Source organism: Trachurus japonicus, chromosome 17 (assembly GCF_045865225.1).
Source record: "Trachurus japonicus isolate A0001 chromosome 17, Traja_1.0".
NCBI lineage: Eukaryota > Metazoa > Chordata > Actinopteri > Carangiformes > Carangidae > Trachurus > Trachurus japonicus.
In genome coordinates this window covers 14,700,201-14,842,981 of record NC_140923.1, presented here as the reverse complement: position 1 = coordinate 14,842,981, position 142,781 = coordinate 14,700,201, and the positions used below count along the sequence as shown (strand labels likewise).

The window sequence follows — 142,781 nt, the reverse complement described above, 5'->3', positions numbered from 1 at the left end:
CACCAGTCTGACTGACCAGAGCACAAACTGAAGCTGTTTATTAAGAATGAAAAGTGACAGATTCTTCAACCAACCCTCATATTCTTTAAGCACTTAATCTATAACCACACTAATACTGGATAGGGCCTCCTTTACTTGATTTCATTGTGGTATTTAATTCAACAGGATGTCAGAAATCATTCCTCATTTCTGCACATTGAGGCAGCCGATCTTCTGCTCCGCCACTTCACAAAGGTGTTCAAGTGGATTCAGATCTGGTGACGGGGGACGCCGCTGAAGTACGGTGAGCTCATTGTCATGTTCATGGAACCAGATGGAGATGACTTTTGCTTTGTGACATGGAGCATAATCGTGCTGCGAGTGGCCAATAGAAGATGGTAAATTGTGGCAATAAAGGGATGCACATGTTCAACAACAATACCCAGACAGGTTGTGGCATACAAACCATGATTGACTGCTACTGAGGGGCTTGAAATGTGCCAAGAAAACAGACCCACACTCTTGCGGCAGCACCAGCAGCAGCAGCCTGCACTGTTGACACGAGGCGGGTCGGGTCCATGGATTCACGCTGCTGATGCTAAATTCTGACCCTACCCTCGGTGAGTCTTGGCAGACATTGAGATTCATCAGACCAGGCTGAATGTTTCCAGTCTTGCACCCACTGCAGCCTCAGATTCCTGTTCTTGATTGACTTGATTGACTAAAGACCCGGACGTGGTCCTCTGCTGTTGTCTTCCACCTGAACTTTCGCTTTGTGCTACTCTTTTGTTTGTCACAGTTGTTAAGAGTGGTTAACCGAGTTACCAGAGCCCTCCTGTCCGCTCCAATCAATCCAACCACTGTCCTCAGACTCTTCTCATCAACAAGGGATTTCTGTCCGTCCGTGCAGACCTGCCACTCACTGGGGTTTTCTTTTTCCTTTTTTTCCTTTTTTTTGTTTGTGCTATCATCCTGAGAAAACCTCTAGAGACTGTTGCATGTGTGAAAATCCCCAGGGATCAGCAGTTTTAGAAATACTCAAACCAGTCAAATTTGACTCGGGCATAAATACACTGTCGCTGAAATCACATTTTCCCTCGCTCTGATATTTACTGTGAACATTAACTTGAAGCCCCTGATCTGTATCTGCAGGATTTTTTGCACTGCGCCGCCGCCACACGATTGGCTGATTGGATAATTGCAGGAATAAGAAGTAGGAGTACATGTGTTTCCAATAAAGTGCTCAATATTTATTTTTTCCCTATTTCACTATGAATTCACCGTCAAGACATCTCCCTGCACACTGCACCTGTCATTTCAGAATAATGTAGGACTTTAAACGTGAGGTGTGTGCTAATGAATTTTGCAGAGGACCCTCAAGCCATCTCCCACCTACAGGCGACATCCCAAAGGCTGAGCAGAAATGCATCATGGCTTATAATAAGAGCCTCTTCTCGTTTCCCCAGACATACCAGCAGGAAGAGTCCACATCATGTATGACGGGGTTTAAGAGAAAGCCACTGCAGGCCAACACAGATCTCCTTTATAAAAGACAAAGAAATATAGTCTTCTTCCACAGGTAAGGCCCTTGGGCATTCCTCGTGTGCATGTTTTGATAAGGAAAACAGTCAGGCTTGACTGTGGGTTACAGGTTTGAGAGGTTTAACTGGGAAAGACTAGGTGCTTTTTAGGGAGCAATGCAATAAAATGACACTCACTGTAAAACAATATACCAGAGACAGCTAGATTCAAGTTTTATTTCTACTGCTTTCTTTAAAAAAAAAAAAAAAGAAGATAAAATATATCACTGCTACTGTAATTACAAGCCAATGTGCTCTAGCAATGGCAACAGAGTGCCAGTAATGCAGACCATTATGGGCAAAGGGGACAAATTGGAAGGGATATGGTGCCTATGGGAGAAGGAGGTGGCACCGTTGCAAGTCGTGGTGACATTTTGTTGTTTGTTTTTGCAGGATGGAGCGAGAGGTGAGGAAGGTAGCCATATGGTGGGCATTTATCAGTCGATGGCTGCCAGAGTGATTGAATGTGAGCTGAAGGTGAAGCCACAGACAGCTGAGAGGGAGAGCACGGCCTGAGGCCCAGGGTCTGGTACCAGGTTGTTCATCATCTCCCTTAAAGGAAGGTCAACAGTCCAATGAATCACACTCACCACCAAACTTACAGCTTGTTCTCTGTCAGCTTTACTGCATTTCACTGCAGCTCTCGGTGTTCAGCTCCAACCTAATCCACTCCCCGTGTCGCAGCGTGAGCATCTTAAGAGGAGGTTGGAAGGAACCGAGATGCTGAATTCTTTTGATTCTAATGATCCAGTATTTCTAGATGTCATAACAAATGGCTGCTGACGTCAGTAAAGCCAGCAGCAGTATTATATTATAGTATTATATTGGGCAATTGGTGAGTTAGTGTTGCAACAGATGCATAATAAAAAAATTTTTTTAAAAAAACCCTAGAATCAAATCACAAGTATCGGGTCTGTTTCAAGGATTTTCTCTGCTGTCCCACATGATGCAGCGTGCATGTGGTACAAAGACAATGTGAACACATCAGCATGGTCAGAGGGTTGCTCCCTGCTCTGCTGAGACCCCCAGTGGGAAAACCTGCAAATCCCAAGGAGTATAAAGTTTTAATACAAACCCCTTTTGCACCAATCACCTAGAACTCACAAAACACATGGGAACATACACAAGAGGCAAGGGAGGCAGGGATTTAAGCACACAATACTGTAAACTACATATAATATGACAAGTGCACTCATGCTCAAGAAACCTAATCCTCCTCCACAGAAAAATCTGTGTCAGGAAGGAGAAAAACATGTTATACAAATTTTCTCTCACCAGGAAGCACGGGGGTGGGGGTGGGGAGGGGGTTTTCTAACTTGGATGAAATTATAAAAAGATACAAAAAAAAAAAACAGAATTTCCACTCTGTCTGACTCATCTCATTGTTGAGAACACCCAAGGCAGTTTTGGGCGTCCCAGGGGACCGGTGTATGAGGTGCATGCAGTTTGAGCTGCAGAGCCAGCAGTTTCAGACCAACAATAGGTTTCAGATCTAAATGGTGAAAGTGTGACAGAATTGAGAAATAAAAACTGAGCGTGTGCAACAATGTTAAAAGGGAGAAAGTTTCACTCTTCTTGAGGGATTTTCGTTTTTTTTCCACCCCCGGACAAAATCTACACAACAATGTCGCCCGTCCAGTTAGTGAAGATAATGCTCCAGGGTGTCTAGCAAACAAACAGCCAAAGTAAGAAGAGTTTAGAAGACAGAGAGTTATATAACACAGCTGGATAGATTCTCAACAAGGTCTAGTTTCTGATCAAGACGGTTTTTAATTTACATGAAAAGCTTTTCAGTAAAGGTATCTCTGATTTTGTTGACATGTAGTGACACTGAAACATGGACATTAGCTAAGACTACTCATCCTCTGGATAGAAATATCCCTGGGCGCCAACAGCTTGTCAGGCTGAAACGAAGGTGACAATTGTTACCCGTCATCCTCGCTCTCACTCCGTATCCTCTTTTGCCTCCTAACTCACCACTTGTACAGAATCTAATAAAAGTAGGAATGCCATGACAATATTATTCTAAAAACAGGACACATTGATATGGAGAGGCATCACTTTCATTTCACTTGCTATGACACTATCACAGTTGCACAGAAGGCTTGTTTCATAGCAGGTGGTAAATACTGCAGCTCCCCTCCCAAGCAGCTCAGCCATCAACCCCTGAGGGTGCAACAAGACGACTCACACTTTATAAGTATACACACACACACACACACACGTGCGTATGCGCGCGTGCACACACACCACTTTATCTGGCACACCTTGGTGTTTACACAAAAACATTGCTCCTCCAGATTCCTGTGTGACTAAAGCTTAAGTGCAAATAATGTAGAGATAAAATGTTCAGTTACGGTTCAAGTAAATTAGAAGTGGCAAGATGTGTGGTTCAAGTGACCTTGAGTGTGTTATGATGGTTGATGTGCCATTTCCAGAAACTCAAAAACAACCAAAAAGTGGCGAAAAATGGCTGCCCTCTGGACACGCAATAAAACGTACCAAGAGTCTAGTCGGCGGCTACGCTGTGGGCGAAAATGGCTGGATGATTAGAGATGAGGAGAGAAAAAGCAAGACTCCAGGCTGGTCACACACACACGCACACATGCACACACACAAACACAGAGGGGACCAGGTATGTAAATACCAGCTCAGTACAACAATGGTGTGTGCAGAGGAGCATCTCCAAACAAACAACTCTTCCAGGCTTGGACTGGCTCAGCAGACAGCAGGAGACCAATGCTGGCTTCCAGCTAAGAATTTGAAGAGGGTACATTAGCCACATGAGCATTAACACTTTCAAAGTGATGAGTAGAAAAATGCCACCTGGACCCATCACCACAGTAAATATTGCAATGCCGATAGTAGGGTCAGTATGTAGAGTGAATGAATTTGTATATTTACTAGGTCTGATCCAAGCAATTACAGGATCTGGACGCCAAGCTGTTGTACTTGTGAATGTAATCTTGCAGACTTGAAAGGAGAAAATAAAAAGGAACACAGAAAGAACACAAGACGCTCTGTGTCTCTGTAGCTGCGTCTTCATGTACCAGCGTGAAGACCTGGACATCCAAATCTAAAACTGTTCTCAACAGCCTTGATACTATGTCAGAAAACACAAACTCAAAAACCAGAGCAACAAGTAAACACGTCTACCATCAAAAGACTGAATTTACTAGCACTTCATACATTAAAAAGGCTGCTCTTCCCACAGCTTGCTGTCAAGTTTTCTAACTTGGAGTTGCCCATAGCACAGCAACAACATATACACACACACACACACACACACACACACACACACACACACACACACACACACACACACACACACACACACACACACACACACACACACACACACACACACACACACACACACACACACACACACACACACACACACACACACACACACACACACACACACACACACACACACACACACACACACACACACACACACACACACACACACACACACACACACACACACACACACACACACACACACACACACACACACACACACACACACACACACACACACACCAACCTGCATTAAACTTTCTCAAACAAATCTAGGAAGTAAAGCCAAAAAAATTCAGGTCCTGCAGCTAAATAGCCAAATATTTCCCAGAGGAAATGGTAGAGACCAAACACAGAGTGAAAACAGAGTGAAAGTTGCTTTATATATTCCTTACTTTCACCAGGCGGCCATGAAACATGATTTCAAAGAAAATGCTGTTGTTTCACAGCTGCTCGGTGCATAAATAAGAACATTAGCACCTAAAAAAGTGATCATACAACAACATTTTCTGGTTGTAAGTAGTTTATACTGCCCCCAAGTGGACAAAACAGGTAACCATCAACAATCACAGGTTTAAAAACACCTGCATCCAACAGATTTCAGACAATGTCCCCTTTGTATCGTACGTGTCAAGATCACAGTGACTTTAACAGCAGGAAACAGCGGTGACTTCAATCACCTTTGGAATGAGGTGAAATTGGATGTTGACACACAGAGTAAAGCCAGAACAGACCTGGATCTCTCTGCTGTTCTTTCACCACTTTGCTGAGTCTATAAGTTGAAGATTTCAAACGGTTCCAGTCGCAAAAGGATCCTTATGAGTACTACTAGCTAGGTATCTCTCGACAAAGAGGCTATGGGGTGTAAAATGTTTTGTACTCTTGCCTAAATAGTGAGCCATTTTCTTGGGGGATCAGTGCTTTGTTCCGAAGAATGGAAATCTCTCCACTCTGTTGGGAACATGCAAAGTCTCTGTCTCTCCTTTTCTCTTTCTCTCTTACACTCTCGCTGGCAGGTTATCGATTCCCAACCTACCACTGCGTTACATAGTGAAACTGAGACCTAACTCACAGCATAGATTATGCAGAAGTTGCTGCAAATGGTCAGAGAAAGTGGGGGGATAACAAAAGGAGACAAAAACAAGCTACTATCCCCAGTGCAATTCTTCTTCCACTGATAACTAGTGAGATACAGAGGGTGTTTTAAAGATTAGGGTATTTGTTCTCAAAGGGCTGCATGGGTTGACAACAGTTTAGACCTCCCACTGACCAATCCGCCGCTGCTCTTCATGCTGAATTTATTATTCATGGTTTCCTCGTGTTATATGCCTGTTAGATTTAGACTGATAAATTGACGAGTAATTAATAAAGGTAACGATAAGAATACCAAATAACTTTACATAGCTTATCCACCATAGAGCAAACACATCTTTATCTTATACAATACTTTGATAGGATTTTAGGTTACAGTGTTAAAAGATTATGTACTATTTGCCAATATCTCTATATATTTATCTACTGAAATCATTTTCTCATATCAGGCTGACTGTATTTCTTTTGTAGAAACTCTCCAGTCAACATTTATGCTCGTTCATAAAAGAAATATATATCAAAACAACAGAGGCTAGAGAGGGAAAAACTGAAATATCACACCGACATAGGTATTCAGACCCTTTACTCAGTACTTAGTTGGAGCACCTTTGGCATCGATTAGAGCCTTGTGTCTTCTTGGGTATGACGTGATAAGCTTTGCACACCTGGATTTGGGGATTTTCAGCCATTCTTCCTCGCAGATCCTCTCAAGCTCTGTGAGGTAGGATGGGGACCGGCGGCGGCTGACGGCCTCAACACAGTCCTGTCCCTGAGCCCTGCTGGCAGCTCCGTGGACCTCCTGCTAGGCCTGTCACAATTATTACATAATCGCCTGAATGCAATTATTTGAGCTGCCCGCAATTATATTTCATAATCGTTAAAATCGTGACCATTTATCTGTATTAAAACAGCTGGATGTTTGGACATGACAGAAATGTCGTATTTCCATCACTATTTCCTTGTCGTCTTCCACCGTTTAAGGTTTGATTGTTGCACTTTTAATGACATCATCACGCCCCCTTCTTCTTCTATGGATGAGGATGCACTTCAATGAGCATCTACTGACATTAGCATCATGGATTTAGTTGCAAAGCCAACAAATGGCTCTTTTCTGCATAAGGTGTATGTATGAGGCTTATACTGTACTATAATAGTGGTATGAAATGATCAGGAAAAGACAATTACTATTATTATCATCGCAATTATTTGTTTGGCATTTAATTGTCAACTGAAATTTCATAATTGTGACAGCCCTGGTTTGATTTTTTCGCTCTGATATGCATCAGTAGCTGTGCAGCTGTAGGACCTTATGTATGCACCTTTCCAATCATGTCAAATCACCTGAATTTACCACAGGTGGACTCCAGTCAAGTGTAGAAGCAACTCAAAGATGATCAAGGGAGATGGGCGTCAAATGAGCTGAGCTACATTTCACATACATAAGTAAAGGGGTCTGAATACTTTCTGAATGCGATGAAAACTTTTTATATGCGCCATCTACATATACAGTAGGCAATGGCTGTGAGATGCATCAAACACAGTGGGTCTAGGTAATAAGGTACATAAGCATAAGTGGAAATAGAAGAATATGTTCAGAAATCATAATGTCTCTATACCGGGTAAATGTCAGCCATATATTTTCCAAGATGCTTTACCATGCCATACATTCTTTGACTCAGTTGAATAAGCACAGAGAGGCTTAAGGGTGACAGCATGCATAGTTAATTTGCTGTTGAAACGCCATGGTTGACAGCACGTACTGTACATTCACACAGAACTAGCATGCTTCCACACGTCTGTCTCTCCTTTCTTATGCATGGAGCGGCCGTGGAACCTGCAGATCACAAGTTCGGACGGTAAAGGACGCAGCATAAGAGCTTTTACATGTATTGTTTACTCCAATAGCGCACTTGCTTGAGAGCGTGTAAGTAGCAAAGCATTTATGTAAAGAAAAAGAATGGTAGGTAACCGGCAGAAGAAAAAAAAGAAAAGAAGAGCCATACAGAAGTAATTCAGCTCTTACATCATACTGCTTATAAAAGCAGAGCCTGAAAATAAGCCAAGCATCTATTGGTTCAAGAGCAGGGCAGATATATAGGGAGAATTTGAAGAGATTTATTCTAAAGTGAAATATTCAGCTTTTAGGACAAAATGCTGGTGTGAAGGTAAATCACATTATGAGTTACTGATGAAGTTAAGCAGACTCACTTATTTATTTAGCTTTAAGAATAGTTAAATGTCTCCAATGCAAAAATCATCTGGGTTCATAACACATTTTTTCCAGAATATGTTTTGAAATGAAAACAGCATAATTTCCCTCAGTTGTACTTAGCTGCTGCGTCAGGCCTGGATGAGGACAGCTAGTGCCCAAATAGAATAATCGCACCCATTTAATTCTGCATGTGTGGATGGATCAGATGATTCTCCGTTCAAGCGTTTCAATTCCTGACCGTTTGAAATGAAGCCTGGCCTCAGGCGTCATGTCCAAAATTTTCCGACACACGCACACACACACACACACACACACAGACGGGTGGCTATGGGAGCACTGGTCACAGAGCACAGTGACAGTCGAGGGATCTGGAGCCTGCCACTGTGAAACCAGTCCAGGGATTGCAGGTGAGATATTGCCCCCTGGTGGCTCGTCTTTCAAAAGCAGGGACTTCTTCTGAGAGCTCAGGCTGAGTTGCCAGGCTGAAAAGCAGAGTCACTGGACAGACACATACTAAACCGCAGATCATCTTCATTTGAACACATCACTGATAAATGTGTCCACTGCTAATGCAAGCGTAAAGCCCGACGCAGACAAAACAGCTTACAAAGCCAGAATTTGATACTTTTCTCCGGTGCAGAGCAACAGAAGGCGGGATAGTGGGGACATGAAACATGCTTGTACATCCAAAATTAAATATATAAAACCATACGTTGGAGGAGGTAGAGGATTTTCTCCTTCTGTGCCGGCAGAGAATGTGCAGCTGTTCGGGGGCTGTGCCAACAACACGCCAAGGCTGACTTGCTTCCAGAAACTGCTGTGCAGAATCATCCAGAGACCGGGGAGTCACCGGTGCTGGGGCTTAATGACGCACAGTGCTGATTTCCTTTATGAAATACTAATAATGGTTTATACTGTAGATGGAGGGATGAAACTTATCCCTCGCTCCTGTGATATTAAAGAAAGCGCTATGAGGGTATGTTTTCCATCCTGAAGTCTCACCCGTCCTGGATTTTTCTGACAACATTTTTGAAGATTTGGTTTGTCAGCATCAATTGGATCAGTCTGGGTTTGTACAGAGGAGGAAGTCTTCACCAATTCAAAACAATTCAATCAGGTCAACTCAATTTAACTATCAGACACAAAACAAAACAAACAAAAGTAAGAGTAGATAAAAGAGTGAGTTATATAACTATCATTTTGTCAGTCTTTCTAACAGACAAAGAAACATAATTACAAATAACATATTACGAGGATCTATAAAATCTAAATAACACTCAAATCTGATTATTTGTAGTTTTTATTTTATCTTTTCTCTGATGTGTTGTTTGTTAATCAACTGAAAAGTGCACCACTTTTTGTTTTTAAAGGGGAAGCAATAACAGGAATAATGGAAATAGTAAACGCTGACATGCTTGTCACATCTAATTAGAGAGCAACAACAAACCAGCCCAGTGTGGCACGGTCCTGTAAAGCCATCCATTTTGTTGCTAAGTTACATTTCTCATCATCGGAGCGACAACAAAATTACAAGTGACAATTGTCGTGATCCCCTGGAAACCCTCAGATCAACTGATAATTGGATGGTTCTTCAAAAGCAAGGAACAAGCTCCATAGTAGCATCACACATAATTTCTCTGTGTCTCACGTTGAGGATTCATTAATGTCAGCCGACTCTGTCGCCACCGTGTTGATGGGTTCACTTCTGTCGTCACGGGAACGCTGTGATCACAATATTTCCAATTCAGTATCAAAAACCAGCCCACACAGACGGCCGAGTTTTTCTCAAAGCTTTGTTTGAGGTTTCACGGAGAGAACACAAAAACCGCCGTCCAAGGACATGAGCGACTCACTCCATGGCGAAGTTAATTCTGCTGCTTCCTCTCATTAAAAATATATATCGAAACTTGAAATGAAATAGCTCAGAAAAACCTTTGATGGCAGAAATGTTGGGGCTTTATTAGTATAGGAGGCACAACTGAATAAAAATAGGTTCTTCAGAGTGCTTTAGCTCAACGGCTGTTTGTGTAATGTAGCATGAATAGTACAAATTGCTACAGAGGCCTGTCGCTTATCCTCTCTGTATTCGGCTGGTGCTCGTCTGAGCAGTCAAGGCTCTTGAACGCACATTCTCCTAGACAGTAAATGCACAACAACCTTACTCGCATGTCCCCTATTCTGTCTCCCACCTTGTATTTGTCTTCAACATGGCTGTTTTTGTCAAACAGCAGCCACAGTGGAGCCAATTAACCTTTTTTTTTTTGGTCTTTTGGCTCAAATACATGTCAGCACGGGACATGGAAGACAGATTTCACATTAATCGAGGGGAAGTTTTTTGAAACATCACTGTTTTCTGAGAAATTCATGTCAGTACGGTGTCAAAAAATTGTTGCTTGTCTGACAGACATGCACACATGGCATGAAGAGACAAAGGGATTGAATGGAAGGCAGAGAAATGGATTTATCTGTAGTGTTGCAGCCAGGAGAGTGTTCATGTTGTCTGACCTGGCGTGCTGCAACACTACAAGTGTAGAGAGTGATAGAGGGCTTAAACGGCCATTTCCTGGTATAGACACTTCAACATTTATGTCCTGTAAAAAGAAATGTGAACATGTCAAGGAGAAACAGAAATAGTCACATTAAAAAAAACTATATCCTACAAACAATGATGATTTGTATCTTAAAGGGATAGTTCAACATTTTGGCAAATTGGTCAATTGCCATAATCCCTAGAGTCATAGCAGTAGGTTCGTTACCTATAATTGCCGGTGCAAGCTACTGCAAGCTACTGCTCAGAGCTACGCTACGGAGGCTAATGGGATTTCTTGGTTTCCCTCATCAAATTCATCAAATACACAATCTAACAACTCCAAAACGCTCTGGTGGACAAGTTGTGACCTGCACATTCACCACGCTATGAGAAAATGTCCTTCAGGGCCAATTTTTCAGAAAGCAGTCTCCGCATTTACCTATTTACCCATTTGCCTATTTGAGGAGTTTGATGAGGGAAACCAAGAAATCCCATGAGCCTCCGTAGCATAGCTCTGAGCAGCTCGCGGCTCTGCTCCGCCGTTCTAAAAATAGCTCGCACCGACAATTAAAGGTAACAAACCTACTGCTAAGACTATATGGATTACAATACAATACAATGGGCCAATTTGCCAAAATGTTGAACTATCCCTTTAATGATTTCAGATTATTCCTCTGGGCCAAACAGACTAACAAGACTGTGAATGACTGGTACAATGTATAACTTGTATAAGTGAAGATCATCCTGAAAGGGGGACATGAACATCCATCCAGCAGGAAGTAAATGCATCACCAAGGTGAGAAGAATTCAAATGATAGTTTCCACTATCATCATTAAATGGTGATTGATTTCACAGTTGATGATACATGATGATATTTCAGGGGTGAACTGACTGACCCACATTCTCACCTACAACGGCACGGCGCCAACACGCTAAACTACTGAGCCACACCACCACACTGTGTGACACCCTCTCTCAGAACAATAAAAATGGACACTGGAGTTTATCTTGTGTCCTGGCCGTGAAAATACTCACGACAGCAGTGTGGGTTTTAATCCACAGCTGAAAATAGTCCTGAATAAATTTCTTGTTTACTGGTGTTTAAACAACATTTTCTAAAAAAAAATCTGCATCCCTGCTGTTTAGACTCTAGCAGGGAAGTTGGAAAGTACAGACGACAACTGTCACATTGTTGGTTTTGGTCCTTTCATGAAATTTGTTGACAGCAAGAAAAGTATAGAATAACACCAGCCTTATCACTTAATATATGCAATGTAAAAACCTTATCTGAGATAATCTGCTGCTGCTCGGTAAGAATTTAATCACAGATAAAGACACATTTAAATTCCTCCAGGAAAGTTGCTGAGGCTGCATGCTCTTTTTCAGTTGTACCTTGAATTGAACCCACAGAGACACTTTCAAAACGTATATTTCTATCTGTCAGAAGACCTGAGAGTCTGTTTTGATTGTTACTCTCTGCAGAATGAGCATCAAGAGTGATCTACCAGCACTGGGAGAAAAAAAATACAGCAGGCGCAACAACAACCGCCCTCCTATAGGATCTACTGGAATTACAATGCGTGTTCACCAGTGGATAAAACAGCATCCATCTCCAGTGGATACAAATCTGCTGCTGTGAGAATATGCAGGGAGGGGAAAACAATCTAATTGTGTGGGCTGTTAGGGCTAACCTCTAATTCAAGTGTTTCCTCAAACATCCAAAATGTAAAATGAAAATAAAAACACAGGAGAATAATGAATGGGGGCATGACAAGCATGAGAAAAAGCTGATAAAAAAGAAAATTGTTACGTAGACTAATGTGTTTGGAAGCTGGCCTGATATTTTTTGCGCCACCGTCTCTCACTGATGTGAATGACCGTTTGCCGTATTGTTTGATACACGAGAGCGTCACCACCGGTCAGAGTTTACGCCGGGATGTCGAAGGGAACCTGGAATGGAATCGATGGAAACGGCGCGGCAGATGGACAAAAAGTATGATTCACAATTCCCAGCTCTTCCAGGAAACCGCGGGCTGATGGACTGCTGATGAGTGGTGGATGTTGTGGCGGATGAGTGGAGGAGAGAGAGGACCCACTGCGAGGTCAATAGTTCTGCGCTGACCTGTGAAGAACTCCATTATACCTCGATCACATCTCTGCCTCTCTCTCCCTTTTTTTTTTTTTATTCTTCCCCCAACTGGTGCAGCCAGCCAATACAACAGTAACAATATCATTGTGGCCAAGTGGACTAGAGTCCTGATTCAATCACAACCCTGTACAGAAATATATCACACTGTCAACTCCGGCTTTCAGCAAAAGTTTGCGAGCACTTTGGCTGCGATGTAGGTTGGAATCTGATGACATGTCTGCCAATTCTTTGCCCTTCTATTAGATACCGAAAACCTGTGATCACTTCAAAAACACAACGCCTCAAATGGAGGACAATCTCCTTTGAAAGCAAATCTATTATCTACTATTGTATTTTTTGATTTACATGGTCTGTTATAAGCAGGCAAATGGCTGCCCTCTCACTTCCAGTGAAACAAACAAAAAACAAGTACATCGCTGATTGATTCCATTACACCTTTGTCTGTCGTGGAGGAGCTGAAGCTATGCCTTGTCACTGCCATTACAGCCAAACAATTACATGCCTGATTGTATTCACCTTGCTCTTACACACACCCACTGCAATTCTTTACGCTCCTACAAGTGACTGACATGCTTTGCATATGATTTAGCCTGCTAACTTTCATTTTTCCATTTAGAAGCAACAAGAGTGTAAAAAAAAACCTGCAGGAAATACATGACACTAACCATGAAATGTAGCTTTGATTTTGTCTGAGTTTGTGTGCAGGGTATGTCAGTGAATGAAGAAGTGTTTAAACAGCAGCACCACAGTGTGTACACGCACTAAAGCCCTATATTAAAAAATAATAATAAAGTGAAGGTACTGAAGCAGCATGGAGGTTCTCTTTATACAAATGGATCAATACAATAAAAACACAATATGATACATTCAATATCTTTATGAAATGCTATCAAAATAATAATATGAAGTGGCCCAGTCCCATTCAAACTCCTAAATACAATTCTGTGGCTGCATAATCTCATTCAGTTGCATGATGTACAAGTCCCATGCAGGGTCACAGTGACTAATGTCGTGTGTGTGTTTTAAAGCGATGAGCAGTAAACATCCTTCTCTTCCCTTGGCAGGATAATAACAGACTCTAGTGAGGAGTAAATAGCAACGGTAGGTAAATATCACTGAGAAATAGTGACATTGATTGCATCATCTAATCAGTCTTAGTATACAGTGTAATTATGAGGAGATCGTTTCCACTCGCAGCTTTGAGTCGAACTCTAAATGCATCCTTTTTTCTTTTTCTTTTTTTTTTAGAGTAGCCCACACACCCCCATTAGCACTGCAGCACTTCCCCCTGTGTCTAACTGGCTGATTCACTCAGCTTGTCTGGGCATGATCAGGGCGCTCGCTTCATGGCAAAGAAAAACAACCACCATGTTCTCCTCACTGTGTCTCCCGATCTCACTGAAGGTGCCTTCTCCTCGGCGGCTGATAAGCTGTCTGCTTTACCGACTTGACTGCACAGACACACAAACACTGAATATGGATCGACACTGAGCAATGACTGAGAGAGACGTTGCTTTTGTATGTGATGTGAAATTTGGCATGTTCAGACAGTCTGAAAATTACACACGATTAAGCGTGATTCATGGTTTTTTGTTCACATTGTCTTCTTCCTCTTCTTCTTCAGCTTGCTGTTACAACTATGCCCACCCTTGCCAGCCATTGTTTAGCTAGGTGAACCAGCACAATCAACTGAAATGAACCTTGATGAAATCACTCACATTTTAACTTTAATAATACAAGTGACCTAATTCAAACCTTAACTGTATCAGTGATAATAAAAGTATGACTTGCTCCAAAAGATTAATTGTGTTTTGGCTATAAAACCTGAACACTGCAGCCATGCAAATTCACACAGCAAGGTCAGGGAGGGAGTGGGTTCACATGAAGTTCACAAAACTTTGGTTTCCCATACCGGTGAAAGTAATGTTATTACAACTATCCCCAGTTTTCCCTACCACCAGTAAGAATCAGGTTCAGGTTCAGGTTCAGGTTCAGGTTCAGGTTCAGGTTCGTTTATTTAGCACAAAAAGCGTATAACGCTGCGCAAGGAGGGAAACGAAGTCCTAGACGGACTTGTAAGAGGTTCCACCCCTGTCAAAATGCGAAACAAAAGACAAGCAGACAACATACATGAGCTAAACAAAAACAAAAGACGAAAATATGTGACAAAAGCAGAACAATGACAGAGATAATATATTTAAGAGAAACATAATTAAAAAATTAAATAATTCCTTCAGATTCTTTTTAAAAATACAATGGGAGGAGATAGACCTCAGCGTTAGGTTTAATTCATGCTACCAGCCTCCAAGCTCCTTGATTATGGCCGTACCACTGTGGTTTGAGCCAATCACCTTACAAAGGAGCAACTCATTGTAGCTAAGGTGTGTTAGTTGAGATGATAGCAGGAAGCAAATGTTCATTAATAATTGCAGTGATTGTATCAGACCTGGAGAGTACTTCCTCACTGAAAGAAGAGCAGAGAGCAGCACTGAAGGCTTTTTCCTGATGAAGATGTTTTTGCTCCTCTCCTCACTGATTTACCAGCTGGCTCTGCCGGTAGTGAAGATAGTGGTTGAAGTTATCCTTTGATTGATACTGATAGACAGATGGTTCATCCAATCACCTGCCAAGTATTTTTTTTTGAAGATGCCTGCCCTTTTTCTAAGAGTTTCCAATGAAGCCTTTCCAGATGGTTCTGTGTAACAAACCATCTGGCGCTTCAGGTTAAAAATCTGCGGCTTCCAGTCATTTCTGAGGAAGGTTACTTCTTCTTTTATTTTTTTTCAAACTTTAAGCTTTTGCTTTTCAGTGATTCCAGTTGAATTGTAAAAATGGTTCGCCAGTAAAAATGGATGTCCTATAAATATTAACTGCCAATATCATGTCCTTGTCTCTTACACTCGGTGAGGTTATTGATGATGTGATGAGCAGGCCTTCAAAAAATGTTCCTGTCCTCTGACTTCAAAAGGATGAGGTTCAAAACCCGTCTTCTCTTCACCTGAACCCATCAAAAACACTGAGGGCAGCGTTTTCAGGGATGAACTGAAAAGCTCACCTCAGACAATGTGCCCTGTGTCTGCACTAATGTATGAAGTGCACCCAGAGTACCCAAAGTGCATCAAAAAACATTTAAACTTTACTCAGCGGTTGATGTTGAAGTCAGGTAGAGGTGAGCTGACATCCGAAATTCTACAAAGATCAGATCAGCCGTACGTGAAGACTCGTCTCCCCTGCATAAAAGATGAAAATGCTTCATCAGATATTTTTACCATTTATGTGTATAACAAGCACTTTTGCAGCTGTGCCATTTTAAATAAAACTGTAATAATATATTCTATGTTTGTGAGTATAGGGCTGACCGATTAATCTTATTTTCATCGTCATGATGTCACATCGCAAAAGGTGGCCTGAAATGTGATGATGAGTATTTACAGGCTCCAAGCCCCCACAGTCATACACCTCATACCTGTATCTACACCACTAGACATAACGTAGCGTAACAACTACGGCGGATTTGCCTCAGGTCCCTCAGATACCACGCCTGAAACGCATCCACATGGCATTGTTTGGCATTCGTTCTGGCACAAGTTCTCGTTTTCAGTCGACTTATAATGTTTGGAGTTTGTTTACTGCGTGCAAGCTTTCTACTCTTCTTTTCTGTTTTTGGTGTATTTGTGTGGCTGCGTTACAGCTCCACTACAGGCATGGTGTATGTACTACAGCTTATTGAGTCATTTTCAGAAAGACAAAGGAACCATATGGTTAATATACACTCCTGAATATTTGCATAATTACAATATTGAACAGCGTCATTGCACATCGGACATTTTGCTGATATCGTGCAGGCCTATTTGTTAGTGAATGTGTGTAGCACTTATACCCCTCTTCCACTGCTTGATTCTACTATACTACTAGTTTTTTAGGTTTTCCCTCAAACAAAAATACCCTGAATCTTCTCGGTTGTACAGCGCTCACTTCAGCCTGTCACATTTTTGTCAGACATCAGTCCCTAGAGGATTTCACAGGCTTTTTTTGTGATTGTCGCTGCCTAAAATGCCTGATTTCACGGCATTTTTTAAAAATGCGGTGCATGTTGCGATGTTTTAAGCGCTTTTGTTGCGATAAAATTGCAGGAGACAGTGAAAATTGCAAAAACAAAGTTGCAGTTTTGTTCTGAATAATTAATTAAAAATCAAAGGAAAACTGTTCCAGGGAGAACGAAACTGTTTTGTTCCAAGTAACCTTGCCAAACACACACTCACACACACACACACACACACACACACACCAGAGCAATAATAATACCATCATACTTTCCCAACAGTATCCCTGCTGCATCATTGCCATAGTAACAATGGCACATTAAGGGGAGCAGAGCTGACTTGGTGCTGTAAGTTTGAAAATACACAATTAAACTGTTACGTCCGATCTCTTAACATTCAAGTCAGTTTGACCTGAACACATTAATCTCTTCATTATTGATTACTTAACTTTTTCAGACAATCGCTTGCCGCCAAATCTTAAACTACCCAGGTTGCCTATAGGATATGTGGGGAAAGCAGCATTTTTAATCCCCCCCCCACCCCACAGACACGCACATTCCTCCAGTCATGACAGTTTTCTTTTTCAGGACTTTTCTGAATAGCAAATGATCAAAACAGTAAACTGACCCAGCAGATGTCCGTACAGCTCCACGGCAGGAGAGAAAAGTGATTCATGGCATTATATTTGGCTTTAGGGAGACAAGCCTACGGTAATGAATGAGCCTTAAGGAGGGCTTGGCCCCCATCATTAATCTTACAAGACTGGGCTACAGAGAAACGCAGAGTCACTCTATTAACACAAAAGAAGACATCCATTCGGTTACGCTTTGTTGAACTCACCTAGGAAATATGCAGATTGCTTCAAAGCAATTATACGATTCCAGTATGCCATTATATGGTCCCCTAGGAACAAATGAGTAAACAAAACTGTTCAAAAAAAAAAAAAATACATGAGAGATGGATAACCGGCTGGGGACGTATGCGATTCAATTAGGATTCAGAGCATTTCTCCAGAAGACTGAAGGAAAAAGTAATGGAAATCTGGACCGGAGTAAATGGTGCCACTGCGGAAAATGTTTGACTAGGCACTGAGCTGTTTCAACTGCCAAAGCAATGGTGCTTATGGTTTATGTCACGAGGTGATTGATACCACCATCATTACACACCTAAGCTTCTTTTGATGAAACAGCTATCTCGGAAAATGCGTCTTCTTCCCGACACACTGTGCAGGCTTTTTCAAGTCTCCCCACACGGGGTGTGATGAGAAAACACTGACAAGACTATGACAACTTTCTTAAAGCGACGAGACGAGGGTATGAGTCGTATTTTTCTCCCTCATTCGTTTTCATGGTGCGAGGCCCAAAAACTTTGAAGACCTTCTGAGGGATTGTCAACGTGCTGCAGAGCAGGTTTCAGTTTTGAGGAACAGTCTGAACGTCTTGCATAATTCCCAATCCACTCAGCCAGCTGTTATCACTTTTTTATTTCATGTATTTCATCTTTCCTGTCTCGGATGCAATCCCGTGATAGATCTTTGACTGTGCAGTTCAGTAAAAGCTTTTTTTTTTACTCATCAAGTGTTTTGATTGACAAAATCAAACGGTGAAGTGCTGGAAATTGTTACTTTTCAAATGTAAAATACATCTGAGACTTCCTAGTGGCAATCACAGGCCTAATACAGTGCTTACTTTATTTGAGAGCAGCCCCTGTGAAAAACGCGTTCAAGTAAGCGTTGGAGAAGAAATCACGCTTGATGAAAACTCCCTCTCTTTAGTGACCATCCCTCGCTGCCAGGTCCCATTTACAATTTTCACAGTGGACAATTCGCCACAGGAACAATTGTACTGAAGCTTATATTGTGTTGACCACAGACCACAATGTATGCCTAAAAGAACTGAACAATTACAGTATTAGTATTCAGTATATTACAGCCCTTATACTCTATATTTCGAGCCTCATGTTCTATATTGCACTATAGACTATCATTATCTTCTGTAATAGCCATTGAATGCATTTGCATTCAGTAGCTGCCTGCCTGTACAGGAGTTCTCATAGTTACTGGCAGAGCAAGAGGGATTCACAGGAGAGAAAGCAAGTGCATATTCAAGGTGATGTGATAGACAACAGCTAGTGAAAGCAGACATTTCACATAAAAATAATAATAATAATGTAGACGCAAACAACAGCCAGTGTCAGACGGTGATAATTAAAATGCACTTGCCTTGAGCACCACTAGGCTTTGCCAGGAAAAAAAATTTGGGACTGAATAGGCAGTAAATTTACTGTCCCCACTTAATTTGAGTGTCTGACTGCTGTGTGTGGAATTTCTGCAATGTATAATGTCCTCTAAATATTTCCACAATTAGAGGAGCAGCAAACTACTTTCTGCTTAATCATCCCAAAATGGAAACATTTCAGTCACGCTGCACTTCACCCGTCAGTGAGAAATGACGATAAATGACGAAGTGTCCAGAATCTCAATTTACAGCTCCGAGTTAAACTGAGTTATGACCTGATCAACTGCAGAGAGGCCACAGGGAATGATTTTGGTCAGCCAATTATTATGTATATACATTTTCTTACTTACTATGTACTTCTTTTCCTAAAAAGATACAACATGTTCTTGGTGTTTCATATCCATATTCAAAACTAAATAGGAGCCAACTTTTGTCCTGGATGTTAAGTTTGGAAAGATTGTAACCAAGATCCACAGTCCGAAGACGAGCATGTAGCTGAAAACATCACTGGTGGCTATCTCATTAAAATTACATAAGGGAGCTACAGTATGTGGACCTTTATTTTTCTTCCCACCATCTAGGACAATGGCAGATAACCATTCAGCTTAGCATAATTTCACCATCTAGTAGAGTAGAAAATGGCCATTTGTTTTTGCATAATTTTACTATCTAGCGTAGAAGATAGCCAGTTATCTTGTCGTCATTTTTAACATCTAGTGTTGTAGTAAAGTTTTGGTTTATTATCATTTTACTGTCTGTCTACAACAGCAGACACAAGAGTCAGGAAAAACAGACGAGTTAGAAAGGCCAGTGGAATAAAGTACAGGAGAGAAGTTGTGCTATAGATGTTTTTGTATATATATATATTTTTTTTTACATTTACAATGCATGAGGTTGGACCATTACTTACTCACAGTAACTCAATTCAATTCAATTTAAATTTATTTAAAAGGGACAATGTACAGTTAAAACATAAATGTTGCCATTTGATGCACTATACCAGAACTGTAGTATATAACTGAAACTTATCTTGTAAAATAATCACTTGTGCAAACACTGGTGTTACTGTTAATTTTGTACAAATTCTAAATAAATGATTAGGGAAAAAAACACTCTCCATTTTTATAATTATTCAGATTGCCATGTTTAATAAAGCTGTTGATAATAAGGCTTCTACCGAGATGTCTGGCTGACCAAACTACAGTAACATATTCCCAGCCAGTGATGCTTCTTGGCATGAATCTCCATCACATTAGTTGATATTCTGAAAAGCCATGTATGAATGCTGGTAAGCGCTGTGTCTGATGCACTGAGACATCAACAACGCTATAGTCAACATTTTTGTTTTCTTCAATAAATCCCTTGATCATTTCTCTGTAATTACCATTTCACTACACTGGATAATTGCTTGAGCTTTAATTCATTTCTAAGTATTCGAGCCTCAGTGCCTTCAGTTTTCATTTTTCCTCTCACCAGACCACTATAGTGCATCTGTCACTAGTTTTGTTTCAGTCCACTTGGTCTGCTCCAGGGGACTGACAGCGAATTAAGATGGAGAGAGAGGAGCTCGGGGTAAAAATTGGTACAATTACGTTCATCTTTTCAGAGGATGCCTCAGTGAAAGGTGCTCCCTTAGGAATTAATCACCCCGGTGTTTGAGCATCTTACCTGTTTAATAACCAATTTAATCACTTCCTCCCAAGGTTCAACACTCCTAAAAAGATACGAGCGGCTGATTTTTATTAACACACAGTGCTTCCATTGAAGGCCAATTAGGAGCCATGAATGAGTTGTGTGCTTGTGTATGTGTTGTAATTCATTTGTTGTAAACAAAATGAGATAGGGCGACTGAGAGCAACTCTGCAGCACTGCGCCCCGGATTAACAGTATTATTTATTACCATAACAGACATGTAAGAAGACTAAGGTGCTGCTGCCCAACTAGCATTAGTATCACTAATCTATCAATGTGCATTTCCTCAGTTGCTGAGCCTCACAAACTATTTATCCTCAAGTGACTTAAAAAGGCTTAACATTCAAACCTGGAACCACATTTAAAAAAAAAAAAAAAAAAGCGAGAGCTTCTCAAGGTCGATGGCACCCTTACAACAAGCCTAATTGAGAATTTGATCTAGTCGCTCCAGGGGGTGGACAAAGTGCTGCTCTGAATGTTAAAGATGAGCTATCAGGATTTGATCACAAGTAATCAAAATGTTGGCCTACTTTCAGGTCACTTCCTTCTTTGCTGCCAAACCTGTGCAGAAGACAGGCTATTCTGTACCATTTGTAGTCTATACTGCCAGACTTTCTGAAGCATAAACTGATACATGGAAAGCTCCTGGTCTGGCAGCAGCAGAGATTTATATACATGACATATTTCTATTCATGACCTGTCAGAGAACATGTTCCTTTTCCCTGTTGTTACATACTGTATGACGAAGCTGTAAAGATTCATCTTAAATTGAAATTAAGTTGTGACTTCCTCTTTATACTGAAATGAAAGTGTTTGGAAAGTTCATCCCAACACTGTTGGTTCCCAGACATGTTGTGCTGTTGCATTTGCAGTTTGCTTTGCTTTCACCTTCTGTCCATTTCATCCCAAAGCAGCTCTGTGGGGTTTCAGTCTGGAGACTGTGCTTGCTCTCCATCATGTGAAGCCCCCGTCTGTTCTTTTCTTCTAATGTTTTGGGTCATTGCCTTGCTGTAGGATGAACCTCTGACCAGCTAGTCTGTCTTCCTTTGTTACTTGTCTTTTTCTCCTCGTACAGTGCTATTTCCCGCAGTACAGGCTTGTCATAATAATGCAACAGCCTGTTGTAACCACCGCCTCCAACTCTGCCTTTATACAGACGGAGCGAGTCATCAACAAAAGTTACGGTAGGAACTGTTTGCATCATCTTCCATTGTTTACAGCCGGGAAGATATTAAATGAAGGGAAGGATAAAAATAATACAGTAGAGTAAAAAGTAAGAGTGTAAAATCTAAAGGAGCGAATGTCAAGGAGCCGAGGCTGCTCAATATGTGAATGTAGAGTCAGTGGAACATAATTAGAGGGTTATTTTATTTATTTATTATTTCTTAAGGTTATTCACTAGACTTGAGCTGCCTCGTTTTCAATAAAACTGGAAAATAGGAGGTCCAGAAACAACCTCCTGACAGCACGAGCAGTATAGCAACAACTGTCTGATGAAAGGAGGCTGCTATCCTCCACTGTAGCCAGTGGGAAAACTGGCACCCTGCAAGGTATACTGTATAGTTCTCTACTGCTCTTTACCTCTGAGCTACATGCTCCGGTAATAATTTCATTTCATTTCATTTATTTGTAACGGTGCTCTGCATATTCATGAACATACAACATGTAAATATGTCAGATTTAGCTCTAAAGCTAAGCTATGTTTCCCCTGTACACTGTACACTTCAGCGCCTTACTATGCTGACATTTGCTAATTATCACTAACACTAAGTGCTGCTGAGACTGATGGCATCGTCATACTTTCGCAGGTATGTAGTCATAAACAAAAGCTTAGAACAACTCTAAATTGAAACCTGATGATGTTTGAAATCAGTGCTATAGTGTTTCTCCTATAGATAAAAGCAAGTATGCAAGTAATCCTGTACTTAACGCTTTATTTGTACACATGATGAACAGCAGGTGCAAAGCAAATACAGCAATTCATCTTACAGTGATGGAGGATTTCACTTACAGAACAACACTTGCATTGTAAGAGCTGTACGAGAGCAAAATATACACTGCGGCGTAAAGGCCCCCCCGAGTGAGAGGCAGCTTGTTTTCAGGGAAACAAACTCTTTGCACAGAATAATGCTGCTCTGCCCTGATTAAAGGCAGACAGCGTTGAATCTTTCATTGCAGCTTCAAAATGAACTTGTGTTGTGAGTGGCTTTGATGTAAACTTGCCTTTTCAACCAGTGGTGGCTTGTTTGACAGGCAGCAGTCACACAGAGAAGAAAACAGCCCAAAGTTGAGCAGGAGAAATGTGCACCCCCCTCCCTCCTCCTTCTTTCGACGGGCTGCCGGAGTGGTAATGATTAGCTCTCTAGCAGAATTCTCCTAAGGCAAGTGATTACAACATGCTCTGAGAACGATGACACCTCTTACCTGGAGCCCAAACAAAGAGAGCACCCAAAAATATTTCTAGAGCAGCTTCTAAGAAGAGTTTGAGCAGGAATGCTGTTTTTTTTTACCCGTTCCCTGCGAGAGTTTGTGTTTATTATTCAGGTTGAAGACTTGTGGGGGAAATTGCTTTTGCTAATGAAAATGACTTCCTGTGAAAACAAATGAACTGTAAATGCCAGCCACAAAGAGTTGTATGCCGGATTTTTTTTTTTGTTTTTTCTGCTGGGTGCTCAAGTTGGATGAGAGCTTTTGAGTATGAATCATTTTTCTCAGTGTTTCGCTCTGTTTTGCCCCTTACCCAGGCTGTGAGCAGCACTAAGCCTCCATGAGAGGAATAACCTGAAATGGAGGAACACTTCAATGTCGCCCTTTCCTCCTCTCCTCCACGAGTGATTATACAATTGATTTTTTTTTTTTTTTTCCCACCAGTGGTTCCTGCTGTAGGAGCAGTAATAACAATTTATCTTGGGTCCTTGTTCCATTACAGCAGAGCTGCAGTGAAACCAGAGGAAAAGTGCTATGTTTTATGATTTATGGAGGCTATTTGACCTGTGCTTATTAGAGGGATCTACTGAACGTGATGCAGACTTCGGAAATAGACTATGAGCTTTGCTCTGTGATGGCAATGTGAACATGGCTTTCGGAGATGATGGAATGGATGTCCCAGCTGATTGGAAAACAAACATGACCCAGTCTGTGCTGCGATGTATAAATACATCAGCTCTGCTGCAACATTTCAGCACTCTGCTTCTTACCATCTGATTTCAGTCTAATTTAGAGGTCAATATGAAGAAAATGTCAGCATTTATTCCTGCACCTGTCATTCCCAGAAGAGCTTAAGAATATAGGTTTTACAGCATCACCTGTGCATCCCACATACAGCCCCAGCTGTGTGGTATAATTTGGCATTGAGATAAGAAGGTGAGTGATAATAGGATGATTATCGTCATGTGTCCTCACCCTGATCTTTGTTTTTGTTAGTGGTGCCACAAGGAAACTGCTGTGGCTCTTAGGGGCCCTTGGTTATTCCTGATTGATTGGTGTTTATGGAGCCATTTAAGCACGGCGGTTCCCTCCCTGCCTCCCCCCACCACCAAATCCAGGTCTCTCTCCTGTGGCCAGTGATAATATTTAACTGCTGACCTTATCTCTTCTCCCCCACATCTCCTCCCCGCCAGCGAATGGGGAGCATGTTAATGTCTGACACAGCTCTACATGTAGCATGCTAATCCATCTGTGGCCCAGCTGATTAAAGATGAATATCAGTGGGATGGTAAACACAGGCATGCCCCAGGCAGCTTCACCGATGACTACATCTGCACAGGACCATGTAAACGGTTACGCTCCAACCAGAATATGATATTACAGATCTGGGGGCCAGATGAATAAACCAAGGGTGCCCACTTCATGACAAGCAAACAAGCTGCAAACTTTGGTTGTAAAGTATTTACACCACCAAATTCTCATGTTTTCATTAAGTGTTTGGCACGAGGAAAAGCTCATTCTCAGACTAACACAGGTAACTACACATTATCTTAAATATCACAGATTTTTAAACCTATGTTATTATTGAATGGGACGACACAATGTTTAATGTGTCCTTTAAATCCAATTAAATCTCAAATACATAATTATGGTAGTTCATTTGTAAAGAAAACACGTCATAATCATTCACGTCTTAATCTTACAAGGCCATCTACGATAAATATAACATTCTGAACGAACCATTACAGAATGCTAGTAAATGTATGTAGGTAAACGCACTGCGCTTAACCCTGAATATTATGATTGTATATGTAATTAAAGTTCAAATTATTTGTCTCGGCTGTAATTGCCATAGAAGGTCCCAATTAAAAAGCTGTAAGGTTTTTTTTAGATCAGCAGCCAAAGGCAGAATAAAATCTACTTTTATTACATGACATTATAATTTAATGTTGCTATAGACTGCAATGTCCATGTTGTCGGACTCATGCTTCAATTATCTGCATTCATACAGTCAATGGAGAAGCACATGCATGCATGTTTGTTTTGTATGAGTTGAGCCCTAGAGAAAATTAAAATCCCATTTTAATATTCTAGCACTGTGTTGTGTACTTATTTGGTGATACAAAATCCCAATTTTTAGGATAAAATAAACATTTATGAGCTTATGAAAATGTCAATAGATTAAACTAAACTAAGCCATAAACTCATGATTAAGTGATGCTTTTTTTTCCTTCATTAAACATGCTGCATCTCTGTCTTGTAAAACACCCACAGGTTCCTTTATATGCTGTTGCAAATGTCTTCTTCAAACTGACAGAGACAGAAAATGTGCCGCCTTCACATGATCGATCGCGGACCACCTGAGAGTTGTCTCGCTTCTCTGTGGGCACAGTTGTGAGTATCAGCCGGATGAGGAGCACAGAGTTGGTAAAACTGATAATGCTGGTGGACAAGCTGTATACGAAATCCCACCGAAAAACAACGGCAAAAAAGGCAGAAAACTGTGAACAATTCTGTGAAAGCGGTGTTTACTTTACTTTATAAATATCATCAGAAGCAATCATTATCTCTGCAGTGCCAGGAGGGAGAGCACAGTGCTCTGCTGGCATCACATCAGGAGTAGTTCTCTTCTCAGACAAGCCATGGGGCGGCTAGACAGGAGAGCTACAGTCTTACTCAGGTAGACTGTTAATGAATCTGGGGAGCTGTTTGCCATCACCCATATGACTAGTTCTGGCTCATGCTAAACATAATCCTGCCAAAACGAGAAAACTTTGACAAGCATGAAACACAAATAAAGACAGCAGAGGAAAAAAAACACGACCAATGAGGTTAATAACGTGCATGATATCTTTAAAAGATGGCAGGTTATTAACGGTGATGCCGTTTCTGTGATGTACATATGTCTTGAGCGTATAAATATAGGATGGATGCATCGTGGCAGTGACTCAAGCTAAATAAATAAGCATGCCTGTGTAAATAGCAATTCCTGCAAGGCAATCTAAATAAAATCATTTTCCTCGACTGAGTTTGCAAATACTTTGTCAAGGGTAGTTTACTCATCATACATTCAAGGGCAAAACATTTTGACTGGCATGTCATAGCAAGCACAGATGCTGCCGTATGGGAATTCTTCCAAGGGACCGTGTTCAAAATCTCTCCACCAGCAATTACCATTGCTGATCTACAAAAAACAGCAAACGGTGCGACACAGAATCACCCTGCACTGATACAAGCCATACTCCATGACTAATAGTTTTTGTTTGAGGCTTTTTTTTAATAATCATTTAAACAAAAATATGTGGATTTGTGTTTAATTTGAATATAAGAAATGTGAAAATGCAAAAACTGTTTAGTTACACCTTTTTTTCCCTTTTGTTTCAAACTTATTAGAGGCACCGTGGTGTATAATTGACAGCTAATCTGCATCCTCTCCCCATTTTTAATTAGAGGTAAAAAAAAAAAAAAAAATTCTGACCTGCACTCATCTCAAGAAAACCATGTTTACTTTAAAGTGCCCCTACAGCTTTGTCATATTTAATTATCGCTCCTATGCTTTATTTGCCTTGTATAATAAGGAATGAGCTGCCGTCATCAAACTTTTGCCTTAACCTCTCTCTCTCTCTTCAACAAAGCGTATTAACGCGGCCCATACATCATGAAGTGAGGAAAGCCGTCCCATTCATCAAGTTTTTTAATATTAGCCACGAGATAGCTGAAAGTTGTAATTTTTCATTTTGGTAGATAGGCAGAGACACCAGAGAGGTGAGAGGGATGTGTTGTATTAATTTTATTTATGTCACGGACAGCACACAGTGATGAACATTAGAATGTGAATGTGCTCGAGTTGGCTAATAATCATTCATTTTCACCTGCTGAATGTTCCCTGAATGTTAAACCGGCTCGGCCTGCAAGGAAACTCTGTCTCACATATTAATGGCAGTAAACTCAGCAGCTGTGAATACAGAGTTTTAATCAAACCCACGTCAAATAAGTAACAACGGCAGGTTCAACTCAGTGTTTCCTTACCCCCTTTACCCTCCAACCCACTCAGGATATTTTTTATTTCTTCTGAGTTTGTGCCATCCTCATACAGGATCAACTATTTCTACTTCAGACAGCGTTACCTGCACATTTTTCAAGGGCAGTGAATTTTTGGTTTGGGATGTCAGTGCAGGTAGTTTAACTGATGCAATATCGATGTGGGCAAATAATAAAAAAAAATTCATATGATTTCAAATTCAATAGCCACATAATTTACTTGCTGCATTGGGCTGATATTGTTAGCTGTCGCGTATACACTCTCATCTGCAACTTGGGCAACAGCCAATAAGGAAACTACAACCGAGTCAAATAAATAAGTCAAAAAGTCTGCTTTCGTAAGCACTTTTACTTCAGCCCCAATGGAAAACACAATTTCTGTGCTTTATGCAATGGAAGGGGATGAATGATGATGATCTTGTAAACTAGAAATCCATACATTCATTCCTTTCCTTCATCTTCTGTACCTCTTATCCAACTAGGGTCGCCGACTCACTGGAGAGCTGGAGCCTATCTCATCTGATTTAGGGCGAGAGCCATGCAGGAACACTCTGGACAGGTTGCCAGTCAATCACAGGGCTGACATATACAGAGAGATAACCATTCACACCTACAGGCAATTTTTAGAGTTGTCAATTAACCTAACCTGCATGTCTTTGGTCTGTGGGAGGAAGCCAGAGCATCCGGAGACACCACACGCATGCACGAGGAGAACATGCCAACTCCACGCAGTCACTGGATCTATAGGGCTAATTGTGGATTTTGATTGTGTCACAAACATAAAGCGTGTGCTCCGCTTGTTTCTACACTCATTTGGATCTGCCATAGTGAATCTAAAACAGTGCGTCTCTCTAAATGTTACAGTGGCAAGGGATTATGGGATAGCATTGTTCCTATCCCTTCATAAAGGAAGGTTCAGTATGCTGAGGGAGATAAGTTAGAAAGTTGGGAGATAAGTTAGAGAATTCAACCAGCTGGCTGCCAAGTACACACTTCCGGTTATTTCACACACAGTTAGGAACCAAAAACACTTTGGCCACATCCCCAGTCATGGAGATTCAAAATTATACTGCGGTCTGCCAAAAAGGACTTTTTTTATTCATTTGAAATAAATGCACTATGGCTGTGGTATCATTACTGTCTTTGTGTTTACAAAAAAACTTCAAGAGTAGGTGAAATAAATAATCTGTAGAGAACAATTGTTTCCTCATTAAAGAGACTTTGTGGCTGTTCATTTTTCAGTATATGAAAGTACGAGTATGAGACCATAAAACTGTAGTTTTTTAGCTCGCTCTCTACTGTGCTCTCTCCATTAATCTAAAAGCAGCCACCCTCTAGATACCAGCTGGCATCTGGAACATGCCCTTCTGTTGGTGCTGGCAACCAAATCGGCAGGCTTTTGCTGTTAATTAGCCTCTCCACCACCAGGCCAATAAGCAGCATCCGTGGCACAGCATTTACGCACTCAGAGTAACAGATCACACCGGTCCATTTTCATTTTACATTTCAGACCCCTCACTTGCCACACACACACACACACACACACACGCATGCACGCACGCACGTGAAAAAACCCCGCCAGATGCCAATATCTTCAGCCTCAGTTTGGTGGAAGAGGAAGGGGGAGCGGCAGATTAGCATAAATCAGGATTACTATGCATGACTGACAGTTCAGAGATAATCAAACAAATTAGAAAATTCTTCAAGTGTTCACGAATGTTGGAATGAGTCACAGATAATCCACTTTGCTTTTATTTATTTATTTGTTTGTTTTGTTTCTCTTTTTTTTTTCGCCGCCAGTCAAGAGCATTTCATGAGCTTATGTAACTCGGAGCGGAGTGCTGACACAGGGCAGCAGCTGCAAGACGCACATGGACAGGAAAGAAATATAATGAAGAGGAAGCAGTGGGGGGCAAAGGGAAGAAGGCGAATACAGACAAAAGTCTAGACAAGGTAATTGATATGGGCAGAAGCCAATAATCAATACATTCCCACTGCCGGGTGATCATTATTAACACCTGCACGGACCTCAGACTGCCTAAAGATGAGGGAGGCGGGTCAGACATCTTGTACTAAATACATTTCCTCTTTGATTTGATTGGTCCATTTAGAGGGCAATTACATGCTGAGATAACTCACTCACTATTCCTTACAAGCAATTAGTTGATTATTTTGTAAGTCAATTGTTCCGTCCACCCAACAGCACTAAACCCAAAAATATTCCATTTGAGTCATTTACAGTAGGCACAACACAACAGAGAAAACAAAAGACACTGGCATTCTCTTTGATAACTGACTTCAACAATTCATTATCATAATATAACAAACTAATTGTTTCAGTATTAAATAAATTTGGCACAAACAAAATGCCAAATGTTCACCATTCCCAGCCGCTCAAATGTGAGAATTTGTTTTTTTGCCTTTTGGGGTTTTCTTGGAAAGACTTCACATTAAAGATCTCGGATATTGTCATGGGCATTGTTTACACCTCTTATAGAGAAAACAATCACTCAGTGACTCAGAAAAATTATTGATAATGAACAAATCATTAGACCAAACAGAACTAATCCATTACAGGCTGTACAGACTGAAGATCAGTGAGCTTATGAAAAATGGGCTTCCGTTAGCGTTTCCAGGTGGTAATAACAGGGCAGGAGAGGTTATTGCTGATCCCACAATCATTATTGCAGATCCCATAATCAATAGCTGTGAGCTGCATGTAGGGCTGTAGCCGATACCCGAGTACTCGAGTACTCGCTCGCTCCGTCGACCGATGCAGACGGGGCATCTCGGTCTTACTGTTTGTGCCGCAGCAGGACTTAATTTTAAGTGGTCTAACACGACGCCTCTCTTCGACTCACAGCATAAAGGCTAAATTAAAAACATTAAGGCTATGGCCGCTCGGTGTGAAAAAGTACTCAAGTACTACTTGAGTAGTGACCCTGAACAATCGGATAGTAAAACATGCCACTCGTTGCAGCCCTACCTGCATGCCCTATTGCCCCAGTCAAGCTGCTCACTCCACTGTAAAACACAGAATAACATGGGATTTTACGCAGGTATGCATACGAGTTAAAGCTTCTCTAACCACGTCCCCCCGGGCTGCGACTGTCATCAAGTTGCGCATTTAAACATTTACTGTATATGACAATGAATAAGTAAAACTTCCATTCCTAAACACTGTTAAGTAATGACATCATATCCCGGAGCCTAGGGCCTCATCAAGGAGCCATAAAGTTTAATAAAGTACAATGAAATGTCTCTTCTTACACGGTCCCATTCATTTCCATAAGCCCTGCATTTACTACCCTCACGTGTCGCCTCGGTGTCTCAGTGGAGTTGTAGAAAGTGGGGCTCGCACAGGAGCGGAACACTTTCACTCCGCTCCATTTTCATTTAGTGTCATTAGAAATTCAATTCCCAGTAAATGACTTTTTAGAATTTCACAGCAGTCCCTTAAGATGTTCTGGCATGACCCACTTTTGTCTCGAAACAGCACAGGCTTCTCCTCATCATCACCACAGTTCACGATGTACATGCATATTCCTAAACTGCTTCACCCGACTCCCAGTCTTCTTGTTTAAGTAAAGAGTTTTTTTGCAGGCTGCTTGTTAAGACTGCCAGGTCACTGCAGGGGAAACTGGTCATTTAGTTAAAAACTCCCACGGTGATTCGGGGGTACTGTAGCAGCAGCTGGCTATTTTCAGCTTGTGCATAATGCCGTCTGCAGCCTATATGACTGTGTCAAATATACCTCTATGTCTAGACACAGAGGTAGAACATTAACGGTGACACTGCTACCCTGGGAAACAGTACATTTTTACCCTGGAGGCATGTTTATGCCCATTTCCGTGTGATTTGGTATTTCTCTGCAAAAGCCCAAATCCTGCACACCGAGGTTGATTCATCTAGATCACAGGGTGATTTTCACCAGAATATCAACATAAATTCCTCCTTGGTTCTGTTGATTGCTCGCGTCAGGTGCAAACACACCGTACATCAGCAGCTAAGCATGCTCAGATTATGTGCTGTGATCTGCCCCATCTGTTAAAAGGCTGACGACAAAAACATCAGATCTGTCTCGGCTCCCCTTCAGAGTTGAACAGAAAGTGTGTGCAGCTGACACTTGTAACTTAAAGCGTGAAATGAACACACTCACTTCTCTGTCTGTGCAAACAAGGCTTAATAAAGGGTGATGGGCTATAAATCTGGTGCACCACCTTTTTCAATTTTCTGCTTGGCTGAGCATCCTATGGGAGCAGGGGACCACCTATCCCTAGGAAATACCCCTACAAAGTGACATCACATGTGTAGTAATGCAATACATATGAAACGTGTAGAAAAGGTGATTTCACACTAGGGGATTAAGGGCACTGACCAAAAGTAAATTTAATCATGTCGAAAAAAGCACACAGGGGCCATGAACTAAAACTAAAGTTGACTAGTAGCACCCCAGAGGAAAGATCAGACTCCAGGATATTACATGAGTGATGACTCAGACAGAAATTGCTCTACTCAGATCAATGACACCGTTACCCCCTTTTGAAAGTTTTGCCCTAATGGAGCTAATGAATGCGACACCATTGAATTTATGAAGCGTACATCCTTGATGCATCGGTAGTGAGCCTGCTGGCTCTGACAGGTGGTCCTTGGTTGGGGAGGAGGAGGTGACCCCCCACCCCCACCCTCCTTTCCTCCAGTGCTGTCAGTCACTGTGACAAAGGTGGCGCTAAGAGCAGATCCTGCCATAATGGAAAGGGCATCTGCACAGCATGTACATTCTTTAATGGCCCCTACCCGGATCGGACAGACAGAAACTCCCACACCTGCACACCCTTTGAGTGAGCCGACACATGGTCAGACTCGGCGTTTCACACTAGTCTGAGAATACACACCGGTAATTTATGAGTACAAGGTGCCCTCCTGAGAAAAGAGCAGTTTGTGCTTGATGAGCAGAAATGATAAAAGTAGTACAGGTGCAACACAGCGATGTCCTCGAGTCATTTGGCATTTACAGAGTAATCATTTCAGTGAGGATGCCACCATCGTGTCGCCGTCGCCAATACCGATCATCTTTAAGTGAGACCAGACGATCCCTATCATTTTTGGCGTGCATTTGCAGATGGCGCTGGTTCTGTCAGTCTCATACACTTTGTAACAGTTCCACGCGGCCGACATCTTGTTTTGTTTTGGCACATCACACAAGGCGGGAGGCGAGACTAAACTACACAGCTCACAGTTCTTCTCTTCCAGCTGCAGACACCACATGATTAACTTCAGATGACCGGTTTTAGTGTGATCAGCGACATTAGTTATTAAGCATAAATATCGATCTAATACATTTACTGCCGGTAATGACCAGTGGCCGAGCAATTAAGGACTTCCTCCTATAAATTTTTCTTTAACTCAAACATGAGCCCTAGTTCTGGCAAACATTTCTATTGACAATATAACATAATATCAAGCTGAAGACTGTCTTGCAGTGGGAAGCACACCAGATGTAATGCCTGTCAACATGTTGGTGCTGTGACCCATGAGTACTCAGAGGCCATTACTTCATTCATTACATGGTATTCAGAACTCATAGGTCACACGCTCCACTTTGAACTTGTCCTTAATTTTGATCTCAAATAGACACCCGTTAACGTTTTCTGTGTGGAAACCCCACAGAGCATCCATGCAGGGACGGGAATAGTGTGCTTCAGTAAAGATGGATGTTGAACGTGCTGAATCTTTCACAACCTCACTCTGGAAAATAACGGCATTGCTCTGAGGAAATGTGAAATGGCTGATGTGTTGGAAAGCTCAAGAAAACATACTGTGCAAGTCAGCGCTGCAGAACAAAATGGTCTCCCCAGAGGAACACTAGAGACAACAGCAATCACTTCCTCCTCTTGTTCTTCCTGTCGTCATACTTCAGATCAGCCTGTGTTGAGAAACGTGCTGTGGGGCGTAATGGATGCTTTCTCATGGTCGTCTGACTCGTCTCTGTGCTAATTGAAACAGAATCTGTGGGTAAATAGGTCCATTTGGTCAGGCTAGGCTTTTAGTTCAAGCTAATGCACAGCACTTTCTGAGCCTAATGTTGGAGTTGAAACATAGTCACTAACTCGGGGGGGAAAGTTAGGCCAATTTTGCCATGGATAGTGAATATTCTTCTGGAAAACTCATGCTAATCGTTAGCTTTTTTTTTTTTAACCGTATCGCCAGAGGATATAAAAACCTTTTGGAAAAAGTGTTTCTGTGTGAGGAAAAGTAGGTTTTCAGCCCAAACATTTTTGTGTTGTTTAACTACAAATTGGTTTTTAAATCGTTTTTAGCTTTACAGTAATGTGACATTTATTTCCCACGTTTTTCTAGTCTGTGATTAATACAACAAGACGTATTCCAGCAGCTCACATTAGTGAACTGTAATAATGAGAGGCAATGAGTGTAGGCCTTGGGAGAATTTTTTTTCTCTATCATGTAGAAAAACATCACAATGAATAAATAATAGATGGTGTCATGTATAAAAGATTATTTGTGCATTATACCCTACTAATAATAGTTTATTCCAGAGGTTGGATGTTTGTCGAGCACAAATATCAAAATCCAGTTGATGAATTTCTATGAATATTTTATAGGAGCTGAGCTGTGTCAATTATTCATGTTTATTGTAATGACATCTTGACACGAAAAGCCCGGACAGAGTGTTTGGAGTTCTTGTTGTAGGCTCCATCAAGTTAAACCAAAAGACTTTTCAGTTCCAGTTGCACAACATCCACTGGAGGAATCAGTGGCACATTTATAAAACATATGCATCTAATTAAAAGCTTTCTGTTTAAACCTCTAGATGATGATTAAATCAGTGAGGCTGTTTTTCGTATTATCAACAAATCCCATGAAAGGACCAAAACCTACAACAGTTTTTCCTACTAGCAACCATTATATATTGACATAACTTATTCCAGTCTGTTCTACGACATAGACATGCTCCATCCAAGTTGCCTAATTAGACCATGGGTGTGGATGAACCCAGCTGATTAAGCTGACAAAATGGCAGCGAAGCCTCCATTGCTGGCAGCTGTTTTGTTTGTATCCGATTTCACTGGTTTAACAAACTGCTCTAAATACATAACTCAGCAAAAGTTACGAATTTAGGAATTTTTACATGGTGTCACTACTAACTATCAGTACAAACATGTTGGAATAATTCATGAACAATCCCATTTCAGATTAATAAGAAGAGTTTTTCCCTTCTTCACATTTTCAAAGTATTACAAGAGGTCAGCATTAGGGGAGAATAAGTTGAAGGTTTATTATAGTTGGCATATTGAGGTGTGGTGGGTGTGGATGACACGGTCCTTTCTAACTATGAATGTAGTTTATTTTTTAAAGACTTTAATCCAGTAGAAACATAACTGGATGCCAAGTGCCACAGGCAGGACAGGAGACAAATGACGGCATTGTTGGAGAGAGAGAGAGAAATACTGCCAGCCTTATCATTTAAGGACCTTTGTACATCACCTCCTAAACCCAATGGACCGGGATAAGGTCCCCTGGAAATTTATGTAAAATCATGTATTAAAAAAAAGCAAAACGCTGTCAATAGAAAATGGCTGTGAAAAATAAATGAGGTTCATGACACCCTTATTTTCACTTCTTAGTCCCCAGCATATGTAGGCTCTGGTCCAATTGCTACCTGTGTCACAACACACAATTTAGCCACAAAGAATATTGTGGCTGAGAAAAACACCGGCCAACCAAGGACATCCCCACGAGCTGCCCGAGTGGGAAGTTGATGAAATGGTTATATGATATAGTGAAACATCATCCACACATAAGCTAAAGCACATTTCCATATTCCATTCCTGGAGACAAAACACATTTGAATGAGGAAGGGACACGTGGGGGCATAAAATGTAAAGCAGGGAATGGAATAATCTAGGCTCAGTGACCATACAACCTTTCGAAAATAATAAGGTGACTGGAGTTGTAGGTAGGCAGGGAAGGAGATTGGCAAGATTTTATCACATGAGAGCAAAGGCATATTAATCATAGTCTGGGCACATATGAGCACATCGGTAAGGAAAGAACTCGGAAAGGTTAATGTGTGGAAACTGGTGTAATAATGTGCACTGTTGGAATACTAAAATGATACCTTCAATATACAGAAAAGCAATCACCGCACTTTGTTACATGTCATTGTACATAAGGCAATGCCACGCATATATTGCTGGCACGGAAATATGATGGGAAAAAATGCACAGCATCTGCCAAACAGCATGAATTAAACAATAAAAAACAGAATTGTTTGTGTGTGGGAAGCTCAGCTGGTTAAGGCTGTCAGTTTGAATCTGACTCAGTCTTTCCTGCATGTCATCGCATCCCTCTCATGTTTCCCGCGTCTCTGTATAGACAAATAATCTCAAACATCATCTTAATCACCGACAACAACCTCGTCGTCAGACACCGAGAGAAGACAAAGCGATAACCACTTTCAGCCCCGTCCCTGACTCATTTATGACCTTGATAATGACAATAATGAGCCACTGCAGAAGGAACAAAAGGAAAGCTGGCACAAAATAAATCCAAACTTGAGTGATTCAGTGCAGCTTTTTTTGACAGTCCAGCAGGCTACAAGCTTTACATCTCGGTTTCAAATGCAAAATCAAAGAGACTGCGTACTCATCAGCAGGCTGCAGAGACGACGGTCTCCTTCATTGTCTCGCGGCATAGATGTCTTGGCAGCTGGCCCTGGTACTCATGGTGCCATTGCTTCCCACTAATGAATGCAGACAAGAATTCAAAGGCCATATTGAAAAGTAGCGACATAACTGAAGTGTTCACTTTTCGAGACAAGGCAGTTTTGCTGACACAGACACCGGCAGTGGGGCTGAAAACACAGGACAGCAGGGGAGAGAGCCCACGTGGAAAAGTATGTTTTAATCAGAGAAATCATATCAATGTCTGACCTCATAAACTAACCAATTTCACAGCTTTTAGCACCCACTATGCCATTTGATCAAGGATGTTAAACGCAGCTGTTGAAAATTTGATTCTGTTTGATCAATGGGCTCTCAGGTTAGCGGCGGGTTTTCATTTCATGTGAAAAAGAAAAATTCTTGAACTTTTATGTTGATTCAGACGGCTCATAAGAGAAATCATAGGGGGAGGAAACCTTGACTGTCGTGGCCCCTCAAAACAGCCGCTTAAATCCTTCCAATCAAGCAGGTTTGCAGCATCTGAACCAACACCGGATCAAACGTAACCACTTAACAGCTCTGAATCATCCGAATCAGTGGAGCATGTACAGTCTGTCCAGAACTGTTCCACATGAAAGCGCTTATTCTTTAAATACATTCAAGAAAACAGCTTATTATCTAAACTTCCCCCGTTTCCAAAAACATTATTCGTCCTCTGAGGCGTGCCACATTTGCACACAAATTTCAGAAAAAGCAAATAATTTCTGACATTTGCTGAGCTCACCATCAGTACAAATCTCAGCCTCGTGACATCAGCATGGCAATTTCCCCTTTTCTGTGGTGAAAAGGTGTTGTAATAAGCATGTCGCTGGTTCAGAACAACAATCCTAGCCTTCCAACACAGTATTGTGCAACATCACTCAGGACTGTGGGTACTAATGGAGCCTCAGCGGCCATCAGAGGAGGGCAGCCCACTGATAGATGAGGGAACACAGCACAAACAACCCCGTGCACACACACAGAAATACACAAACACATTCCCATCAGCCTGCATGTAAGTAATGATAATGTCTTATGAGAGGCATCGACGATCGCCCACGCCACTGAGATTCACAGATATGGACGACAGAGGAGTAATAAAATTTGAGAAAGAACAAATAATATCTGTTTACTATTTTATTAGTGAAAACATTACTGGCAATGTTTGGGAGGGAGACTATTTAATTAGACCCCTATTAATCACAGTAATTGGTCATTATGCATCCTAGGAGTGTAACTGGCCAATAGCTGTTAACCCTCGGTCTCCATTCGTGCTGTTGTCCCAACAACTATTAATATACTGGTGGACACAATTTCCATACGGCTCCTGGGAAGAATTTCCATTGGTTCTCAATAAGGGGTTGATTATCTCAGACTGTTTATTCATGCAAGGTGGATTAGTCCTCAAGAGTACTTTGAATTGGTATCTCCTACAAACACACGCATCCTGTTTTGCTGTGAGCACAACCAAGTATCTCACTGTGACTGGTTACATTTTACTTGCTGAACAAAGCCACGTCTAATATTAAGCAGAGAAATGTCAGAGAATAATTAGGGTGGTCTGCGTTTTTTTTGTTTTTTTTTAACACCATGATCATGTTTTGTCAGATTACCGCAACGTCGTGTAAACTGTTCAGATGGAACAGGACCAGCGTGGCCTTTGTCAGGTACTACGCCTGGTGAAATTGGTTTTCACATCGCGCTGCAAAGCAAGACGTCACATTATTTGTGACTAAATATAGCGTGAATGTTAAACGAGAGGTACTGTACACTGTGGGGGTATTCTGCCTGCGCCCAGCCTGCACATACAGCTGGTGCCCCCCCACAGAAGTGGGAAATGACGGGTGCACTAAAGCCATCTGTCAGGAAGCAACGAGCAGATTCGAGACCCAAAAGGCCACCAAGGCCAAAAGGGTCAGCAGTAGGGAGGAGGGCTGTGGCCGGAGATGAGTCCTTATGGTATTCATGAAAACATGATATAATGACCGACCATATTCTGTATGTTGTTGTTCTTTTAAGAAGAGCTCCAGTGAGATAAAACCTCTGTTGATATGGCAACGCTGTCCTCAATCTTAAACCTTGAGTCAAGGGTTGTCAGTAGTCCAATTTTATCTGCTGACTCTGCGGGATAGTGGCGTTTACCATGCACACTTTAACAGAAAAACACCTTCCCCTTTTAAACTTGTGTTTGGACTGTCTTTAGGACATGCTCCAACAAATCAGTCTCAAATTAAGACAACACGATATGTTGTAACCGATATCTAAAACAACAGATGTAAGTGTTTTCTGATTTGAAATCCCTCTTGGCAGGATAAATCCATTCAGTATTACCTTCTGTAACCATAACAGATAGCTGTTGCAAAAACACACACTTAGAGAACAACTGTGGTCATGGTTAAAAGAAACCAACATCGACCGTCAGCAGGAATCAAACCCTCCCGACCTCGTTTCTCAATGGACTCTTTTTCTTCTCCTCTGCTCCCCGAGGCCAAGAGTTCTGACAGCTGCTGCGAGACGACTTTGTAACTTGCACGCAAACAAGTATCAGTTTTTTGGCTGAAATGACCAAAGCTGCTGTTTTTCTTGGCAGGACAATCTGATCTGATCTGATCTGAATGTGTTAAACTGATCAATAATGAGACGACTCTCCTCAAAAGACTGGAAAAGAGAAAAAGACTTCACAAGTGATATTTCTGTATCACTGCCCTCATATTTATCATCAAGCTGAGCTGCTCATCACTGATTCCTGTCCCCATCCACTTAGTCATTACTTTCCTTTAATTACGAGTGTGAATATTCATGCAAGATCATAGCAAAAGAAATCCTCTCATATAGCTGAAACATTATGAGTCATGATGTTTAGTACCCAGTGAGTAAAGGGTACTAAAACATCTTAATCAAGTGCTCTTGCTAAGGGCCATAATTGTACTCTGTTTATGTGCCAGGGTGCTCTTCTCTCCCCTCTTTGAGTTCCTGTTATCTAGAGTATTTACACTGCAGCATCACTATGTGAATGATTAATTAAAGTGCTGTCGCATTTTGCCCAAAACAACACAGCCATCTAGACGGCTCAGCTGAAATTGATTTATAGGGCTCTCTATGCGATTCTATGCTTCTACGTGTTTGCTTGATGAAAAGCTATCGTTATTATTATCATACAGAAACACTTGAATTGTCACTGATGAAAGTACATCTCAAAATCATTTGCACAATTAGTGAGCTGACCTGATTAATAATGAATGGACGGCTTTACTAAAGATATTAAGAAAAGAAACAAAAACAAAAAACAAGACTAGGTCAAAACCTAGTGCATGGTTGTTCCACATCTAAAGCATTTATATTTGCACACTGTTTCACTCTTATCCATTTGCTTCTCTCCTACTCTCTGTGCTCATAGAGTATGTCAGTACAGCTGAATTCCCAATAAAGCTGCTCTCATTTACTCATTTACATGTTTTTGTGTTTCTGATGTCAGACAACAGAACAGAAGTATGAAACAGAGTCTGAAATGCAGCCCACTAAGACTACATGTTAACCAGCAGTCACTTCTCAACCACTTTCAAGCTCCAACAACACTCGGCCGGCAAAACAATGGTGTAATGTTACACAAGTCCGTCAGTAAGAGTCACATTTTCAGGGCTGGGCTCATTGTTAGAGTCCAGCCAGGAGGAAAAAACCGCAGCAGCAGCAGACATAAGAAACTTGTCTCATGTCGAGGTATTAAAAGGCCTGTCAATCAACTTGAGAGGGATTGGCCTTGATAGAAAGGCTGCTGTTCTGTTTACAACAGATTTTGCTCATGAGAAGAACAAATATTTTCACAGACTTCAGACAGCCTAGGCACAGAGTTGAACTTGTCACAACTCTCCACAAGAATACACAAAGCAAACCACAGCAGAGATTTGGAGAGTGATGATAATAAACCCCCCCCAAAAAAGCATCAATACTGAGCCCAAACCCAGCTGTTGTAAGGAACAAGCTAGAAATGGATTGTTGTGTGTCCATTGTATAAACCTACTTATACAATCTATCCTACTTATTCTCTCAGTTTCTCTCAGTGTGTGAAAAAAAGCCTAAAGGTGCCCAACCCCTGGGCCATGGACCAGCACCAGGCTGCTGTATGATGGGTAATTGTTTTTTTTAATTGGTAAAATACAACAATTGCCTGATAATAGCCATTTACGGCTGCTGTGATTAGTCGCTATGCGGCAAGTCACTATTAACGGGCATATATTTATTCTCAATTTATGGTGACACTGATTCTCTGTTTTCTGCTCTCTGGGCGTGGCGGGGCTGTTCTCAGTACACAAGCTCTCTCACACACACACACACACACAGTAAACAGCTGGACAAAGGCTGTGCTGGCCACAGAGCCAGGTGAAGTAAAGATAACTGAAAATTACTAGAGTTGATGACAACTATTACTGAGCGTTACTGTAAGTGCAACAAAAAGCAAAAGGCCAATAACAGCTTAATCAAACCATCCATTCAACAAGGAATAAATATTGACCTAGCCGGCATGTGCTGGATAAGCCATGTTGAACTCCCTATTAAAGGCCCCATGGCATGAAAAATGTGATTTTGGTTATTTTTTCATGCTTGGGGAGGTCTCTGGGCCACGTATATACTGTCCCATGCATCAAACTGGTCATAAACGGAGAAACACACACCGCCCATTTGTAGGAACATTCTCTTTAAGACGAGCAGATAGCACTTCCTCCTTTCTGTGATGTCACACACAAGGTAACTCCGCCCACCATGACCAGTTGTTATTTTTCAATTTCTATGAATGCAGCTTAGGTTTCAGTTACTTGCCTGTGATTGGCCCGACCACATGCCACTCTAAAACAGTCAGCCAATCAGAGGAGAGGTTCTCATTCTCTCTTCTGATTGGCCAAATGACCTGTGCCTGTTAGAACTCCAGAAAGAGGCAACAGAAAGGGGCAATATAGACGATATTAAGCAGATCACAGGTACTCAAAACCAATGATACATCTTGTTAGGGATATCAGCAGGTAAATAAACCCAGAGAAAAGTGCACAGCATGGGGCCTTTAAGGAAATACTGAAAAGGAAAGACCAGTGTGAATGGGCTGACAATTGCTAAAGCTAAAGTCAATATGCGATATAAAGTCTATTATGCAATATGAATCCACTTCAAACTACATGTTTGAAACTACACTTTTGAAGTGGGCAAATAGGAAAAAGGGCCAAAAGAATGGCAACAACCTTTCTAAACCCATCAATTCATCTCATACACAGCAGCAAGCCGTTGTGGCAGTACTACACAAAAAACACAGCACCATTTTTACTCTGAGACGACACAGAGCAATGCCAACGCAGAGGGCTGGAACCAAAAAATTCTGTCTGGCAAAAAAGTTGAACCTGGTTCTTTGTTATCGAGCAACTCACTGTATAAAAGCACAATCAAACATATGCAGAACACACATTTTAAAATGTGCATGTTTTAAAGTAACATGCCACTTTTAGTCTGAACACATCAGCTATGCAGCAGCAAAACGATTATTAAATTCACACAAATTCATGGATGAGAGGAGACTGTATCTTCTATCAAAGTGTAGATGAAATGTAGCATTGATAAGCAGCAGATCATTGGGGGAAGTTTGCAGTAGAAAGAGTGTGGCAGAAACACAAAGAGACAGAGAGAAGGAGCTCAGCGGTTTATGTGTAATTGAGACGTGAGGGATTGTACAGCATGAACTGACCACCCACAAAAGCTATGTTGAGCTTCCCCATTAAGCACACATTTCAGGGAAATAATTATGCAAAGCAACAATCACGCAAACATCCCTTCAGCAACACAATCCCATCCTCTGTTAGAGACCCAGGTGTGAAATGAGACATTAGGAAACCTCCACAAAATGATGTCAACAACCTATGGGAGTTTCCCTGCACAGATAGAGTGACTAATAATAATAATAATAATACTAGTAGCTAGAGCAGCAAACACTTACCTTTGTTTGGCGTCTATTTGAGAAGATTCAGCAATGCAGGCCAACATCACAGACAGGAAAGGTTTGCTTGAAATTAAGCTGATATGATATGACGACCATTCCTCCATTAGCGCGCCTAAAGTGACAATAACAGACTGTTATCAAACAGCTAGGCCAAACAGCCATGAAACCGCTACAAAAGGAGAAAACCTAACAACAACACATCAAAAATAGTCAGTAAACAACAGATGTGCAAGTGTGCATTACTTGTATGTTGTAATATAGAGAGTATTTCATAGTAATACAGTGGCAAACCTGGTGTTTTTTTCAGAGTGGGCCTGCTCCATTCCCTCTTCTTGTCGGTAGCAAACGCAAAACTTAAAGCTTGTCAAACATTAATAGATACGTTGCATAGACGCATAGACCAAACTGAATAAAGTTTTGATGAGCTATATCAACAGGTGGGTCCGTTTACGGTCACATTTTAATGGAGGAGGCCAAACCTCACAGGTGAGACTGCAATAGGCTAATGAGGGCCGCGTCCCATTTAGCTTTCAGGCTTACAGGCACCAAGTAGGCTACCACCACGCCCGTGCGTTGCCATCAGGTTGCCATGTTCACCCATTTCACCTTTTTATGTAGCCACGCCCATTTTACCTGCTTCCGGCCCGAACGTGATTGAAACTTCCGCTATTTCCTTTTTTTTTTTTTTCTTTCTTTCTTTTTTTTAGGCATCAGCAGATTTCCATTTGGTTTCTCTGATTGAGGTGAATACCTCTTTTATTAAGTGGATATGTGAAGAAAAAAAAAAAGAATTAGCAAGTTTTCATATAAGCCTACAGTCTAGTTAGTGTTCATTATCCATGTTCCCATATTTGTGAAAATAAATGCCATTAAAGGCTGCTGTATTTGTGTTTTTACATTCCTTTTCAGTTATAAATCAACTGCATTATTTAGTGTTTCATCATTTATATTGTATATGGTTTTGTATAGCCTATATTAAAGTTCAAGCAAATTGATTGGAATGTTTTTTCATATTTGAAACAGATGTAGGCTAATGATTTGAATCAATAATATGAATATTTCCAAGCACAAATCTTTGAGGGAATTTGTCTTTTCTACAGCTATGACAACCAGTTAGTGTTAATGAGATAGATTATTTTATACGGTGCAATTAAAAAATAAAATGTTCGTACATGATTTAACAGCTATGTAGGCGGCTGAGCACCAACATTACTGTGTCTCATTCTGACCAGTGATTTTCTGTGATGCTCTTAACTCATTTTCACACTTTTTGCAACTAAAGTTGTATAACTCTCAAAACACACAAGCAGCAACATCAAAAATGTCATGTCATCTCATCTTGTGTAGGAGTGAAGGAGTGAAGGTAACAAAAGTAGCGGTTGCTAAGGGAAGTCAGCCTCATCTCCTCTGCTCCATGAGCTGAAATAACGGATTTCATTGCCCTCATAACTATAGAGAGAGGCTTAGCTCATTATGGTCCATAATCCAATCTGTGAGCTCCTGAATTGGCAGTGCAATGACATATCAACATTGTCCTTGGTAGAGAGAAGGTGGAAATGTAACAAAACAGCATAGCGAAAATGTTGACAAAATCACTACAAGGGAGAGAGAAAACACACACACACACACACATTTCTGGCTCTAAGTGAGCACCAGCTGGGAATATACAAGGTTGTAGCAATGTTTCCTCTGTACTACTCATTCAGTTTGGCTGGCCCTCCACTGCATAAACATTCCCACTACTGCTACAGCAATTTGATCAATGATAAATACTCTGGATATCAATAAGTATTGCACCGCTGACAGAAAATGAGCTTTTAGTGCATCCTGTACTGAAAGAGGAGTCAAAAATTCAACAAGCTGTTCTGCAAAAATATGTATGAAACACTGTGTTGTATAGTGCAGATCTAAACAACGTGCAGCATAGGTTGATTCAGGGTTGTCCTTGGGCTCTCTCCACAGACACAGACAGACAATGCATTACAAAATATGAAAAGACAAATCATTCTAACACCAATATACCACTGGATACACTCAGATATTGTATAGGGATGTTCTATCGAGCTGCAGGCTATGTCAGAAACATTAACTTTTTATTGTCCTGTGACATGTGTTTATATATTCATCTCATTTCCTCCTTACTGTCAGGAGCTTCAGAGAACATTCATCAGGGTGAGCAGTTACAGTCCCCATATACCCGAAGCAAAATCTAACATAATCTGCCATGGTGTGGAAAAATACTTTTTTTTTTTTTTTGTAAGAGGATTACCTTTTATTTAACTTTTTTCCAAATGCATACAAATATCAGTGCACACATCATTTGCCTTCTGGCTATTTTGATGAAAAGATGCCAGATGCCATGGATGTCAAGGACACACACAGACACTCCTCTCACCTGCCAACCAGCTAAACCCCATCTAGTTGTGATGTGTTTTAAATATGGCTTTGTACACTGCCATACATAACAAATATAACAACCAAAATGGACCAAAATAATTCAATTAAGCATCACAAAATATCCCAGGTCAGTTTGACTGAAGCTCGAAGCTCCCCTTATTCTGCTGTAATTTTCCAACAATTTCAATGTTATTTGTTTTTTTGAGTATTTACTTGCTAATAGGTGATTTAATTGCTCTAAACAAACGGTATCTTTCTGAAACACATTTCAGCACTGCCCAGTACCCACATCCTTGAACAATGACAAGCTTTCAGAGAGGACGGAATTAAAATTCAAAGGCAAGGCGGTTCATTTTAGTTCCAGGAACCACTGTGTGAAAAACACTTGACTGATTTTAATCACATTCTTATTTATTTCAGCTTAGAGCACGGCATGACTTTTTAAATGCCAGTGGTGATTTTCTCAGTGTTTTCATAGTGCAACAGCACCATCTAGCAGGTTTCTTTGGGTACCGGGGTTTGCTAACTTAAGCCATTAGATATTCACTCTAAAAGCCCTGCCTTTGCAACACTGCTGGAGTAGCTAACATTTATTTGCAGAATAGGCTTTTCCTAAGAGTACTTTATCTCCCTGTCTGTTATACACTCCATTCAGTCGGGATTATTGTTGTCTACATGTGTCTGCACTATTCAGTTATAAGACTGCCATAGTAGGAGAAATGAGCCCTGGGATATGATTGGCATTTGGCAAAAATAACAAAATCTCTGCCTATGAATCACTGAATTATTCTTCACAGAAACAGAAACCAGAGTGTAAACAAAATTTGCATTGAAAAAAGCGTGCATCTTTGGGAGAGACAACCTTGTGTAGGAGTCATTATTCACTCACTTCTACTACCCATCATTTAATTAGATTGAGGAATAAGAAATAAAATTGATAAAATAACAGAAGAGAGGTGGAATTAAAATAAGCACATAGCCGAGGAACTTAATAAAGTTTTGAAGTAATGGTATACCAGAGTCCTCCTGAGCACAGTTTTATAAGATACTTTAACTCAACTTTATTTCACTCTACTTTTGATGAAGTACATTTATTGGACAGCTGCAATTGGGTACTTAAAAGCAAAGGATTTTTGAGTGCTCAACATATTGTAGTGACTTAATTACACAGTTTGATACACTGTGAAAAAGAATCTATACATACAGCATAAAAATGTCATTCTTTCCAGCAGGTACTGAGGTTATTTATTTTTTAATTTTAGTATTCACTTACAACAAGATGCAAAAGCTTTGATACAAATATAATCATTTAAACACAGGATGGCTTTAATGGACTTTTGTTCCATTATGATGTAGATAAGTGTGCAGGCAACATCAACATCTGCATAAAATGACATACTTATTAACAAAAAAAGTTAATTAAAGGTATACATTTACATGCTTTTTTTCTGGAGCTGCTTACTGTAATTGCTGTTGTAACAATATTATACTAGCTATGTGTTATTTGTTGTTATGATCCAATACAGTGACATATTTAGGCCGATTTCCTTTGTCAAAGACAAATCTGGCATCGCCCACCAGTGCATTTCTTCATCAATGTACACTCCCATTCAGAGGTCTGTGTCTTTGTGTCATGCTTATAGTGCTTTTACACAAGTAAAGCAAAGTGTACACACACTGCCCCTTACTCTGTAGCTCTGGGGATCGTCTCTCCTACATGTTGCTTTAATGAAGTCATTTATATTAGTGATAAATGTGATCATTCTCTTCTCTTTCCTCCTGTCACCTTTATCAACCCCCACCCACAGTTGGTGCAGGGTAGTGTGTGTGTCTGTGTGTGTGTGTGACCATCATTAAAAATGCATAGCGTCTCTCCAAACAGTGTCCCTGACAAGCCACTCATGCTCATTGGATATCAGTCATTAAAATTTAGCAAAGAGGGCAAAGCCTGGCCTAGGTGGGTGTCGGGTTGCTCATTCAGGCTGTGAATGAATTTTTCAAAGTCCTATTACCTCTACAGTCACCACTACTGATGTCTCAAGGCTGCATGCTCTGACAGTGCCGTTGTCTGGTATTGTAGCTGAGGCGTGACAAAAGCCGAATCAACAATAACAACATGAGTCTCAGGGTGGCTATACTGATTCATTTACTACTGGTTTTTGACAAGGCTGATTCTAAAAAAGGTGAGTTGCTATTTGTTACCTTGATGGAGCAAAGCGTGAATTTGATAGGAGTGTTTTATCTTGCACATAGCGCATATACACAGAAAGCTGCGCCTCTATTGTTCAATGTCAGCTTGTAATACACTTTCAGAGGTTGTATCAGTTTGTTTGAAAATAGCAAAATAAACAAGTAAGCTTGGAAAGTTCAATAACCTTTATTCACTGTATCCACTCTTTGAACTGAAATAGAACTTGTTACAACTTTAAGGTGTCAAATGTGGAGGAATCCTCTCTGCACCGTCTGGAAATATATCCAGCCCAAACTTCCCCGGCCTGTATCCTTACAACACTGACTGTTCCTGGCTGATAGTGGTGGCAGAGGGCTCCTCCGTCCTCCTCACCTTTCACTACTTTGAGCTGGAGTACCACGCCAACTGTGCTTATGACTACATCAAGATCTACAATGGCATATCTGAGGATGAGGGAAACCTCCTTGGGACGTTCTGTGGTGACATCTCTCCACCTCAGTTCACCTCTTCTTGGAACGTCATGTCCATCATCTTCCATTCAGACCGCCACGTGGCCCACAGGGGCTTCAGAGTTGGCTATAGAAAAGGTAACTTGTTACATGCCATGCATTGTGACAGGGATCGGTTGGCTAAGGGCCAAAAGTTGAGATGATTTTTCCTGGCCAAGTGGCAATACCATTACTCATGTCTTTCAGCTAAAACTTGTCCACCTTAAATCACCGGAGGTCTCAACAAAACATTGCACAGAAACAAGACAAAGTGTAGCAGCTCTGGGAGGCTGTAATTATAGGCATAGTTCACAGTATCATAATGCTCACAATTATAATGTTAGCATGCTTATGTTTAGCTGGTATAATGCTGAACATTTTCATATAGGCCTAAATATTGTGTTTTTGTGTGCTAGCATTGGCAAAATTAGCACAAAATGTAAAGAACAATTAAGGTTGATGGTAGTTACATTAATTCCGGCCTCAAGATGGCACTACTTGAAAGTTAGCACTTAATTCTCTCCATTTACCCCTACTGCCCTTTTATCTATCTCTACAAGTTCTCATACTGAGGTGCATCTGAACTGGCCCTCTATCTCCTCTAGACATGTGCGGTGGAGTCCTCACTGGTCTGTCGGGTGTCATCTCCAGTCCAGGCTACCCTCAGGAGTACAGCAACAACGCTGACTGCTCCTGGGCCATCCATGTGTCCAACACCAGCGTGGTCACCATGGTCTTCTTGGACTTCCAGCTGGAAAACAATGAAGGGTGCAACTTTGACTTTGTGGCCATGTTTGATGGCCCGACGGTCACCCACCGCCACCTGGGCAAATACTGTGGGGCAGATGAACCACCCAACATTGTCACCACCTCCAACCAGCTTCTGGTGGTCTTCAAATCTGACTTTAACATCGGGGGACGGGGATTCAAGGCCTACTACTACTCAGGTAAGAATGTGTGATTGTGTATATGCCAAAAACTAAACTCTTCACACATGCTAATTGCTTTGATTAACCTTGTTGTCCATGTTTTTGATGTGACTGCAGGAACTGTACAACAATGTGACCTTTTGGTTAACAAAAAGACACCTTTGTTTTACCACAAATTCAAATTATATTCCTGCAGAACAGAAATAAAATTATTGGGGGGGGAATAATTTGACTTGAACAAGAACAAATGAGCTATATGATAAAACATGTTATATCATGTCAAAACCTTGGGATTAGGCCCGTGAAAGACCCAGAACATGAGATGAATGATCCTGCCATTTGATGGCATGAAAATTGAACACCTCTGCATGGAAGAGATTGGGTAGAGCAGAGCTCATCACACCATCTCACACCTTTTTTCTATCATGGCGGAGAGACATGAATGTACTTGAGTCCTCTAACCAGAACCCAGACCTGATTCCAGTTGTAAGTTTTATCTTCTTTGTTAAGATAAAAGGCAGTTTCACTTTTCCCAGCACTGTTTTCAGGCGAGCTGGTGACTTCATTTCGACTCCCTGTTCCAACTAAAATAACTTAAAGGCTGCCAACTGTGGCTTCACCTTTATTATGCACTTGAATCCTGAAAATAAACTTCACTAACTTAACTGATCCACCGTACTTCTAACAGGTGAATGCCAGCAAGTCCTGTCAGCTGTAAGCGGCAACTTTAGCAGCCCCCATTTCCCCAGCATCTACCCAAACAACATCAACTGCCACTGGAGCATCAATCTTTCAGCTGGGTATCGCATCAAGCTCTACTTCCCTGTGATGGACCTGGAGGACCGCAACAGTCTGTCAGACTTGTGTGACTATGACTCTGTCTCAGTCTATGACGGGGAAAGTCAGACAGATACCCTGCTGGGACGCTGGTGCGGCACAGAGCATCCTCCCTCTCTCGTCTCAAAGGGCAACAAGCTGCTGGTGGTACTCAGCACAGACAGAGACGAAGCTCACAGAGGGTTCACTGCGTCTTATCTTGGAGGTAAATGTTCAGTACTTAAGCATCTCCGCTTAATATACTCTTGGTTACTGCCTAAATATGATAAATGCTCATCTCTGCAAATGACATTCATCCATTAGATGTTTTTTCTTGCTCTTTAGAAGTAATTGGATTGTTTTCTTTCCCCCTGCAACCCAAGTGGTGCCTGTAAACGTTAGCTGCACCAGATCGGAATTCACCATTCTGATACCGCAGAAGTCCTTACCTCAGCTGGACCGTGAGAGAATCTACCTGGGAAACCCAACCTGTGCAGCCCAGTTAACATCCACCCTGTATAAGATACTTGCTCAGTTTGTCAACTGTGGCACTGCAAGCCAGGTGAAGAGCCACAATCTCCTGTTACATCACAATATAAGCGCTGATTTATCAAACATACATTTGTGCCTTCTAAATAACGCCCTTCCTCCTGTTCCCTTACAGAAACATCGGAACATCACCATGCTGGTAAACAAACTCTACATTGATTTTTCTGATGGGAAGGAGCAAAATGTGCAAGAGTATAAGGTGCAGTGCGATGCCCTGCGGAAGATAGCATCGGTGTCCCTCATATCAGCAGAGGAGCGGCGCCTCGAGGAACTGGCACAACAAACCGTACCCGACAGCGGCGGCAGTGCAGGGGAGCAGCAAGCTGAGCCTCATGATTTGAGTGATATTGTATTCATTAGCATCTGTGTTCTGGCTGTTATTCTCATGGTGATAGCTATAATTTGGCTGGTGTTGCTGTAGGAATATACAAGAGAGAAAGGACTCAAGGGCGATGGAGATGTTTTAAAACATGTTTTGTATAAAAATGTTCATCACAGATATAAAAAAACAAATTATCTATTCACACGATTCCAGCATAAAACAACAGTATCAGCATCCCCATCGACAATACATTGTAATTTCTTGACAGTGATTTATGTGTTGAAAAAACAACAGTGTAAGGCTAGTGATGTGCCACAAAGCGTGAACGTTTTTTTTTATACCTCCTTTACAGAAAAATCAAGGAAAAGAAAAAAAAAATCAATAAATGTATGAATGTATTATCATGGAAACCGGGGAGTCTTTAATGTGCAGCCACAAGGCTCACAGTCACCTTCAGTTATTTCTTGTATTTAGAAACCACCTGGTTGACTGACATCGTGTTGTCCTTCACTTGAGTTCTGATCTCAGGGTTGTGTTTGAAGGCGAACACGAGCGCTCGGACAGTCCGTCTGTATGAACCGCTGACTAGCCGGGAGCTCTGGTGGAACACTTCTCTCTCAATGATGTCTATGAGACCGCAATCCTCCTTTGGGATAAATAGGAGAATAAGAGGAAAAAACAAAAACACGTTACTTAAAATTCACATTCATGAACAAGCGATTAAATAGCTGGAAGGTGAATAGGTTTTCAAGCAATGGTGTCAATGGATTTGCAGCCAATGAATTGTACTTCGAGTAACATTAAGAGAAAAGAGGGTTTTGTTATGTATTTTTACTCATGGAATGTAAAGAAATACAAATTCAAATTGTTAAAGTGCAATAAATAAAGAAGTGCTTTCTTGAGGGATGACTCATGTATGCTGTATTTTTAGTGGCCATGTTATGGACCTGGTAAAATGCAATAGGAGAACGCAATAAGTTGCAGTTCATGTGATGTTATCTCTGATGCCAAACAAAACAAGCTGGGTTATATATGAATGACCACATATTGCAGGGCATCCATTCAATTACATCCCGGAAATGTCACGACCAAGGTTTTTTAAAATGGATATGAGAAATGGAATAAGCAGAAGGAGTTCAACACAAGACCAGACTCCCTTCCTCACCTTGACCTCCAGGGCTTCAGACATTAGTCTTCTAGCGTTGCTCCTGAGTCCTTCAGATTGTTTGTCGGAGCGCACTTCAATAGACGGCTTATTGGAATTCTCCTCAATGAACGTCCTCCAGTCAGTGTAAACCTTTGCTGCCATTGAGCTCACCTCAGGGTCCAGATGCTTCCGCATTTTGTTGACAGTGTGACCTTAGAAGAGAGAGGTATTCAACAAAACTAATTTGAATATTGTGGATTTGATAACGGCCTTGGCATTTATGTGGGGAAATACATTTCTGATAACTGTTCTGTTGTTTTTTAACTGCTGTAAAAATGTAGTAAAAGCCAAATGTACAGCAGATTCAATCTGTGAACCGTAATGTGTGGATTTAAATTAAATGGGTTGTTTTGTTGCCATATGTGCTACTCCTACACAAAAACAGGTGATAAAATGCTAATGCAAGGCAGCAGTGCCTCTCATATCAAGATTGCATTGTCAGGAATAAACAAAACCAAATAGTAAAGTGACATTAAAGGCAGAAAGATGGATCTTATCACAGGAGTGTCCAGCCCACCTATTTTTGTGGACTTGAGCACCTCTCTGGATGGGATCTTCTTGCTCAGCTCTGTCAAGGCACTCAGCAGGTTTTCTTTGCTCTGCTCTGGCAGCTCCAACATTGACTTGTAGCGCATGATGTCTTCAATCACAACCACCCTCTGTCAGGAAAGCAAGGGCAATGGCATGAGAAAATAAATCTGTCAGATGCACTTACTTTGTCTGATCACTCTGGTGTGGGACTGACAACTCACCCGCAGAGATTCAATTGTGGTTTGTTTGTAAACCTTTTCATTGCTCTTCGATTTTGGAGGTGTTTCCCCCTTTGGAAGTCGCACCACAAACTTATCCATCTTCAAAACACAAAGCAGGAAGCTTGGTTTTCATACACTAATCTAAAACCAGCTAAATTTGGTTCAGTAAATTTGGGTTTGGCGTTGATAATTAAAGTTCAGGTCACAAGGAGCATCCAGAGACAACGAGTGCTAACTGCTGTTAGCATTTACCCAGTTACCTGCTCACCGTTAGTTACCTAGCAACTCTATCCTTTAAAACTCAAGTGTATCAAACGCATTGCTAGTTTGGATGAGGTCATTTGTCCACGATCAGCCTATTAACAGTTGCATTTGTGACTTTAATATAGGGAATCTTAACCCTAATATTCATGCTAACAGCAGCTGGGTGGCTATGGAAATGTATGTAGACACTGATGGTGCATTTAGGTGCGGTGGGAGTAACAAAAATCATCGGGCCAACCCACGATGCGAAGTTGTTGGGTCGTAAATGGAAGTGCTAATGGCACAAAATAATACGTGTTTCAATAATACATGCGTAAATATAACAGTTGACGGCTGATAGTACAAGTGAAACAAGACATAAATTGTTGTGAAGTGACTTTTTATTATCCACTTTCCCTCAAAGGCAGAGGCAAAAGACAAGAGAGTTTTATATAATCATAAACACACACGCACACACAAATTAAAATTAGGAAGTAAAACAAAACAAAACAAACAGGAAAGGGGACAAAGTAATTATAAATGACGCATTGTAATCACAGTGTTTATTGTTTATCAGTAGAGTTTATAAATGTACGAGCAGCACTTGAACGTAGCCAAACCTGCTGGACCACTCTCGCGAGATGAGAAGCAGATTAAGGAGGAGGAAGAAGAAGAGCGTGTTGTTTGTTTAGGTTTTCGCAGACAAGATGGGGACTTCTTCCTCCTTTGTTTGTATTTTTGGACTCTTCGTCCTGCTGGCCCTCACATCGGCATCCTCGGATGTGTTTGAAAGCGTTTTGGGAAGCACCGCGTCTTGTCATAAGTCATGTGAAATGACATACAGTTTGCACACGTATCCACGGGTGAGTACTCAGTTCACCTCGCCGAGGAAACTAATTCCGCTAACGTTAGCTCACTGACGTTTTGGCAAGTTAGCGAAGCGAAAGTGGGGCCTGTGTTTTTCACTCTGCTATTTTATGAGTCGTATTTTCATTAGATGTTGTTTGTGACTTGGCTTATTGAAAAGTTTAAAGTGCGTCATCTTTAACGGATACTTCGTGACTGTTTATGGAGGCATTCAACTGGTCCTCTCTGGTTTGCTTTTGCAGGAGGAGGGACTGTATGCCTGTCAGAGAGGCTGTCGTCTTTTCTCCATTTGTCAGTTTGTCCGTGACAGCGAGGACCTGAATCAGACCAAATCAGAGTGTGAATCAAGTAAGTTATAGGCTACTCGAAGCCTTCGACCTCTTTAACCCACCAGACACGGCTTGTTATCCGTGTAATCATCTCCAGTGCAGCTATAAACAAATGGCCTCATGCATATAATCAACCTGTGGTTTTTACACACCCTAGTCTATAATAAAGTGGCTTGCACTTCCAAACCCCTTTGTCCACATAATCCTGTTTTACCATCTGTTAACCTCTCATCTCCTCCAAACTTCCGCAGCCTGTCGGGAAGCCTACAAACAGACTGAAGAGCAGTATGCCTGCAACATCGGCTGTCAGAATCAGCTTCCCTTTGCAGAGCAACGACAGGAGCAGGTACAAAAAGTATGAAAACAGTGACTCAGTGGATCTCTGTATGGATATCCCAATAACACAGCGTGTACTCAGTGTGTCTCTCCTGTCTCTGTAGTTGGAGGCCATGGTGCCCAGGATTCACCTGCTGTACCCCCTGACTCTGGTCAGAGGGTTTTGGGATGATGTAATGAGTCAAGCCCACAGCTTCATCACCTCCACATGGACGTTCTACCTGCAGGCCGATGATGGCAAAGTTGTCATTTTCCAGGTATTGTACTAAATACAGATGGGGGGTTGGGGGGGATCTAATCTTGTGTTCTGTTTGCAAGCACACTTAATCCTTTTATTGTGTAAATGTGTCAACGCAACTCTGTCCTCTTTTGAACAGACCGAACCACAGGTCAGGTTTTTCTCCCAGTTCGAGCTGGGAAATGACGTCAAAGAGGAGCCACAGAGGGGCTGTAAGATTTCCACTTTAGTAACACTCACTCACTCACTTTCCTATTTTCAATGATTCTTACAAATGAATCAAAATCAATAATGAACATACACTTTTCTCACTAGTACTGTGTTTAGATGGTACCTGAATATATTTCTGTCAATCCCACATACACTAGCCTTGCCCAAAATACTCACTTGTGCAAATATGACAGAGCAGTGCTTTAATTATTATGTGCATTTGTGCATGTCAAGGTAACTTCTGTTTCTCATTTTCCAGTCCCAGTTTACAAAGAATACCACCGCACTTTAATCCAGGAGAGAGACAGAGATATGACTGGGGACCGCAGCTATGACGACGAATACAACCTCTTCAGCTGTCTGTCGAGGTTTGTTACTTTTTGTCTGCTTTGTCAAACACGTTCAGTTGTTTACCTTCCTTGATAGAGCCTGACATGAACAGGATCTAATCCCACAGGAGTAATCAGTGTCATCATTCCTCCTCAGGAACCCTTGGCTACCAGGGTGGATCCTGACCACAACTTTGATCCTGTCTGTGCTGGTCCTGATCTGGATCTGCTGTGCCACTGTGGCAACTGCTGTAGACCAGTATGTACCGGCTGAGGTGAGTCACGTGCCGTCTGTGGTTAACACACCGAGCTCCACCTGGCTATGTAAATGTTTATGCAACTTCAGGGTGCCATTGTTTTGTTTTCAGTTTATGATTCTGCTTTTTTATGGATAACTGTTGATATGATCCTTAATATGACTGCTAAGTGCTTAGCCTTTGTTATTTTATTCTCCTAATTATCTTATCTGTATTTTTTGTTCTATTCTATTGGAGCTGCTGTGACACAATCATTTCCTGCAAAGGATTAATAAAGTACTATTCTTCTATTCTGCAATGAGATTTTTGAGTTTTATTTAATATTTCCTTTTTGCCTTTGCAGAAACTGAGCATCTATGGTGACAGGGATTACATGAAGGAACAGAAGCTGACTCCATACCCTGCGTCCTCCCTGCTGATCATCACCTCCAAAGGGCCGGAGGAAGAGGCCGGGCCACTCCCCTCCAAAGTGAACCTGGACCAGTCCAACATCTAGAAGCCAAAGCTGTAGTGAAAGAAGGGATGCCCTCTTTTATGAATAATCTCTGGTTGATTTTTATCCTCTGGCAGAAGACGTACGCTGCTTGTGGTCTAAACAGGAGTAACTACTTGCAGAGCATTTCGTATCACTGATATAATGTCTCATCTCACTTTTTTGATGCTTTTAAATTTGGAGTGATGAAAAGGTTCTTTTTTCTGTATATTGGTATAATTGAGGCATTATAGAATAGCGATGGCAGCACAAGGCAAATGGGTTTTTGGATTTTTTTTTCTTTCCAATTTTAATGTGTGCATGGTGATCTTGGTGTTCTTATTTTAGTGAATAATGTTTAAATGAAATGCTTGTGATTTCAACTGATACAAGTTTCACCCCCAAAAACCTCAACTCTTGGTGAAATAGTTTGTGCTACTGTTGCTGACTCTACTCGTTTTTTGTTCTTATGTTTCTACTGCAGTCGATTTCCACAGATTCTATAGAGTTTTACAATAAAATACTTTGCCCTTGATATTAATTAATAGTGACGGTACATGCAGTAGGTCTTTCCCGCTTCACTGTCGTCTGTTCTCATAATGATGGATCAGAATTAAAAACAATGGAGTGAAGTGTTCATGTGTGTGACTTTTTTTAAAAACTACCTTAGCCAAACTTGCGGTCTATCAACAAAATGCTATGACACTATAATACTATGTATCTTTTTGCTATGCCGAGGACTTTTATTCGTTCATTGATTTTATTTTCTCCCAACTGATGATTTAGCCCGCTGTTTATGTAAGACTGCAGAGAAAAGCATTGGTGTCCTGTATGGTGACAAATCTCTGTAATAGCCCAGAGAATTGTACAAGCGCTTGCGAAGGGAGAACTGTGCAGTAACAAACCACCAAACAACTTGTTTACCACTGTGCAGTGAATATCAATGTCTACTCTTCCGAAACTACTTCCTCACAGCACAATTTTCTCGTTTGATATGACCATCCTCCTTCTTAGCTACCTTTTGTTTTAGTAAATATTTTGAAAAGTCTCTTTTTCTGGAAAATGTGACCAAATCAGTGACTAAAGATTATTTTCAAATATTTTTTATGGCTTTAATTGATAGGATAGGTGTAGAGAGACAGGAAATGGGGAGACAGAGGGAGGGGAAATTACATGCAGCAAAGGACCACCAGTGGAATCATACCAGGGCTGCAGCTGCGGTGAGGACTATAGCCTCTGCATATGGGGCACCTGCTCTACCTAGTGAGCTAAACAACACCCCGACTGAAGGTTATTTTGAATTTACATGTCATACAGTACAAGAAGGATATATATTTAAGTTGTTACATTTTGCACATTCCCAAACAAATTTAAATCAAAGTGGCATCAGATCAGTTGCACTGCACACTTTTGGGCCCCAGGATAGTTTGCACATTCGCACACATTTGCTTGTTTCAAAATCACAAAACAGCAAACGAGGACATGACCTATTGAACTTTATTTATAAAAAAAATATATTGCAAATGCAACCAGTTCAAGTAAAAGTGTTTACAGTTAACAGATGGGAACCTTGGAAAACATTCTGGCTGCTTTTGAGCCTAAACATACAGTACCTGTTTAATGAACATAGTCGTGCTGTGCTGTGCTCTTTGTAGAGTAGCACACAGTGGATGCACGGCTCAATAGCTGTTCAACAATTCAATGTCCTCTGCACTAAGCGCTGATGAGGGCAAACGTTTTGTCGGAGGGCCGTCATGGGAGCTGTCACTCCGTTCTGACGGACGCGGCCTTTTTTTGGAGTCGTGCCAGGAAGTCTTCGCTTGTTGATTCGTCGTGTGAGGAACCTGTTTCTCCAGGATGGGATTTTTTGCTGCAGGTCTGTAGAAATGAAGTCTGTCCCTCTGGGCCTCCTCTTCGCTCTCACATACCACAGGTGCTGCTTTCAGGACCTCCCTCACAAACTTCTGCCTTCCAACTACACAACAAAAAAGACTTTGATTAATATCTTGGGTAACACGACCAGTAACCTGAATGTAATGTGATGTGACATGCAGTGTAAAATGAAAGAAAACTTACAAAAGCGTAGAGCTGATGTTCTAGATTCTTCCAGTTTCTTCTGTTTTGGCATTTGTGAGTTATTTGTCTCCCACTGGTTTACAACCTGAAAACGAGTCAAGAAGTTGTTGAGATGTCAAACAATATTACATATTCAACATACATACTTCTGTCAGTGTCTGAGGGTTTTTACCTGCTCTGCCCAACCCTCTGTTTTACATCTTGAGTGATCAAAGGTGTCCAGAGGTTTCTCAGAACAGGTGAGTCCCAACATGTTCCATATGGTTGTTTTCAGTCCTGCACCAAACTGTGGGTAAAAAAAAAAGGATATATTTAGATATATCAGCATCAAAATAAACTACAACCATTTGTTATACACATGTATTACTGGCTTACCTTCAAATTTGTCCTGGACACATCAAGTTTTTCAAGTTTAGGGAGGCATGTGAGGTACCTGAGGCCCCTCTCTGAGATAGGGTTGTCTGTGTAAGAAAGAATAACACCAGACATCAGCTTGTGACTGATTTACATTTGAATAGTAGTGTTTCTGTTACTGTATATTGAAGGAGTTAATACTCTGGTAACTAACATGAAATATCTAGGAGCTGAAGACAATCCAGTCCTTTCTTCATCATCCGGATAGGTGCAGTCAATCTCTGTAAGCCAACGTCTGACATACTGTTCCCACCAATGAAAAGCTGAATCAGGCTGCTACAGATCAAAGGCAGGTGTTAGCAGTGTCATTTCTTATTATCCACAATGTCAATGTGTTGTTGTTGGGGAGCGAGAAGTCAGGTATTATTACTTTGCCAATGAGCTGGATGATGTTAGATGCTGGAATATCTCGTGCTCATCGCCCAGCCTGCAGCCAAACAAATCCAGAGACCTCAGACTGTGAAATGTTTTTATTTCATCCATCCTCTCGTGCAAAAGTGGAAACCTGCAGAAACGAAACAGTGAGAACAAACAACTGCTATTTGATGGTGAAGAAACCTGGGAAAGAGAGGAGACTCATACTGGCACTGTAACCTACCTGTTTCGCAGACAGAGGGATCCAAGCACCATCTGCCCATATGCATCACTGAATAACTGCAGGGCCTTTGGGGAAATGTCTGTGTTTGAAAAGACACGATTTTCCTCCGCTGCTGCAAAAAGCCTGTCTCCTATTTGTTCAGGGAAGCCCACCAGAGAGTCCACATGGTGAATGTTGTCAGCCACGAACAACAGAGTGATGTCAAAGAGGGATTTTGCGGTGTATCTCAGACTTCCCTCTGCATTGTATGTGAATGTGAAATGTTCTTTTCTCAGCACAAACGGATTCGTCCTTCTGCATGATGACACTGGCTTTGGCTGTGCCAGCACTATGTCACTGACACGACGAAGGCTGCCCTTTTCTCTGACATAAATGGGGCCACTGTCCATGTTAAGGTCACAGACTGAGCACAGCACTAGTCCCTACTCATGCACACTGAGCTAGCCGGGCTAAATACCTGAAACAGAGGAAGAAAAAACTCTACTGGCTCACTTGCCAACTAATAAATAGGGTCGTCGACCTTAAGATGAAAACTACGCCCCAAAAACCCTTAAATATTTGTTAATTACTTCCATTATATTCCATAGTTCATTCACACGATATCCGCACTACTTGCATGTATTTGACAAATTCGAGACAAGTCCACACAGGAAGTTACGCGGTTCAACTGCACTGACTTCAAACTAAAACTCTACTACTGATTGACCCTTGTTTCAGCATCGCCGTTTCATGAAAAATCCATATTAAATGTCATATATTTTACGTGAAATGCGTATACAAATCACAGTTAATCTGAATGGACACGGTTAATGACATGTCGTGTTTTTTTCCTCATAGGTCGACACTTACTTTGAAAATTTACCACAACCGGAAGAGGTCTTGTTGACATGTACGCGTTGGCCCAGGAAACGCAAAGGCTAGTTCAGAAGAGTGAAATGATTTCCATGCGTTTTGGGAGAATATTTGGTAAGGATTTATAGTTTAAAGAAAATAACATAAACAAAGTACAAGGTTTTAAAATACAACCGTGTCTCTCGCCGTTTTTATCACTCTGATGCTGCGTTAATCAGTTGAAGTAGTTGGCTAGTTGTTGATAAGCTGTCAATTGAGGGCTAACTAGTAAGCTAACTTACTACGTGTCTTTTTTTTCCTGTATTTCTCATTGCTCACAACGGTTTTATCCAACACATACAGAAGGAATAATTATGTCTGGAACTAAATAATAAAGTTGTTGTTGTTCCTTCACAGTTTTGTGAGATTAAGTTGTTGCCTTGGTGCAACATTAACTGGCAGATAAGTTACTGAGAGGCAAACTAAAGTGAGAGTGAATCCGGGATAATGGCGTCCACAAGTGATCCTTTTCAATTTCAAGGTGAGTGTCCATTCTTAATCCAACTCATTCAGATTATTATCACTATATAATTTAACTCCTCTTCTCTGCTCTCAGTCTCTGTGTCAACTCTCATTGATTTCTCTGGTGTATGACAGTATGATAACACAGTATATTTAACTCAATAACCACCCATCAAAACTTGACAACTCTATTCCCCATCTATCCTTGTCTTGGATTTAGAGTTTGAAGAAGCTAGTAATCTGTTAGAAGCCAACAGAGATGCAACCACCATTAGCATTGAAGATGATGATGTCCAGCCTGAGAAGACAAGAAAAGCTGCTGGTTTAAGTCCTGGTGGTGATGAGGACCCTCCTGACTATGATGACAACTCTGAGGTCAGGATCAGACTAACACTCACAGAAAAGTGTGATTTTTTAAAATAATGAACTATTAAAGTGTTGTGTAGAACATTAATTTGACAAATTTTGCGTGTTTGTTTTCTTTTTTTCTTATTATAGCTTCTCTCCGGGCAAAAGAAAAGTATCCCTTTCTGGACATTTGAGTACTACCAACAATTTTTCGACATTGAGACCCATCACGTAATATATTTACAACTTATTGAACTTTTCACCACAATAACAATGTGTTATGTTACACAGAGCACATCAGAACAAAGGTAGCTCTAATTGACTTTAATATGTCATGATTATTTCTCTCAGGTGAAGGAGAGAATCATTGGATCACTGGTGCCATGGCCTAGGAAGAACTTTGTTCAGGTCTACCTTCGGCGAAATCCTGATCTTTATGGTTTGCAATTTTCATGTTTGAATAAAATGATTGGTTGATGGGTCCCAAAAGGAAACACAAACTGGTTCACTAATCACTGATATTTGTGCTTCCAGGGCCATTCTGGATTTGCACCACTCTTGTGTTTGCAATTGCTATCAGTGGGAATATATCCAACTTTCTGGTGCATTCAGGCAAAGCACACTACAAGTATACCCCAGAGTTTAGAAAAGGTAAGCACTGTTATTCTTTGGTATTTGTGGCTCGCTAGCTCAGATTGAGTTCAAGAGAAAACTGTGCCATTAATTCCCTTTTAAAACTCTTTTCTAGTGACCATAGCTGCAACAGCGATCTTCAGCTATGCTTGGTTGGTGCCTCTTGCCCTCTGGGGTTTCCTGCTTTGGAGAAGCAACAAGATCTTGAACTTGGTGACATACTCCTTTATGGAGATAGTCTGTGTGTACGGCTACTCACTTTCAATTTACGTACCTGCTGTGGTAAGACCTGGATTTTTCTTGATAACTCAGAATAACATGAGGAACAATTGTTACAATTCATTTTTCATAATATGCTGTGCCAGGATGTGATGCTTTACCGTAGAAGCTAAGCTCTTTATATTTTGACCTAAAATCTTAATAGCAGTCAGCTTTATTAAGGTGTAATATTTGACATTTTGGAATGAAACGGTTGTGTTAAATATAAAAAGCTATTCAGTGTCTTCCAAGCTGTATATTTTGTGCAACAATGCTCAATTGCAACCCCATGTGGCAACATAAATAAGCTCAGAAACAACCACAACATCACATTGTGACACACATTTTGAGCACAGCATGTTCCGAATGTCTCTAAATACCATATGAATCGACTTAAGCTGTGTATTGAATAATTTTGTATTGTACAAAATATTCTCACCTCTCATTATATTGAAATATCTCTGCTGGATATTCAAAATCCTCACACTGAAAATGTGTTGTCCCCTGTGTGATGAACACATTTAGAACATTGCTTGTGGCTTTTAGTATTTCTCATTAAATGTTTTCCCGGTCAAATGAATGAAAATGTGTGTCCAAACTTTAGACGTGTATTTTATAATGCCCTCTTGTTTCCTAAATAAGGTCTTGTGGATTTTCCCATATCCATGGCTGAAGTGGTGCACCATCGTGGTGGCTCTTTGCCTCTCTGGCTCAGTGCTGACGTTGACTTTCTGGCCTGCGGTCCGGGACGACCACCCCAAAGTGATCATAGCGGTCATGTCCGCCATTTTGCTGTTCAACGTCTTGCTTGCTGTTGGTTGCAAGGTAACGGTGCTTTGCTATCGCTATGATGTTTCCTTTACACAACCTCTCCGGTGGGATTAATTACAGATTGGATAGATATAGATAATAAATCTGTTCGGGGAAATGAGATACAACATTCATTGTTCTGCTCTCTGGCAAAGTACGTCTGGACTTATTCAACTGATTCACGTTGCATGGCCATCTTGGTGTAGATAACAATGATTGACTCACTCTCATTTGTCTTCAGTGTGATCTCAGTGGCATGGCCAAGCCTTGACCCAACTTGTTTACGTCAATCACAGACTAAGCTACACAGACATTTTCGCGTGTCTCTCCCTGTGTGTTTCTGGGAAATGTCTATACCTGCTAGTCTCAAATTAACTCCCTCCAGGGAGATGCTCTTCTTTGGAAACTTTGACCGCATTTGCTAACTGGTGTGACAACGGGCTGTTAGTGCACTTCTTAATGCGGATACTCTCAGGTCTACACCTCAGAGGTATCGCATGTCTGGTCACATTCATGTAATTAGTCTACATAGTAAGCTATGTCTGAAGGCTGACCAAGATGAATTGGCTGGGGGAGAATGCTGTATTCTCTCTTGTAACATTGAACAATTGCCACACACTTACCTTCAGACACTCCAGTTTTAGTTCTTGATTGATGAGTTGTTTCTCTAAATCATGTAATTGGTTCCTTTTTCAGGTTGCTTTACTCTGTTTTCCTGATTCACTGCTTCTTTTTTTTCAGGCCTATTTCTTCAGTGACCCAGAACCAAATCTAATAATTCCTACAACGAAGCCTTGAACATGAAAGCCTACCAGCCGTCTTAAGGTAAACAATAGTGGCACAGAAGCTTTTACAGCAGTAAGCCTATTGTTCAAATCCAGTAATAACTTGATACATGTAAGTCATATTTCTCCACCTTGTGTTTTCTCATTGCACTCCATTGTATCAGGGAGTTTGACCTCCTACTGCAGTGGCAGCTCTACACTGTTGGCCTATTTTAGTGGCCGTAGCTCAACCATGTGTCATTTTGACCTGCTAGAGGAGAACATCTGATACCGGACTTCCTGTACACGTTTTCTCCTTCCCAAAGCAAGTGTTATTCTTTTTTAAATTGCAGGTTCTCCTGTTGCCTTATTAGAGAGAATCGGGTTGCTGTGGTGATGAAGTCATGGGTCGTCTGGATTTCACCTGCACTTGGACATTCTGGCTTAAGACCTTAAAACCCAGTGCGTGTACTTGGTGCAACTGTGTGACCTCTAGAAATGAGCACTACTATAAACTATGCTATTTCATATGGGTTGGGATCTAAATTTCCTTAAAGATAAATGCAAAAGTGTTACACAGCACAAAAGTTCTCTCTTTTAGTATGCTTTATAGTTTATAGGTTGTAATATACAGATAACCTGTATGTGCAGTAATGTCGGTGGCATGTTGAATATGTATTTTTTTTTATATATATATATATATACCTTTAATGGGAACTGGTTTGTATATGTATGTACAGAATTTTCTAACTAAACAGAACAACAATTAGTAGTTACTGGTAAGATTCCCAAGGGTTTGGATAATGTACACAGAGTTATTGTATTTTTCTCTAACTAATATAATCACAAATGCCCTCAACTAATGCCAAAGACCCTTCCTAAATGTCCAAGTGATTAACAACTTGTGTAACAAATTTTTGTAATTATTTTATTTTTTATTGTTAGAAACTGCGTTTGATGACATTTCATGTTCTGTTTCATGGGAAAAAAATAAAACATGGTCTATGTGGGGCCACTTTTATTAATGAAATTGTCAATGACAATGATCAATTTACAGTCGTCCAACTGTGGCATATTTTCCAGCACAGTTAGATTAAATTAAACCACATGAACTGACCACCTGCATTCTGGCTTTACCCATAGTTAGTCCTTATAGAGACTGGAAAACAGAGGGAATAAGATACCGTGTATCTATTAGTAAGCTTTAGTGGTGCTGGAAGGCAGATTTTGTTACATTTGGACAGAACCTGCTCTTTCCCTCTGTTTTAGAGCATTTTGTTTCACTGTTTTCCATTAACATCACTTAAGACATGAGAAGCCAGTCAAAAAAATATCCACACACTGAACCTGATTACTTCATTTTTATCATTTAGTTCCTAGATAATAAATATGAATTCATGCATGTGAATTCAGTCTACTTCACCTGTAATAATGAGTTTACATATTGAGACCTTGTAAAAATGTGTAAGGACTGTGTATACATATATCATACACATATAAAAGTTTAACAAATTCAGTTCATACTAATAATACTATTTCCCCCCAGTAAACCACAACCTTAATTCACCCCAGCTCCCCCACATGTAGGGCAACGTGACTCTTTTCTGCCAGCTCCTGACAGCATTGAAGGCTGCCAGTACATTTCAACAGTTGAACATTTTAAATATTTAAAGGTGAGATTGTAACCAATATGTTTAACTTCAGCATTTCAAAGTGAGGGTCTAAGTTTAAAAGTGGACATTTGGCTGCTGCTTCTGTTTTTCCAACTATCTATCGTCACAGTCATGTGGTTGAGCACACTGATAGAATCTACTGTGCTGCTGTTCGGACGCACAGATCCCCTGCAGTGGAAAATGTTATTTATGTATGTAAAGCCTTTTTGTACAAGCACTCTGTGTGTTGCCAGCTCCTTACACACAGGGGACATAGGGTTACAGGGTTAATATTTCCATTGATCATTAAGGGTACAGTTTTTACATTAATTAACAAAACAGAAAAAAAAAATTGTGTCACTTGAAACGGTGTCAAAGGGATTGTGGCGCCCTAATTAATGGTCATTCTAGCCCCAGCTTTGAGTTACACAGGAGCTGCCTGTCAAACAGATAGCCCTTTTAGAGGAATGTCACCTGCCTCAGTCTCAGGCATGCAGGCTGCCGCTCGTGTTTGTGGATTTATTAGCCCATTTCTCAAGGACTATTTTAGTTGTTTTTAATCTTTTTATTTTTTACTGAAGAAAATGTCAATTTAGTTTCAAACTTAAAAAAAAATATATATATATCTATAGGCTATAAAGTGATTTGACAAGTTTTTTTCTTAGGATGGCCACCTCTAATGGGAAAGGTGAAAAGGTGTCCAAATTTGAGACTTTAAAACTTTTGGAGAAATGCAGAAAGGAGAGAGATGATGCCATGCACAGAGAAAGTGTTCTCCGAGAGAAGCTGCGACAGTATGAGGCAAGGATGCGTTCAACTGAGGCTCTAAAACTGAAACTGAAAACCTTGACCATGGACAACAAAGAGCTGAGGAAACAGGTGAAAACTCTGCGTACTGAGATTGGACTTGAATGCAGTCCCAAGTTCAATGGAAAGACCACAAAGGACATAATCAATGACTTGCACGAGAAGGAGCGTGAGTGCAGCTCCTTAGTGGAAAAGGCTGGGAAACTGAGCCTGACCATTGATGATCTGACATCAGAGTTGGCAAATACAGTCACCTCTAAAACTCTGTTGGAAGACCAAGTTCAGACATTGCAGCAAAACCTCAAAGACATGACAAATAATCAGCGCCGTTTGCTGAAGCTGTGGGAAGACAAGAAGGGCCAGAGGGAGCAGCTCGCCCTCCCGGCAATTACCCAGAAACATGGACAGAAACCATTTGTCCATAAAGCAATGCAAACTGAGATGTCCATCAGTTCATCCCAAAAGCTGCCGGTCAATGCTTTCGAGATCAAACCGTTCTCGCGGGACAATGACAGAAAAACTGTTTTGGATAAACACAGTTTTCCAAATTATGGAAATGGCTATCATCATGACAAGAAAGCTTTCATCCATGATGAAACTAAAGGAATTCAGAATTGACTTGACTTGATAGAATTGACTTTAACATGTGTAGCCTACATGACAAAGAAATTACTAGAATGAGATATACAGTTTAAACAGTGGACATGGCTTGTCCTGGTGCTTTGTGTAAATAATTTCCAGTATTTTGAAATGTAACTTCACTTTTTAGTTAAGTAAAAATGAAACTGGTACCAAAATGTATTGTTTATGACTTTATGTAGTTTATTCCACTTTTTCCACTATTCAGTTCAACCGGTACGAATTTATTATTGTCTATATTTTTGTATGAATTACGAGTATATTTATATGGGTCATGATCATAGACTGTAAAAATAAGGTCATGATGAGCAGCGCTGGCATCAGGCAGGAAGATGGACAGCTATGAGTCGGGGTCCGTCAAAGGTCTTTTGAGTGCATGTGGCGCGATATGGGAAACAAACTGAGTGGAAAGTAGTTTGACAGCAGGACAGCCGGAGATTATAGTCACCGTTTGGCTCTATCTTTACCTCTAACAATATGATTTCTACAGAGCAAACGTGTTGGTTTATCCGCAAGGTGAGTCGTCTGTCTTTGTTTAAAAGAAACACTTCCTCATTCATAACAAAGTGTTTTTCCTCCTGTGCTAACATGCTAACTCCTTTGCTAAGTAGCCGCCGGTGTGTTGATGCTAGTTCACAGGAGCGAAGCTAACAGGCGCTTTTTTCAGCTGTTTTAACATGTTTAGATTAGCGATATCAAAATAAAACCAAATGTCCTGTGTTTTAAATAGGTTTTAAACACAGGAGGTAACTTAAACCTGATACTTTGTCCCGTCGGTTCACAGATCTGTTTAATCCGTCAACCAGTTTTTTCTTGTAACCAGAGACGTTAACTTAACGTCTCTGAGGAAAAAGTTTAGCTGAGTCCTGGAAAATGAAATGAAATGTATTAGATTATTTTAAACGTAGACAGATAAAGTGAACACGAAAACGAATTATGGCGGTCATGTTGGATCAAATTATGTAGTCCTGCTGTGTGAACTGTCATATCTTGTAAATACAGTTTTTATTGTTCCTGGCTATTCTGTTAGTTTGCTTTATGCTAATGTTGAATTGAGCGATAATAATAAGAAGTATGTAAAAGCCATTAATCGCTTAATATGCTAATGACAACAGTTATCACAGTGGATGAAATTATGAAATCATTGTGTAAATTGAATTATAACTAAAGTAACAGAAATAAAATGGTCAAACTGGCAAAATCCAGCAAGAAAGTATCTAAATAATTTTTCTGAAAAAGACAGTTTGTAATATTCTGAATAAACCACTGTACAGTGCAAAATGCAGTCAGTTCAGTCAGTTTTAATGTCATAGATTGAGTAACTCTTCTGTAAAGCTGAGATAATGGTTGTGTAATTATAAAATGTATAATGATGTCTGATGATCTGCTCTGTGCAGGTGATTTGCTGGAGAGCAGCAGCCAGCATTGCCTGGGCTGTCCTGTTGTTGCCACCCATCACGGCAGTGTTTGTAATCCTCAGCAGGTTCAGTCTTCTCCACCCCATCCACACAATATCAGGTCAGACACCTTAGTCCTTTTTGAGATTCAACTCAGAGCTGTGTGAAGTTTTGTCTGTGTCAAGCTTACACTTCTTACACTCTTTACCTGCAGAATGTTTTTCCCTACTAACGAGCGCCAGTGCCATCTTCTCCTTCATCCTGCTGGGTGGAGTCATCCTCATGGTGGGGTTCCTGAACCTGGAGTATTATACAGGTGAGTGGCAGAAAAACACAGGACTAAAATCCAACATGGATGACTGAATCGGGATGTCACGATCACGATTATAGATTTTTTGTGATATGAATACGGTATTCACAGAGAAATAATAACGGTATTACGATTATCATGATTATTATGCATTAATTGATTTCACAACACTATGAATGCGTAAATCAAAATATAATTACATTACTTATATACACAAAATATGTGAACTATCTATATATGACCAATTATTAATCCTCCATGGAAAATGTTTGAAATATTCAAGTCTTTAATTGTCATCTATAAAAAATTTTTTTTTTAAGTTTGTTTTTATCTTCTTTTTTTTTCCTTACAAATGACACGCTAACATTTAAATTCCTGCCGTACGTATTTCCTCCTTTAGCTGCTACTTTTCCCAGCATGTTTTACAGGCCGGCAAGCCGTCGTCAACTTAATATGTTTGTTTGGAGGGAATGGGCTCTTTGCACAGCTCCACTACTTCCTTAACTTAATGCTGCTCCTTTGTTTCCTGTCTTACATTATTGGACAAACTGATTAATCCAGGTGTGTCTGAGTAGTCACAATGGTCAGACACACCTGGATTAATCAGTTTGTCAAATAATGTAAGACAGGAAACAAAGGTGCAGCATTAAGTTCAGGAAGTAGTGGAGCTGTGCAAAGAGCCCATAAATCTTCCTCTGCCAAACTTTACCACTCGGGACACGTTTTTATTAAAGTAATGATGTGAATGATAGTTACATTGCAGTCTGATATATAACCATATATTCCTCTGATACATTGTTGAGAACAATTTCTTTAAAACTAGTATGTGCTCACATGAATTTTTACTGTCTTGTATTCCTCTTTAGTCATCCCAGCTATTCCGTGCTCGAAAATCGCCCTGTTGGGTCAGCTGCTCCACCCTCGCCAGTTTGTCAACTCCCTCGTCTACTGCAGCATGGGATTAATTGTTGCTTGGTGTTGTGCCATCTTCATGGGGGGCAGCTATGAGACGCTCAGCTACCCATGCATGCAGAGCGATGGGTAGGGTGTTACCACGTTACAGGTGTAAAGTTCAGCTTTACATGCTTCAGCCATCCTCTAACTGCCTCAATTTTGTTTTCAACACCGACAGTTCATCTCAGATGTGCCTGAATGAGTATCAGCTCATCCTGCTGCTGGCTGGAGCCTTCATTGGGTTGTCTCACAGTGTATTGGGTGTGATCCACAACATGAACTATGTCTCCTTCCACACGGTTCAGGTGTGTGATACTGATGCGAGGTTAATCATTTATCTGACTGAGAACTCTCTTTTCCTGACTGAGAATGTAAATATACCTCTACTGCCAGTCTACAATGTCGATAAATACGTACATGTTACTTGAACCCTGATGTCAGCACAGCACAGCCTACATAATTAACTCAAATTTTATAAATCTAAAATACCAGTTTTCTACATAAAGTTACTGTTATTCATGCTCACCTCTTATTTCCCCAGCAATACAAGTACCTTCGCTTCAAGGGATCCCTGCCGTTGGTGGTGAAGTGCAGTGCCACTCAAGCACTTTACTCTATCAGGAACTTCATTGTTGTGTATTTCTTTTTGGGTAAGTGACCTCCATTAATGAAGAAGACTCCACTAATTGAGTTTTTTAAAAGTCACTTTTGTTATTATTATGTTATCATACAGTTAATATTCTTGAGTGCTGCTTTTATTGTGCTTTTGTTCTTTTCTACCAAAAGTTACTGGAAGTAACAGCTGAATAAAATATTTCAATTGAACATTAACAGGATACATTCCCAGAGCATGGACCTGTAAGACTCTGAATCTTCATTTGAACAGGTCAGTATAGTTTCTTGATTATATATGATTAAGTACTAGTTGTCAGTGTTAATTCTGTGGACCAATGTAAAAACATTTATGCTTGTTTGCATTTTCCACCTCCAGCTCTGCCCATCCTCTTGACAGCATAGCTGGACTGCTGGACCTGTCCCTGCTCTACCAGCTGTGGATCAGTGCCACCTTCCTCCTCTTTACGTGGTACATCACACTGCTGCTCTTTAGGATCTTTGTCACTGAGGTATGTTCTTGGTTTTTTTTTCTCTTTTGAAGACGAGACGTATTTATATTTCTGTTTCATTTTTGTGTGACACCAACATCTGATTTGATACACTTGACATGATCTGATCTGGTGGTTAAATGTCACCACTTAAACCTGACCTAGTGCATGATCAACATTACTCCAGCCATGACCAGTGTGACCACTATAAAGTAGCACACTCGCAAGTTTTGTTAATTCATTTTGTTCGCCATTCATCAATGTTAATGACCTAAAAGTAGCATATTGTGTTGCAAGGCAGACAACTCCTGTTTACCTTTTAATTATTTAGAGACACTAGGGGGCAGCGTTGACATTGATTTGAATGTGTAGGTGTTTGGAAAAACACCAGTCTGGACAGAATAGTGTGTACAGTATTTTGTTGGTAAAAGGTCTCATTTATCTGAAGTGATCAGTTCAAATGATAATTGATAAACATGACTTTAATATGTCGTCTCATCTTCAGGTGTACAGTTTTCCCGTGCAGTCGTCTTTCACTGAAGATGCTCTCCATTGTCTTCCCAAAGTTCTCACAGACAGGCATCCAGTGATATTAAAGGTAGGTACAACATAAGTGTAGAGTGTTTCAAAGCTACTCTCTTTTTTTCTGCCTGTTAATTACCTAATTTGCTTAATTAATGATTGACTTGTCCTTTCAGTTCCTTGCTCTGCAGGACTTGGCTCTGCTGTCTCAACGCTCCCCATCACGGCGCTGTGAGGTCTTCAGTCTGAGTCAGCCAGGTCTGTTGTGTAATCCATGCAGCAAACATGGCCTCATTTAATGCTTCCTTTGATTATTTTAAATAAATCTCGACACATTTCAGGTGTTCAAATTGTATTTTTTTAAGAGGTTTTACAACAAAACCAGATTGTGCTTACTGTATCTTTTCATTATCTCTTTCTCAGGTGGCCATCCTCATAACTGGAACGCCATCAGCAGAGAGTGTCTGTCTCTGCTGGCTGATCTGACTCAGAGACTTGTGGCCTATCATGACACGGTAGCAACCAATGGCCGGGCCAAGTCACTGTCTACTGGGAGTGAGAGGAAGACGTCATCTGAGACATCAAGTATGTTGCTGTAAACCAGTGGCTGACATTAGTGGAGCTCTAGTCATTTAAAGAAACTTTATTATACTGTATCAAATGATTACATATTTTAAGTCGTTGTTGACATTTTTTTTTTTTTGTAACAACTTTTATTGGCAATAGTATTAAGAGGGTCAGTGCTTCAGGAATAATCACAGTTCATCTATATTAAGGACTTTTATTTTATTTTATTTTTTTATTTTTAAAAAGACAGAACTCTTTCAAATAAATATATGTTTATGCACTTTGTCCTTTTTATTTTTCTTTGAAGTAACGTCAGGCACAGAAGACCTGATGTCTCCAAGGCCCAATATGCTGCTGAAAACTCCAGCTTCAGTCTTTGCCCGCTCTGTTGTTGGCGGCCCACAGAGCCCTCTGACGGCGCCGTTCACCCCTGACCTGGACAGTCCCTTCGCCTCTCCAGCCCTGCGGCGCCTCACTGCCCCAGTGGAACAGTGCTCTCCTTGGCACGGCACGGTGCAGAGCCCACACATCATGAGGAGAGCGCCAAAGCTCTGGTCCACCTCCACAGGTGAGAGGAAGCTGGTGGAAGATGATGGGTCAGTCACATGGAACAGAATCCAGTTTTAACACAGTTGTTTAAATCTTTATGAAAAGCTGCTGCAGGTACAGTTGTGCTGTTTCATCGCTTGATGTATTCCTGCTATAATCTAATGTTGATGAGCTACATTGCATGTGGTTTTGATCTGATATGCATCGCTTTCTCTCTGTCTGATTAGAGACATGATTTTAGCTATTACAACAGGCTCCGTGTCAAGCTTCTTGCATGGCAGTATGCCAACTTGTTAGTGGCTCAGGCCAGGGGATAATTACATATATTGATTAATAGAAGGATGATTGATTAGATACTGCATTATGAAGTCTAGATCTCTTGATTCTATTTGTGATGTTGTCCTCTGTCTCTCTGCAGATTCGCAGGCCAACGGCAGCCTCCCACCGTCCCCTGCCTCTGTTCCCAGTCCCAAGCAGGAAGCCTCCAAACCAAGCCTGCTGGCTCAGTTCCTCCAGAACAGAAAGGAACAGGTACTTCATCCTCATTACAAAGCAGAATTATAATGTAATTGTTGCTCTGTGCTGCAATGTGCTTCTGACCAAAGCCTTTTTCACACTTAGCATTTATTAACTCTGGGATCGTATCATAAGAGTCAAGTGCAACGGTCAACAAATAGCCCATCTCCCTGTTTGTTTATTTATTTATTATATTTACACAGGTGTCAGTCCAAAATGCTTTTTATTTGTGCTGATTGTCTTACCATTGTCCCCATACCAAAACAACTCTACACTTAATTGTCCCATTCAGGTTAAAAATTTCATGGCAAAGCGGGTGCTGATAATGTATTTGTTTAACAAGGTAAGGATGTGCGGCGTGTGCATGCTACTTCCCTGTAGGCTTCCCAACACCGAGGGGCTTCCTGCATGCTCTCGTTTGGCACAGTAGATCTTCCCTCTTTGGTTTTTAGCAAATCTAACAACCTCACCCTGCAGGCATCACTAATTTAACTCCTGGTTGGGCCTCGTTGTTCGGGCATTACTAATGTAGCTCTTTTCCACCCATCTAACGGTTACAAAGAGCCTTACTAATTACCTTGAAAGCTTGAATTAAGGAGTTGTGTGACACTCACCTCTAGTGTTAGCTGAGTAGTATAAAACAGGTGCTAATCTTCCTCAAATGAGTGTGTCTGAGTCGTTACGTTGCACCTTTTTCTTGATGTAGAAACTAGTCTGGTAAACCTGCTTTGCTGTCTGAGGTTTACGTATCTTCCTTTAATCACGCATGCATGTTGTAGTGTAGTCTCACTAAAATATGTCCAACTAACCACTTCCTTACTCGTTGATCTGATCTTCAATTGAAGTGAAAACTCTCACTAGCCTAACACTGTGTCTTGCAGCTTCCTGAAGCCTCGAGTCAGGCTCTCTTTGCTGACGGCCAGGCTCACATCTGGGCTTTAGAAGGTAGGAGGAGGAGGAGGCGGCCTCGGTTAATAATCTTCATTTGATATGGATTCACCCTCTTAACCCCCGATACATATCTCATTATATCCTCTAATATCCTCCTGCAGGACTGTCTTATCTCGTTCAAGCCTCCTTCTCAGAAGACCAATTTGGGGTGGTGCAGACTACATTACCCAGCATCCTCACCTCTATGCTAGTCTTGCAAGAGGTAAGTAAACCGATCGGTTCATCCAAATCTAAAATACATTTAAAAAAAAGCAAACCTACTGACAGGATTACATGGACAGTGTGGTGACACACTGACAGGATTACATGGACAGTGTGGTGACACACTGACACAGTTGCACGCACAGCAGAGCCTCAGGACACTGCAGGGCTGACGCAGGGGAAACAAATTGCAGCTGTTACTTTGAAGCGTGTGTGTGTGTGTGTGTGTGTGTGTACACTTGACGACAGCCATGTCCTCCTCCGTCTCCAGGCTGTAGACCGCCACTTCAAGCTGCCTCACGCCTCCAGTAAGCCCGTCAGGTCGACAAGCAGCATGGGAGACTCCACTTACAAAACACTGCGCTTTGCTCTCCGGGCCACACTCAAGACCGCCATCTACAGGATAACAACCACTTTTGGCGATCACTTAAAGTAAGACCCCTCCCACCATCATTAAAAATGCACTTTTTTTCTCCAATGGCAAAAAGATGATTATGCTGAGTCTCTATGAATCTTTTATGTCCTCAGTGCTGTTCAGATGTCTGCAGAGCACCGGAAAAAACTACAGCAGTTTCTGGAGTACAAGGAATAACGCGCCTGACACTTGGCTCCGGTGCCTTTTTGGATTCGTATCAGTGTGATGTGATGGGGTGTGTGCGTGTGAAACACATCAGCTAAAAGTGAGGCAACAAGTGAAAGCCTATGTTAGTGCCTCTTAAAATCTGCGTCTGCACTGTGTCGCAGAGGATTGTGTTTGATAGTCTAAGACATCTCCTACATGAGTGAGGGGGGGCAGAGCTCCAGCTGACAGACTGCCCCAGGCTGCCAGGAGCTGTGAAGGACTATCATCTCCTGTGTTTGGGATTTAAAACCAGCATGGGCTAGCAACTCATCCCAAAAGATGTTTGTGTCATGAAAGTAATATCACAGTATTATATTTGATGATTTTTGTCAATGGGATGAGTTGTGAAGGGCTCTTTTTTTTTTACTGCTTAGTTGTGGTTTCATATTTCATCTGCTGTCCTCTTGAATTATATCCCTGTGATTTCAAAAACCCTTTTTATACTGAGTTGAAAGAAATGGCCCAAGCTGTTGAGGTAGCCAGCAGGAATGTGCTCTGTTCGGAGGTCTCTTCAGTTCACAGACGCCTGAAATGTGTTTTCCTGGATCTGGTTTTGTTATAGACACCACCCTGGAGAACCTCTGCTTCACACTTGTGCACAGCAGCCCTGGTTCTCTTCACCAGGAAAAACAAAACATGTTAAATTTACACATCTGTTTCATTATAAAAACCACTTGTTCTTGTCAGTTTTGTTCATGTGGAGTATATAACTGTTTTCCGTGTCACATGAATATGAGTTTTCACTCAGAGACCTGTTGAATAAAAACATGATATAAAGATCATTTGTCAGGTTTCTGTTTCACCTCTAATAAGCAGTTTCAGCTCTGTTCGTCGTAAATGATGGTGACTGCTCAAAGAAAGCTCAGCCATGTGTTTCTATTAGATTTTACTGCACTTGAATGGATTCTTACATAAGTGAAGTACCAGAGGTCAAGGGAGTACGACAAACAGCAAGCACTGATTTAACAAAAGGCAGCTCCTGTACACCGGTGTTACATAAGTGTCTGAGGTGATTTAGATGTGGAACGATGAGCAGAAACTGATTTTAAAATCACAAACTGCTTTGCTTCAGTGCACAGGTCTGAGAGCTAATCAAACTACCACCTCCACAACACTAAAGTCCCAGGAGACATTTTGGACAATGAACAAGTGCTTCTGCTCAACACATCCATTCATACAATAAGCATTTTCCCCAGCAGACATTTTGACTTGTCATTGTAGGAACATAGATGTTATTGATGAATCTCACGATGACATTTGGGCTCCAGGAGTCCGGCTGTGTTCAGACTCAGTGTGAGACTGAGGCAGCGAAACACAAATCAGCCACCATTCATTTGACTATTTATACAGGTGCTTTTCCTACTGTGACATGTCACAATGTCCCAGGATTGAAAAAGGTACCATGTTGATAATTTGTCAAAACACCACATCTCAAGTCAGCATCCATGTTTGACACTGATGCTGCCACCTCGGGAATCAAGAGTGTGATGTCAATTGTATTTGTCGTCTTTTGGGATCAAATTGGCAGTCTAAGGTTTTTACACATAAAAATTAGTCCTGTTCAAGCTGCTTTATATGACACTATTTTTTTTAACTGAGAGTCTGTAAAATTAATTAAAAAACATTGGGAGTGGAGTTTGAAAGAATCCCTATTAAATATGAAGGGATATTTTATAATTCATGACAGGAAGTTTCTACAGATTAAGAACAGGACGTCTTCTGGCCACTTGTCAGTCAATAAACAAATTAATCAACGCCACATGACGCAGCAGGTAAACACAAGAAGAATCAGACCATAAAGGGACAACAACATCAAGAGCACTGTCTTTTAGTTTATTGCACGAATCGTACATATTTCCAACTGAACTGGTAGAATGCAATATCAGGCAGTGGTGGAGAAAAACTGTCCATCAAAAGCCTTTAATTAATGTATACAAGATGCCAAAAATAGCCAGTGGGAAAAATCTGAATATAACTGTCTGAATTGATGGAGTAAGATACAGAAAGGAAATACTGTTTTTTTTTTGTTTGAACAAGAAATTGAATCAAAACCTTTTAATACTTGAAATGACCGTGATTCTGTTCATAACAGATGGATGTCATTCATAAAAGGAAATAAATGGTGTTTGAAGTCTTTTTGTTTTCTCAGGAATTTAAAAGTACTTTGTCCTCATATAGAATATAAACCTCTGAATCAATACCAATCAAATGTTTCGACATCTTTTAACTTTTGAAGTCAAACAGCATTTGCTAAACTTTTTTTCTTTTTTCATTTTTTTTTTACAGTTTTATATATATTTATATATGTACATATAAATTCAAACTAACTAGAGTTCTCATAGAAAATGAGAAAAGCTGGACTTTATCGCTCTCACACAACAAATGACTGGCAAGCATATTGACCCTGCCGACCCCCCGTCCTCCTCTTTGAGCCAATGTTATTACAGCACAGACAGAAGTTCCCTCTCAATTTGGTGTGCTGGCTGCAAACACCCGATCTGGTTCAAATGGTTTGTCTGAAAAACGTCACGTAGCAATTGATCGGAGACGTTACGCATAACAGAAGGTATTTAAAAGAACCACATGAATAGGTGGAGTCATTTTTTTTTTTCTTTTCTTTTTTTAAACTCCAGTCTCATCTGGCTCATCGGCAGTGTTTCATTCGCTACTGATCCAGGTCGGTTCCGGTTCTTTTTTTACCAACGGAGCCCAACATCAGTCCTTATCTCCTATGCGCATGCTGAACGCCATCTATTTCTCCACCGCAATGTTCACGGAGAGAGGTGAACTGAAGATGTCCTGTCAAAGATGGGTGTCGGGATGGAGAGTGAGGCGGGAGAAGAAGAGGAAGAGGGAGGAGGAAAGGCTGGTGGAAGCAAAAGGAAACCTCCTCTTCCTCTGTCAAGAAATGACTAAGTGCAAAATATCCCCCCTCCACTCCAAAGGAAAAAAAAAACAACAACACAAAGGAAATAAACTAAACTTCACTGTGGATTTTTTTTTCCAATGAGATACAGGACAAGACAACAGCTCTTCTCCCCCAAATAAAATTACACAACTCAGTGCACATTTTGTCTGTGTCTCAAACTAAAGCATCCCTGATTCAAAGTGCACTCAGTAGTGAAGGGGAGGGTGAAAGAGGGAAAGAGGAGGGGAGGGAGCAGCCGAGGGCAGCATGTAGGGTGATGCAGCATGTAGAGATTTAGTAGTCCTCTGGGAGCAAACGGGTGATTAAACGCAACTCACTGCTCTGCAAGCTCAGGGCCAGAAATCTGTATGAGGCTGGGGGGCGATGCACTGAGGGGAACTGAGGTTTCCCCTCTCAAGGTTAAAAGAAAGTCACATTCAGGGGATGGTTTCAGGGTACGAGTCCACGCCCTTCCTCTCTGCTGAACCCCTCTTCATCAGCAAAGAAAGCTTCGGGAGCAAGAGGTGTCTTACTAAGAGAGGGAAGGTTTGTGTGCTGGTGATGTATAGCTTACTACGGGGTGCCTAAAGTTGGAGGTGCTTGTGTCCATACACGCACAGTACACAGTTGTGGGGCTAGGCAGAGCATATAGATAATGTATGGACAAGCAAGGGGGGCCCTCCAAGTGGTTTATAGGGACGTAAGCACTCACTAAACCTCCTTCGTACAGTTCTCAAACATCAGGATTCTGGAAGTGTGTATGCAGACTGTAAAGCCGCCGTATGCACACTTTGTAACTGCTGGGAAACCAAGGCGTTATCAAATCTGTCACTCTGCTTCAACAGCATTTTTTTAAAAAGTAAATGTATGATGTGTTTTTGTTTGTCTGTGTGAGATTGTATGTGTGAAAGAAAAACCCCAAGTCTGTGGCTCATCAGTGTTTTGAGTATGCCAGTGTGTCAATAGTGCTTGCCTATGTGCATCAATTCAAGGGCAATAAAGTGTGTATATGTGTAGGTACAGTGAGGTCCACAGGTCTGACACCACTTTGTCATTCAAGTCAATGGAAAAGTGGTCTCACACATTTGCACCCCATTGTGCGTGTGTGTGTGCATGTGTGTGTGTGTGTGTGTGTTTGTGTGTGTGTGCGTGTGCGGCTCAGGAGGACATGCACTGGACGTGGTCTGGACCTCCTTCCTCTTCATCAGAGGAATCTGGAGAACTCCAGGACTCATCTGTGTCAGGGTCTGTACCTTCACGGCGGGCCTGAATCAGGAGGGGGACAGAGGGAAAAGTACAAGTGAGTAGAGTTGCACGATACCCACGGTAGCCACGGTACCCCGCGGTGCCAAAACGTAACGGTTCCTACTATACTAGAAATTCTACATGACGGTACTACCGTGGATTACTACTACGGTGCCAGTTTCCGCTACATAGCGGCCGCCTCTCCTCTCCTCCCGGCTTCTCCCTGCATGCTACTCCCTTGTAAACAAACCCCACATGCACCCACTGCAACCGAACTACACAGCTGCTGAATGATTGGCTGTTTGCCTGTTACTGGTGATGTCTGGGGATATGATAGGCTGTTTCCGAACGCTGGGTCCGCCCGTCCGTTATCTGATTGGCTGTTTGTGTGTTCATGCCGGCAAGAACGGACTCATGAAGACAGCTGAGACAGCTCCGCTTCGATAGAAATTCGCTTCAAAACAAACAACGAGCTAAAGTTCTGTCTCGGCCAGACGCGCGCACGGCACAAGACAACACACTCACCACGGCAGAAGAACCGGGCGCGAGCGGCGGGTCTGCCGCGTCGTCGTCGTCAGTGGGATTTAATTAATTTAGCTCTGTTTATTTTCTCATTGGCTAATATCAGGCTATATGCTCCATGTACAGGCTGAGGAATAAAGAGTTAAAAGATGTCCAAGTATAAATCACCTAGAAAATGCATAAAAAATATAGTTTTCACAGGGAATCAGTTCCTGTTCATTGTATTTTGTCCTCTGGTTTATTATGTTGGAGAAGAAGCATTATTGTCAAATAGATTTTTTATCCTCAGTTGATTATTTATATTTGTTAAACATAAATTAATGTGCAAGAGACTGAATGGTTATTTATTTTCAACCATATAAATTCTAACTTCATTTATTTGTTTTTTATTGCTTATTTAAAAATATTTGTTTCAGTCTAATTCCTACTTCACCAGTATTATGTTTATCATGCACCAAACAACATTATAAGTAATTAATAAGTATTTATAACTTGTACAAATACATTGCCATTCATAAAAATAATAATAATAAAAAAAGGTTGCAGTATCGTCATATTACCCAGAACCGTGATACTTTGTCTGGTACAGTACCGTGGTTACTCATTTTGGTATCGTGACAACTCTACAAGTGAGACCGTTTGGTCTTTGACAGCATGCAGTCATCCAGTAGTAACAAGATAAGAAAATCCATCTATGATCACACCAGCGTGATCAGATCACATGACGTCTTCAAAGCACCATAAAAACTAAACAAGGTCACCTGGAGCGCGGCCGTCAACTTCACTTGAAAGTGTGGATTTGAAACTCTCTATCAGTTTTTATTTGATTTTGATAGACCATGTAAAATCAGATCAGTTTTAATTTGATAGTACAAAAAAATATTATTTGGGAAAAAATCTAATCAGCTGATATTATAATATACGTAAAGAATATAGATGTCTGACGTGGATCGGGGGGGGGGGGGGGGGGGTTCAATTTGGATATAATGATTTCTGTGTATTTTTGGGTTAGATGTCTTAAAGGGATAGTTCAACATTATGGCAAATTGGCCCATTGCCATAATCCCTATAGTTTTAGCAGTAGGTTTGTTACTTTTATTTGTCAGTGCAAGCTATTTTTAGAACGGCGGAGCAGAGCCGTGAGCTGCTCAGAGCTATGCTACGGAGGCTCATGGGATTTCTTGGTTTCCCTCATCAAATACACAATCCAACAACTCAAAACACTCTTGTGGAAAAGTAATGACCTGCACATTCACCACGCTATGAGATAATAATGGAACGTTACAAGACCGCGTTTGGGCCAATTTGCCAAAATGTTGAACTATCCCTTTAATAAAGTAGGTTAACGTGAAATATAATCATCAAAGTATTAAAAAACAGCCAGACTCAGACCCATAAGGGTTAAATTTAAAATAAAGCAGTAACTGCAGATAATGTGGTCTAAATTTCAAAATGCAGGATCCTACATTTCCCATAATGCAACCAGTGAGAAGCTTTTATTGAAATGTGCATCTTTTCATTCCCACACCTCAAAAACATAATTAACATTTCTGGCGTTGGTTGCAGTGTTTGAGATCTCACCCTCGGGGGCCGTCTGTTCCTCATGTGTCTCATCAGGAACCACAGCAGCTGGGTGTCGTACTGGTCGCCGTGGCGCACGCTGTCTTCATCACGCTCCCGCTTGTTTTTCTTCATCACCTTTGGCAAACACAAAGCGTCTTTAATTAGAGGTGTGAAATGTGATGAGGAAGACTGTGCATATTATGTTCAACAAACTTCTCCGCCCATGATGTATTATCGCTGCAGTAGAATACCTCTTTTAGACCCTTGAGTCCTGTGGGGGTTTCAGCAGTGGGGGCCCAGAGTTTGATGTCATGGTCCAGCCCACTAGTGGCCATACCAGGCAGGTGGGGGTGAGGCTCCAGACAGTTCACCTGGTCGTTGAGAAGCACAGAGATGCAAGTATGGAGTTACTGAAAGTTTTACACAAAATATAGTTGGGGTGAATTTCTGAGGAGCAAATCAGTAAAACTTCTAAACAGACCAAATGAATCACAAATGATATCAAAAATATTGCATAGCTATGAGGGGGGAAAAAAACTCTAAAAATCACTGCAGGAATGTGACTGAGTAGTTTTTCCCACCAAATATACTGTATATTTCTATATTATACTTTGTGTGACCTCGATATTGTGGAGGATGAATTTCACGTTCTGTTTTTAATGCCCTCTGTATAATGAACTGAGGAAATCCATGTTTGAAAAAGTTCAGGTGCAGAACCCCGACTTATTTTGGATGTCTATGTGTGATATGTTGAGCTGTTTTTTCAAGGAAAAGATCTATGTCTTGGCCAGATTTATTAAAAAAGCATGGACTCTGAGACAGAAAACATTATAAAACTACTTACTATTATTGTTTTGGTTATTTTGAGTCTATAGACGCATATTTACAAGTAGACTAGTTAGCCATCTTTGAATGTATGCATCTATATTGTCTAGTGTCTTGTAAGCCCATGTGTGCTGGGCACATCATGTGCTTGACACTTAAATAAACAAATCGATCAATCAAGTCCTTCTCTCTTTGACTCACCACTCCTCCTCTGTCTCCCTCCATAAACTGGACGATCCGAGCTGAGTACTTGTCCCACAGGTAGATGTGTCCACAGTCACTGCCACTGACCACAAACTCGCTGCACGGCCCGTAGAAGTTCACCCCTTTCACTGTGAGGAAGACGTGACGGTGGGAGAGGATCGTCATGTCCAGCCGACTGCCAAATGCTTGACAAGCTGGGCTACACCTGATAAGTCTGACTTTTAAAAGTGCGGCCGGCTACAAAGGTCACAGATTTACGACTGCAGTGCTCTTACTACGGACTGAATTTAATACCTGTGGCATTATTGCGGTGTCCCTTGTATCTCCTGCGGTAGTCAGCGCCATCGCTGTGGTTGGAGTCAAACAGGTAGATGTCTTCATCATTATAACTGGCCAGGAGCTCTAGACAGACACAGAAGATCAAACAGTCATGTGTTTGATTTATTTTAATGACATAAAGACTTGTCTAACTGGGACTAAACCCTAAACTTTTCTCTTGCCGATTTATTTTATTCAGTGAGACTACACCTGATTCTGTTTGGAGTGCCATTGATTGTTGCATTGATGTTGCATCAGGGTTACGAAGGGCATTTTAAGACTCATCCAAGCAATCACCAAGAGCAGGCCTCATTATTTTCAATAAATATCTCCAAAATACAGTTTAGTCATGATAGAGTGAGAAATTACATAAGGGCGACCAAACTGAATTCAAGCAGAAGTTTGAAACTACTTAATGAAAATTGCAAGAGAATTCAATAATACCATGGGGATACCAAATTATTTTTTGAAAAGACTAAATGTAAGCTGTTCCACTTCTCTCTCTCTCTTTGTTTCTTCAATACTTTAGATATTCAATTTTTCTTAAAATATTTCCCAAGTGTGAATGACTTACCTGTGCCATCATGACTGTACACAAGGCAGGTTATGTTGGTTTTGGACTCACTGGATACCAGATGTGAAGGACAAAACTTTTTCAGTACACCATTGTTATCATTCTCATTTATCTTCCTCTGGTCATAGATCCTATGGAGAAAGTGAAAAGTAGCATCAAATATTAAAAAAATATTCCCCCATTTCCATCATAAATAAAATAAATCAAAATAAAACTGATTCCTACCTGACATACTGGTCTCTCCCACCCACAGCAAAGTGTTGTGTCTTTGCTGGGTTGACATAGATGGTGTACAGCCCGACTTTTTTATCACCCTCCTTTACAACCACCAGTTTACTGCAACACAAATAAAGGGAGACACAAAAAACAAGTAAAAGCAAAGCAAACAGAAATGTTCCAAGAATGAAGGTGACTCACAGCAAAGACACTAAATCTGATAAAGAGGCAACAAGGGATGTGTTTAGAAGTGGACGACGTTCACCAACACTGACGGGATATCTCAACTTTAAGCTTCATTAAACTGTTATTTACCTCAGGTCTGCTGTATTATTGTGATCTCATCATACTGTTTTGTCCTAATACTAAAAAAATACAGTTCTGACAGTCCTCATTTTCCAGTTTTGACTAAATTTAAAACTTAATGATGGTATTGCTCACTTGGCAGGACGGTCTAGACGGAGGTCAATACCGAACACCACAGCGTCCTCTCCAGCAGACAGAAAGGAGCAGGGTGAGTCTGGCTCGAGGGCCAGCTGAAAGAAAAACACAGATAAACACACGAGTAAGAGACTGCCCTCAGAGAGTCCTAAATATATCTACCACAGTTTCTAATAATGGCCAAAACATCAACCCTTTGTCGCCATTTGTTTCATATTTGATACATGAAAATACACGAGTTTTTGAGACCTCTACATCCTCACTGTGATTTTTCCCCCCTAAAAAACCTAATGCATACAATCAGATACATGCAATGATCAGATAATAAATCCACCAGTTTCATGCACCAAGGGGCCTTCACTTGGGACATTCAATATGGCCGCTGTCAGTCAGTGACTCAAATGTGTTTTCTCATGGATATTTTCTGACAATTATGAAAAAGTTAAGGTAGGAAAAACAAAAATTGTTAGTGAAACTTCAATAGGAATAGTTACTGCATTGATGCAATGTAAAACTACTTAATATTTCATAACTTATTTTATTGTAGAACCGTGTTGAAAATGTGTGTATCAAAATAGATACAGCAGGTATATAAGGTAATTTTCTATGAAAATCTGATATGCAATTTTTTATTTTTTTTGGGGGGGGGGGGGTTGGGTTATATTTTTTCAATTATTTGTCAGAGAAGGTCCAATAAAGAATCCAATTTCAAAAAATTTGGATTTTCTGACAATTATTTCATGGTTCAGGCAGACTTACGGCGCAGTGCGAGGACTCACCTTGTGTGCTGCCCCTTTGTGTTGTGCTACCCTCTTGGTGTTCTTGCAGCGCTGAGTGGCGGAGAGCTCAGCCACTCTGATCTGACCATCCCGAGCACACATGGCCAAGGTGGAGTCTCCGCTGTGAGGCAGAAACTTGGCCTATGTGTATCAAAGACAGGGAGAAGTTTCTGACAGTGATGCACTCTGATTAGTCACTCACTCAGTCATCTATTAATTACTTTATTGTAAGAAAATTGAAGTACGTAGTATTCAAGAATTATAATTCATAAATTGTTCATCAAGTATAATCGAAACATCAACTGATCACAGCTTCACAAATACGAGGATCTCCTGCTCTTCTCTCTTCAACAACATTTTAAACTGATATATTCTGACATGCAACAAAAAGATGACACTTAGGTCTCTGGGATTTTACTTTTCTGACATTTGACTAACAGTAATTATCAGTTTCTTCCCTCACCTGAAAGACGTTGCTCTTGTGGCCACTATCAAACTCCAGCTCAGCGTGGCGGATGGCCCAGTCCCAGATGACAACTCTCAGGTCATCGCTGCCCGACGCCAGACGTGTGCCTGAGGGGTTGAAGTGCAACGTGTTGACGCAGCCCGTGTGCTTCTCCAGGCGGCCCTGCAGCTCCAGCCTCTGCACGAGGCCTCGGGCTCCGCACACGCGCCTCACGAACTGGTGCGAGTCCCTGCCGATCTCCCGGGAGCGCAGCGAGGGTATCGCCCTCCATATGGGCCCACGGAGGTCACGCAGCTCTGCTCCCAGCCACGCCTCCATGGCCTCGTCGTCGTCGTCGTCGTCATCTTCATCGTCCTTCTGTTCTTCTTCTTCGTCCTCGTCGTCATCCTCATCTGAGCTGGAGGAGTGGTTGGTGCCACCGCCGGGTCTGTTCCTCTTTCTAGCTGCCCTTTTCCCGCCATCTTTGTCCTTTACCCGCTCTGGTCTGCCCCCCTCGCTTTCTCTTTCTCCATCCTCAGTCAGAGAGTAGAGGCCGCTGCCGTCCATGCTGTCCGTGTCTTCCTCCTCTCCCTCTCTGTTTGTGCCGGTCTCTCCTTCCACATCTGGCATGGGCTTCTCCCCGGATGCCTCTCCTGTTTCTTTGGGAGCTACAGAAATAGGAAATCCAGAGCCAAAGAGGGTAAGGTTAAGACAACACAGTCTCATTGGGAGACTCAAGAAAAGGTGTACAGTAAAGTGCACCGACAGTCCAACCAGAATATTACAAAAAGACGATGAAGTTAAGATCTGATGACTGCAAGAGTCATAGTACTTGATTTCACATTATTTGCATAACCATAAAAACACACAATGGCGATTTCTCCTCTAATATGTCAGGAATCTGTGTATGCATTTCATATTAAATAAAATAATACATAATTAAGCAAATTTTCTACCCAAATACAAAATGTTTGTAATAAAAAGTTTCAAAAAAGTTTTACCATCTTGAGAGGAAGACTCTGTTTGTCCTTCTTGGCTCCCAGAGGCATCTTCCTCCTTGTGCTGATCTTCTCCAGGTTCCTTCTCTTCAGAGCCACCTGTAAAAAAATAAATAAAAATAAAATAAACAACAAAAACAAAACAGATATATCCTGTCATTACCTTCCCTGTTTGTACACAGTTATGTCCTGTATAAATAGTCAAGTTATTTCCTAGTAGCACTGATCCTTTACCGTTGAGCGCAGTGGATTTGCCGTCAGCCTCAGCCATTCTGTCTCCTTTGTCCTGCGTCGACCCGAGGGAGAAACCTTTGAGTGTCACACACACACACAGACAGGCAGACACACACACACCGAAACAATATCAAGGTTGGTTATTAACCCCTTAACTGGCAAGTGCTCAGATTAACAAGAGGACAACTTGTGTGTGCATGCAGGAGTAAAGCCGACATTACTGCATGCACTCGCTGAACTGTTGTCAACAAACGACGCCACACTGTGTAGTGCTGCTGCTGCTGCTGCTGCTGCTGGTTGTTGTTGTGCCCCAAGTTACCTGTGTTAGCTCTGTAGCTAACGAAACAGCCTGGCTAATGTTACCACCACTCCCCCGCTGCACTTTTAGACTACCTAACTAACTTGCTTGCTTGCTTACTGGCTCACAGGCCCGTCTATAAATGTCCTTACTTTAGCTTTGTGTGCTGTGTTGTGTTGAGTTGAACTGTGCCCCTGTCCTCTGCGAAACAAACGGCAGTGTTGCTGCGTGAGCTACATGCTAACTAGCGTAGCATATCTGCGGCTAAAGCAAATATCGAAACTAAAACGCGGCTGTCACTTCTGCTTGACGAGCGAACAGCTGGTTGGTCCCAAAGCAGCTACGCAAACACACACACACACACACACAGCAGCGAGCACAAGTCCGTGGTGGTGGTGGTGGTGGCTAAGTTAGCACAGCTAGCGTTACCTCTGCTCGAAGGCCCGACGAGGCGTACTTCTTAGTTTAGTCCTAATCTTTACTGCAGATTTATTTTCTCCACTGGAGCAGCAACAGAGGCCAAGTGTCTCGACTAGGATTTCTCTCTCTGACGGGAAGCACACGACATGAGGAAGGCGTGCATAAAGGTTTTGGTAAAAAGACAGTTCATAAACCCAAGCTGGCTGCGTTCACACTAGGTTGACTGACTGACTGCTCTGTTTATGTTTTGACGGTTCAGCTTCTTTTTTTCTTTTTTTTTTCCATTTCCGGTGTCGTGCTTGCTTTGTTTTTTTTCACCGGAAGTTGACAATAATAATAATAATAATAATAATAATAATAATAATAATAATACCATCATAATAACAATCATCATCATCAGCAACATAATAATAATAATAATAATAATAATAATAATAATAATACAATCAATCATCATCGTAATAATAAAAACAATAATACTATTAACATTAATATTGACATTATTATTATAAATACTAATAATACAGTTATTGTTATTATCATGTTATATTATTATTATTATTATTATTATTAATACTAATAATAGCAACAGCAACAACAGCAATAATTATAACAATATTAAATTATTATTATTATTACTTTTGATATGTAGCTATTACTGTGGATGTTACTTATTTATCTTGATAAATGTTGCGTTAAGTGTCACTTTGAAAGATTTGCTTTCTATCATTTATTTTTCTTGATGGCTTGGCATGCCAAGCCTTATAGGGTCCCTTGTCCTTCCACTCTGAGCATTGTGTAGGCCTACATTGATTTAGGAATATGCAACATACTGGCATAAAAGTGAATGATAATCTTAAAGATACTTTTTGACCCAAGGCAGTTTTCACCCATGTCAGTACCCTGTACAGACATCTAATGCTCCTGAGAGATCTGATTTTGCTTTGCAGAAGTCTGAAAAGTTTGAAATAATAGAAAATACAAACAACAAATAATAACATATGTAGAGAGCCAAGGAACTAAGATTACAATATGATGTTATCCAGTATGCTATAACCATCGATTACAACCAAAAACAGACTACTTACAATACAGAGAGAAAACCTCAAAGTTAGGCAGTGAGTAGAGAAAATAGCTATTTTCAAAAAAGGAGAACTACAATGTCTTTGTGTTTTTATGTATGCAGTGAGTGTTATTCCTTTAAAAGTTTCAAGTAATGTAAGACTTCCTTGGAAAATCTGCAGTCAAAATATTAATAATAAAATGTAGTTTTCAGGTCCAAGGCCAATATGTAGCAATGACGGTAGACCTATTTTGTAGAATTAAATTACATACTATAAGGAATCTGCATGTGCTTGCAAGAAAAAAATTAAAGCAGTGATTTTGATTTGTCACCATTTAAAGTTTGTTTGTTTAGTTAAAAACATTAAGCATGAATATATTTTTTCCATATTTGTTTCCATAGTTATAGGGAAGAAGACCTATACTTCAAAGATGATGGTCTGGAGTAGACCAGCAACAGTTCTGAAGTTGGAGACACCCTCGCACTGATAGTTGTCCACCAGAACAGAAAGACGTGAGGTGTAATTATTATTATAAGTGTTTTGTCTGGACACTTGATAAATGCCTCTGATGATGATGGAACAAAAAAGCTGCTGAGTAACGTTTCTGCCTTTATTTCTAAATATTTCCAACCTTCTGATTGGCTAATAATGTTCAGTTTTCATCAGTACCATGACAACCTCAGATTGAGCTTTGAATGATGTTTGTGCAAAAAGCACCACTGTGCATTTGACTGTCAGAGAGGGGGCACTGGGTTGTTATATATTTTAAGGAAAATTATATGACACTGTTGACTTCATGGGTGCAAGGGTTAGAAAAAAAAATCAATATACTCTTGTATGAATTGAGGCCTGATCAATGTCTAAGGAAACATCTGGCTCCCTCACTGAGGATAAAACCATAGACGGATCCCTCAGCTTCCTTCCTGTGTTTACATCATGGGCTTACTGACAGTGATCTACAGTAAATCCCATGGCAGGAGGATGTCCTTCTCTCTGCCTACATTAGATCCTATGATTCTTTTCTATCTGGTTATACTTATGACCATATTGAAATATGGAGATCACAGCTCCACAGCAAAGAACTCAGATTATAAAGCTGTTTGTAATCCACATGGAATGCCATGCGGCTGGGAGGCTGTATACTGTATGTGTGTGTGTGTGTGTGTTTGTGTGTGTGTGTGTGTGTGTGTACCTAGGCTACAATTCCTCATTATAAGTCACACATCACACATTTTGAGTTAATTAAACCATTAGCTGACAGAGTGAGCAACTTCAATCTCAGACATAGGCCTATTTGAAGATGATATATTTGGCTCTGGTGATATGTAATTTCTTTGCAGTTTATAATTGAGTTTTATTACTAAACAGTCAATGAAATATAACAAAATAAGAATCTATGAGGTGTCAGTCATTGGTTGTAGATAAAACCAACATTTACACATTGGGTTTTATGTAACCTATGTTAAAACCATTTAAACCTATTTAACCTAAATAACTTAAAATCATGTTAACATATTAGCATAGCCTATATAAATAGTGGTGGACATGGGAAACACCTGTTAACCACAGTTGCATCCTCAGGATCTAAGTCTCAGGTTTTTTCTTAGCTTTTTCTTGTGTATTTTGCTGGGCGTTTTTTCCCCCCTTGCAGATGCATTTAAACTAGTTTTCTGGGGAAACCAAAGGCGGAAATACAGATTTTAAACGAATCATGAGCGTTGCGACCACCTCTAAAACCTCTCTGAAGGAGGAAGGGGAAGTTGACGAGCACAGAGGGGCTTTCAGCGTGCAGCGCTCATAAAGCTGCAGCGGCTCTGTGCGTCCTCCAGAGGCGATGCTGGAGTGTGGAGAGACGAGCGTCCGGCGCCGAGCGCAGCTTGAACCATGCTGTGCACCACAGCTTTAAAATAAGGGACAGAGTTTTCACATCTGGGGACTGACTTGCTGTTTTTCTTTTCACCTATCTCCCTCAACATGGAGTACTGGAGGCAATGTGCGATGTGGCTGATCAGCTGCAACGTGCTGCCGGCCAACCACCGGGTGACTGCGGACACGGCGCAGGTGTTCGACTTGGCGCAAACCCTGCGGGACGGGGTGCTGCTGTGCCAGCTGCTGAACAACCTGAGACCTCACACCATCAACCTGAAGGAGATCAACCTCAGGCCACAGATGTCACAGGTACATGCGTCTTATGAACTAACTTGTAGGGCCGGAGAAGCGCTGCTGTCCCAGTGGGCGACGTCCGTTGCTGCGAGCGAAGCTTTTCACAAACAGACGCTCCAGAGTTAAACTGGTGGGATTACATTTACGACAAATCACTTCTACTGATGCTTATGAGCTGAGACTGCAATTTATGTTGCACTACATGCATGAGTTAAAGCAACAAGTTTGAAGTTGCTTTATAAATTTAATATACCTAAGGAAAATATGTCAGGTCCAAAAATAGGTCTTCAAACACAGAAGCCATCATGTTAGTGCAGCCTATTGTAAAGTTTTCTGTCACAGCACGTGCAAGGAACAACAATAATCTGAGAAAACAGAAGGTTTATTCTAAAGTTCTGAAAGGTTTAATACACAGACATTTTTGTTGCTCTTAGGTTACTCCATGATTTCAAAGCAAAGCAGTAAACCGCCATGAAAGCCATCTTCTTTTCTTTGGCAATCTTTCAAACTGATAAGTGTCACTGTAAACATTAAGGCCACAAAGTGACCTCTGTCAGACTCACAGTGGGGATTATCTAATGTGGACCTGTCCTTACTCACTCTCCTCTTCTTTCTGAATACAGTAGTTAACTCTAACAGACTTGTTGTGCCCTGCTTTTGCATCGCTACACTCTTAAACTAGTGAGGGAGTGCTCAACACCCCCTCAGCCTATGAAACATGAAATGAATGGACCAAGACTGACCGAGCTCTCTTTACTCATCGTTCCTCCTGCTGCCACTGGAGAGGTTTGATAAAATCCTGGCTTTGATCCACCCATTAGTCAAGGAACTCTGACTCTTTGTGCAGCAGCTTGTAGTCTGCTGAAGTTAAAGGCTTACAACATGTGTAGTTAACCTTTAGGAGACGCTGTGAGCTCTATACACACTAAATACACATTTTTTTATTCAAGAAATGTATTTTCCACTACAAAACTGAATTAAATTAGACTCCAATAACATGCAATGGAGTAGAAATATAGTGAAGTTGTGAAAAGCAGTGCACCTTTCTTTTGATAACGTGTATCTCCGCATTTCAGCGTACTGTGGTGTGGTTATCAAAATACTCAGATTCAGATTCTCACGCCTTTTTATAATATGTCACTATCAAGACTTCCTGTGCACTGGCTTGTGCTCACTTCATTCAAGCAAATTGCGGGTGATTAGATCTTTATCAGGCCTTCTTAAAAATACAGTGCATTAGACAATCATGTCACAGTTCAGGAAATGTTAAATTCCAAAAAGGGCACAGCTTTGGCATTTTAATCTGACGTTAAAATGATGCAGAGAGTGCCAACACAGAAGAGTTTGAACTGTAGTAGGTGTAATAATCTGTTAGTGGATTCCACATGGTTTGATTCTGAGAGACGAGATTAAACATTTTTGTAGTCGCTGTCAAAAATGATTTCATTTTACTGTCCGCACTCTGCCATAAATAAATGAAGACATCAGGCCGAAAAAGATTAGTTCTGCCATCAAAAATCTTTTGCTGCAGTGATAAATAAACATCAATTTCCCAGCCGGGCATTTGGTGGCACTCTATCTTATAAATTTCAGTGGCCTGTATATGTGCTCTGTCAGTGCACGTCCACTTGTCTTTTATCTTCTTGACAGACAGTGAAAGCAAGCACAGGGCATAAAAATGGATAGCCACTGCCTGCAGCTGTAGGCCATCTGAGCATAGTTGAGAGGAACATGTGTGCCAGATTTTTAAATGGCCCTTTCATTGTGCCCTGCTGACCTACGATCTTGGAAGTGGAAACAAGGGCATGAAGGTAATGGAGTGCAGGGCGCGGGTGCAGTGTACTGTGATGAAAATGTGCCCGAAAGAACTATTTTTATCGTAGGGCTACTGTATGTTTGGCCTTGGCACACATAACAAAACATCCAGAGAAAATCTTTCAAGAGAGGCTGCAAAACAAAAGTATATATGTGAATAAACAAGATAATAAATAATCCCTAACACACATCATGTTAAAATGAATGTGCTGTGACTGCATTGAGGGAAAAGAGGCTGGCATGCAGTGGTTCAGAGCCATCATGCTTGTGCACTTCCTCCGCAGACAAACAGGGCCCCAGGGGGCGGTGGAGTGATTACAGGCGCCTCCATGATGAGCTGATAAAACGGGGCCTATCTGTTCTCAAGAATCTTGTTAGCTCTTTTATACTGAACATTGCCACATATTCAGCCTCTAGTTTAGTCATCACTTAATATAATAATCTGTTGGAAAAAATAAAATCATGGTCAGTGCGTTTGGTTATTGTTTGAACACTTGGATATTTATTTTTTTTATTTCAGGGATCTATGACAGATATTTTAGTGGAAGTGGCCCAAGGTTGACTCAGGGCCCAACCTTAAACCATAACATAACCATAATCATATTGTCTGCACAGTATGAAAGTTGTTCAAGTGCACTCTTCCCACTGAGACAACAATCCTAATAGGAAGTGACACCAAAAGAGCACATGGTTCGTGGTTTCATTTCACACCGTGAAGCTTTCACTTTTCACTTTCAGTTTACCCAGAGCTAGTTATAATATTACTGGAACTGGCGATTATTATTAAAAACAGAATGGAGTGGATGGATTGTTCCTCTACTTTAAATGACATAATAATATATTTTCATTTTTTTTAATACTCGTCTCTGATACTCTTTCAGTACAACAGAAGTGAATGAAGCTATGGTGCTCAAAGCATAAACAACAAAACACTGAGAAAGAAATGTCCCCATATCACAGTGGCTCTTCCGTTAGTACACTGAACATAAAGTTGAAAAAGACATTTTTTTTTTTTTTGGTTTTAAAAAAAAAGTATTTTCTGTAATTTCTCTTCCTCTAAATATTATACCTGTTCAAACAATGCAACAAAAAGAAAAACTGCCATAATTCTCTGCATGGCTACAAAGCAGTGAAGTGTGTTATTTTGTGTCAGCGTGACTTTTGGGTAATTGGTAAATAAACCAACATTATTCTAGACAATAAAATAAGGCACAAATGACTTTGGGTGCTTTATGGAGAAAAACAATGCTAAACTGATGCCATTTGTTTCTCTGTGCAGTTCCTGTGCTTGAAGAACATCCGCACCTTCCTGACGTCTTGCTGTGATGTGTTCGGGATAAAGAAAAGCGACCTATTCGAGGCCTTTGATCTCTTTGATGTGCGAGACTTTGGAAAGGTAACAAGCCACATCCACTGTACAGTAAAGCTGTTCTTACGCTACGCAAAAACACAATCCGTTTTCGCGTACGGTGATCATGTGGTTTAATTTTCTTCTGTTCTCCGCTGCTCTTTTTTTCCCCCTTTTACCAACCTTCTTCATTAGTCACAGTGATTCATGAAAGTCTGTGAGCTTTAGGGGTTTAGCACCTTCACAAGCTGCTGCACAGGGAAATCAAGTTGTATGAACACAGCCTGTTTAATTCTACTGCATGTCTATGCCACATACAAGTGATAATGAGTGAATAATTTAGTTTACAGATTTTCTCAAAGTCAGGAACAACAGATCATCATATATCGAGAAAGTGTGACAGAAACAACTTTAGAGCTGTAGTTCTTCATTGCTTGGAAACAAAAACATTAGTTTTTCTAAGTCTTGATTCACAGTTGCAGTTATTTAGTGCTGACAAAGAAATAAATAAATTATGTAACAAAATATTTGGGGATTATTATAATTTTAAGATTCACATGAACAGAAGATTTGAGTGGTGCAATCTAAAGTCACAGTACTCGTATTGAAGGTTCTTGCAAACTGTAAAAACCAAAGACAACTAGTTAAAACAAAGTCATCACTGCATGTACCAGAGTTGGCAGCAATGAATGTGAACATTGTAGAAAAATATAGAAAAAACAGTTTACCTGACCTTCATATACAGTAATCCAGTCATGCAGATTACAATTTGATATAGAGCAATTTAGAAGTATGGTGTGTTTCTCTCTGACGGGGGCACGGCATCCAATGTTTATTCACCATGCATTTTTCTGGTGTGTGTCTGAAGGGATCGGTCGACTTCCCATTTTTATTGCAGTGTTATTGTGGCAGCACCGCAGAGTTACCAGGTCAGTGGGTTTGTAGTGCACTCCTCCTCCGAGCCTGATTTAACTCTGCCGAAGTGAGCGCACTCTCTCTGAACAGCCTTATTCCCCACTCATACATTTTCTTAGCTCAGTGCATTTTAACTTTGCCTTGAAGCATTTACTTGCCAGTTTATTTATGGAAAATGTGTTATAATTCATTTCTAGCTATTGGAGTTTTTTCTTCTTTTTTTTTTTAGAATTGATCTGAAATTAATATATTTATTTTTTATAATTAATGATATTGAAAATACAGAAGATTAAGCCTGTGCCAGCTTAATGTGAGTGTACTATTACTTACCCTACGTAATTACTATCCTTTTTTGTTAATTTTTTAATGCAGGATCTCATGTGGTCTGAGATTTTTATACCAAAACAAATTTTGAATTAAAGAAGTGTACAAACATTTAAAACAAACTTTTAGCAAGGTATAGCATGATGATTAACTTTCCTGCAGAGAAAAAGAGAGTGGTCACATGTGTCGGGGAGCTATAAGGAAATGCATATTGAGCTTTGCGTGCAGCTTCCCACACAGACGCTCTTTTCTTTTAGTTCAGTGTGTTATGTTCTAAAGAAGCTTCCAGTTAATCTGGCTGCTGGTAATCCCACATGGGAGGTGCTGCCTGCAAATATGTACACTACATCCACGCCAGGCTGCATAATCTCAGCCATGTTCAAGAGTTGTCCATCCAACAAACAAGCTTCCGGAGGGGGAAGATTGCAGTGCATCATTTCTTTTTTCTTTTTTTTTTTTCCTTCATCAGTAGGTATAAATATGGGTGTCTGCAGGTTTAGCGACTGGGCTGGAAGATCTCCAGGAAGGGTTGTTCATCTGAAGGAGAAATGCTCAATCTCTTCCTTATTTTCCGGAAAACATCCAAAAGAGAACATCTCAAATCTCAGCCAGTCTAATCCACTTGAGTTGAGTTGTGCCAGTTCAACCCGTAGAGCCGTCCACTGAATATCTAATGAGAGCTCTCTAACCTACATTCCTGTGCTGGGTTACTACAGGCTTCACCCCGGGCAGCCATGCTGACTGCATGCAGGAGGTCTGAGATGACTAAGAGAGGATACAAGTGTGTTTTCTATTCCCTTAACTTAAAATAATATCAACTTCTTGACTGTAAAATGTTTGCTTTTGTAATTCAAGCAAACAGAGAAGGGCGTTTTACTTTGAAGGGATGTCTAATGTGCCTCTCTGTCTTGTTGAGAGGACTGATGCCTCATGTGCAGTGTGTACATTAAGTATGAAGCTGCAGTCAGATAAGCCTAGCTTAGCATAAGGATTGAAAACAGCTAGCCTGGCTCAGAGCAATACATCAGGAATATATTGTTAAATCTGGCACTTGGACTGATTACTATGATGGTCAAAGGTTAAAGGTCAAGGTGACCTCACAAAACTTTTTTTTTTTTTTTTTTGCTGATCGTGACAAAATACACCCAGATTCCTTTAGATGCTCATACTGCTTCATACAGTGTTTTACACAGAGTACAGCAACGAGACTAGTTGCAACCACAAGGCAATAATTACCAACTAAAACACTGGGGCTGGTATTGTTTTCGCTTTGTAAGTTTGTGCGTTGGCCAAATGTGGTGGAGACATTTCATTATGGTCAGAAGTACAGAGATGGTTTTGGGTAGTTTGGCACAATTAAATTTACACTGATGATTTTTTTCCCCCCTCTTGATCCATAATGCTCTAATCCCCCCAAAAACAAATAAACAAAACAGGGTTTTCTTTCACATTCGTTTTCTTGAAACTGACTCTACACCAGCGCGGCAGCCGCACGATTGCAGCTGTTAGCTTAGAATGGTCTTTAGGAAATGGTCATGAGCCCTCAAACTCTCACACCTTTGCAGAAGACATGTAAGTTTCTATGTTGGTGCAGTGGTGGGGGCCTTCTGGGTGAGAAAAGTGAGATTAAGTCTGACAAACAGATCTGAACATTTGATGAACATTCATATCTTCGGAGAGAACTGTCATCCACTTAGATACAAGATCGAAGCCATGGAAAACGATGAATCTAATCAACTGGCCGATGGTGGGCATTCAATGTCCTCAGCTCACTAAAAAGTATTTGTATTTGCTTTTTGCATAATTTTTGCATTAGGACTATGTGTTTCATGTCATTACAAGCAAAGCACATAGAATCTGCATATGAACTTGTTTACTTTAAATAATTATTGCTGATGTGAAGAAGTTTCTCATCACGCTGCAAAGTGGTATTTGGATTTTACAGGCATGGTTGATAAAAACAGTAGATAGGGTTAGCTTGTGCATGCATTTATCTGCTCTTCCTGTGCGAATGAGTATGGTGGCTTTGGCTGAGGCCAGGTGTCTTGTGGTGTGTAAGAACTCCGTTTGTAGTGTGAGAGACCAGCTTTAAAACTGTACAAGGCCTCTGCATTTTCACATGTTATTTTTGGAAGTCTGAATTTCCTGAAACAAAAAGGAAAATCAAACTATAATGACTGGTGATTACATACTTCTGGTGTTACACATCTGTGGTCCTGATATTCGTTGTGTTGTGCATGACCAGACACTTAAAAAAAACACTCTGGCCCCTAAAAGTCACATGTGGGATGAATGAAGGTAATCTTAAAGTTAAACTTCCCTTGCTTTGAAAAAAGTCACACAAATGATTTGATTTCTGTGGTATTCTTTTGCAAGCTTACTTACCAATAGTGTAAATGTAATTCTTCACACCCAATCACAAGTGACGTAACGCTAAAGTGTTAATGTGGCCACTGTGTTGTACAGGACTGATTTCTCTTTTCAAACTGGTCGAGTGCAAAAGCAGCGAGGAAAAGGTAGAAGTTCAGTTCGTCAAATAAGTTGGGAAAATCAGGCATTTGTTGACTTTTTGTTATCAAATGCATATCCTTTTAGGCTGCCTTGAAGAGAAGTTGTTCTCACACCTGACTTGTCTGATGCGCTGAGTCTCAGTTTAAACCACATGTGACTTGAGAGACAAACCCACAGCATGAGTTAAAGTCCAACTGACGTGGTTAGTGTGGCCTACTTACAAAGTGTATTTTGAATACCCAAGAGCACCGTAAAAAAAAAAGAAAAAAGTTTTTACTCCATGTTACAGGCTAAATCAAATGTTCACATCCATCACTTTGCAAAGGACAACATAGTAATTAAGCTATTTAAAAAGTTAAACCTTATAATCTCATGTCAACACCAAACACACAATAATTCCTCCAAATGTCTTGTTTGTCTTTTTTAGGTCTCGAAAACATTGTAAAAAGAAAAAAATACAACAGTGTTGTACACACCCTACAATAACAAGCAGATTCTTTCTTTCCCTAAATCACGGTCAGAGAGGAAAGATGTTATAAATGAGGTGATTAACACAGAGATGTGCTCACGAATGCATTATCGGCTACACAGCGATTATGATGCAAAACTTGTTTGGTGCAACTTGATGTATTTTTAATGGTTTTTCTGGCTGTGGGTGTTTAATGAATCTGCTGCTGCTGCTAGCTTTTTGGTGCACAGCTACTGCTTGGCATTTTAAATGACTTTTTTGTCATAAGAAAGCCACAACATAAGTCCTTAGCTTGCTTGGAGCTGCTGTGTTGCTAACAGTGGGGGCTCTGGGGTGTGTATTAGGCAAGTAGCAAATATATGCTAAAGTTGCTAAGGTGTTATGAATGTTTTTTTATGTAATAGTGAGTGCTGGTGTGTGTATCCGTGGTTGTTCCTTGTGGCTATTCTCATGGGGTCATCCCTATGCACCCCGGCCGGGTCCTATGTTCCAGCTGTGTATGTGACCGGGGAACATACAATCCTTTTTAATAAAAGGGGTCCTATGTTCCCCGCTTTTCCCCAAAAGGACCCGGGGAACATGCAATTTTTGGTCCCATACCTGGAAGTGGAGTTGTGACTTTGCAGATTTTTGCCTATTTGTGAGTGAGAAGTTGAGTTGTGACTTTAAGTGAGAAGTGGAATTGTCCCATTGGTTCGGTTTAAGCAATGAAGAAAGGAATAAAAAGACCAGGTAGAGGCTAGATAGGCCAGATAGATAGAGAGAGTCCATCGACCGGCAACAGCGCAACAGCGGGTGTTCCCCTATGTTCCCCTAGTTGGTTGCTCTGTGTTTTTCAAGATATTTACCGTCTTTGCAGTAGTTTTTGTTTGGTTTTGAGAAACATCTGCAGCTGTAATTTTGACTGAATTGTAGTAACTTTACCATTAGCACAGCAAGTTTATTTTTCTAGCACACTGTCTCCTCCGTGTCTCTTCAGAGTTTCTGAGCTATTCACAAGCAATGTATTCACACACATTTGTTTCTCCAGGTTATGGACACGCTATCCAAGCTCTCGTACACAACCATTGCACAGCAAACAGGAATCAAGTAAGTCACAGAATGTGAAAAATGCACAGTGGACATGTCAGTTTGTCGAAGGACTACACCCCTTCTTCACCTACCTCGCCCTCCCACCCTCCCCCGGCCCCCGCTTACCGACACTTCAGCCACACTTTACCACACAGATTCCAGTTTACTAGGAATCGTAGGCCTACTTCATTACCAGAAATGAAAAGCAATTTTTTTCCACAAATGTGGTTTATTTGAGTTTTTTAAAACGGCGTGACAAAGATATACAATGCAGCACAATATAGATGCAAGACAGTACAGATATAAATAAATGAATAAACGTGAATGTTAGGTCTTTTCACTATATAGCACACCTGTAATTTATTCAACTCTATTTGTCCATGTCTTTTAGATAGATAGATACATATAGATCCCATGGGAAATTTATAAGATAAGAGATATGAAAGTGCTTTATTAGTCCTCCTGCAGTAGTGAAATTTACAATAGCTTTTCTGTTTTCTGCACTTTTGGATTTTAATACATCAAAAGTTGTCCTGCCCTAAATCACTCATCAATAGCTTATTCTCTGCGATTTTTCTGTTGAACCTCACACTGCTTTGCTGTCGTTTCCAGGCCGTTTCCAACCGAGGAGAGCCTAAAAGACGAGGACATTTGCAATAATCTGGAGGACTTGATTGAGTATGTATGAAGCTTCTCTCTGTGGGCCCATTACTGGTGTTGATAGAACATGATTATTTTGCTCAGTAGCAGAACCAGCGCTGCTCATCATCCATGCTCTCCAGGGGTCCGGACACCCACATGTTTTGGTAAAAGGCTTGGCTCCGTTTCTCTGTTACTGTCAGAGGAAATGAATGAGTAATTCTGCAGGTTTTTGCTGAGTGCTTGCGCGCCACCCACATCAAGGTTCTGGATGGGTGCTGCTGACAGCTTGATTGATAGTTAAGAGGGATATGGGTAATAAAATATGTATAGAACAGACGCAATATTTGTATTATTTCCATGTCACCGCAGAGTCTCAGATCCTGAGTTCTTTGAATTGTGCCTGCTGCCTCTCAGTTTTTCATTTGCTTATAAATGTAATGGTTATTGATTGATGACAAGTTAATGAGTGTGACAGAAGGTGCAGCGGCAATATAATGTAATATATATAATATGATATACAAAAGTTTGTAGTCACATATAGAATATACAGACAGTGTGTTGCTTATTTTTTTTTATAATTAAATGTAAAGCCAGCATGCATATCCCAATAAAACACTAACTTCTAGGTGCTGGACAGAGAAACAACCTCAACCTGGCTGCTGTTATTGTTAAAGTAATGTTATCCTATCACTCACACTTTGTAAGAAGTCATTTCTGACTGGTAATCAGCACATTATAGAGGGAATTCAGCAACTTTTTTCAGCAATTTTCTTGAAACACAATCATGGGTTGAAAACAACACCAGTGACACTGTTGCAGCTGTCAGCAAAAGACAAACACAGACACGACAGAATGGTCTTCAGGAAATGGTCATGATCCCTCAAAGTCTCACATCCTTGCAGAAGACATTATGAAAGTTACTATGTTGGTGCAGTGGGGGTTTGTATAATATGTTAATGTGTGTGTGTCTGTGTTTAGTGAGAATGTCCTGGAGGATGAGGACGACTTGTACGCAGCGGTCTACGGGCTGGAAGAAGACTACGCAGGGGGAGAGATCTATGAAGATCTCATGAGGACTGAGCAACATCCCCCACTGGTACCACTATGAGTCAGCCGTACACACACACACACACACGCAAACGTATTTATTTAATATTTCAACTTCAGAAGGGGGACAGGGGATGGGGGCAATATTGTTCGAATATCACGTACAGTAATTTGTAAAATTTCGCAGTTAAATGTATATAAACTAGTCTGGTTCTTTAACTCACCATCAGGGCGTTTTTAAGCATTACCACCACAACATTCACAAGGAAAAGTTCTGCATTAAAAATCATTGTTTGTGCAGAAACCTGTCATTAACTGAGATCAAATCACTGAAAATTTGGCCTCTTATGTTGGCTACAAAAATAGAAAAATAGTGTGATACTCCTCAAATATACCATGAATGGTTGGTTATCTTATTTAAAGTTAATAAAATATTTTCAGCTCATTCATAATTTCATTTTTTTGTTTTTACACACAAGTGCAATAGTTTTTTTTTTTTGAAGAAGAAGAAAGGGATTCATCATTTTGTAATGTAATCTCAAATCACTTCACCCTTCTTTCTTGTTACACAGGTAAACATAAAAAAAGCTAATCACATTGATCGCCATCAAACATTGATATATGAAGAGACTTCTCTAAGTTGTGTGTCTCTCCAGAAGCAGGCAGAGGTGGATGTGCGGAGCTGCTGCCTCACAGAGATCAAACAGACGGAGGAGAAATACACGGAGACTCTGGAGTCCATCGAGAAGGTATCGAACCACCTCTAATAGTCTCCTCTGCACTGAGAGCACATATTGTTAAATGGTTAATGATGAGTTTCTGTCTTAATCTCACCTCTAAGCAATTTATTCTTTTTATGTTATTATCATTTTAGCAGCATGTCTTTAGCACACATCTGTGTTTGTTTTTAGGGGCATTTGGGGGAAATTCACAGTTATCAGTGATCTCTATCTGACATTTGGCATGATGTGTCTTATTGGTTTCAATCTGAGTGCACAAAAGCTTTTGCAGTTATTTCACTGACTATAAATATTTGGGAAAAGATATCAGATGACTTATCCGGGGGTTTCAATTGTTTCTTTCTCCAGTATTTTCTGAATCCTCTGAAGAAGTTCTTGTCTGCCGCTGAAATTGACAAAGTTTTTATCAACATCCCAGTAAGTCCCCAAAACTTTTTCCTTTTTGTCACATGGCATGAGTATGAAATGTTCCTGTCTAGACACTGATGGTTTCTCTCTTCAACCCAGGACCTGGTTAAAGTTCACAAGACCCTGATGGTTGATGTGCAGGACTCCATCTTGAACAAAAATGCCTTAAATCTCTACCAGATTTTCATCACCTACAAGGAGAGGTATTCATAGACAACATTCGTTTTTAATTGCTGTCCGGTTTCTCTCTTAGTTGAGAACCATGCGGTGTGTTCGTGTGTGTAAGTCATAGAGGCAGTTATTTCTCAGAAGGTTTCATTTTAGGATCACCAGACCACTGTACTTTCCCTTAGAATTCGCTATTGATATGCTGCAGAGAAACTGTGAAATATTCTCTATCTATACTCTGGCAGACATGTATTTTTCTTCTGCATTAGACATTTTAACTGTGCAGCTGCTCTGAGCCCAGGCTTCTGCCCATTCACCAGTTTTACATTTGAATGATATGTCAAGCTTTGTTGCTGTCTGTGTGAAAAAGACTCAGGCACATTTTTATAGACAGCTCTGCCTCAGTTGTGTATACAATTCATGGGAAAAGTACTTCATAATTTACACGTTGTATTTGATTGTTTCTTACTTGAACGATTATTTCGTCAGTTGTACAAACATCATGTTGTAGTTTAGACAAACTCGGTCTATTGTTATGATGAGCAACATAACATGAGTTACACCATGATACTGCACCATATCCACGACTGAACAATGAATACTCACTTGGTGTACGTATATCAGCTGTCATGGCCTCACCACCTCTCCTCTGAATCCTAGACTGCTCATTTACGGGATATACTGCAGTCGAGTGGAGATCGCCATCGCTGCTTTAGACCTCATTTGCAAAGAGAAAGAGGACGTCCGCCTGAAGCTGGAGGTTAGACACCTGAAAAAGTTGGTCTGCAAATAATCCCACATGCACGCAGATTTAGTTTTCAAGTAGCCACCTAGTGTATATATTGTGCAATACACATAAATTATGATGCTACTTATTGCATCATGTATCTTTACTGATACAGCCTTGATAGACTAAGTTTCAGTGGTAGCCTATGCTGGTAACAAATTATTGAGGTTTCATAAGGTGAATTGAAAATAAGAAATAGCTGCATTAGAGCCTGTGTGGTAAGCAAAAAAAAGAAGCAAAACATATACTTTAAGAAAAAGAAAACAGTACAAAACTAGGCCACACTTTAGCCAGTTTCTAAAACTCATGGTTTTTGACAACTGGGGGCCCTGATATAAAATGTGAACGGACACGAGCTGTGAACATTCACATTCACAACCTTTTGGGAAATCTCAGTAACACCAAAGAAAATGACACAAATGCATGTTTTTTTTTTTAAAACAGGAGTGCTCCAAAAGGGCCAACAATGGGAAGTTTACACTGAGGGACCTGCTGGTCGTCCCGATGCAGAGAGTCCTCAAGTACCATCTTCTTCTTCAGGTATGATGAGATATGAGATGTGATGTGTTGATGTTAGACAGGAGATACTCCCACTGGCTGCTCATGTTGGTGCTCCGCTCCTCCTGACTGGTTTGCCAGTCATCAGATGATTCTGGTATTTTTCAACTTTGTTATTACTTAATGCGTCAAATTGAACACTCGGGGCTCTTGTGCCTCTCTTTGGGACACCTCAGCAGATTGCCTAGATATTACCTGCTGCAGGAGGAGCGATGTCACTTAGATTTCTGTTTTAATTTACTACACTTCTCTTTGATGAGTCTAGGTTTTATTCTTTTGAGACTGATTACTGGGAGGCTTTGTCAACTCTTGCTTCGACTCACAAGATATTTCTCAGGTGGTATAAAAGTGTCCACTTGATGGCGACATTCTCCACATATTTGCCGCCTTTCACACCGTCGAAGCAGATCAACTCTGCAAAACAGCATCATTTCTGACAAGTCATTGACACTGACAAGTCATGCATTTAGAGTTGATAATTTCAGCTTGTCAGTGTGTCTCAATACATTTCAAGTTGCAGTATTTCCACATTTTTTCTTAAAGATTTTTAAAGGGAAGATCATTCATTTCAGGAGTTTTTTGTCATCTGATTAAAAACTGATGTAAAATTGGAATCCTAATTAGATGTTATAGTAGTTTGACATCTGATTATCACTCTTAGACGTGTTTTGCACCTTTATGTCTCCTGTAAAAAAAAAAAAGAAACAGAAATGCAGCCTTTCAACATCTTTAAATGTCATTTCCTGACAACTGTGTGACACTCCCCTGGTTAGTATGAATCAGAGGTCGGACGATAGCTGGCAGGGCAGATCAGGACAATGACTAGAGAGCACTTTTAAACTGTTGTAGAGGGTAAAGGCCTGCATGGTAAATGGTGGTGATCCAGAGTGTTGTCACCCACTCCCCCTTGAGGGGAATGGAGCAAAAAAGGAAGAAAGTGAAGAGGACGTGGCGAAGTGGAAATGAAGTGAGACAGTGGATACAGCAGCGCTGCGGCTTTCACCACATGAAGGAATAGTTAAGCTGTTCATTCTGTAATATTATTAGAAAGATAATGAAGGGTAAACACGCCTTAAGTGATTCCACCCATCTTTGACATTAAACACCTATAATGTACACAGCACTGCCATTATGATTAAATCTTGATGATTTTCTACTACAGAACACACATGTTACATAGCAAACAGTGTCTGTTATCAATAAGCAGCATCTGTCTAGTACGAAGCAAACATTTAAATGTAAACTGTGACAAAAAATGAAAAATGATGATGTAATATTATTTCCTGCTAAACTGGTGAGACCGGTGTCACATAGAAAAATAGTTGCGCGTCGTGATTATATTGACATTGACTTGACCCAGTCTGGACCAGTAGGAGGTTGTTTGTGTCCTTTCCAATTTCACTGGTGTTTTGGTGGTGACGAAAACAAAGTCTCCCCGCAGGACACTCCGAGGCAAATTTCATCAACAGATTGGATCCTCGGTGCAAAATATACGTCCATGTGTTGATTTATCAACTAGACGTGTGTGTAGGTGTTGACAGGTGGTCAGAATATCTTTTACTCACTACTGTATTTGTATAAAGCTGCACAGCTTATGACAGTGTGCTGGTACTGTATGTGTTTTGTTAATTGTATTCAAAAGACAAATCCTATTTATGTACCCGTTTAGCCTTATTTTCCAATTCAACAAGAATTTATGAGTAAATGGAGCTGATGTTAGTTATTAACTATTTTATTGGGTAGTTCATTGGAAAACACTGCTTTGTATTCTATTATGTTTTGTAATTTTAAATCTTAATCTGTAGTAACAAGTAACTGTACATAACAAATGATGAAGTGCCCAAAAAACTACAATTTCCCTCAGAATATAGTGTAAAGGAGCATAAAATGAAAATACTCAAGGGAAGTACAGCTACCTTGAAACAGTATTTTACTAAATGTACTTTGTTACATTTGATTGTAGCTTGTTGCTGTAGAGATAAATGATGTTGTATTCTCACAAAATCGAACAAATTAGAGGAAGAAAAAACCCTTTATGTCTCTCTCTTTCTATTTACTTTAATTTTTAGTGTATTAGAATATAATTTCAAAGGGATAACCTGCAGCATATTTGTCAATCTTTACCTAAAAATATGTTTGTTTTTTTTGCTGTCAAATCAGAGTTTGACAGCGGGTTTTTTTTCTCATGCTTTGAAAACAACATGGGGGGAACTGTCTCTCACACAGGTCACTTTGCAGTCATGTTCATTATCAAATCAATAATCCAGCAGCTACTCATGCCAAATGTGTTCGTCCATGCAATTCTCTCTCGCCCCTAACAGGAGCTAGTCAAACACACTCACGATGCTGCTGACAAGAGCAACTTGAAGATCGCTCTTGATGCCATGAAAGTAAGTGCAGTGCTTATGGTAAACGTTCTGTAATCACTGTGATTTCAGCTTGTTACCAGCAGCAGGACGACTTAGTGGGTAATTCCAAACACACCACAAACAACAAACTACCAACTTTTTTTTTTTTTTAATCAAATGGAAAGAAAAAGTCATAAATCATTCATGCTACTCTGCTTTGGATTGGTGTGTACTGATAAAAGGTAAAATTTCCATCACATTAGTGATTGCTGAATGCACCCTTCACTCTTCCAGCCCTGTATAGACCAACATTTAAATGGTTTGCATTTTTTGGTCACAGAAGTACACAAAACTCTGTATGCATATTTTCTTTAATGCCAAGAGATGATTATTGTTTTATTATTATTATTAGCTAACATGAAAAAACAATAGGTTTTAAGTTTTTGACTCCCTCCAGTAAAATCCTAACTTATCATTTTACACTTACACATGTTAGTTTTAGCAGGTTGGCTCGTTCTCCAGGGTTTATGCTAAGCTATGCTAAGCTAACCCTCCCCAGGTTCCAGCTTCATATTGAACGACACTGGTAGCTATGGATCCTATCATCTGTCTCTGAGCAAGAAAGCGAATACATGTATTCTGTATTTCCCATAGGATTTAAACTATTCCCTTAAAAGTTCTGTACAAAATATCAATATTTTTCTTCTAGGCTTTACAAAATATATACTATGTGTTGAGGTTTCTGACTTCTTTCACTACTTCTTGACTAAACGAAACCCATAAACTGTGTGTATTGTGTGTGTGTGTGTGTGTGTGTGTGTGTGTGTTACCAAGGACCTGGCTCAGTATGTCAACGAGGTGAAGAGAGATAATGAGACTCTGAGGGAGATCGACCAGTACCAGAGGTCCATCGAAAACCTGGTAAACCAAAAACCATTCTCTACAACTATCTTCAGCTGTTAGTGTACACTTTGTAAGGGAGTAAAACAGCAGGAAGATGTGTTGTTTCCTTTTTGTAGATGGTCAGCTGTTGTGAGTGGATTCACCCAATTACTCTTCCCTTAAATCTAAAATAGTCTGAGGGAAGTAGCCAAAGAGAACAAAACAAAGGAAGTAAAAACCAAAAAAGCCAGACACCTGCATTGAATATACATGACACCTGTTCCTCACTGAAGACTTAATGGGTTAACACAGATAAAAGTTACATTTTAGTTACTGTGCAGGCTTGAAATATTGTCTACTACTTTGCTTTTTATTCATATTTCTTTTTTTCCTCAGAATTTCTTTCTTTAGGATAATAAAGATCAAGTTTAACTAAAATTAAATCTAAAATTGTATTGAGGTTTATAGACTATTGGACAAAACAAATATGTATATATATATTTTTTTCATGATTAGGAGAAAACAAAACATACTTGCAGCCCCTATTAGTTGAACATGTTATTCAGAGCAACTGCATCCTAGTAAATTAATTATAGCTGTAATTAAAACATCAAATTAAACTTTAATATTTCTGTCAGAGACACATTAGTCAGAGTATGTAGGTTAACAGTAAATCTCGCCCCAGGGCCATACAGAGCAGAACAGAGCCCAGCATATGTAAACTGTAACAGTTTGCATGCACATTGCACACAATACAGGAGATGCCATCACAAAGAGTGAGACCAAGAAAGAGGAACAGGATGAGATGAGGTTGTGAAAGAGGAAATAGTTTAATAGAACAGATTGGAAATTAAGGCATTACAGGAGCAGAGGTGTAATGCGTTTAAGAACTTGTCAGATTACTAAGACCTTCCTCTTGCCTTGATTGAACAAGATTGGTGAATGTCACTGGTGATGAGAAAATACAACAAGAGATGGTGTCAGAACTTACATGATATTGTGCAGAGGAATAATACTGTATGTTCTGAGCATCTGGAAGATGTATCTGCTGAAATAAGTGTTTTATTTTTATTTTTATCTAGGTTTAGTTCAAAGGCCCTCTGTGGCAAATCAGAGAAGATCTGATAGATGCCAGCTGCGCCATCAGACACTGACATTGTAAAAGATGCCCTGCATGTGTGAAAATGTGTCCTCACTGTTTGCTTGCGGCTTCTTCTTTTCCCCCTCAGAATCAGCCTCTGATGTCGTTTGGTCGGCCGAAAGGAGATGGAGAGGTGCGCATGATCTCCAGCATCGACAAGAGGAAACAAGACAGGTTGTTCCACTTCAGTTCCACTGTCATTAAAGAGAAATCATTAAAGAGAATTGCAGTAAGAAGCAACTACAACAAAAAACAACAACAACCTTATATGCATCATTTGCTTGCTCTGTCTACTTTTGATTAGTCATAATGATGACATAATGATCTAAAATTGTTACCTCTTATTGTGCAGACACATTTTTTTATTTGATGTGGCCGTCATTGTTTGCAAGAGACGAGGAGACAACTACGAGATGAAGGACATACTTGACCTCAACTACTTCAAGATCACCAACAACCCCACCTCGGATAGAGAGGGCAAGAAGGTCAGTCAGCTAACACATAACGCCACGTCTGCATTATACTGGATCTCTCCGTTATTACCTGTCCATACTAATAAGTTCTAACCGTCTGCAGGTTTTATCACTAAGATAAATGTATGATGCCTCATAAGAGTAACCCAGAACGACATTCTCTCATTCGCCGGTGCAGGGTCTGTTGTGTTTTTTTCCTCTTCTGAAGGATCCTGATTTAGAAAGCTGTGAGGCTCTGTTTTGTCACCCCACACAGTTTATGCTGCACGCTATTTTTCGCCTTGTGGGAAGGTTTGCAGGCCGTATTGTAGTGAGGAGGACTTGTTGATGTCTTGTTGATGTATGCTCACAGATGGTGTCTTCTCACTCTGGTGCTGATTGCTAACGTGAAACTGACAGCTTGCCAGAATGGGATGGTTCTGTGGTTTTTATCAAAGGGACTCCATTATCATCCTCATTTACTCTATTGTTCGGCCGTGAAGTGTATGTGTGTTTGGGTTTATAAGTGTTTGTGTGGGACATTGTCAGACAATTGCAGAGACTGGGACTGTATATGCTCGGTCATGGTCTGGATGTATTTTGTCTGTGTGTGTTTGTCATCATTCATGGTTGTGTCAAACACGATTTCTAAATTAACAATCTTGTACTAAACATGCAACAGCGACATAAACAGTGTCGTTTTTGCTGAATGTGTCTGGATATGTCATTGCCCCTAATTTTTATCCTATCCACCTTCCAACACAAAGCTCCATCCATTATGTGCTGCACAAAGAGACACAGACACATGTATGAGAATTCATTTGTAGTGAGGGAGGGAGAAAGAAAAGAGCACGGGGAAAAAAAGACAAATATTCACAGACATAGCCGTCCGCATCCGCCTCACCACACGCACACACATATACACACACACACACACACACACTGCAGGACAGAGATGCTAATATCAGGTGATGAATGTGTGCAGTCCTCCAAGGCTGCTTATAGCTATATATCATTTTCTTCTAAATGAAACTTCAGAGTGTGAATGTGGTGCCACTGAGCACCCACACAGTCATCAATGATTTAACACTTCAGCAGAGCTCTAAAACACTCAGGACTTTGCAGGGCTGGCCAATCACTGACGGGTAAACCCTACCACTTTTCCTGTTATTAGATATGACACAACAAGCTGGAACGGATTAGGGTGGCAAAAGCCGAGAGGTTTGGGAATTGATTGAAAAATGCACTTAAATATGTCCATGGGCATGGGGTTTAACCTGTAAGTGCTGCAGTGGAGCTACCTGGTGACCAGTGGCTAAAAACTATGGCTTTTTTGGATTGCTGCCAATATGAATGTTGTGCCGAAGAGGAAAGTTAGAGTTTACTTTATTTTACTCCCTACACACAGTAGATATTAATAGGCTATACGACATCTGGCAGCTATATGAGCTGTTTGCCTGCATTTTTTTTTTTTTTACCTTAGAAGTTTTGGTATAATGCTAAATGCTGATCTTTTGAACTTTCATTTGAACTTTGGTTCCTCTGAGGCAGATTAGGAGACTCTGCCTCAGCTTAAGTTGTCTTTGGGTAGAGTTCTGGTTAAACACACACACAGATCCTGCTCTCTTTTACGTTAACAAAATCCAACAGCCAACAACACACTGTGGTTGGTCTGTGAGCAGCCCGGTGGCGCCAGTCTTAGCACCGCTCACCACTCCAGAGCTACAGTAAAGCCGGCGAGGACTGTTGACAGCATTAATAGCTTCACATCTGATGTAAGACTGGCGAAATCATCTTTGCCTTTCTTATCCTATCTGCTCTAATAGGACACAACACATGTTTGACAATATGTCGGACTCTGTGATAAAGAAAAGAGACTGTAGGGCGGCTGTAAACAAAGCAAACACCCTCTTTAGTTCAGTTTTTTTTTGTCATCCTTTACCACAAGTAGCCAACATGACTGGGCTGAAACGGTACAAGTAAAATATGATTCATGTGGCAATTAGTTAGAGGTAAAGCTAACACTGCTAAATATCATCAGTAGTGACAGACAAATTTTATTGCAGACAATGAAGTGATAGGATAAATGTCACTGTTCTCTAATAGGCCTAATACATGTTAGCATCTGGTTTTAGCTACTGGGAATGAAACAATTAGCAAAATGCATGTAGCTAGCACCACTGAATCTCAGTAATTAACATTTTTGTTAATCTGTGCACAAATAGGTATGGAGGCTGGTGCACACCTAAAAAATCTTAGGTGCGTAGGAGCATGAAATTTGAGTAAACTCACACTGTCCAGTCACTTACAAAAAACTTTATTGTAGAAAAAATAGCGTTTCTGTCCCCTATGCTAATCAGCGTTTGGCTGTAGTTTAAACATTTCCAGACATAAGAGTGGTATCAATCTTTGTTTTATTATCTGACTTTCTACTTCAAAGTGAATAAAGTTATGAATATTCCTCCAGCATTTGGTGTCATGGGGAACAGAGCAGCATTTTCCAATTGCACTGGACAGATTAAACCTTGTGGGGATCTGTATTTCTTCTCTTCAATGCTCTTACAACAACTTTGACATTGTAAATTTTCAACTTATGACTAAAAAACTGGAATATAAACTTGCCGACTCATCCCCCTTTACTTATAAAACCTTTGAAATATCCAACAATAACACCAAGGCGTCTCAGATAGACATTTCGTTCTTTCCAGTTTTTTTTTTACATCCACGCTGCAAATAACATTTATTTCCGCAGCCATCCTCCGTTATTTCTGAAACAGTGCATCTATTTATGTAACCGGCAGATACAGAGGATCATACAGTGTTTATGCTTAAACCTACAAATACACCACAACAACCTGTGCAGGGTTTTTGCTGATTTATAACAGAAAATGAGAACAAAAACATTGCAAACTGGGAAAAGACAGAGCTCAGATTGCTGTGTAACATTGCTAACAACTGACCTCCCGCAACTGACAGTGTATAATATTCTGTGAGATGAGCATTACAGTATATAAATCCAGTCATGGTATAATATACAAATGCTCTAACTGTCTTCTCTCTGACCTTCACAGTGGTGCTACGGGTTCTACGTGACTCACCAGCAGGGGTACACGGGCTTTGAACTCTTTTTCAAGACCAGAGAGCTGAAGAAGAAGTGGCTGGATCAGTTTGAAATGGCCATGTGAGTACACACACACACACACACACACACAGACACAGCGTAGTTCAGGCAGGCTGCAATCAACACCGAATACCGCCGTGTGCATCGCGGGAAAAACACACTGTGTACTTGTGCGTGCATGGGTGTGTTTATTTCCCTTTGTTTGCATGCATGTTATTCCAAGGCCAAGAGAGGTGTTGACTCTTTCATGTGCACTGTTTGATCAGGTCTTAGCTGCAATCAAGCACACACTCCTGACAACAGTACGATAACACACACACACACACACACACACGGACAGGAAAGTACACATGCACACACACAAACCCGCACGTTAAACATAAACTGTTCCAAAGAGCTGCGAAACTACAAAGAAGCCCCTCTGTCCCGATGGTTCTTCAAATCAGTGCTTCATGGAAGTATATATTTCTTTTGTGTTATTTTGTAACAGTAGGAGGGTTTTGGAAGCAGATATCCTGCCTAAATCCTTTGGTATGTTGATTTGAGAGAATACACTGTTGTTTTGACATTACACTCTGATTGACTGAACAAATGCTTTTGTGTTTGCAGTGGATATGTATGAAAACAATATCCGCGCGCTGCACGCTGACTGCTGACTGCTGACTGCTGTCTGCTATGGCCCTCCTGAATACATTTCCACTTCTAATAGTGCGCTCAATTATTATGGCATTGGAGAAAAATGATGTCGTGTGCGGGGGCGTACGTTACACACAGCGCACTTTTAGTCATCGTTTGTGCTCATGTAGTCACGCATGAGCTACACCTCATTCACGTCTTTGACCACGAGGCCCTTGACACCTGCTCAAAAACCTTACCTGTGTATGTGGTAATTTCCAAAACTCAAAAGAAGAAATAACCATTTTCACAGCAGTCATGAAACAGTTTTCTTTTCTTTTTTTCCCCCTCAAAGATACGTGGTGTGTGTCTGAAAACAGCTTTGTGCCGCTGTGCATTGACACCAGAAGGGGCCCATTCAGAAAGTGAAAATTGTACCTGTAAAGAGGATGTGGGCTCCTGATGAAGGACTCACTTAGGGGAGCACTCAGTTTAAGTGGCTCCTGGATGGTGTGTTCAATACACCACACATAAAAAAAAAGAAGACATTTTTGTGTCAGTCGTGTTTGTTCATGTTCCAGAGGGGCTGCTTATTTTAGCAGTGCATGTTTCCCCCTCTCACATTTTGAGCACATGCAGCTCAAAAATTGGATTTGTCTGGACTGATTCAAGCTCTCTTCATTTACACCTGCGCATGTGCTTCAGGGGTGAAATTGCTTTTATTCCGGTGGCGTTGGAGGAAGAAGCTGTTGATTGTTTCTACTACAACAAAGTTATTTTATTCTCTTGATAAAGAAACGACAAAGAATATTTTGTGGATTGAGATTATTGATAGAAACTGACCCTTGAAACTTACTCACACACATGTATTACTCATGTTAGCAGCTTGGTTGCAACCTTCTCAACCTTCTCAACCTGTTGATCAATCGGTGCACAACTTCGATCCAGACTGAAATGTTGGACCAAGAAATATTGTGCAAGTCTCATTGGTCTTCTTAGGATCATCCCCTGACTCCTCGCTCCACCATGAGGTTTTACATTTTGTGGTTTTTGGGTGAACGTCTCAAAAGTATTGGTCAGATTGCCATTATTGACTTTAGCTCAAAGCACCACTGTGCCTACATACAGCCTCACAGAGTCATTATCATGGCTGTAGACGCCTTATCTTGGTTGCATTTAATGATTTTTTTTTAACCCCCTTCTCATTCTGTGTCACAGATCAAATATCCGTCCAGAAAAAGCCGGCCACAACTCACACCAGTTCAAGATGCACACGTTTGAGAGGATCACTTCCTGTAGCTTCTGTCACCTCCTGCTAAGGTACGATTTAGACGTTGTGGAAAAAGAAGTCTATTTTGTATAATTATGTAGATCTAATGAAGTCCCAGAAGAGCTTTTGTCACAACTGAGACAGGAACTGTACCTACACATATTGTTCTGGGATGGCAATCAACCATCATGTGTTATTGCGCTGATGGTGTTTTTCTGTTCTCAGGAAAATACACTTTGAAGGTATCAAAAGGTGTGAAAAGGACAACTTGACATTTTACATTTCAGTCTTCAGTCTTTTTTCCTCTGGCTCTTGAACTCAAATCTCCCCTTTTTTTCCTATATTTATTTACTCTAAACTGAAATAGCTTCCTAGCCCTGGCTTTTAATTGAAATAAATATCTGTTAAACTGTAGTACAGACAGAGGACTCTCTCAGTCATCAGGGGACAGTATCGGTTTTATGGACCTGGAAAGCTGAAGGACATTTCCTGTGTCATTTTTCTTCTCCTGAGAATGTGACAGAAGCCTGAAAATCTAAAATGTCAAGGTATTTCTCTTAAGGAGGCTGTTATACTTGAAATATGTCCTGTGTTTTATCATCTCCAGGGGCATCTTTAACCAGGGTTATCTCTGTCTAAAATGCGGGCTGGGGGCTCATAAGGAGTGTCTGGGACGACTGGGAGTGTGTGGGAGAACAGGTGAGATGGAGGCCGACCGATCCACGTCCTTTTTTTTTTTTTTTTTTACACCGAAAGCTACATGTTCTTCTATGACATTCACTCTGCATGTGCAGTGACCTTTTCTCTAGCGCCATCATCAGGCCAATATTTCCACTTATCCACACAAAATATCAAAATCTAAAATGCAGATTGACATGAAATTTACTGAGCACATTCACGCTCCCCAGAGATGCACCTCGTTACATTTCGAGTGCTCCACCAGGGCTGTGGAAAACTCGGATGTCACGCGCTCACTTTTTTTTTTCCTGCGGTTCTTTAATTGAAAGCTTAATATACTCTGTGATGGAGCTATTTAACAGTTGTTGCATCTTACCCCTGTGTCAAGCTGCAGCTCTTTGTCACCAGCCCGGTGCTGGAGTTCAGCTACATTACCCTCCCTGCACACGCAGACAGCTAAAGGCAGCTCTGGCCTTTGACGAGCCTTCTTAGCCGCAGCGCTGTGGTCTTTATGCATTCTGAGGCGTGATGAGGGCCAGCCGAGGTTGACAGTTGAGGTTGTATGTCAAGAAGCCACCACGCATTCATATTGTATTCCCCTCTCTGTGTCTGTCTCTCACCTGACTGCAGATTCTGCCAAGCCGAGACCCAAGGTGAGACCTGGACTGTTCCTCCTCTTTGACTTAGACACCAAAGCTAACATAATTAGTGAGGCACGACATAGCAGATAAGTTAATATACACCCACACGTGTGCACATTATACAGACCGTATGCAGTCATAATCAGTTAGCACACTGAGATGTTTTAAAAGCCATTCTAGCTAATGTGGAAAATGATTCATTAAATCTGGATTTAAATGATGCATTAAAAACATTAAACCCAAATACAGGATAATCAAAGCATGTTAAAATCCCTGTGGAATATGTCCACACCCTCCTGCAACATCTGCAGTTTACATGTTGTGATTAATTTGAAGATGGCTCTGTTTAATTGTGAGACCTGCGAGCCCTGCGCCGCATGAAAATACAATGAAGTCCGTCCCACGGAGCGAGAGCAGGAGCTCCGATTGGCCGGACTCCTATCAGCTCATTACAGCTGGCCAGTCATAGCCCTGCTTATATATATTTTTTTTATCACGATTTAACTATAAAATATAATTAAACACTTAACAAGCCTATATATTTTTATTCTTGTGGCACGCTCAAGGCTGCATATCAATCAGCTGTCATGTGTTTAGAAAATGATCAGGGCTTTTATTTATGAAACGCTGCATGGACAGAATTAGTCCTCCCACCGCAACAGATTCCCTTTTTTCCCCCTCGACATTCATTTTTCTGCAATTTGTAATAGTTTATCTAATATTTTTGAACTCAGTGTGAAGCTCTGGTGGGTTTATGGATAAAATGTGGATTAAAAGATTCAGTATTTATTTATTTATTTATTTATTAGATTCATGTTATATTTTTCCCCCAGAAGGGAACTGCTCAGAAACAGAACTCTTAAATTTCTCCCTTGATATCTGTCTTTCTATTTGAAAATGGCTAGACCATCTAAAGAGTATGAGACTTGCAGATGATAGCTTTAAGACTGTGACTCGTTCCTTCAGGTCAGACTGATCCAGCGCAGGGATTAAAAATGACCCCTCTAGATTTATCAGTCCCTTCATTTCTCTGTATTTTTTCTCTCCTTCTCCTCTTTCCACTTTGCTCCGTCTCGTTATGTGCGTTCCCTCTCTGCTCACAGGAAAACACAGCACCGCCAGACCCAGGTCAGTATGCCTTGACCACTTGACCGATTTTGAGGACCTGCTGAGGGCTTTACGTGGTACCTCTTAAGCTGCTTTTATCTTGGTTCTGTAGCAAAACAGAAACACAGACAGGATGAAAAGGAGACGGTTAGTGAGAGGCCAAAGTGAGACCTGGAGCAGATAGATGGTGCTTTAAAGCCAACCCTCAGATGTTATCACATCCTACCCAGGTCTCTGATCAAATATTACTCAACTCCTTGCCACAAAAACCCTGAAGATGTCTCTTAGAAATGTGAATTCATCCACCAGGTTCAAAGCAGGAAATGAGCAACAGTTTCCTCTTGACGAATATATTTGAGTTAGAATAACCAATGAATAACACTTTGCAGAAGGAATCCTTAACCAAAGCGGGAAAAAAACGCCCTTTTCTCACCACATGCCGTGATTCCTAAACCCCTCGACGGCATTGAGATGAATTGGAGTAGGTGGAATCATTATGAGAACGGCGGCGGGAGAAATACTGGCAGAAAAAGCACTTCTAGCAGTCTATATGCCCGGGCCTCCACCGCTGAGCCGTGCCTTCGTGATAAATCAATTTCCATAAGGGGCTTTATGAGAAAGACAGCCGTGCTTATTGTTCTTATTAAAAACATGAATGTGAGATATTCCATTCATCTGAGGTCACCGTAATAGTTTCCTCGGGCTGCTTTGCGACGGAGCCGTGGCTGCAAGGGAGATGTGTCTGGGTAGGAGGGGGGGGCTGGATGTGTGAGTCAGGGGAGAGTAAGTGGCTGTGTCTTTAAAGTTGGCAGGGGTGTTTAGTCTTAGCCTTAGCCGGATCCTCGTGGTTGTATTTGTCTGCCACGCTGAGGAAAGATTGGAGCCGTGCCGTTCAGGAATCAAAGACATGAATTTCACTCCGTAGTAAATTGCTGCTTTTTAGGATGGTGCCATTTGGGTGGTTTAAACCTCAGTCAAAACAACTCCCACATTCATGAGCATGCAAAAGATCAATTGTGAATACGCTTTGTGCTCGTGATTAAATAATTACTAAAAGGCTGCTTCTCCAAACTGCACATTTTCTCACTTGCTTTTAGTATAATCTCGTCGATTTGGGTTTCTTTGCTCGGGTTTGGAGGTATATTCTCCTCAGAGACTTCTGCTGTCACCTCGGCACAATAGAGTTGTGACTGAGGATTTTATTTGTGGTGCTCAGAGCAGTGAAAATGACATTCAAAGAACCTCTTTACAGCAACCAAAAAAAAAATCTTGTCTTATACCACCCCAAATTGTTAAATTTGTCACCCCCCGCTTCAGAGATGTAAAAGTCAACTCCAGGTGTATGTCAGTAGGCTACACTGTGAAATTACTGTGTGCTGTAGAAACAGGTGGAACAGAGTAAATGTAAATTACACAGGAGCCAACTGTTAATTTATTTGAAAAAAACAAAACAAAACACTGAAATTAAAATTAGAAAAACATCCTCCTGCAAAAATGATGCCCTAAACCACCAAAGTAAGACTTTAATTTGGACTAAACGCCCCCACTCCACTTTCACCTCCCATATACCAACATCACTTTACCTGAAATCCACCTAAATATTTTTTGATTTACTCAATATGGATATAAGGTTTCATCATATTGTCTGTATGATATTTTACTCAGTGGGAATTTAATGAAAAAAAAAAAAAAAAAGACAGAAAATACATCAAAATTTACATTTAAACATTCATACGTTATGTAACAATGATTTTCTTTAAATATAACACCTCTAAACAAAGTCACAACAAAGTCCTTTACAGAAAGAAAATGGGCAATTAAAAAAAATGCAATTAAGAATAAGAACAACAAACATAAAACGGAGAGAAAAGTTTTGCTCACAATGTCACCTTGAAGAGTATTTGTTTTTTAGTGTGCAAGTATTTTTTTTTTTACAGTTTCCAGTGTTAACTCTACACATCTGGCAGAATAGTTAGAGTGACAGAGCTTCTATTTTAATCATAGCTTGAGAAACAAAGCTCTGATTCAAATGCCTTCTGTGTTTTTTTTCTAGCCGTCTCTTCCTCATACCGTTTTCACAAAGTCTCTGTTTCTAATGTATTACCCACAGCGAGTTATTAACCGTTCAGACTATATAGCTGCTGCATATGAGACTCTGATAAATGTCTAAAAGCCAGAGTGTAAATGTGTTTTTATTCCCTGTCTGCCAGGTTTACCCAGGATGGTTGTGATCAGAGACTACAGTGGCATCCCCCATCCACAGTGCGGGCCCCCACTAAGCATTCACGCGGGGGATGTCATTGAACTGATGTTTGCCGACCTACACAGCTCCTGGTGGCAGGTGCGTGTCACTCAGCTCATCCTCGTTTCATCTCAACATCTGTGGCTCTGTGAAAAAATAACATGTTATGGCTCAGCGGGTTGGCTTGGTGCACGCAATGTCATTGCAGTGTCATGGGTTTGCATCCGTGCTGCATGTCTGCATCTCTTCTGTTTAATACTGGTTTTCCCCTATATGTGATGGAGAAAAGAAAAAAAAGTCTTAATGGGGGTGAGATCATTAATTTCCCTCCCTTTGGCCATTGTTATTCATAAATCACTAATTGTGTTGTGCTTGTTTGTCACATTCGGTGTCCTGACAGCCATAAATGTGACATTATGATGAGGTCAGCCTCAATTAGAGATATCAGACAAAGATCTAGATGAACTCCCTTGAACTCCAGTTACATTACAAACGGGGTGTTTGTCCTTTCCCCCCCCCCACTCATCAGATTGAATCACAGCCTCCATCTGATGATCTAACCAATTAGTGGCTTCAGCTGATTAATTGAGTGCCACAGTGAGACAATAAAGCAGCAGACACTTCAGCCTCTGGAAGATGTTTTAATGGCGGCGCACAACCTCGTGTTCGGGCGCACATTTAGCAACCACCTCACGAGGTCAGCCAAACGGTTGAGAGTGTTTGACCTTATCTATTTTTGAAAGGATAGGCGATTTATCTGGGGTCTTCCGGCAGCCTCCCTCGCCGCTTCTCGCTGCTGCTTTACGGCGGCATTAAAAAAGAACTCATCCTTCCTTCTGGTGCTGCTCCAATCAGACTGCAGTCGTTGCCAACGGCGCGGCTGGGAGTAGGCAGTTAGCCCGATTTCCTGTGCTCCCTGTTTCTCTCTGTTGTGACAGAGCACAAGGTGGAGGGTGAGGACATGAATGCCAGGAGACTTCTTGTAAGCCGCCACAACAGCTAGCAGAATGTCATGCCACAGACCCGATGGCACTGCTTTGATTGCTGCCATGGTTACCGTGCATGGTGAGAGGGGGGGATAATCAAAGGATTTAAATGACAATACGGCTACGCATTTGTGCATTCTTCTTTTTCTTTTTGTGCATACTGACACTGTGACAAGGCACCTGGAGGTTTTGACCACTGGTGGTGCTGTAGAGTGATATTCTGATCAAACTAACACTGATACTGATGTTATGTTTTCTATCAGAGCAGTAAAATGACTCATTTAACTGTGTTTTTCCTCTCTTTCATAAAAGCTACTGTCTCAACACGTCGTGTGGAGTCATGAACTGAATACTAAAATCTTGTTAAATGAAAATACAGATATTCGATCGAAGGTGATAGCTTGGGAGAAATACAGGATCAGAATATTTATATCTTAAACCAGATTTTCTTTTGTTGATATTTAGCATTTAAGCTTATTTTCAGTCTCTGCAAATATCACAGAAATTATAGCACTATATTTTGTCATATTACAAAGAGTCCAGTTTGCTTGCTCTGTTTGCCTTTGTGGGGCAGTACTGTACATGCATTCTCACATCACAGGTGCAAAGCAGTGGTCACCGTCTTCTCAGATTGACTCCAGGGACTTCAAATTGACCTGGATACTTCAATTGAAAAAGAAACACCTGCACATTGTGTCCAAACTAAAAGTTTTATTTAGAAATTGTATAAGTCATGAAAGAAACACTGTTTATCTAATTGGATGCATTTGGGACCCTAGTTGAAGCTGCTATCAGATTGTGAGTGTTGCAGGAAGCAGTAAAGCACGAGGTGCAGGTGGCGGCAATGAGCTGCAAAACGCAGGATCTGGTAATGAAAATAAAAAATAGAAAAGAAGAAGATTAGAAGTCCACAATGTGATAGACACAATGCATGATACAAAACAAGTTTCAAAGCAAACAAGACAAGGCTTTGCAAGTGTTTTCAACAAGTTTGTTAGGTCTTACGGTCACACACAATGCGTTTTGGTGAGAAACACTGAATCCAAACAAAACCGTGTTTGTTTACAATGAAAGCTCCACAGGGTACCTTTAATCTTCAGCGTCCCCAGTGGCGCCAGAGGATGGAATTACAGAACATTGAGAATTCATATCCCCTGTTACCCAGAAGGCAATTATCCCCCATCCCACTGGCAGAACAATACAATCAATCACTGTAATTTCATTTGATCCTTTGACTACTGCCTGTTTATGCCAACACAGTAATAAGTTTAATCTTTATCATACGCTTATTGAAGGCATAACAAATAGAGAGGGGCTCTCAAAAAACCTTTGATGAAATGTTATTACACAGAATGAATCATAGAGATGGGTAAAGATTCGCTTTCCAATCTAGTTACTGCCAGGGCTTGCACGGTCCCAAAAAGCATTTCTTACTCTAATAAAGAGGAGTGAGGGGGAAAGCATAAACAGGGCAGGAAGCTGAATGAAGAGCTCCACATGCCCTCGACACTCACCGTCACTGTCTTCTCAGATTGACTCAATGGACTTCAAATTGACCTCCAGCTCGGAGCAGGATACTTAAATTATCTTGAGCTTAATGTTGATATATTTGTTTATCTCTGGCTGATACGGATTTAAGGTTAGAGAATAAACTGAAGTATCTGTGTAGGAGCAAGTCTATAGAAGAATTAAGTAATTCGTTTTACCGAATGGGTTTATTTAGCTGGAGAAAAAAAAAGTCTGTCTACACTATGTTTGTTGAAAGAATTAATGATTTTCATATAAAGCTTGTGTTTGCTTGGGGCGGGTTAGCTAAAATGCAATTGGTAGGCTTTAGCTTGAGCCAAAGAGCTCATGCTGTTTGGATATTCAAAGACCAGAATAAGATCCATTATTTAGTGTTAAACGAGGCTCTTGTTTTGATGCAGCACAAATCTAACTGCCGGCAGAGTTTGAACCATAATTAACTTGGGCTGCAAATTAGATGCACTGCTTGTTGTGTGCTAATTGCTGAGGATTTATTGAAGCGGGTGTGGGAGGGGAAGAGGAGAGGAACAGAGAAAAAAAAGAGAGAGAGAGAGAAGAGAGAGAGGGATGTGTAGTTGCTCCCAGACAAATATAACGCGATTAACAGCCAGTTGTTGTTGTTGCAGGGCAAAATCCTGGCGACAAGCAAGATTGGCTTCTTTCCAAGTGACGCTGTGAGGCCTTGCCCATGTGTAAGTGTGCATATTTTTTGTAATCAATAAGACACGTTGAGTGTGATTACAATGCATTTAGTGGATAATGGCTAGTAGCGATGTCTTAGCGAAGGAATGTAGTGCTTTTCAATTGCAGTTTTTTCGCTGTAGAAGACTGATTTTAGCCATTAGATGTGGCTTGAATATCACATTACCACAAATGACCTCCATCCCCCCCTGTATCGACTCCTTTAAAGCACAAAATAACCACAATTCTCTTCCATGCCAGGTTCCAAAACCTGTCGATTACTCTGCCCAGCTCTGGTAAGCGATGAAAATAAATGACTGTAGATTGCTAACAATAACCGCAAGTCATCCTTACTCTATTTTATTGATTGTATTGACCGTTCTCATCCTCATGTTCAGAATGATTGATTGCAGTGTAAGTGCAGTAGTTGTTCACGGGTGGTTCAGGTTTGCAGGGCCCATGGAGAGATACCAGGCCGAGGTGGAGCTCCAGGATCGGGGGAACGGCACCTATCTGGTTCGACACCGTAGAAAAGAATGCACGGAGTACGCCATCAGTATAAAGTAAGTGAGGCGAGAGCTTGTTTTGCAATTTATTTCCACACTGAATCTCCTACAATTTCCACTCACTCGCTCAGTTTACCAAGAGGAGTGGAATAAACAAAGCACATGCAGTCAGCGGCCGTCTTGTGGGGAAAGAAACATCTTATTGTGAGAGACGTGCGATGAGTGGCAAGAGTCGCTCAAGCAAACAAAATGGCCACATGCAAACATCAGCTCAGGACAACGACAGCGCTGAATCTGTAAACAAACAACTCATCAAATGCTGAAGTGGATGCAGTGGCTACAGAGGAGGGAGATCATGCCATGTTTCACTCAAGACAGTTATAGTGACTATATCATCATCAAGAGTCTGTGAGTGAAGAATAGAAAAAGTTTTCACAGTTTGAAGAATCACAGCTGATGCTGGAGATGCTGACGGTTTGAGGCAGAATTTAATTTCAAAGGTTTGGTTCAACCCAGTTTCAAAATATAATTTCAGGTGGCAGCAGTTTTTAAATGTTTCTGCATCCACAACAATTCTCCAAATCTCCGACAGCTGCCAGACCAGACCACTGTTCCCAGTCCTGCTTGGTTTTAAATGTTTTAATACTGGCTGCTGAGGTGGCCAATGTTATGTGTGATAATCCTATTATACCAGTTGTCTTCTGTAAAGGAGCTGTGCAAATAGAGAAAGCAGAAAATCCACTTTTAAATTGCATCATATTTCTTTAAATAAACATCACAGAGATTCATGGAGATCTGCAACTTCAAGTGAGTTGTTGAAGAGGATAAAGACACCACTGTTGTTGGTTACACTTTGAGTGTCCACAAAACACTGCGATGATTGTGTTATGATGTTCATATTTTTTTATAAATAAGCGCAAACCTGTTTGGTAGAAAAGAAAAAGAAGTAGGGAAAGAATTTGAGTGTGCCTCTGCTTTGCTAAGAAAGAAGAGTATTTTCTATTCCCTTAAATTACTTGTACATTACAATGAACAAAAATGCTCTTTGAAGTTCAGGGCTTTCACAATTGCAAACAAATGAAAGAAGAAAAAAACCACAACCAATGCTTTTCAGCTGAAAACCTTCAACAGGGTACCGAAGTAATATACAAATGCACACTTAAGGACTACAAGGCATGAGCCAAATGAGGTACAGGAGCGTGGATGGCAGCTGAGAGGAGGGAGAGCGCTGTGCAGAGTAACCTGACCGGTGCAGGCTGCATGTGTCTGCAACACAATGAAACGTACTGTTGATACGGAGCAAATCAGGGCCGCTCAGTAAAAGCTACAGCAGCACAACATGCAAATCACCCACACAGAGCAGTTAATGTCAGTATGAACAAGTGGCAGATACGTCGACAGCCGCTTGTTATATAGTGTGTATGAATTACTCCCCACTGCAGTGAACTCATGCACCAGGTCGCTAACATCATACCTCAGCTGTCAGTGAAGTTTCGCTGGGGTTGCATGCAAATACACGCAACTATTTCTAGGTATCTAAACAACTGAAAAGAGAAAAGAGAAGAAACAAACATAACATCAGAGGGTTTTAGTTGTTTATGTGAGACAAATAGCCACTTCAATTATGACTTTATACTTTACCCCTGGGTAATAAATCCAGGGTAAAGATAATTTTCATTGGAACAACTCAGCACGGTAGAAATAACAGGGATTAACAGGGTCACTGTTCCTGGAGACAGATGTCCCTGTTGAATCTCTCTTTTTTTTGTATTTTTGTTCTAATCCTCTAAGCATCAAATGTGAAATTTTGTCTTGATTATACTTGATTATAAGTAGAGAAGATCAATTTTCTTTAAGCAGGGCGAAGAAAATCGAAACTCTCTGCATGGCTAAACATTTAGAGAGAGGTGAGAAAATATGTTTGGAGTGCAGCAGCTCTTAACCACCTTTTCTCGTGACTTTGTTTGAACCTCACGTAGGTGCCTAAACACTGCTGCTGCTGCTGCTGCGGCTCATTTTTATTTCTCCTCATGGTTCGGCTCAGTCCATACATCTCAACTGAACACAGCATGGGGGGAAAGAGGTGGAATTGGGTGATCTGTTTTACCATCTATCTATTGTCTCAGCTCTCCGCTCAGACATATGTTCAAGGAGGGGCTGATAGCTTTCATCATACTACTTGCCTGCTCTTTGGCTATCAATCTTAGAAATGGATTTCAGAAGGCGGCGAGCAATGCACTTGAATTGTAGATAAAACATTCGTTCCTTTAGGCCCCAGTAAATGTCTGGCTTTATCTGCAAGCTAAGAGCCTCGGTATCCCTCCTCTGAAAAATCCAGCGCTGTCCATTTAACTTGAGAATATCTTTCAGGCTACATCAAAGCATGTTCCGTCTTAAAAAAAAAGAAAGGACTGTCGAGTCCTTTGACCTGCCATGAGGACTCTGAGAGATTATAATGATTAAAGGTGCACTCTGAAATTGTGTTTGGATGTAAGGACTATTTAGCCAGTGACACGCCATTCCAGCCCATTTGGTTTTTGTGGACTCATACGGTTCGCTCATTCAAAGCTTTGATGTGCAGCGCCAGTTTTCTGAACACACCAATCCTAATTGCCTGTCTCACTGCTTAAGATCATTATCAGGATGGCCGTTTGAGATAATGGAGCTTTATACAGAGAGCTCCTGCTAATCAAGTGGAGCTGTCTAATGTCTAACGCTACAAGTGGCCATTTTGTACGTGTGTGCGCTGAATGATGTTTATGTGTTTGTGTGTGTGTGTGTGTGTGTGTGTAGCCTTCGTAGCCTACAGGAGAAAAGAAAAACTGAGCCTTTCGCCAAACAGGACTCATCTGCCTCCATGCGTTATGCATCATATACCTCGACACAAATCAATAATGTATTATTCCCCATATATTCATAATGTATCAGTGAATTTTAAGCGCGGCCATATTTTTCTCATTGGTTATATTCTGCATTGGGAGATTTATAACGCGGATCTCCAGTATAACTTGTACATCATCATATGGCAGACGTGCACTATACAGTCGTGTGCTAGAAATTGGCTTGACAGCACATCCCCTCTTGTGTGCACACACTATATATAAACATACATACATACTGAGCAGTGTATATGTTTTTATAAGGTCGGCCTGCACTGCTTTTCAACAAAGTACTTATCCCTAGCTGTGGTTCTCTCATGTCATATGATTATTTAATCAGTTAATAATTTAATCAGGCCTATAGCACACTCTCTCAAATGTACAATTATCTACAGTCAGTTTTTTCCTAAGTGAGTACTTAAAATGACTTCTTCCAGTATAAGGTTGCTTTTTGATATCAGGCAACACAGTAGACACAGAAAAAGGAAATTAAACAGATAGTTCACCCAAAATTCAAATTTCACTCAGTCCTCCTTGCCTTCTCGGAGTTACGGGGGAGGGGGGGTCTGGGGGGGTCCGCGCAGCAGTATTTGTCCATATAATGGTTGTGAATGGGGCTCACTTTTCTTCGTCTAAAAAGACACACCAAAAAACATCCAAATACCTCCATAGTGCTCGTCTGTAATGTCCGTCTTGTATTGAAGCCCCGACATGAGAGATTGTTCCGAAAAAAATTTAATAAGTCTATATTTTAAGCTTGTTTGTAGTGGAAGCTCCCAGTGTCTCAGTTCACTGCTCTTCCTGTGTCAGTGCAAAACTGCAAATCACCGGGGGAACAATTTCTCATGTTTTCTCACATGACGAGCAGCATGGAGGTATTTGGATGTTTTTTGGTGTGTCTTTTTGGACGAAGAAAAGTGAGCCCCATTCACAACCATATGGACAAATACTGCTGCGCGGACCCCCCACGTAACTCAGAGAAGGCACGGAGGACTCTCCCAGCCCTTAGTCGACATGAGGGTGAGTAGATAATGAGTGAAATTTGATTTTGGGTGAACTATCCCTTTAATTTCAGTGATTCTGTCAAATTGATTTCAAAATATACAATTATTTTCAAAAAACAAGCATAATGTGTTTCTCTATCACAATATCTTTGTCAAGATCTTGATAAATATAAATAGGCTACAGAGGTTCTTCAGCTGTGTGTGTGTATCATGTAATACAGCTGAACGGCAACACACACCAGTTGAATCATCATCTTTATTGCAGGACTGTTGTTCTAAACAGCATTAGTTTTAGCTACCATATGTCTACATAACAAACTGCCAAGTGATTTCTGTGGCTGTAGTAATAACAGTAATCCACACTGGATCCTAATCATCAGCCAATCACTTCCTGGTAGAACAAAAGCTGCTCGAGTGTTTGGCACAGAAAATAAAATGTGTCGAAGTCTAAATAAGAAAAACAATGCCACCAAAAATGTTGTTGCTGTGGATTTGGGAATTTTACAAGATGATTCAAGTTGGAAAAAAAACAAAAACATTTTTCCTTTTCTCCAACTTCTTCCTTTTCTTGTTAAATACAAGGTTAGGATGTTAAATGCCTTAGTTATAGTTATAGTGGATATTATTTAATTTGAAGGGTTGACAAGCCAGATTACAGATCATTTAGAAGGTTAAATGACTGGTATATAGTTTAAGCTACTGCGGTGATTACAAGGTAAAACTCTTTGACCCTATGCTACTTTTTAGTTATATTTGACGTGAAGTGAATTAGGTCTGATTTCTACAGCGGGGGAAAACCCAAGGCGATCTTGTCAAATGTTGTCGCAGGGCTCAGCATGGTAACCGTCGGCCGGCGCAGACAGACCTTCGTGACGGTTCACCATGGAGACCTGGATTGATGTGGAACCATGTATAGTTGATTAGCAGCCCATGTCTTATTCATTCTCCACAGGTTCAACGATAAAATCAAGCACATTAAGATCCTGACCAAGGACGGCTGCTTTTACATCGCTGAGAGCCGACTGTTCAGGACCGTCCTGGTAACTCCCAATGCATTCCTGTCTTAGCATTAATGAACATAGTCATTTTGACATCATCCTACTTTTAGAGTACAGTACGGCGCTCTCTTGGGATAAACCACAGCATGCAAGAAAAAAAATGCTAATATGTTGTACAATGATAAAAATATAGTGTCTTATTTTTACACATGATTTCTGTTCTTATACTTTAAAGGGATAGTTCAACATTGGGCATATGGCAAATTGGCCCATTGCCATAATCCCTATAGTCTTAGCAGTAGGTTTGTTACCTTTAATTGTCGGTGCAAGCTATTTTTAGAACAGAGGAGCAGAGCCGTGAGCTGCTCGGAGCTACGCTACGGAGGCTATTGGGATTTCTTGGTTTCCCACATCAAACTCATCAAATACACAATCCAACAACTCCGAAACACTCTGGTGGACAAGTTGTGACATTCACCACACTATGAGATAATAATTGTGAGACACAGTTGTTTTAGAGGTAAATTCATGTGAAACCGCTCCGTAGCGTAGCTCTGAGCAGCTCGCGGCTCTACTCCGCCGCTCTAAAAATAGCTTGCACCGACATTTAAAGTAACGAACCTAAGACTATAGGGATTATGGCAATGGGCCAATTTGCCAAAATGTTGAACTATCCCTTAAAAGCTAAATTGTGGTTGAGAACCTTAGTATTGACAGCTGGTGAATTGTCAGGACCAAACAAGCATCTTCTCTATTCACAGCCTTTACACATGTCTTTGCTTTCTTTTCTATACGTTTGTACACAGTGCCACACAGCTTTAAGGTGACTTCCTAATGTTAAGAGCATGTTCTGTGCTATTGTGCTTGTTTTACACAGGACTTGGTGGAGTACTACAAGCACAACTCTTTGAAGGAGGGTTTCAGCAGTCTTGACACCACTCTGCAGGTTCCCTATAGGGAAACGTCCAATGGAAACATGCCCAGGGCCATTACCAATGCTGGCAGTGGTGAGTCCTCACACACACATCCAGGTTACCTCCTAGAGACCGTCTGACAGGTGAAAATGCTACCAGCTCAGATCAGATCTTGACCTGGTTATGGTTGAAAGCCGTTCTGAGCGTGTTTTTTTTTTGTTTTAGCTTCTGCTGTCCACTTCAGGTGAAATAAGGGGTGTTGTTTTTCCCTGGGAAAGTTGGACCTGTTTTTGAAGCCTCTCTGTATTCAATGGAAACATGCACTTCCCAGGTCATTACATAGACAGAACAAAAACAAGCTGATGGTACAGGTAGTTTGCTGGAATGCGTATCTGTCTTGCAATATCTTGTTACAGTAAACAGCTAATGCACTGTGCCCTCACCTCCAAGGACTACACGGAAATGTCTTAGCTTACATTACAGAATCTTGCTGACGGAGCATTTGCTTGGTTATTACACTCAAAGTTAAGACTGTGTCTTAATACCCGAGGCTGTCCTATCTTTGACGTGTGAGACATGCTAGAAATATTTAGCACAGCATAATGAACTCACACGATTCCCTGTGGAACGGCGCAGGGTGAGAGACGGCAGCACTTCTCCTTGGGAGTCATCTCTCCTCAGTTTTGCTTGGTTGAGCCTCTTTTGTCATTTACATAATAAAGTTAAATAAGACATTCCCAGCACGTGTATAATGTAATCGAGATTTAAATACAAGATATTATCTCTCCTTATAACATGGCATCTAGACCTTGGTCAGATTGTTATATTCAGTTGTCTTCAAATACAGTTGAACTTTCTGCAATTTATATTAAATGAAAATGTGGGACTAAATTGGATTTACAACTTTTCAATGAAAACTTGGATATTTTTTAAATTCTTTACAATGAAGTTCCTACTATGGAATCGTAAAAGTTATTATTTTCTTAAAAAAAAGAATAGTGTGTGCTAATTAGGCTAGCTCTTTCTCCCTTGTCCTAGTCTCTATGCTAAATTTAACTAATTGCCTCCTGTCTCCAGAGACATATTCAAACATATTGATCTTCTAATCCAACACAAGCCAGACTACCTTATACAAACTAGTCAATGCAGTCACATTTAAGCAGCATTGTACTCTGTGTGCATTTCCACTGCTGTGGTTTTCCATACCCACATATAAGATAGGCATATTTCAGATAGCATGGTAATATCAGGTGTAAATGGGCTAACAGAGAGACGCAGAGAATAAAAGGAAAGCATGGAGTAAGAGAGATAAAGGGAGAGCAAGACTAGACAAAAGAGAAAGCGAGAGAGACAGTGAGTGAAAGAGAGAAAGGAGCCTCGGCATCTCACCAGGCTTGGCAGAGAGGTCCCAGTTAGGGCCCAATGCCCCAGGCAAGCACCAGGAGCCTGCTACTCCAAACGTCACACTCCACACGCTGCTCAGCTCCGAGATGGCTTCACAATTTTTCTGACAGGACATGACATTTCACTTGGGCTGGCAGCGAAGAAAACTGTGTGACAGCCGCCTGCTGACACACACCTGGGGGATACCCCTGGTCCAACTGAGAGACCGTGGCTGTTTCCACAAAACTGGGAAAAGTTTGCAAATATGATCTGATGCAAAAGAGCAGGAAGCAGCTGGAGGTAAACTGCCTTAACTTAAAGAGAGCTGTTCGTGTAAACAACCGCAGTTGCTGCAGCAGCAGCAGCAGCCGAGGTAAGCAGAGGAAAGCTGGAACAAAGTCAAAGTTAGCCCTTTGTGTCTGCTCGGATGTAAAATTCTGCTACATCCTTGTCCCCCTGCCTCCTTTGGCAGCGTCGGTCTCACAGCGCATCAAGCTTCAAAGCTCTGCAAGAGGTGTTTTTGTGCATCACTGCCATTCAGTGCGCTTCCTTCTGTGAGAAAGCCTTGACAGACCTGCCGTTGCCTCAGTGCATTCTGGGATAGATTATTATTGCCTTAAGTCGTCCACCCCCATAGACAGACTTAGTGTGGGCACCGCGTTCTCTTTCTGGTAAACAGCCTTTGCAGAAAGACAGATGTCATACCGAAACAAAAAAGAAAGAAAGAAAGAAAGAAAGAAAACACACGCACACACATACACACAAAAAAAATGGATTGAATCCCAAAACAGACACCTCTAGCAAAGAAAACAGAATGCAAGACTGAGAAAACAATCACAAGATGCAGAACTACTGAAAAGTCATCAAAACTCTGGAGTAATTTGTTTGGAGAAACCCCAGCCAGCCAGCGCCTTTAATTAAGTCTGACTGAGAAGTTTTTGTCTGTGTATTTGAGGGAATCTTAGAGCTGGGAAATAATTTTAGAAACCATGAGGTAAATACCAAGCCAATCAAAATCTGACTCAAGATCTGACAATACGTCGGAAAATATTAGAGAATTTATTAGACAGGTGGAAAACTTTATTAGCTATTTCAGGACAGTTTAATGGCAGTAAACTGCAGTATAGTGCTGGTTCCCAATCCAATGTCCAGCACTTGTGTGTTTGTGTAGTCTGTGTGTATAGTTGTTTGTGTGCGCCCCGATCGGACAAGCAGTAGACACGTATTGACCTGTATTTACTTATCCCTTTGGGGGAGAGGAAGAAGGCATGGAACCATATTGTTGTGTTGACAGGAGGTGGTTTTCTCAGTGTGAGGGTCTGCTGGCTCAGATGGGATTTCATACGGGAACAGATGTCCCTGGCTCCGCGGTGTGGAATCCCAGCCGATGCCTTGTTACGGCGCCGTGCTGTGCCCAGACGTATACTTACCCCCATGCTGCTGCTTTGGCTCACCTGGTCTGAAGCTCAAAAGGTTGTTATCGCAAATTATTATGCAGTGTGACCTGGGGAAGGTTGTAGCATTTTCACAAACTGGCCAGAAGTATATACGGACATATGGGCATATTATAACCCCTCAATGTGAGCTTGTGTCATTGATATTATTGCATCATCTATCCTATACCACAGGGTTTTTGCAGCCTGTCTGCTGGCATTTGCTCCCATTTAGCCACGAGAGCTTCAGTGAGGATGTTAATTAATGTTGGACGATAACGTCTGCTGTTCCTGTTTGTCTCAAAGGTGTGAAGTTGGGGTGAGGTGGCAGTGGCAGTCAGGGACACCGCTGGACCGGATCAGGCAGGGAACTGGAGAAAAAGCAGCTGAACAGATGAAGTCGGATGAGATTTTGAATGTGACACCTCTCATTTCTTGGCAGGGCTTTTTTCTGGCTACTGCCACGTCACTGAACTGAGCTCAAACCATGAAAAACATAAACTACTATACACAACACAAAAGTATGACATCAGCTGCTTAATTGAAGCATCTTTTCCCGGCCATTGTTACGTAGAAATGTGTGTATGTGCCAGGTTAAGTGACAAATTATCACACTTACACTGTTTTTCCCACACGTCCTTGCTTTTAGCTTTTTCTTTGACTTTGATACCCCGCCACCCCATCCCCCTTTCTTTCTTTCTCTCTCTCTCTCTCTCTCTCTTGCTCTCACACTCCCTCTCTGTCAAACTTGTGTTTACTTTGCTTATGTTCTCTCTTTGCTCCCACCATGGCCTGAACCCCTCATCACTCGCTTCGTTTCTCTGTAGTTCCTCCTGGCAGCTGCAGCTTTGTTCCACCCTCCTCCTCGCCTTTCTGGTCAGGTACAGGTACAGCTTTTCTATTCTCTTTGTGTCTCCCCTGCTGTATTCCCACATTTCCACGTTTCCAAAGACAAACTGTTTGTTTTTTTTCCCCTAGCTGTCTCTTGTTAAATAATGTAGTTAAATGGAGCTGATTTTGCGTAATATTGCATAAACCATTTAAAAAAAAAGGTATTTGAGGAAGGGGGGTAAGAAACCCCATCCACATAATCCTCCTGTAATTCCAAAACTGATCATGAATTTCTGACTGCTCAGAAATATCCCACCTGGAAAAATACAACAGCACAATTGTCAACAACAAACCAGTGGCACAGAGCTGCCAAGCAACCACTGCTGACATTTTTGTTTTGGTAAAATCCAACAATGGAGCTATTGCTATTGGCTACTAGCTAATTAAAAATGAACATACACTTGTTTGGTCTCACTTGTTAATGAACAGCAAAAGATATGTCACACAATAAAAAATATGGAGTTAAGGGTTGTTATTCACTTAAAGTTGTGACTACAAGTCAAACAACAGCAGCAACCATAATAAGGAATAATGAGTAAATAAGTCAGAATAATTAGTTTCTATTTGTTCTTTTTCATTTTCTTTTTTCATTTTTATCATTCTGCTGACATGGCTTCACTGCAGCATAACAGCCTATGACATTGATTTTGTCTTTCTCTGTGTGCATGAGCATATGTATATGTATGTGTGGGCCTCTGTATAGGATATCTCCCCATGTGTGCTTGCATGAGGGAGTAGATGAATTCCTTTCATCCAGCATATCTTCCCACTTGTATCCTCTGAAATGTCTACACGTAAGGTAAACAAACCGATGCACACCAGCGTTCACGTGTAAAACAAGCCCTGACGTGCATGTGTAGGAATAACCTTGTATAACCCGGTAGGTGCCGATGCAGTGCATGAGCCAAGTTGAGCATTAACTTTTAATAAGATCAAGGCATGACAACGATAACCCTTGACCTCTCATCTCTACTTTGTGCGTGGCACTGCCGAGCTGGGCGGCCTTACTGTATATAGCTCTCCTCTGTGAATCTGCTCTGTTCTCTCATCTCTGTCTCTGCTGTCTTGCTTTTCTACTTATGACTCAGACCCATGAGTCAAGGCCTTTATCATTCTTACAAGATAACAATAGTTATTTTATTATGGATAATGCCTGTGGGAAATGTGTTTTATTTCATTTTATAAAGGACATAAGAAGATCCACATGGACGTGATTTTGATAATAGTATCAAACTGTATCTAAGAGGTAGATAAAGTAGTTTGAGTTGAACTGAGTTGCTCTGAGATGAACTCTGATCATCCTTGGAGTTACACAAAGCTTCTGGGTGAATTTAAATGTTGCACCAAACATACTTATCACTAAAATGTCCTTCTCTTACAAGGATGTTTGCTGATAAAGGGGAACATTTCGATGAATGCACAGAGAAAAAGTGGCTTCAAAACTGTGGGCGATTCTCCAAACACTGAATGGTTGGGCGTCAGAGGTAGACAGACGAGCAGAAAGGACTAGCTTGAAGTAACACCTGTAAACCATACTTTCAGATTAGAATCTAAATAAATGATGGTATGGAGGGTGATATTTCTTGGTGAGTCATTGATGGCAAAGAGCTCTATGAAATCACAGTTGGGAGCGTTCTTTGAATATTTGTAAAATCTACTATAGTAATAATTATAATGATTGTAGCGCTCTCTGTCTCAGTCTTTTCCCCCAGGGTGGTGGGTGTTGCAGTGGCGCGCTACGACTTCAGCTCCAGAGACACACGGGAGCTCTCGCTGCTGCAGGGAGACGTTATCAAGATCTACACCAAGATGTCCAACGGCTGGTGGAAGGGAGAGGTCGACGGCAGGGTAGGTCTTCTGTAGGGTCCTGTCCTGTCATCATGGCACTGTTATATAAGTGATAGCTACTTTTTAATTTCTTTACACATCATGCATTACAATCCCTATATTGTATCATTTTCTGCTGTCAGTTAATTTGAATAATTAATCACTCTCTTCCCACTCTCTTCCCACTGAAACATTTTAAAAGGAAGTGTTAACTTGTTTGTGCAGCAGAGTTTCAGTGCATCTATCGACCTGGCCTACTAATATTTTAGATATTAAACTAATTAAAGGGACAACGAGGAGTTTCTATTTGGTTAGAAAAAAAGTCTCACGTTAATGTGGATGAATCTACGCTAACCACACTTGTTAATGGGCCCATTTTCGATAAATATATCGTTTTGTCTCTATCGTTATTTTGTTATTTTAATTAATGGTGGAAATGCTGGGCGAGCCGACCAGCGTTTCCTTACTTTCGGTTTCGCGGACGCTCATGAGAATAACGCCGCCGTATTGCCGTTTATGGTCGGGACTACGACGGTAACTGAACCTCTTTGAACCTCTGACTTTAATTCTTGATGAATGAAAACATGAGTCCGTCTTGCGCCGGTCGAAGAATTCTACGGTGTGCGTGGAGGCTCATAAATGTAGTGTGAAAACGCTTCGCTTTTCCAAAACTCCTCGTTGTCCCTTTAAAGATCCATCAGTATTTTTTTTCAATGATGATTGGGTTTCTGGTTGGTTTAGAGGTAATATAACAGTTGGAAATACTTGGGACTGTTTAGTGGTGGGAAGCCGGTGAGGGATCATTGCATCAGTTATTATATGGAGGGTGGTGTGATCTTCACATGGTGGGATGGGGTAGAATAATGCCCCCTTGTGAGGCAGCTGAGTTAAGAGTTGAGGTTTACAGGAACTATAATCTTAAGACAATTTACCTTTCAAAATTCTTTCTTTCTTTCTTTCTTTCTTTCTTTCTTTCTTTCTTTCTTTCTTTCTTTCTTTCTTTCTTTCTTTTTATTTATTCCAACCAAGGCAATTACACAATTTGACCATAATAAAAACAAAAAAACAAAAAACAGCATTTCAGGCTGACTTTTGTACAAGGATCATTGGCTACTTTTGTCATAATTTCTGATTGCTATTTCCTTTAGCATTTTCTTGGCTTGGAAAACATTAGTACAGGTCTTTAATTCATTACTTTGAGAGTTCCATAGTTTGACTCCAACTACAGAGATACACATGTGCTTCAAAGTTGTCCGTTGTATACTTTCTGGTAATATTCTATTTTTTGCTCTATACATTACAGCCAATTAAGATGGAGAAGAGTTTCACTGCTTGTCTCTGAATTATATCACATTTTGTGTCTTCTCAGGTGGGCTGGTTTCCCTCCACTTATGTGGAAGAGGAGGACTGACTTTGCTGGTCTAATGACATTAAAAGCTGACCACCTCTGCTGAGCGCGACACCGCTCATCCACTCTCTCTGCCCTGCGAGTCAGATCTCTTTGATAAAAACCCAGGGACTCGGACTGAAGAGGAAGCGGCAGCGCCCTCAAAAGCCTCCTGCCCTCTGACAGACTCTCACACGGAGCAGATGTCAAATCACAGATTCCAGGAACGTCGCGTTGTTCCTGGTCTCTCTGCGGTCCTCTCTGCCCCCCGTGGCCCACTGGGAAGTGCATGAGCTGTTACCCTGATGATAACCCTGCTCTCCCTTCTTCCCACCCACTCACCTTGTCTTATTATTGATGACTCCATCGGCTGGCGTAAGACTTGCCTTCGCTGTCATCATGTTTCGATACCAGGAAGGCTCAGTCACCCAGCTGGGACGCAGATCCTGCTGACAGCGCAGCGCCCAGGTACTCCACCACACTGAGATGCAGGAGCTGAGGAGCTTTGACTGTTGTTGGGAGCCTATAGCCGTCAGACTTTCGTGTGCAACTTTCCGTCAAAGACTCATTTTAATTTTTAAATTTGAAATCGCTGGACTGAGACTAACTATGTGGTATTTAAATGCGATCGCTGAAATGTGACTATGCACAGTTTGACCAAAAAAAAGGAGGGAGGATTGATCTCTCTCTCACATGCAATGGGTTTGCAGTGTTAATGACGAGTCTTGTTGAGCTACAAGCAGTTCAATCCTACTATGACAGGAAATCAAGCCTGGAGACAAAGTAGAAACTTTTTCCTCCACTTTTATAATTTCTTTCCAATGACAGTATTTATTTGTCTTCATGAAACATGGAACTGGTTGAACTGCTTTAATTGTTCCCTCCCAAATGTAGCTATATAGCAACACTTTGACTAACTTTGTTGGTAAAAGCTACTGGTTGGTGGATTTTGTCCACTTCAGACAAAATCAGGTTTGCCTGTCCCCCCTCTATATGCTAAGCTAAGCTATGCAACCATCATCTATAGCTTCAGATATAGCAGACGGACACGTAACATCAGTATTGTCATCAAATTCCAATGTGCTCCCAATATATAAAAATGTTCTTTTAAGCCAAAAAGGCAGAAATTCAACTGCGACCGGTCCCACAAGAATAAATGAAAATGGGGAGGGGATGCACCCATGTTTCAAGACGTTCCCCATGTTACTGTAATGTCACTTAAGGAACAAAAAAAGTGTCCAGTTCTCATGTTAGGCTTCAGACATGTGAAGTCATCAAAGAGAAAAAATATGTATGCACAAAAGGAATTACAAAGCCAAACAAGATTTAAAGCAGCATGTGTGGGGCAGACTGTGTAATTGGAGGTATATGTCTATATTTCACTGTGAGCCCCTTCATCTTTTCATCATTCACTGTGGAAACCAGAGAGCCCTTTTACATTCCATGGATTTTTGTGTTTACCTCGACTCTTTTTGGTTTCAGAATGAATGATTCAAGGGTGATGTAACAGCTGTTCACTGTAGTGCAAGGTAGCACAAGGGCGTCAAGTGATACTGTTTCCCTACAAACGTTAACACCCCCACTAACCATGTGTGTGACATCAATATCTAATAAAAGCATACTCTTCGAATTATACTTTTTTTTGAAATTTGAGAGGCTATTTTTTCCCCCTTCTCAGACAAATGTTACTTTGCAGGAACAAAGGCTTTTGCAGTTTCATCACATCTCGCCCCTGTCTGACACCGGCATTGTGGGGGGTTCAGTGCAGAATCGGCTCTGCTCAAATAATGGCCAACAAACAGAACAGAGAAATGAGAGAGGCGCCTGGATACAGCTGCGGTAGAGGAACGAGTACATGTAAAGCAGAACTAGGAGACAATCCTGGATCCCCTTTCACCGAAGCTCTTGTTTTCAATATGAGATCATCTCTCATGTTAGTTAAGACACATTTGACTGTGTTGGACTGGTTTTCAAGAATTACACCATGATAAGTTTCAAGGAAGGTAGGGTAAGGGTTAAAGGTACATTGTGTAGGAATTACTCCCATCTAGCGTTGTGGTTGTATATCGCAAGCAACTCAGTCGTATTTTTCATGCTGCATTCACGTGAAATTGGGCAGACGGCAGATGGACGACAGCCGCTGCACGTAACTGCATAAACAAGCCTCTATGTAAACAAGTGGTCTGTCAGCTCGAGGCAAAACAATACACGTGACAATATGTTGTCATGGCGATGTCGTATTGTTTACCTGACCCACGTTTTACCGGCTTTCTCTGGACTTCTGTGACTAAAATGACATCTGGTTTGTTACTGACGGCCATCTGCCCGACTGCACGTGAATGCAGCATCAGTGTAACGCTCCATTCCTCCTCACTGCGTTGCCGCGGTGACTTTTCACAGACGCCACCTCGACCTGAGCCGACAGCTCCGGTGTCTCCAGTGAGTTTCCGTGGTTTCATCACCATTTTCCACATGCAAGCTGTTATTTTCAACAGAAGATCATTCCTCTCCTGTTAGTTTTGACACATTCAACTAATTATAACAAAAACCATACCTGCGACCCACGCTTGAGCATGTGAGAGCCCTTTAGGACTCCCACATTTATCTCCGTTTTGCAGGTGGCAGTCATTTGTGAAACATGGTGGAGCCTTGTTCGTTAAAAACAAATCCCATGTCTTCAGCTTCATTGATCTTCTAATCCAAACCATTTAAGAATGTGACTGTAGAAGTAGAAAATCTCAGTGTAGGCCATATCAGTGTTTTTTTTCTGATCCATCTGTTGTATTCATTGTTCCAAAAAGCTGCATTATCTCATGCAGATAAAGAGCAAAGGGCCGGAGGTATGGTGTGAGGGCAGATTTGAATTTCTACAATAGTGATTTGTTTTGTAGGAATTTCTGTGTGCGTGGTCGAGCTAATGTCACGATGATGATGATGGTTTTGTGTTTCCATGGAGAACAACAGTGGCCTGGTGTATTTTGAACTGAACAAAATCCTACAAGTAGGATTGGATGGGTAATAGATGTATAAAGCTAGAGACATTTGCTTTGTCTTCAACAACTGAAACTGTAACAGAATGAGACTGTTGAGTGTCTTCAATGCCATTTTCCAAGTAGGTAGTTGCTGATGCTATAGGAGCAGATATTCAAAGCTCAGGATCAAGATCAGATCCACTCCACACTCTGTACACTAGATGAGACAGATTGTACCTGAACAATCTATTGTTGCAATAGTACCTTCTGTTTGCAGATACTGGAACATTGAACTTGTAGCTTTCTTTCTCAAGCTGGGTGTCGAAGCATCAACACCTGACAGGCGACATCCAAGCCAGAAGACCTGCCTCACTGGATGACCGCATGCCCTGACTGGAATTCAAGCTGCTGTAATTGAATTGAATTGAATAGTGAGTCAATACTTAATGAGTTGTGATGTATATAGGACAGGAAAAACTGTTGAGTTAGTTAAGTTTATCTAGTTGATTTAAGGTTTTCTGATACCAGTTATTCCACAACGCCACATTACCCAGAAAGAGCCAGATTTAAACTATTTGGTGTTGCAGATCCATCGTCAAGATTAAAGATCAGTTTAAGGTTAGGGCCTTAGGGATAGGGGAAGCATACGTTTTAGATGATATCCGGGGGGCGAAACCGGTGGGAAAATCTTAAAACGCAGCCCCAGTGTTTTCATCTGGATGCCCAAAACAGATATTTTGTGAAACGATGATGTCCTACCCCCCACCACTGAAGCTCTGTTTTCGTGTAGACAAGGCCTAAAGGTACGTTAATCGTCTCTCAGAGTGTCTGAGTCTGAATGGGTATTACTCCTGGCTAGAAAAGGGCATGCTGATGGGACTCGTATGGTTGGATAGAGGACAGATACGGCTACCTATGTGTGTATTTTGGTGCCCCTAGTGGCTTCCTTTGGTATTAGGGTGAGGGTAAAGGTTTAGGGTTGGGGCTTTTACTCACAACAGTAATACACCATGGGTCCTGCTTGGAGTCCAGTATCTTTCCCAAGTCATCAAACCACCAACCTACTGGTCAGTGGACAGCCTGCTCAGTCTCCTGAGCCACAGTCCCCCAGAGGGTGTGTTTTATTAAAATATTTGGTGTGTTTGTTTTGTTGGACTACAGCTTTTGGATTTTAAAATATCACAGTTTTAATGAAAGTCTGAAGCCTTTGTTTGCCCACAGGTTATTAGTTTTCCTTTTTTCTTTTTTTTTGACTGTGTGTCAAATATTATTTGCAAAACAAAAACTTACTGCTGGTAGCTACATTAATATCTCTCTCACCATAGATTCAGAAGTCACTTCAGTTAATTAAATGAGAATGAGTCAATTTAAGTGTTCATATAGTTATAAAGATATCTTTTTTTTTACACACCACAACATTTTTACAGGTTTTTATCCTACATTCCTTCAGTGGACCTGTCGCCCCCTTTTTTAACTGTATTTTTCACCACCTGTTTGTCAGTTGTTGTGCTCTTTGTATTGCTTATACACTTGAATTAATTCATTTCCTTTTGTACTGAATATATTTTGAAATATAGGGTTCAACTGAAACACACAGCCACATATGTGAATGCATTTATTCCCCAGCACCTACACAATATCAGTATTCCTGTAATGTAAACACTCCCTCAGGCTTACTTTCCCCCCACCGCTCTGCAGCCTCTCTAATGACCAAACTCAGCAGAGGGAGGGCTCCGCTGTGCTAACAGTAACCCTCCCGTCACAAAGAGGCAGAAAGAATGGCTCCCCTAATACTCTTCCTCTCCTTAATCTGCCTGTTCCTGTCTTAGCCAAAGAGATGAAAGGCGACGACAGAGAAGTTGGACAGGAGCCAGAGAGAGAGAGAGAGAAATGGGTGTACATGGTTGCGTGGAGTAGATAAAGCACAGGGAGAGCGAGGATGGGTGTGTGTGTGTGTGTGTGTGTGTGTGTGTGTGTGTGTGTGTGTGTTCATGTGAGAGCGAGAGACAATAGGCAGACATAGTAAGAGAGAGAAGGAAAGACAGAGAGAGAGGAAGCCATGCATCACCTTCATCTGTCTGAATGATCTCCTTAACCCCGGGTCTTTGCCAGTCAGCCCCTCTGGATCTCTGTATGGGGGTTAAACAAGGATTTAGCAAAAGCTGAAGCTGCCCTCAAATACGGTGAGCTCTCAGTTCCCCTCAAAACGGCTCGACTCTCCGAAAGACTTTATCTGTGAGATTTATATCCAGCCGCTGACTTGTGACCATCAAACTCCTTACAAAATCATAAAACTACGGCAACAGAATTTTTCGTTATTCTGACATGCTACATAAAAAGCTGCCGTGCAGGAGGAAAGAGGAATCAAGAAAAGCTAGTTCTCCAACAAAATCCACAGCAGCTCTTGGCAGTGACACTTGCTTCATAATTTAATTGACAATAGCATGAAATCAGGATTTGACTGGAGGAAAAAATGTTAAAACTACCTGTATGTGCAAACAGGGTATTTACACAGTGTTTTTTCCATTACTAAAAAAGAGTCTTGATGAATGGAGGATCTTTTTTGAGCTAAAAACTATAAAGGCAACATTCCTCTCACCTTCACCACGCCTTTCCCAAACTTAATCAAACACTTTTTTTTTCCAGCGAGGAGAAATAATTTGGAAACGTATACAATATATCTTGAGATGGCAACATCGATGATCAATGGGCTGAGCAACGGATTGCAAAGATATTTCAAAAAGCACCATCCGACAATTGATTAGTTCTTGTGGAATGTGCAAAGAATGATGATGAGAATTTGAGAATGAGAGGAGCAGAAGAGCTGAAAAAGATGGAAATGTGAGTCGGAACAAAAAAGAGTCTGTCTGAGTCTGTTCATTTTGTTTAGGTACCAGGACTTATGGGAAAATGTTTTGGGTCAGTTAAAGGGACAACGAGGAGTTTCTATTTGGTTATAAAAAAGTCTCACGTTAATGTGGATGAATCTACGCTACCCACACTTGTTAATGGCTCCATTTTCGATAAATGTATCGTTTTGTCTCTATCGTTATTTTGTTATTTTAATTAATGGCGGAAATGCTGGGCGAGCCGACCAGCGTTTCCTTACATTCAGTTTCGCGGACGCTCATGAGAATAACGCCGCCGTGTTGCCGTTTATGGTCGGGACTACGACGGTAACTGAACCTCTTTGAACCTCTGACTTTAATTCTTGATGAATGAAAACATGAGTCCGTCTTGCGCCGGTCGAAGAATTCTACGGTGCGCGCGGAGGCTCATAAATGTAGTGTGAAAACGCTTCGCTTTTCCAAAACTCCTCGTTGTCCCTTTAAAGGCACCATCATTAGCCTCAGATGTCAACTGGTCAATATTGCAGCAACTGTTGGATGGATTTCCATAAAACTTTTCTTTTCTTTTAAAGAATATTCATGCTTCATGCACATGATGAAGCATTGATGTTTATTGGACTGTCATAAAGTCTGATTGATAGTCAAGGTCCATAGGAGTTATTACCCTGTGAGTCTAATTTATCACTTTTCTACAGCTGATCAATAGATAAAAGTTAGACAGGAATATGAATCTTTTTTTAACATGATCATGATCATCAGACCAAATTCTCACTTTTATTCAATAGAGGGTATGCGTTTACGTCACGTTGCCCTCGGCAACGCCCCGTTCGATCGGACTGAGTGGCAAAACAAGTGTTCCTCAACGTGCTGGCGGATAGCGATGGACTCATAAACTGGATAAAATATCTTATATGAAAACAAATTGATGTCAAAAAGAATCGACAACCAGCTCCCCAAAACCGTCTGCTCCACGGACACTTCCTGTAACACACAGTGTGACCGCGGCACCTGCAGAGTGACTGACAGGCTCACTGTTACTGTGCAGAGGGACGAGATTACAGCTGTTACTGTCGTCCTGACAGTGACTCCCGACACTAAAACACGAGCTGCTTTTATTCTGAAAAACTCTGACCAGTCAAACTGTAGGATGTGTTAGAGACTAATGTATCTGTCTAAACATCAGAACTACGACACCTGAAACGGTAAACACAGCTGATCGATCGAAAAAAATGACCGCTCCAGTGAATTTACTTTCCGTCATTGAGAACAGGTTCTTGAATGTAACTCGGTCAAAGTGAGACGTATCTTCAAGATTTTTAGCAGCTCTGTTAGGTCATGCATGCTTTACATGCTGGCAAAGCTAGACATGTCAGACTTGTGTGGGCTCGGAGAAAATCGCTTCGTTACTTGCTCGGCTCTGCCACTCGTCTTTTTGCCACTCAGTGGACGTTCCACAGCGACTTCCGAGTACCGTGACGTCATGTGCATACCCTCTATACTTAAAGCAGAAGTAAGCGGAATGTTTGTGTTAATATAAGTCTTAAATAGTTATATCTTCCGACGGCAATCACTTACATAGAGTGTTTGGTCCGAAACACGGGTCTGTCAGTCACTCTGCTCTGCTGTAAGCCGAGGAGAAAACTTCTTGTATACTTCCTTGTATCCTACAAGCTTTATCCAATGAGGAGAGAGAACGGCATTAAGGGCTGTGTGTGCAGCCAAGGGATGCGCGTGAATGTGGTGACGTAGGGACGAGGACCAATAGATCCATGACGAGGGCGGGGACTGCTAACTCCATCGGCTGACAAGAAGTTAGCCAAAACGACCGGATCGCTTACTTCTGCTTTAAATTTAAGACTAAATAAATACCCACAATACTTGAAAACCCCCATGCTAACATGATAAACTGAGATGATACCGTGGCAAATTTTACCTGCGTGAAATCAGCATGTCAGCATCCAGAGTTTAGTGCTGCACTCAGAGCACCGCTCACTGTGCCTGAAAATTGCTGCAAACTCCCTTAACAGTTTAGTGTTTGGGGATTGTAATGATGCATTATTAGTATTATCATTAATAGAAATACAATCAACCAGTATTGTCCAGGAATTGAGACGAGTTTATCCGAGGAAAGGAAGGAATGAGGGAGAGAAGAGAAGGCAAGGACATGGCCACCCTCCCTCCTCGCCTGGATGGTGTTGCTAAGTCTCTGTGAGGACTCTATCAGTGCAACCCAGCAATTAAGATCTCACAGATCAAAGCAGCCTAAATGAGCTAATCCTCTGAGAACCGCTGCTCTCTCCTCCTCTGTCTATCTCTCTCTTTTCCTTTCTATCCCTCCCTCACCCTCGTTACTTCCTCTTGACTCATGACTCCGTGTGCTGACTGCGCTTTGATGCTTGACAGCGGTGGGTCCGCTACTTGTAAATGTAAAATGGTGAATAAATGTGCATTAATGGCTAACACTTTCATATCCTTAATGCCAATTTGCACAGGCTAGGGAGCACATTTTCAAAGGTCTTAAGACATAATTTGTGATCATGAATCTGTAGCCACTCTATCTGATGCCCACATGCAGCGCAGCTCAACACACAAGCCTCACATAGAAGAGTGTATCAGCAGCAGAGAGACTTTTTTGTACAGCCTCTGATAACAAGCAATATTAACACATCGAGGCCCTTGCATTAAAACCCACGGTGCAACCGGCCCCTTCTGAGCGTGACGAGTCGGAACCAGCCCTGGCGTGAAAAAAGCCCAGTGACAGCTTTTTGAGCTCCATAGTTGTTCAAAGGAGCGTGACACCGCTAGCTACTTAGCAGGTCAGTCATTATCACAGAAAAAGCCGAGCATCTGCCTGTGACTCCCGGGGACAGGTTTAACGAGGTGGCGCTGCTCGTAGTGGCGACCGTGTTGGCAGGGTCTGACTGTCTCTCACCCCTCCTGCTCCTTCCTTCTCCCCCCTCTGTCTCCCGCTTTTTTTTTTTCTCCCTTCTTCTTTCCACCAATGCCTTCCTCCTCCTCCAGTCTGCCAAACAGGGGGAGGGGGGTGTTTATGTTTACTGCTGCCTCTTTCCATCAGGGAACCATTGTTTCAAGGTGGGCTTTGTAATGAAAGCGTCTGTCTTCCCGCCTTTATTTCTCCCTACTGTAACTTGAATCTCTTTCCGTTTTGTTGTCCCTGTCTGTCTGTCTCTCTGACTCTCTTTCTGTCTGTCTGTCTGTCTGTCTATCTGTCTGTTTCTTCTCTAACTGCTTCTTTGTCTCAGTTCTTTGTTTTGGGATTTTGGGCCCCCACAGCCACCTGTGCCTCTTTTTCTTCCAATACACAAGACAACAGTTCTTGTATTAATTAGTGTCACAGTCACCACTGGTTTGTAACAAATGTGGAACACGTCTACTTTTGCCCTGCTATTGAGATCTCCACTTAATACAGCTGAGTAGAGTGCATATTTCCCTCACGGTGAGGTCTGTGGAGCGTCCACATCAGCAGGATCAGATTTTGCATTTGAATTTTGCAGGTCCAAAGGGGCGACACGCACCGCCACCATATGACGTACTGCGTTACAACACCTGCACACGGTGTTATCTGTGCACGTACTGATGCGTGTCATTGTGGGCTGATGTGAGTCAACACATCATGGATACACCACTGTCCTGTTTCACTGTGGCGCTGATGCATCGGCTCCCCAGGAAAGCAGCAATTGTGTCACATTCCCTATTCCATCTTGGCAACTGTGCCATGACGACAACTTCCTCTGTCTTTGCCGGTTGGTGCCAAATGGCTGGTGCGAATTGCCCTGAATTTTTCAGTTTTCTGAGCATCAGCATCAGCAGCAGCAAACAATAATCATTTTTACCTCCACCGCTTTAGGGAGGAGGCAGAAATATCATGCAAATCACAGACGCAAGCAGAGAAGCGATGCTGTGTTTGTTTTTTTTATTGTTAGTTTGGGTAAATCTACTGGTTTACAGTAGGGCTGTGGGGAGAGGGGCGATGATACTGCATCTCCAATGCAAAATGTAATTAATAATTAACGCACCAGAAATATATGCATGCTTATTGCAGACATGCTCACATCGTAACTACATATGTATGATTTTTTTTTCTTAAACCAAAAGCTCATTTACATTTTAATAAATCCAAATGTAAATAAGTCTAAATTGAAATAAGTTATGGTGTCTTCATGTTTTGGTCCTATAAAGCAAACCCAAACCTGACCAACGATATGAACCTGTTAAATCTGGCCTAGATATGAATATCTGGACACTTTCCATCTAATTTATAGCAGTCTACATGTGCTTGAGAACAGGTGATAATCTTTTACACATCCTACAGGTGTGTTATTTTTCGCTTCCCATTCAGAGTTATTTATGATGAAACCCGGGGACCAACATAAACCCCCCCCCTCCCCCCCTCCTCCACATCCCTCCCAGCATGCGAAAGAAAAAAATGAGGATAAACCATTTTCTTCCAAGCATTCGGGAACTCTGGAGCAGACTGTGAATGGTATCTTTTATTTATGGACGGCGTCGGTTTGATACATAAATAATTTCTTCAACAGGGTGTCGGGGGCTTGCAGTGCCAATCCCAGCTGGGGCTGATTTGCAATTTAGGTGTGGCACTGAAGGCCAGAAGTGCTGGATTTGGCATTGAGGAAAAATAGACAAGAGCTGTGATCGTGTGTGACACTGAATGGGATTACCATCTGTAGCCGAAGAGCCGATTGCTGCCCTAGATTGTATTGAAATGAGAGGACATCAGATTGGGTTGTGGTCGTGACAAGGAAGCAGATTTTTTTCTTTATAGCTTTCGTTTTAGTGCCAGAATCTAAACGGCCATGTTTAAAGCTGCCTCTGCATTTTGAATGTCTATTTTTAATTCCATATATATATATATATATATTTCCTGTTAACACCTATATCGGCTCCATCACATCCCCACAAGATGTAACAGTGAGTATTGTAGGATAGATAGCTACAGACAGATGGCATGGGTGACCTGTACATCAGGATTTCAATAAGAACATTTCTCACATTTCTTGAGCTAATGGCTGAGGGCAGAGTG

At 41.0% G+C, this 142,781-nt stretch overlaps 9 protein-coding genes across 14 annotated transcripts; 6 read left to right on the top strand and 3 right to left on the bottom strand.

Moving 5' to 3' along the window:
- Positions 1–46,502: 46,502 nt before the first annotated feature.
- On the top strand, positions 46,503–49,780 carry cdcp2 (CUB domain containing protein 2). Its single transcript, XM_085803711.1, has 6 exons — positions 46,503–46,569; positions 46,817–47,164; positions 47,671–48,012; positions 48,683–49,036; positions 49,194–49,372; positions 49,475–49,780. The coding sequence occupies exons 1-6, from the start codon at positions 46,503–46,505 to the stop codon at positions 49,778–49,780; spliced, it is 1,596 nt and encodes a 531-aa protein (XP_085659837.1).
- tceanc2 (transcription elongation factor A (SII) N-terminal and central domain containing 2) lies at positions 49,496–52,102 on the bottom strand. Its single transcript, XM_085803710.1, has 4 exons — positions 51,641–52,102; positions 51,406–51,547; positions 50,847–51,040; positions 49,496–50,327 (listed from the first exon to the last, which is right to left on the bottom strand). The coding sequence occupies exons 1-4, from the start codon at positions 51,737–51,739 to the stop codon at positions 50,139–50,141; spliced, it is 624 nt and encodes a 207-aa protein (XP_085659836.1). The 5' UTR covers positions 51,740–52,102; the 3' UTR covers positions 49,496–50,138.
- Positions 52,103–52,533: 431 nt separating this feature from the next.
- Positions 52,534–55,553, top strand: tmem59 (transmembrane protein 59). 2 transcript variants are annotated; one of them, XM_085803709.1, is made up of 8 exons: positions 52,534–52,746; positions 52,993–53,098; positions 53,331–53,425; positions 53,520–53,672; positions 53,793–53,865; positions 54,123–54,231; positions 54,350–54,467; positions 54,793–55,553. In XM_085803709.1, the coding sequence occupies exons 1-8, from the start codon at positions 52,591–52,593 to the stop codon at positions 54,943–54,945; spliced, it is 963 nt and encodes a 320-aa protein (XP_085659835.1). In that variant the 5' UTR covers positions 52,534–52,590; the 3' UTR covers positions 54,946–55,553. The 2 variants fall into 2 exon arrangements, with proteins under 2 accessions (XP_085659835.1, XP_085659834.1); XM_085803708.1 differs by having other exon boundaries at positions 53,331–53,434.
- An 847-nt stretch (positions 55,554–56,400) lies between these two features.
- Positions 56,401–58,634, bottom strand: lrrc42 (leucine rich repeat containing 42). The gene is made up of 7 exons (XM_085804796.1): positions 58,010–58,634; positions 57,782–57,916; positions 57,566–57,687; positions 57,373–57,458; positions 57,170–57,283; positions 56,998–57,082; positions 56,401–56,896 (listed from the first exon to the last, which is right to left on the bottom strand). The coding sequence occupies exons 1-7, from the start codon at positions 58,396–58,398 to the stop codon at positions 56,601–56,603; spliced, it is 1,227 nt and encodes a 408-aa protein (XP_085660922.1). The 5' UTR covers positions 58,399–58,634; the 3' UTR covers positions 56,401–56,600.
- A 256-nt stretch (positions 58,635–58,890) lies between these two features.
- On the top strand, positions 58,891–63,182 carry yipf1 (Yip1 domain family, member 1). Its single transcript, XM_085804059.1, has 10 exons — positions 58,891–58,975; positions 59,258–59,381; positions 59,583–59,737; positions 59,861–59,941; positions 60,062–60,149; positions 60,245–60,361; positions 60,459–60,625; positions 61,244–61,426; positions 62,153–62,236; positions 62,529–63,182. The coding sequence occupies exons 2-9, from the start codon at positions 59,348–59,350 to the stop codon at positions 62,207–62,209; spliced, it is 882 nt and encodes a 293-aa protein (XP_085660185.1). The 5' UTR covers positions 58,891–58,975; positions 59,258–59,347; the 3' UTR covers positions 62,210–62,236; positions 62,529–63,182.
- Positions 63,183–64,489: 1,307 nt separating this feature from the next.
- Positions 64,490–65,252, top strand: LOC146970325 (uncharacterized). The gene has a single exon (XM_085804579.1). The coding sequence runs from the start codon at positions 64,494–64,496 to the stop codon at positions 65,250–65,252; it is 759 nt and encodes a 252-aa protein (XP_085660705.1). The 5' UTR covers positions 64,490–64,493.
- A 391-nt stretch (positions 65,253–65,643) lies between these two features.
- On the top strand, positions 65,644–73,744 carry ndc1 (NDC1 transmembrane nucleoporin). 2 transcript variants are annotated; one of them, XM_085803859.1, is made up of 18 exons: positions 65,644–65,789; positions 66,671–66,791; positions 66,885–66,986; positions 67,847–68,021; positions 68,113–68,239; positions 68,476–68,584; positions 68,769–68,820; positions 68,926–69,058; positions 69,543–69,635; positions 69,736–69,817; positions 69,983–70,144; positions 70,434–70,694; positions 71,094–71,206; positions 71,484–71,534; positions 72,073–72,136; positions 72,244–72,344; positions 72,615–72,775; positions 72,872–73,744. In XM_085803859.1, exons 1-18 carry the CDS (start codon positions 65,751–65,753, stop codon positions 72,933–72,935), a joined length of 2,010 nt encoding a protein of 669 aa, XP_085659985.1. In that variant the 5' UTR covers positions 65,644–65,750; the 3' UTR covers positions 72,936–73,744. The 2 variants fall into 2 exon arrangements, with proteins under 2 accessions (XP_085659985.1, XP_085659986.1); XM_085803860.1 differs by lacking the exon at positions 71,484–71,534.
- A 1,033-nt stretch (positions 73,745–74,777) lies between these two features.
- dcaf8 (DDB1 and CUL4 associated factor 8) lies at positions 74,778–85,226 on the bottom strand. Its single transcript, XM_085805269.1, has 13 exons — positions 84,965–85,226; positions 84,238–84,312; positions 84,007–84,102; positions 83,024–83,673; positions 82,561–82,701; positions 81,782–81,876; positions 81,350–81,460; positions 81,125–81,255; positions 80,527–80,634; positions 80,230–80,360; positions 79,455–79,574; positions 79,222–79,338; positions 74,778–77,139 (listed from the first exon to the last, which is right to left on the bottom strand). The coding sequence occupies exons 2-13, from the start codon at positions 84,272–84,274 to the stop codon at positions 77,032–77,034; spliced, it is 1,845 nt and encodes a 614-aa protein (XP_085661395.1). The 5' UTR covers positions 84,275–84,312; positions 84,965–85,226; the 3' UTR covers positions 74,778–77,031.
- A 2,562-nt stretch (positions 85,227–87,788) lies between these two features.
- On the top strand, positions 87,789–133,533 carry LOC146970322 (guanine nucleotide exchange factor VAV3-like). Of its 4 annotated transcripts, none has more exons than XM_085805265.1 (28): positions 87,827–88,197; positions 91,277–91,393; positions 96,595–96,653; positions 97,248–97,313; positions 98,256–98,373; positions 98,984–99,073; positions 99,413–99,481; positions 99,572–99,675; positions 100,301–100,400; positions 100,872–100,967; positions 103,307–103,375; positions 104,168–104,254; positions 105,445–105,530; positions 105,709–105,841; positions 108,880–108,989; positions 110,763–110,864; positions 111,422–111,513; positions 112,123–112,145; positions 113,237–113,261; positions 115,451–115,581; positions 118,622–118,687; positions 118,938–118,972; positions 119,123–119,239; positions 124,018–124,105; positions 124,941–125,070; positions 128,621–128,674; positions 130,384–130,532; positions 131,881–132,140. In XM_085805265.1, the coding sequence occupies exons 1-28, from the start codon at positions 87,994–87,996 to the stop codon at positions 131,920–131,922; spliced, it is 2,562 nt and encodes an 853-aa protein (XP_085661391.1). In that variant the 5' UTR covers positions 87,827–87,993; the 3' UTR covers positions 131,923–132,140. The 4 variants fall into 4 exon arrangements, with proteins under 4 accessions (XP_085661393.1, XP_085661391.1, XP_085661390.1 ...); XM_085805264.1 differs by having other exon boundaries at positions 98,981–99,073; XM_085805267.1 differs by lacking the exon at positions 128,621–128,674 and having other exon boundaries at positions 87,789–88,197; positions 98,981–99,073; positions 131,881–133,533.
- Positions 133,534–142,781: the final 9,248 nt, after the last annotated feature.

What these genes read in the sequence shown, in the direction of transcription:
- cdcp2 (XM_085803711.1), top strand. Translation starts at nt 46,503, where the DNA reads ATGAGTCTCAGGGTGGCTATACTGATTCATTTACTACTGGTTTTTGAC. An exon ending in CAAGGCTGATTCTAAAAAAG is followed by an intron (nt 46,570 to 46,816) that starts GTGAGTTGCTAT and finishes TACAACTTTAAG; the next exon opens with GTGTCAAATGTGGAGGAATC. An exon ending in CAAGGCCTACTACTACTCAG is followed by an intron (nt 48,013 to 48,682) that starts GTAAGAATGTGT and finishes TACTTCTAACAG; the next exon opens with GTGAATGCCAGCAAGTCCTG.
- tceanc2 (XM_085803710.1), bottom strand. Translation starts at nt 51,739, where the DNA reads ATGGATAAGTTTGTGGTGCGACTTCCAAAGGGGGAAACACCTCCAAAA. An exon ending in CCACAATTGAATCTCTGCGG is followed by an intron (nt 51,548 to 51,640) that starts GTGAGTTGTCAG and finishes CTTTCCTGACAG; the next exon opens with AGGGTGGTTGTGATTGAAGA. An exon ending in GCTCAAGTCCACAAAAATAG is followed by an intron (nt 51,041 to 51,405) that starts GTGGGCTGGACA and finishes CTCTCTTCTAAG; the next exon opens with GTCACACTGTCAACAAAATG.
- tmem59 (XM_085803708.1), top strand. Translation starts at nt 52,591, where the DNA reads ATGGGGACTTCTTCCTCCTTTGTTTGTATTTTTGGACTCTTCGTCCTG. An exon ending in CTCTTCAGCTGTCTGTCGAG is followed by an intron (nt 54,232 to 54,349) that starts GTTTGTTACTTT and finishes ATTCCTCCTCAG; the next exon opens with GAACCCTTGGCTACCAGGGT. An exon ending in ACCAGTATGTACCGGCTGAG is followed by an intron (nt 54,468 to 54,792) that starts GTGAGTCACGTG and finishes TTGCCTTTGCAG; the next exon opens with AAACTGAGCATCTATGGTGA.
- lrrc42 (XM_085804796.1), bottom strand. Translation starts at nt 58,398, where the DNA reads ATGGACAGTGGCCCCATTTATGTCAGAGAAAAGGGCAGCCTTCGTCGT. An exon ending in TCCCTCTGTCTGCGAAACAG is followed by an intron (nt 57,917 to 58,009) that starts GTAGGTTACAGT and finishes TCGTTTCTGCAG; the next exon opens with GTTTCCACTTTTGCACGAGA. An exon ending in TCATCCAGCTCATTGGCAAA is followed by an intron (nt 57,688 to 57,781) that starts GTAATAATACCT and finishes TTTGATCTGTAG; the next exon opens with CAGCCTGATTCAGCTTTTCA.
- yipf1 (XM_085804059.1), top strand. Translation starts at nt 59,348, where the DNA reads ATGGCGTCCACAAGTGATCCTTTTCAATTTCAAG. An exon ending in GCGAAATCCTGATCTTTATG is followed by an intron (nt 60,150 to 60,244) that starts GTTTGCAATTTT and finishes TTGTGCTTCCAG; the next exon opens with GGCCATTCTGGATTTGCACC. An exon ending in TGCTTGCTGTTGGTTGCAAG is followed by an intron (nt 61,427 to 62,152) that starts GTAACGGTGCTT and finishes CTTTTTTTTCAG; the next exon opens with GCCTATTTCTTCAGTGACCC.
- LOC146970325 (XM_085804579.1), top strand. Translation starts at nt 64,494, where the DNA reads ATGGCCACCTCTAATGGGAAAGGTGAAAAGGTGTCCAAATTTGAGACT.
- ndc1 (XM_085803859.1), top strand. Translation starts at nt 65,751, where the DNA reads ATGATTTCTACAGAGCAAACGTGTTGGTTTATCCGCAAG. An exon ending in TCCAGAACAGAAAGGAACAG is followed by an intron (nt 71,207 to 71,483) that starts GTACTTCATCCT and finishes TGTCCCATTCAG; the next exon opens with GTTAAAAATTTCATGGCAAA. An exon ending in ACTTTTGGCGATCACTTAAA is followed by an intron (nt 72,776 to 72,871) that starts GTAAGACCCCTC and finishes TTATGTCCTCAG; the next exon opens with TGCTGTTCAGATGTCTGCAG.
- dcaf8 (XM_085805269.1), bottom strand. Translation starts at nt 84,274, where the DNA reads ATGGCTGAGGCTGACGGCAAATCCACTGCGCTCAACG. An exon ending in GACTCAAGGGTCTAAAAGAG is followed by an intron (nt 79,339 to 79,454) that starts GTATTCTACTGC and finishes TGTTTGCCAAAG; the next exon opens with GTGATGAAGAAAAACAAGCG. An exon ending in GGAACAGACGGCCCCCGAGG is followed by an intron (nt 77,140 to 79,221) that starts GTGAGATCTCAA and finishes CTCCTGATTCAG; the next exon opens with GCCCGCCGTGAAGGTACAGA.
- LOC146970322 (XM_085805264.1), top strand. Translation starts at nt 87,994, where the DNA reads ATGGAGTACTGGAGGCAATGTGCGATGTGGCTGATCAGCTGCAACGTG. An exon ending in ATGTGCGAGACTTTGGAAAG is followed by an intron (nt 91,394 to 96,594) that starts GTAACAAGCCAC and finishes TTGTTTCTCCAG; the next exon opens with GTTATGGACACGCTATCCAA. An exon ending in CGGATAGAGAGGGCAAGAAG is followed by an intron (nt 105,842 to 108,879) that starts GTCAGTCAGCTA and finishes TGACCTTCACAG; the next exon opens with TGGTGCTACGGGTTCTACGT.